The sequence below is a fragment of the Eschrichtius robustus genome, chromosome 3, assembly GCF_028021215.1.
Source record: "Eschrichtius robustus isolate mEscRob2 chromosome 3, mEscRob2.pri, whole genome shotgun sequence".
NCBI classification, from domain to species: domain Eukaryota; kingdom Metazoa; phylum Chordata; class Mammalia; order Artiodactyla; family Eschrichtiidae; genus Eschrichtius; species Eschrichtius robustus.
Window position 1 is genome coordinate 114,281,413 of NC_090826.1, and position 136,413 is coordinate 114,417,825.

General features: G+C 51.7%; 8 protein-coding genes across 17 annotated transcripts in view; 2 read left to right on the plus strand and 6 right to left on the minus strand.

Annotated features, from left to right (window-relative positions):
* Positions 1-12,821: 12,821 nt before the first annotated feature.
* Positions 12,822-17,981, minus strand: CRABP2 (cellular retinoic acid binding protein 2). Its single transcript, XM_068538253.1, has 4 exons — positions 17,748-17,981; positions 14,103-14,281; positions 13,772-13,888; positions 12,822-13,303 (listed from the first exon to the last, which is right to left on the minus strand). Exons 1-4 carry the CDS (start codon positions 17,815-17,817, stop codon positions 13,253-13,255), a joined length of 417 nt encoding a protein of 138 aa, XP_068394354.1. The 5' UTR covers positions 17,818-17,981; the 3' UTR covers positions 12,822-13,252.
* A 12,739-nt stretch (positions 17,982-30,720) lies between these two features.
* On the minus strand, positions 30,721-37,941 carry ISG20L2 (interferon stimulated exonuclease gene 20 like 2). Of its 2 annotated transcripts, none has more exons than XM_068541045.1 (4): positions 37,599-37,941; positions 36,144-36,989; positions 33,829-34,029; positions 30,721-33,120 (listed from the first exon to the last, which is right to left on the minus strand). In XM_068541045.1, the coding sequence occupies exons 2-4, from the start codon at positions 36,873-36,875 to the stop codon at positions 33,007-33,009; spliced, it is 1,047 nt and encodes a 348-aa protein (XP_068397146.1). In that variant the 5' UTR covers positions 36,876-36,989; positions 37,599-37,941; the 3' UTR covers positions 30,721-33,006. The 2 variants fall into 2 exon arrangements, with proteins under 2 accessions (XP_068397146.1, XP_068397145.1); XM_068541044.1 differs by having other exon boundaries at positions 36,144-37,064.
* Positions 37,672-44,551, plus strand: METTL25B (methyltransferase like 25B). 5 transcript variants are annotated; one of them, XM_068541038.1, is made up of 8 exons: positions 37,672-38,422; positions 40,854-40,978; positions 41,131-41,323; positions 41,788-41,850; positions 42,085-42,228; positions 42,697-43,181; positions 43,598-43,782; positions 44,213-44,551. In XM_068541038.1, the coding sequence occupies exons 1-8, from the start codon at positions 38,312-38,314 to the stop codon at positions 44,332-44,334; spliced, it is 1,428 nt and encodes a 475-aa protein (XP_068397139.1). In that variant the 5' UTR covers positions 37,672-38,311; the 3' UTR covers positions 44,335-44,551. The 5 variants fall into 5 exon arrangements, with proteins under 5 accessions (XP_068397139.1, XP_068397142.1, XP_068397140.1 ...); XM_068541041.1 differs by having other exon boundaries at positions 40,854-40,931; positions 41,216-41,323; XM_068541039.1 differs by having other exon boundaries at positions 44,196-44,252.
* Positions 44,552-44,882: 331 nt separating this feature from the next.
* Positions 44,883-48,447, minus strand: MRPL24 (mitochondrial ribosomal protein L24). Of its 2 annotated transcripts, none has more exons than XM_068541047.1 (6): positions 48,340-48,447; positions 46,107-46,348; positions 45,931-46,026; positions 45,615-45,718; positions 45,206-45,346; positions 44,883-45,115 (listed from the first exon to the last, which is right to left on the minus strand). In XM_068541047.1, exons 2-6 carry the CDS (start codon positions 46,287-46,289, stop codon positions 44,998-45,000), a joined length of 642 nt encoding a protein of 213 aa, XP_068397148.1. In that variant the 5' UTR covers positions 46,290-46,348; positions 48,340-48,447; the 3' UTR covers positions 44,883-44,997. The 2 variants fall into 2 exon arrangements, with proteins under 2 accessions (XP_068397148.1, XP_068397147.1); XM_068541046.1 differs by having other exon boundaries at positions 45,216-45,346; positions 48,340-48,446.
* Positions 48,448-49,592: 1,145 nt separating this feature from the next.
* HDGF (heparin binding growth factor) lies at positions 49,593-59,509 on the minus strand. 2 transcript variants are annotated; one of them, XM_068541049.1, is made up of 6 exons: positions 59,127-59,509; positions 52,772-52,848; positions 52,490-52,628; positions 51,633-51,812; positions 51,134-51,357; positions 49,593-50,950 (listed from the first exon to the last, which is right to left on the minus strand). In XM_068541049.1, the coding sequence occupies exons 1-6, from the start codon at positions 59,211-59,213 to the stop codon at positions 50,944-50,946; spliced, it is 714 nt and encodes a 237-aa protein (XP_068397150.1). In that variant the 5' UTR covers positions 59,214-59,509; the 3' UTR covers positions 49,593-50,943. The 2 variants fall into 2 exon arrangements, with proteins under 2 accessions (XP_068397150.1, XP_068397149.1); XM_068541048.1 differs by having other exon boundaries at positions 52,490-52,646.
* Positions 59,510-70,216: 10,707 nt separating this feature from the next.
* PRCC (proline rich mitotic checkpoint control factor) lies at positions 70,217-92,609 on the plus strand. The gene is made up of 7 exons (XM_068541050.1): positions 70,217-70,943; positions 80,486-80,533; positions 83,118-83,684; positions 85,942-86,037; positions 87,737-87,880; positions 90,237-90,302; positions 92,160-92,609. The coding sequence occupies exons 1-7, from the start codon at positions 70,473-70,475 to the stop codon at positions 92,244-92,246; spliced, it is 1,479 nt and encodes a 492-aa protein (XP_068397151.1). The 5' UTR covers positions 70,217-70,472; the 3' UTR covers positions 92,247-92,609.
* Positions 92,610-98,328: 5,719 nt separating this feature from the next.
* SH2D2A (SH2 domain containing 2A) lies at positions 98,329-106,784 on the minus strand. 3 transcript variants are annotated; one of them, XM_068538256.1, is made up of 8 exons: positions 106,751-106,784; positions 106,067-106,148; positions 105,161-105,349; positions 104,345-104,434; positions 103,917-104,085; positions 100,732-100,881; positions 100,213-100,521; positions 98,329-98,449 (listed from the first exon to the last, which is right to left on the minus strand). In XM_068538256.1, the coding sequence occupies exons 1-8, from the start codon at positions 106,782-106,784 to the stop codon at positions 98,333-98,335; spliced, it is 1,140 nt and encodes a 379-aa protein (XP_068394357.1). In that variant the 3' UTR covers positions 98,329-98,332. The 3 variants fall into 3 exon arrangements, with proteins under 3 accessions (XP_068394357.1, XP_068394356.1, XP_068394355.1); XM_068538255.1 differs by having other exon boundaries at positions 104,345-104,464; XM_068538254.1 differs by having other exon boundaries at positions 105,161-105,342; positions 105,988-106,148.
* A 20,748-nt stretch (positions 106,785-127,532) lies between these two features.
* INSRR (insulin receptor related receptor) overlaps positions 127,533-136,413 on the minus strand; it is a 15,287-nt gene continuing 6,406 nt past the window's right edge. The window contains exons 5-22 of the mRNA XM_068538257.1: positions 136,103-136,247; positions 135,035-135,249; positions 134,626-134,752; positions 132,980-133,218; positions 132,599-132,766; positions 132,311-132,506; positions 132,066-132,107; positions 131,768-131,988; positions 131,388-131,524; positions 131,141-131,303; positions 130,787-130,892; positions 130,043-130,095; positions 129,631-129,860; positions 129,040-129,150; positions 128,750-128,909; positions 128,321-128,450; positions 128,054-128,188; positions 127,533-127,776 (exon numbers count right to left, since the gene is read on the minus strand). Coding sequence (XP_068394358.1) covers positions 127,533-127,776; positions 128,054-128,188; positions 128,321-128,450; positions 128,750-128,909; positions 129,040-129,150; positions 129,631-129,860; positions 130,043-130,095; positions 130,787-130,892; positions 131,141-131,303; positions 131,388-131,524; positions 131,768-131,988; positions 132,066-132,107; positions 132,311-132,506; positions 132,599-132,766; positions 132,980-133,218; positions 134,626-134,752; positions 135,035-135,249; positions 136,103-136,247 — 2,822 coding nt within the window. The remainder of the gene's footprint in view (positions 127,777-128,053; positions 128,189-128,320; positions 128,451-128,749; positions 128,910-129,039; positions 129,151-129,630; positions 129,861-130,042; positions 130,096-130,786; positions 130,893-131,140; positions 131,304-131,387; positions 131,525-131,767; positions 131,989-132,065; positions 132,108-132,310; positions 132,507-132,598; positions 132,767-132,979; positions 133,219-134,625; positions 134,753-135,034; positions 135,250-136,102; positions 136,248-136,413) is intronic.

Sequence of the window (136,413 nt, forward strand, 5' to 3'; positions counted from 1 at the left end):
ACCTTCGAGGTGATGAGACCAGAACCTAGGGGCGGAGAGGAGGGATGAGTGTGAGAATACTTAGGATGTATCGCTTCCAATAAGAGTTAGATGTGGGATGGCGGGAGGGGGCAGGGAAGATGCCCATACACGTGGCTTGGCCCTAGGGTAGGGAGGGAGGGTGGCATGGGGAGAGGTGCAGTGGCCGCCAGATGTGCAGGGTTGGGGACCACATTTAGAAGGGTGATGCCCGAGTGGGGAGGATAAGGTGGGGGACTGTGAGCATGGACTAGGTTGTTCCGGGACAGAGGATGAAAGTACAGAATGATGAACTGTTCCCTTCTATCTGTGACGCTCTGGGTCTGTGGTTTGATGGGCAGCTTGCAAAGCAGCAGCCACCTGCCTGCTCCGGCTCAGCTCAGGTCTCCACCCCCCGCAAAGTAAAAGGGGCTGCAGTGGGGCACAGCCACCAGGCGCCACTATTGCCACAAGAAAAGCTACATTCCCTGGGGAAATCCTGTGATGATGATGATGATGATGATAATGATGATGATGATGATGATGATGATGATGAAGAATTTAAGCTATAGTATCTAGGTAGTGAGGTAGGTAATATTATCATCAGTATCATTCATGATTTTCTAACAGAGGAAACAACCTAAAGAAGCTAAGTAACCTATCCAAGACCACACAAATAGAACTTGAACTCAGAGTTCTGGCTCAGCCTGCACCTCCCTCTCTCCAGGAAAGAAGGTGATGATGGGGGGGGGGGCGGGGTCAGAGAATGAGTCAGAGAGGACCTTATGGGGAAGTCTTTCATCTCTACCATCCCTCATGCTTCTCCTAGCATCTCACTCAGGGCCACCTTAGGATGCACAGAACCAACCGGGAGATGACTAACTGGACTCAAAACACTCTCCCCTGGTTAAAGTCATCCAGTCTTCACCCCACCGCCACCCACCCACCCAGTTTTTAGGAGAAGTGGACAGAGAAGGCCAGCTGGGGCTGGACTGGAGCTGGAATCAGGGAGCTAGGCTTGGCTTGGGCTGGGATCCCAGGGAAGATGCTGAAGGTGCCATCTGTGTTTGGTGGTACCTTGATGCCCTGCCTACACGAAGCTCCCATCAGGTGTTTGCTGACTGACTGTCCAACCCCACGCTGGTCTGGCCACACTCCAGGGCTGAGTTTGGCTCCGAGCACCCTGCTGAAGGAGGGCACAGTCACACCGTAATGTGCCCACTGAAGGACCAGGCACCTGGAGGAAGTGTGGTGAGGATGTTAAGAGCATAGGCTCTGGTGGCAGACCTGAGTCCTGGAGAGACACTTAACCTCTCTGAGTCTCAGCTTCCTCATCTATAAAATGGGGGCAATAATACCCACCCAACCTGAGCACAGAGAGCTCGCCTCTCAGTCTGTCCAAGCGCCTGGTCCTCAACAGGTGTTCAGTGTATGTTTGTGAAATGAATAAATGAGTGAATAAGGTGGGGTGTGTTAGGTTGTTACTACCAATGCTGCTGCAAACATTCTTGGCCAGGTCTTCTGGGGCCCGTGTGAGTCCCATTCTCTTCGGAGCCATCTGGAAGGGAATTGCTGGTTGGAGGGAAGGCACATCTTTAACTCCACTGGACAATGCCACAATGCCACATCTTTTTTTTTTTTTTTTTGGCCACGCAGTTTGCGGGATCTTAGTTCCCCAACCAGGGATCGAACCTACGCCCTTGGCAGTGAAAGCCTGGAGTCTTAACTACTGAACCACCAGGGACTTCCTGCCACATCGTTTTTTAAAGCGGGCATACCAGGTTACTCTCCACTAACAGTGTACAAAGAGTTCCCATTGCTCCACATTGTCTTGGTACTGTCAGGTTTTTTAATTTTTCACAATCGTGAAGTGTGTTCATTCAGTACAATTGTGGAAACGCATCAGCATGGATGAACCTCACGAACATCATGTTGAGAAGAAAAAGCAAGCTGCAGTAAAATCCGCATGGCAGATGCCTTTTCTATCAAAGTTCAAAACCCTGCAAAACCATGTGTTATCTGGAGATATGTACATAGGTAGTAAAAACATTTTTGAAAGGCAAAATAATGGTAAAAATAAAGGAGAGGATAGTAGTTCCCTCTGGGGAGGAGGGAGGAGATGCAAGGGGGATGGAGAGGTCCACCACTGTGCATAACGTATTTCTTTATTGATAGACTATGTGAAATATTTGAAAATAAACACATGCGGTGGGGTCATCTGAAGCGCCTGAGGGGCTCCTGGGTAAAAGGGCCCAGACTTTTCTTAGTGGGTCCAGAGATCAGAACCGGTCCTGATGAGTAGACGCTATGGGCCCAGATGCCAGCCCAGACAAAGGAGATGGCCACAGGACTTGTTTCTGTCCTGGAGCAGGTTGCCACCAGAGGGAGTGTGAGCCCCGTTACTGGGACACAGGACAGCTAACCACTCTAGGGTGATCCATTTTGTGATCTGTCCTAGAGGACCTTGGTGGCTTCTTCAACCCTCGGGATTCCAACACTCTAGGAATGAACAACAATCCATCTTGACCCCAGGGCCCCCGCTCCGCTCCTGTCCTCCCTGGAGAGCTGCAGTTCCTGCCCTGAACTATTGCCAGAGGGTTCTCTTTTTTCTGGCTGCACCGCGGCTCACGGGATCTCAGTTCCCCGACCAGGGATCGAAACCAGGCCATGGCAGTGAAAGCCCAGAATCCTAACCACTAGGCCACCAGGGAACTCCCTGCCAGAGTTTGGTTCTTTGAGCCAAAACAAGAGGCCTGGAAGTTAATTCCAGGAAGAACTTGCCTGCCTTGTGGGATCAAACAGAAATGGATTGGGATAAGGGAGAGGAAGAGGCAGTGGGCAATTGACCACTGGCCCCTCCCCTGGCCAAATAGGAGAGGGGCCCCAGGGCTGAGGCTGGGGCCAAGGAGTGACTCCTGTCCAGCGCCTCCTCCCCAGGGCTCTCTGAGTCTTGCCCCAGCCATGCCAGCCGAGGGGGAGGCTCCCACGGAGCCCTTTGCTGGGCGTGATGTCTCAGGAAGCCACCAAGTGGAGGCAGGACACCGGGACACCTCCCACCTCATCTATGGGGGTTTGGGGGTCAGGCTGTCTTCCTGCTGAGAGTCCAGGGTGGGGGGGCCCACTAGGGAGGAATGTGAGGGGAAGGCATTCAGCAAGTCTGAGGAGAGTGGATAAAAGGTGGGAGAATGAGGGAATCTGGAGGAGGTGTTGGTCTATGCAGGGCAGCTGGGGGGAGGGGGAGGTATATTTATCTTCTGAGCTGGTGGCATTAAAAATAACCAGGGCCCCTGAGTAACCCAAGCTCCCAGGTTTCTATGGCAGGGTGGAGGCCATCAGTGGAGACTAGAAGGACAGAGCTAAGAGGAAGCAGATGATGGAACCAGAAAGGTCTCCTCCCACCCCGCCCCCCAGCCTGGGGCTACTGAGGGCAGGGACTGGGCAGGCTGGTGCCCCTAGGGCTGGCTGGAGAGAGCAGGGAGGGAAGGAGGAGGGGAGCGGGGAGCCAGGCAGGAACAATGCTGGCACTCAGCCAGGAGCTGGAGTCAGGGACTGAGGAGAGAGGAGGGAAGGGGAAAGGATGAGGGGTGGAGAAGAGAAAAAGAAAAGAGAGCTGAGAGAGGTGGAGAAAGTGTCCCCACGTGGGTGCGCCCACACTACTCCTCTTCTGAGTCCCTAAAGCTACTTGAGGAAAGGAGCCTGTCTTCTGGGTTCCAGCCCCTTGAGGAGCTGAAGCTACAGCGGGCGGAACTTCAGTTAGCCTTTAGGAAGGACTTCCCTGGAGGAATGGGGGCAAGGGAAGGAGTGAGCCAGAGAGGACTGTGGGAGGGTGCAATCTCTCCTTCTCTGTTAAGCCCTGGGACTCAGCCGAGTTGTGGCCCACGTTCTTGCCCTGAGACAGGCTGCTGGAAGGATGACCTCACCTTTCTGCCTCTGTTTCCGCAGTTCCTTGGCTGATTTCTGAGTCAGGGACTGTGATGACAGAAGGACAATTACAGGAAAGTTTCACTGAAAGATTAGCCTCTATACCCAGCTGTGAGGAACAGGGCTGGAGCTGAGACCCGGGCAGCCTGATGGCAGAGGCTGAGGATGGCACGAGAGGGCCCTTCTGACACCTTGTCCCACAGAACCTGCTGTGGGGCGTCCCATCCCGGCTCAGCTCTGCAGCTGAAGGGGAGAAGCGGGAATGATGTGCTTGGCACATACTAGGAGGTCGGGGAATAGTTCCTCAATGGATGAGAGGACGGATGAGAGTCAGGGACTGCGTTGGTCCTGCTCAGCACAGGGTCTGGCGAATAGCTGATCCTCCGTAAATGTTTGTCAAGGGAATAAATGCTGCCCATCCGGCCAAGGCCAGGCCTGGGCCCTGCCTTTGTAGGCATCCCTGAAAACAGTAATGACACCTGTGCTGTGGTTGAACCACGAGGAGGATGGTCTGGTCCTTGGGTCTCCTTACACTTAGGTACACCCTGGGTGGGCTGAAATGAATTGGGGGCTGGATCATCAGGCCTCTGAGGAAGCTCCAGTGTCCCGCCCTGAAGCTGGGCCAAGTGAGGGTGGCTCTCCCTCCCCAGGCAGCTCTGGGCTGAGCCCAGGATCCCCTGCCCTTAGGCTCCTGCTGAAACTTTAGCCCATAATCCCCCACCTGAGCCTGAAGGGCTCCCACAGCTGTCCTGGCCTCATAATCTTCAGTCCAGAAGGAGAGGAGAGGCCCAGCAAGGAGCAGAGGTTGCCCCCCTTCCAGGGTGAGAGATGGAAGAGAGCCTATGGGGAAGACTAACACTTCTCCACCCTGGAGCACCCACTTCCCCGGCTGGGGAGAAAGAGGATGTGGAGGGGTCCTGCTGACACCTGTTGGGACCAAGCAGCCCCCTCTTAATGTGACCAATGATTTCCCTGCTGCCTGAGTGATGCCCCAAGCAGGCCACACCACTTTCTGGTCCTCAGTTTCTTCTTGAACAAAGGAGAGGCTTGATCCCCAAAGGCCCTTCCTTCTGGGACTCTGTTCTCTGGTTCTACAATTCCCAGCTTCTAAGATTCCACCTTGGGGCAGCCGGAAGGGAGGGCACGTTGCCGAGGACTGTGCAGCTGTCAGGCTGCTCCAGCTTGAGTCACCAGCTTGAATCCCAACCTGACCTGACACACCTGCTCACCTCAAGGAGTGGGGGGTGGGAGCTGAGACCTGAGTCCAGTCTCCTCCAGCCACCCCCAGATCTCCTCTGATGGCTGCCAGAATTGCCTTCCTCTCTGCTTTTCTGATCTCCCACTCCCCTGCAAGTGGCTGGTTCCCCTGGGGGAAGCTGGGAGACGCTGACCAAACCTGTGGAGGGCTGGGACAGGAATAAGGTTTCTGGGGCGCTGGCCGGGGACAGAGGTCAGGCAGACATTTGATGAGGAGGCAGAAGAACGGGGGAGACGACCTTTTAAAGTCCCTTCCAGTTGGAGGAGTCGGGCATGCCGCTCCAAGGGATGAGAAAAGGACCAGAATGTCATGGGAAATGAATGATGGTTCAAGAGGAGACCAGGGGCTGGGGTTAAGTGGGGTCAACCCTGTCTCACCCTACCCCCTTCGGTGCCAGTGACTGGGCAAGGGGCTGAGCCTGCTGTCCGGGAGCAATTGTCACAGCCCTGTGGGGAGCGGGCAGGGAGCGGGGGAGGAAGGGGCCAATTCAGGCAAACCCCACCAGCCCACCAGCCCAAAGGGAAAGGGGAGCAGAGATGGGAGGAGAGGGACCGGGGTTCCTGGGACACCCACGGAAGAAGGCGAGGGAGGGACCCTGCCCCCTACAAGGCTACTCTGAGGAGAACTTCTCTTTGAGTGGGAATAGGGCTGGGAAGGAAGGTGGGACTGGACTGTGGGAGGGATGGTGAGGAAGGGGCCAGGCCACCCTCGGGTGGGCCTGGAGTGGGGAGCTCTTGGCAGCCCCGGCTGGGAGTGAGGGTGCTGTCAGCCGGCCAGGTTTCTGCCGCTGCCTGGGAAGAGCCCAGCCCAGAGATCCTTATCCAGGGCAGGGACAGAACTGGTTTCTCGACTGGCAGCACCAAGGGGGACAGGGGCAGGAAGAAGCCAAGAGGTCAGGAGGGCAGCGGCAGGCTTGAAGGAGAGGTGGGAGGACCTGACCTGGGGACCCCTGACCCTCACTACAGCAGCAGTCTCAACCACTGGGGGACCTCCATAGGCATCGATTTTGCATCCTATTTGCATATGACGGATTCACTTTCTAGACGGACTGAAGGACCTTCCCAGGTCCCGCAGCTGTCCCTGTGCTGCTATCCTGTCCCTCGTCTTTCTCAGGTATGACTGGCCCAGGCAGGAGAAATCCCTGGTTGGACTCCTCCCCACCTCCCCACCCCAGTCTCTCCCTTTCCACTGACACCTGAAGGGTCCTGAAGTCACTGCGGAGAGAGGCAGAGGAGCCAGCAAGAGGTGGGGGACTCTGGAGGACTCTCCTCAGAGCCTACTCCCTTTCATCCTCCGTTACAAAGGGCCTGGCGGCCCCAGTCCCATCCATCTTGTGCCTGTGGCGGTCCTTAAGCAGCCCTTTGTTGGGACCTGGGGTCAGAGGGCCTGGCCAGCATGTCCCCTCTCCTCTGAGCCCCACCCCTGGGGCCCTTTCTTTCCCCCTCTTCCCCTCCTCCTGAGTATCTCCGCCTTCTCCAGCATAGATCTCCTCCTGTCCCTGCCCACGCTGCCTTCTCCCATCTTCCCCTCCCCTCGTCTCCTCCCTTTCCTCTCTCTCTCTCTCTCTCTCTCTCTCAGGGCTTCCTGCCTCTGGCTCCACCTCTGCCATTCCCTCCCATGTGGATTCCTGTAACGTGGCTCCTCCTGCCACACATGGGCACAGAGCTGCCCTCAGGTTCTGGAGGCCTCAGAGGTACCCTGGGCCCTGGCTTCCCCAGGGCTTTCTCCTCTCTGGTCTCAGCTGTGCCCTGATTCTCTTGGTTTTGACATTTCTAGACCTTTCTCTGAGCTCCACGCTCCTGTTTTTTGGTGTGTGTGTGTGTGTGTGTGTACTTCAGTTTCCCTAAGATGTCGGTGTAGACTGTCCCAGTGCCTGTAAGTGCCCCTGCCATGTGTGCCAGCCCTGACCTCAGGAGAGAATCACACATACCCCCTCCCTTGTCTTTGCCCTCCCTTCCTCTCTGGCTCCTCTTGCTCTGGCCCTAGTTGGGGCTCAGTGACCCAGGCCCCTCTGTTGCCCCAGAGGTTTCACCCTCTCCCTCTTCTCTGAGAAGCTCGGACTCTAGAAAAGACTCTGCCCACAGATATCTCACAGAATTTTCAGGATGCATGCAGGGGGTGGGGGCTCCTATGCATTTTCCCTCAAATGCACCGCTGAGTAATGAGGGCAGGTAACAAAAGAGGAGCCCAAGAGGCCTTGGGTTGGGAGGGGAAGCTGGAGAGATTTTCTCACAGGCTGGGCTGGGCTGGGCCAAATGGCTGAGGTGGCCGCTCCCTGGTCCAATCTCCTGGGTCCAGGACTGTAACTTCCTCGTCATCTCAGGCTGGCAGGCAGGCAAGTACTGGAGAAGCAGAGCCAGGAGGAAGGGCCTGCCCAAGGGGAGCCTCCGTCTCAGGGTGGACACACAGCTACTGCTTTCAGAGGACCCCCAGTCTGATGGGGGAGTCCCAGTCCCTGCCCTCCGAGATCTCCTGGGAAAAATAAATGTCTCTTCTGTCTGCCATTCTCAACAACTTTATTCAGAAAGAGACAAGCTAGGCAGAGAAACAAGAGCAGATGCCCCAAATAGACAGACAGAGCTCCAGCCGCAAGGGCCTGGGAAAGGCTTGAAAAAAGACCTCTCCAGGGTGGGAGTGGGGAGTCAAGTTGAGGCGGGAAGGGTAGGCTGGGGAGCCAGCAGCCTGGATTCAGGCCAGACAGAGCTGGAGTCAAGGATGGGGTGAGAGGGGAGGAGGTGATGCCGAAGATAAAGAAAGGGCTCAGGCTGACAAGTTAAGACTCTTCTGGGTTAAACCAAACACAAAACTGGCATCCAGAAGGCTCAGCCTGATTCATTCTTCCATTTCTGAAAACAGCACCATCAGCGACCAAAGCCAGACAGCCATTCTTTTTTTTTTTTTTTCATAAATTTATTTGTATTTATTTATTTCTTATTTTTGGCTGTGTTGGGTCTTTGTTGCTGCACGCGAGCTTTCTCTAGTTGCAGCGAGCGGGGGCTGCTCTTGGTTGCGGTGCGCGGGCTTCTCATCGCGGTGGCTTCTCTTGTTGCGGAGCATGGGCTCTAGAGCGTGCAGGCTTCAGTAGATGTGGCGTGTGGGCTCAGTAGATGTGGCTCACGGGCTTAGTTGCTCCGCAGCATGCGGGATCTTCCCAGACCAGGGCTTGAACCCGTGTCCCCTGCATTGGCAGGCGGATTCTTAATCACTGCGCCACCAGGGAAGCCCCCAGACAGCCATTCTTGACACCTCCCTTTTTCTTCCTCCATTCTAATGCATCACAGTCTGCACCCTCCCCCGAATTTTTCTCCACCTTCTGCCCAAGCATCTCACCAGTCTTCTGATGGCTTTCCTTCACTCCCCCTTTTCTCTGTTCCATCTCCACCTGGCTGCCAGAAGAAAATCCTTAGAACACAAATGAAATGCCACCCCTTTTTTAAAATCCTTCAACGGCTTCTCATTGCTCTTAGAGTAAAATAAGAAATAGTGGCAATTCCCTGGTGATCCAGTGGTTAGGAGTCTGCGCTCTCACGGCTGAGGGCCCGGGTTCGATCCCTGGTCAGGAACTGAGATCCCACAAGCCGCGCAAGGCGCAGCCAGAAAAAAAGAAAGAAAGGAAAAGAAAAGAAATACTTACTGTGGCCCTCAGGTCCTTCAGGTTCCGCACGATCCAGCCACTGATGGCCCCCAGCTGCCAGGCACTCCAGTTATGGGACCTTGAACAGCCCCAAACTGTCCTTAAGGACTTTACCCTGTGGTTCTCTCTGCCTAGAGCACCTTCCCCTCTGCTCTACCCCACTGAGTCCTCCAGGGCCCCCCTAAGTGCTTTGTCCTCCAAAACACCTGCTCTTCTGATGCTCTGCCCACCCCCAATCTAAATGAGGTCTTCTCTATGGCACTCTCTCCCTCTACTCCGCTTCTCCTTCATAGCACCTACCACAACAGGTAATTGCATATTTTTTTATTTTTTATTTTTTTTTGGCTGCATTGGGTCTTAGTTGTGGTACGTGGGGTCTTCGTTGAGGCGTGCGGGGTCTTCGTTGTGGTGCATGGGCTTCTCTCTAGTTGTGGCACCCAGGCGCCTGAGCTCGTGAGCTCTGTAGTTTGCGGCACACAGGCTCTCTAGTTGAGGCGCGCGAGCTCAGTAGTTGTGGTTCATGGGCTTAGTTGCCCTGCGACATGTCGGATCTTAGTTTCCTGACCAGGGATCCAACATGCGTCCCCTGCATTGTAAGGTGAATGCTTTACCACTGGATGACCAAGGAAGTCCCTTGCATATTTATTGATGCATTTACTTTTTAACCATCTTTCCCTACTAAAGGTCTGTTCCCCTCCCCCCCACAGGCCCCATGAGGGCAGAGATCTTGTCCATTTTATTCATTTCTGTGTTTCCAGTACCTAGCAGGGTGCCCAGCTCCTAGGAGGCTCTCAGGAAACAGTAGTTGGATGAATAAACAAAAGGGCCCCTCACCTCCCCCACCCCACACTCAGGGAGGGGACTTGCTTACCCAAGGACTCTGCACACTGTCTGCCCGCTCCCTGGCCCTGACCCTCTGCCCTCAGCTGCCGAATGTGGCCTCTCTTGGGGCAGGAGCAGGAGACTCTGGCCCCAGGGCATCCCGGTCTTGCAGGGAGAAGAGGCTCCCCAGCCGACACAGAGACTCTGAAGCTTGACCACTGACTGTCTGTGCTGATGGAGGGAGAGGCCACTTCAGGCCGTGTGAGGAGCTAAGCTTTGGAGAAGCAGCTGAATGCCAGTGGGTGAGAGGGCGGCATACCATGCAGGGGAGGTTGGAGCTGAGGCCTGCCTGGAGGAACACACACCCGAAAGGGCAGGGACCATGTCTTGAAGGGCCTCTAATACCTGTTTGGACTTTATTTTGGACAAAAAGATGGGGTGCAGCTAAGGGGATTTTGTGTCTTGTTTATTGTTTTTTAAACAGGGCTCTGACATAATAAAATGTATGTTTTGAAGGATCCTCTGGCAGCACTGTGGAGGATAGATCAGAGACACTAAGAGCTTACTATTTTTTTTTTAAATTTTATTTTATTTTAATTTATTTTTGGCTGCGTTGGGTCTTTGTTGCTGCGCCCGGGATTTCTCTAGTTGTGACGAGCGGGGCTTTCTCTAGTTGCGGCAGGCGGGGGCTGCTCTTTGTTGTAGTGCGCGGGCTTCTCATTGTGGTGGCTTCTCTTGTTGTGGAGCACGGGCTCTACGTGTGCAGGCTTCAGTAGTTGTGGCTCAAGGGCTCTAGAGCGCAGGCTCAGTAGTTGTGGCGCACGGGCTTAGTTGCTCCGCGGCACGTGGGATCCTCCCGGCCCAGGGATGGAACCCGAGTCCCCTGCATTGGCAGGCGGACTCCCAACCACTGCGCCACCAAGGAAGCCCTAAGAGCTTACTATTGCTAAGTGCTATGTACGTAATGATATTTACTTTATTTAACTATTACAACATCCTTGTGAGGTAGATGTTATATATAATTGCTATTTTCTAGATTAGAAGCCTGAGACTCATAGCAGCCCTCTTCATTGGAAAAGTGCTCCTTCCCATCCCATGGGATTCTGATGGGATTGTTAATCACCGAGCCAGACCTGTTCCTTGGCCATGGGTGTGGCATGAGGTCCAGGCCTGGACAATCAGTGGGCCCCTTGCTCTGCCAACAGCAACTAGACCAAGGGTCCAAGGGATGGTCATGTGATATAAGCAGAACCAGACTGAGTCCTTCTGGGATGTTGAAGATATAGACCCCGGGAGAGAGTCCCACTTCTTTTTGGATCTCAAGAGGTAACCATGTAAGCTTGGGGCATATGAAGCCAATTTCCTATGATTTAGAGAATATTTCTGTGTGATAGGATTGAAGGTGACCAATGTACAAAGAAACAGAGGTGAGCAGGATGGATGCAAAGGGAGAGGCTGACGTACTTGTTTGGGTCCCTGGATTTAGCCACACCTGAAGCTAGACCCAGCTGAAACTTCCCAGTGCATAAGCTATTAAATTACATTATTTTGTGTTTAGTTCAAAACTATACATGTACTCCCCCACCATGTTCAGAGTAGCACAATTTGCAATAGCCAAGACATGGAAAAAAATCCAAGTGCCCATCAACGGACGATTGGCCTAAGAAGATGTGGCATGCATATATATATATATATATATATATATATATATATATATATATACACACACACACACACACTATGGAATATTACCCAGCCATAAGAAAGAATAAAATATTGTCATTTGCAGCAACATGGATGGACATAGAGATTATTATACTAAGTGAAGTAAGTCAGACAGAGAAAGACAAATATTATATATCACTTACATGTGGAATCTAAAAAAATAATACAGGGAATTCCCTGGTGGTCCAGTGGTTAGGACTCCACACTTCCACTGCAGGGGGCCAGGGTTCACTCCCTGGTCAGGGAACTAAGATCCCGCAAACCAGGCAGTGTGGCCAAAAATAAATAATAATAATAATACAAATGAACTTGTTTACAAAACAGAAACAGACTCACAGACATAGAAAACAAATTTATGGTTACCAAAGGGGAAAGGGGATGGGGGAGGGATAAATTAGGAGTATGGGAATAACAGATACACACTAACATATAAAATAGGTGAACCACAAGGATTTACTGTATAGCACAGGGAACTATATTCAGTATCTTGTAATAGCCTAAAATGGAAAAGAATTGAAAAAAAAAATATATATATATATCCGAATCACTTTGCTGTACACCTGAAACTAACACAATATTGTAAACCAGCTATACTTCAATTAAAAACAAAAACGAAAACAAAAAATCCAGACGACTGAAGCTCAGAGACACTAAGTAACTTGTCTGAGGTCACACAACTAGCAAGTGGCAGAACCAGGATTTGAACCTCTCTTATTCTAACACTTGTGCTCATTTCGCCCTGTCACAGCATGATAATGTAAAGAGCAAACAGGCAAACCAGTTAGGAGGTGAGCAATGAGAAAGCATGGTCTAGGGCAGTGGCCTGGGGAAGCAGGGCAGGCATTTGAGAGAGATCATGATGGAATTTGGGAAGACACGGGACAGACCTGAGTGTGGAGGCTCAGGGAGGTGAGTGGGAGGAGGACCCAAGGGGCCTGGAAGACCCAGGAGACAGGGCAGATGGGGCAGAGTGAGGGATCTCAAGGCAGAGATGGGTTTGTCTCAGACACAGAGGATATCTGGGCAAGAGCAAGGCCAGCCTGTGGGTGGTGACGAGCTCATCTGGAACCAGGTGGGAAGCCAAGGCCAGGCCCGGGGTCGTCCACAGATTGGGATTGGAGGAGAGAGAAGGAACAACTGGAGGAGGAGGAAGCTGTGTCACCATCATGGGAGAAGGTGGGAATCAGTTCCCCAGCACCTGCTCAGAGTCAGGGGTGCCCTGGTGGCCTTGGAAGCCAGAGCAGGAGACAAAGGAGGCTGGAGGAGGGGAAGTGAAGGTCATGCTCATGGATTCAGCAGCAAATGAGGGGGTGGTGATGAGAAAGGTGAAGGGAAGGTGGTTCCCTCCCAGGTGTGTGAGTCGCACCGGTGCTGCTGAAACATCGACTCTCTCACACTGCAATTCAGAGGCGAAGTTGAACTCAGGTGACTTACCCAACCCCTTCCCAGTGAGCCAGAGACAGGTTTTATTTTCTAAAACGTTTTAATAAAATTAACCAATAAATATTCTACACTGTATGGGCTACAGGGACAAAGAGTGGAAGACAGAGGGCCGGTCTTCCCAGTCGGGCCCTCGGGTCCCCTTGCAGAAAAAGAGAGAGACGGTGCTCTGGGCTGGCTTGGGGCTGGGACTGCTCACTTGGGATGGGGGGAGTGATTCTGGAATGGGTGATCTGGGGTCCTGCCATCCATCCCACTTTGTTGGTGTATGGGAGGAGAGGAGGGGCCAAAAAAAGCAGAGCCCCTGCAGGAGGCATCCTAGCACCCCCAGAAGTGACTGGGGTGAGGGGAGAGCTAACCTAGAAGGAAGGAACTGGGGAGGGGCAGCCCATGGGGCAATGAAGCAGGGAGCATGGGCTGGTGGCGGGATCTGGCGGCTCTTGGGCCACAGCCACTCACTCTCGGACATAGACCCTGGTGCACACAATGTCGTCCGCCGTCATGGTCTGAAAGGGGAGAAGTCATTGTTAGCCCGGGAGACCCCTGGGTCCTGTGCTTGGGAGCAGCAGGGTTGAGTGGAGGTGTTCTGCTTGACCTCCAGGTCCAAACCTACTTCTTGGCTCAGGACTGACAGGTAAGAGCTGGTCACAAAATGCCTGGGCATCATGGGATGTAGGACAATACAGCCCCAGGGGTCCATCCTAAGTCTTTCTCCCCAAGCCAGGAAGATCCCCGCAGAGAACTGTTGGGACCTCTCAGCGCATGTCCTTTGCTCCACACGGAAGGGACACACTTTTATGTTTGCACAAGGACACTGTATGGGACAGGGACAGCCTAGTCCTGCCCCAGCAGCCTCATAGGAGACGGGGAGACCAGCCACAGTTGTTCTTAAATCTCCTGCACCCTGGAATGTCCTGGAAAATCTCTGAAGGTAGCACTGGTCTTGCTCTGAGCTGAGAGGAGGCAGGCCTTACCAGGATCAGCTCTCCATCATTGGTCAGTTCTCTGGTCCAGGAGGTCTTGGGACCCTCTCCCTTCAAAAGCCTCTGCTCGCAGACCATTTTGTTCTCACTCTCCCATTTTACCAGGCTCTGCATGAGAGGGTGGTCAAGTGAGGTGGGCCCACAGCAGGGACAATGCTGTGAGAGGTATAGGGGATGCACCCCGTTTCTACCCACCACCACTATCTAGGTACTTTCTCCATTGGAACTGGAGGAAAGACTCTAGGAAAAGACTGGAAAATGTCATGTTGAGAGGCAGGGCAATAGATGCCATGACCCTGAGGGACCCCGTCCCGGCACGCACCTTACAGGGTCTCCCGTCCACAGTCTGCTCCTCAAACTCTTCTCCGATATTGAAGTTGATCTCCGTGGTACGCACGGTGGTAGAGGTTTTGATGTAGAAAGTGTCTCCCTCCTGTTTGATCTCCACTGCTGGCTTGGATGCTGCAGCCACAGCGATCTTCCTCAGCATCACGTTTACCCCTGGAGGGAGAGGAGGGGCTCGACTTTTATGGGCGCTCCAGGCACCTGTCTCACACTCTCCCCAGGGACAGCAGGAGCAGGCTAAACTGTGGGCAGCTGGGAAGAGGGGCAAGCTGCCTGGGTGTCCAAGAAAGTACCTTGGAGGAAGGGCAGGTGGTACAGCCCTGATGGCTGGTGGGTTCAGGGAGGAGCGACAGAGAGGCAGTGCCCTGCCCTTGGGAGTTTTGCTTCTAGCTACGGCCCCACCTGGATGAGTCAGCAGCCCTGGATCGGGATCCCCAAGTCTCAGCTCTTCACTCGATTCTTGGGGGCAGCTTCCCCCTATTCCTCTCATCCTGCTACAGCTCACCTTGGCTCAATTCACTTCACTTTTGGTCCTTTGTCCACCCTGCTGGAGACCATCTGCTGGGGTGGGCTCATCAGAGTCACTGCGTCTGCACCCCCGCCCAAGTGCAGGGCAGGCCTTCCCCAGCCAGGCCTCACTACTCACGTCCTGGAGCAGGGGCCACTTCCCTCTCTGCCCACTCACCTCCCCTGTCTTGTGGCCTTTATTTGCTGAGTCTCTGTCCCTCCCCAGGATGAGAAGGAGCAGGGATTCTCAGCAGGGGAAGAGGTGGGACAGCTGTTTCCCCCTACAGAATGGTCAGCAGCCTGGGGACACCACAGGCTGTGAAATAAGATCCATTAGGCCATGATTTCCACCTGGCTCACCCTCCCTTGCAGGCTGGGTGACCCTGGGCAAATGGCTTAACCTCTCTGAACCTTAGATTCCACAACTGTAAAATGGAGACAGTAACTTCTTCAAGAGCCTATCACATGGGATGATGTGTGTTTAGGCCCTAGCACACACAGTGCCAGGCACATCTTTATGTTTTCAGGAAACAATAGCTACTCTTATTGTTGTTGTTATTTTCACTGATAAAAGGAAGGCAAAGAAAAAGCCAGAGTTGGGGCTCAGACAAAGTTCCCTGCATCGGACTCCTGCCCACCTGCCCTCCTGGAACAGAAAGGGACACTCCCCTCCCCTCCCCTGATGTGGGCCCGACTCCAGGAACAACCACCCCACTTCAGGGGTCAGGCCTTCTCATTCAGCCTCTGTGGATTCAGAGTCCCTGTGCTGTCCCCCTAGCTTTTCCCAGATTGGACCCCTTCTCTCTATTCCCTAGTTATTTAAAAGGGGTAGAGGAGCTGGAGAGAGCAGCCCTCTGACAGGAAGTCAAGCAAGCAGGGAGGCACCTCTAGTCAGGGCCCAGGTCCAAGCTCTACACCACTTCACCTGGCCTGGCCTCCTGCCCTGAACTGGAGCAGAATGCTTCAGGGAAGCAATGGGTGGGATGAGGGGCCAAGCTGGGCTGTGCCAGGCAAGTGGGATTCCCTATCTCCCAATGCGGTCCAGACCCCCTGGCCCTCCTCCAGACCTGGGTCCCTAGAGAAACAAATCCCCTTTCCCCTCGGCACCAGAGCAGACCCACTCTATTCCAGACAGAAGGGAGTGGGAGGAAGCCCTGTGCCTCAGGAGCCCCAGGAGCCCACTTCTTGGCTGCCGATCTCTTGGGTCCAGGGAGAAATGACTGCGGTTCCCAGGACCAATTGACTTGGTAAAAGAGACATATCCCACTCCACCTCCTTGGACAAAAAGACTACTTCACTCTCTGGTGCTACCTGGGAAGTCCATCCTGTTATCCATCTTTCCCGTTATAGGAACAGGAGCTGCTAGCTATGTGTCATGACCATCACACTGGATGGGACGGGTATCCCCCAAACACCTGATCATCCCTCCCCAGGAGAGAGACTCTTGCATAGGACAAAGAGGGGTGAGAAGGGACTGAGGTTCCTGCGGAAGCAAGGCTAGGTCCAGAGGAGACACCCCTCCAGCCAGCTTCTGGTACCTGTGGTGCTGGGGCCAGGCTCAGCCAACCTTGGCTGATTCAGGACTGTGTTTGTCTAACGGGCCTGTTTTCAATCTGCCCCCCAGCAAGCCCTGAGGAGGGCACGTGGCTCTGAGAGACCCCGCAGGGAGGACAAACAGACTGAAGACAGACAGACAACAAGGTTGGGTTTGGGATCTTATCCTCCAGCTGGGGCCTGGGGGTGTGCCAGGCCACTGCCTCCTCCACTGGGGAGAGGGGCCAGAATCCAGAGAAGTTGGCGGAGGGAATGACATCTAGGCTTTCTGAGGGAAAATTTTTATCCTTTGGCAGGATCTTGGTGGCACGCAGGATCTTGGTTGCAGCATGAGGCATGCATGCGGGATCTAGTTCTCCGACCAGGGATCAAACCCAGGCCCCCTGCACTGGGAGTGCGGAGTCCCCATTGGACCACCAGGGAAGTCCCTGGATCTTTAATTTCAACAAGGGTAGGGCAAGAAAGGCTGACATGATTACAAGAAATACTGTGGTCAGACTACAAGAACTAACGGTAAGGAAGGATGGAAATCCCTGCTTTCCTCACTGCGTTCCAGACCCTTCCTAGTTCCTGACTCATTTCTACAGCACCCTGCCCCACACAGGGTGCCCTCTGCTCATTCCAGCTGGGGTCTCTCTGTTCAGTTCAGAAATTGATGGCTCCCGGGTTTCCAGGTGGCTTCCCAGTGGCTGGGTCCTTGACTAACCTCCATCTCTTTGCAGAGCCCTCTCCCCAGCCGGCCCAGGCTTTCCCCCGCCTCCCCAGATACCAGAGGGCACACAGAAGTTGGGAAGGGCAGTCTGGGTAGATTCAACTTCCTCCACCTTTAACCAACAGACCTAGCTGGGCTGCAGCCCGTCTCCAGGGAGGCAGGGAGAAGAGAATTCAGATTTTCTGAAAGGGAGGGGATGGCTGGGGTTTCACACGAAGCCATTTGTTGAAATCTAAGAAAGTGATAATTATCCAGAGCGAGCTTAGGATTCTGGAGTTGCTCGCTGTAGGAAAATATTTGTCTCACAGATGGAGGGTGGGGGGAGCAGAGTGGAAAAGTTCTGAAAGGGGAAGAAAGGGGGATCTGGGGGCCCTGCGGTGACGGATCACCTGGTGGGTGGAGCCCCGCGCAGAGAGATATGGAATCTGCCCGGGGATTGGGTTACCTGCGGGGAGCAAGGGGAAGGAGGCAAGAATGCCTGGGGTGGGGGTGGGAGGCTCGGCTGGGTAGGGACCCAGGCTCCCAGCCTGGATGCAGGGTTTGCAGATTCCGAACTGCGGAGAACCCCACTGCCTCACCCCAGGGAATACCGACCTCATGCTTCTGGTTTCTACTTGATTCAGAGGCTGAGTCGCCACAGGACTTGGCGTCTGTGGGCGCCCCGCCAGAGGAAGAAGGATTTAGGTGTTCGGACCCAGCGCCCCGGGACCCAGGCGTCTGACCCCTATTCTTGGGAATGCAGGCGCCCAGCTTCCCACGCCCTGATTCCAACTTCCCTTTCTTTCTGGTACCCACCTCCGAGGCCTCGGAGCCCCCTCTCATCCCCCGGGCGCTCAAAAATCTCCTTACCCAGAACTTTGAGCAAATCCTCGAAGTTCTCCGATCGGATGATCTTCCAGTTGCCAGAGAAGTTGGGCATGGTGGCGGTGCTAGTGGCGGTCCCCTTAGATCCTTCGGCTGGAGCACTGGACGCTGAGTCCTTTAGTCGAAAGAGATGTCTCCGCCGCCTTCGCCGGATGGTGAGACTCAGGAACCAGGACTCGTCCGAGGACAACCCTAAAGCCGGCCTGGGCTCTCGCGCGGGCAGCTTTTATACCCTTCGTGGACCCGCCCTTGCCCAAGAATGAGGTGGCCCCGCCTCCCGCTCCCCCCCCCTCCACCCCACCTGGGGGGCCTTGAGCCCCGGCCCTGCATTACCACCCCACCCCCACTCCCACCCCGTCCTCTGGATCTAGCCCAGTGGGCGGGTCCAGAATTCGCTGAGAGGGCCCGAGATTGCTGGCTCCCGCGCCAGTGGGTGGATGAGGAGGCGGACGGAGGGCTAGCCCTCGGACTGGGCTCTCAACCGAGAGGAGAGGGCGCTAGGCCCGGGGCACAGATGCTGGGCTCTCATGTCCTGCAGTCCGAGGCACAGGGTCGCACCTCGCCTGTTCCCCATTCCCTGCCCAACCTGACACGGTGCGCTCGACTCCTTGGCGCCGGACACCCGGCGACACCACCGGCGGGTGAACCCCTGCTTGCAAGCCAGAGCTGGGGAAGAGAGTGGGCGGCCGAGCTCCAGCTCCACTGAAGCTTGAGCTGGATCCAGTGTGACCGCTCCGAACTCAAGAGACCGGCTGGGGAGCCCTGGGGTTCAGGGGCCAGGCACCTAAGTGAGGCAACGGCGCCCCCTGCTGGAACAACTCGAAGAGGCTGGAAGGGGGCTTCACCCCCTACCCACCACCCTCGACTCCCCACCCCGTATCCGGCTCCAGTAGCGCCTGCGGACGCTGGAAGTTGGCGCAGGGAAACTCATTCTTCTTAAAGCGTTGGGCGGGCATCGAAGGGTTAAACAAGAGCCTGGAGCGCCAGGCTGGGGAGGGCAGAGGTCACAGCCAATCACTTGACACGAGCTCTTTATTACGGCGCTTTCTCGGTCACTCGGTTCCCCAGACCCCCGAGGGAATCTCAGTAGGCGGCAGGGAGGGGAGGCGGGGACTGAGGCGCGGAGCCCTTGGCGCGCCGCGCTGCCACCTAGGTTGGGGGGAGTCTGGGTGCCCCGGGGAAGGGGCGGAGCGGGGTCTCAGGTGTCACCCTTCTGAGCCGTAAAACGGGCGGAAGGAGAGGCCGCCCCTCCGCGAGCGGCTTTGAAGTGGGAGATCAAAGGAGGGGGCAGGGAACGGCTCCCCGCGGAGACCCAAGTGGCAGTGAGCGAGACCCCGGGGGGAGACAGAGAAACAGAAATGGAAGTCAGGCAGGGAACCTCGGAGACAGGCCGGGAGACCCGAGACCGCCGACCGCAGAGGATGCGGTACCCCGAGCGGGCGGAACCCGGGGGCCTGTCCAGCGCTGAGGGACACTGCGGCCCAGCTGCCCTCGGCGAATCCGTGCACGTGGCCCCGATGCCCGTACCGCACCGCACCCCCGCCACCCTGCCGGAGCTGTCCTCCCAGCTTCTTCCGAGGCGGGGAAGAAAATCCCCACATCTGGTCCCAGCCCTGGGTTCCTGCCCTGGCCCCTCCCTGCCAGCGTGGCCATGGGTGGAGCAGAGGACAGGCTCTCCGAGACTCTAAGCCCTTTCCCTTAGAGCCCCGGAACGGTCTAGGGAGGCAGGGGCCTTAGTTGGGGAGGAGCCCGGAGGAGGAGAGCCAAGGGAGAGGGGCTGGAGGATTTACCAAAGACACACTGGAGGTCGAGCCTCTGTGCTGTAAAGAGGAAAATCTCTAAATTATGGGTGTGCAGGAAAAACATAATGCAACTAGGGTGACTCTGGAGCAGGAGGGATGGAGATTAGACTGTAGAAAGGACTTCTTGACAGGGTCCCACCCTGCAATAACCAATAAAATGTCAATTCTGAAGAAGGGAGCTGGATGCTCCAGCCTGGTTTTAGGGTTCCAGGTTTGGTGTGGGAGAGTTTATTTGGGGGTGTGGTTGGCCTGGTCTTCTGGAAGTGAGGGGGCAGCAGGTCGAAGGGCTCTCGGAGGATGGACAGACAAAAGCAGAGGTGGTGGAGGGAAGGGGGTGGTCCCTAGGGGGTGCTCAGGGCCTGGGGTTAAGGCACTGCCTGCGCTCCTCCCCCATCCACCCGGCTCCAGCAACGCTGTAGGTAAAGGGAGGGGGATTAGATTATGACAGTGAAATCAGGCTCCCAGCCAAAGGGATGAGGAGAGGCTGGGGGAGGGAACATGGCAGAAAGCAGACTCCTGCTGCCTCTCCTTCCCCCTCACTGCCCCCTACCTCTTCCACCCAGGTCCCATGTCCATCTCCACTCCAGCCCTCTTGAGACCCCAGCCAGAATAGTCCAGTCTCCTCCTCAATATGCATCCCTCCTGCTGCAAAAGAGAAGGGCCAGTGTTGGCCCTCTCCCCCACAAGCCTTGTGACCAAGGATGTAGAAACCTCGCTCAACAGATGGTCACCAGAATGAGGGAGCCTAGACCTGCAGGAGCACAGAGGAGGGATGTGGTCTGGCTGAGGAAACTGGAGAGGCTGGAGGTGGGGGCTCCCTGGGGTGGAGGAAGGAGGCCTGGGCCCACTCCCCTCCCTTCATTTCCTCACTCCCCCCACTGGCCAGGCAGCCAGAATTTCCAAAAAGACAGAAGTAAGACAAAGGAAAGTTGGGCTGGGAGGGGAATTTTTTCCAGATGTGCTTGTGGTTTGGCAGCTCTGGGCCTGAGCTTCAGCCCCCGCACCCCAACCCTGGCTGAGGGAGGTGGGCAGAGGGTCCAGAGCATGGTGCTGCGCAGCTAGGCTGGATGTCTCAGCCTGCAGCAGCCCTGTTACCCCACAGAAGCATGGAGGCTCATGTGTAAGGGGTGCTTAGGGGAGATTCAAGGGAAGGGGGTTGGGGGACTGGGGTTGGGGGCAGTGGGATGAGAGGGCTGGGGGTGCCGGGAAAGGGGGCTAACAGAGGAGGCTGGGGGAGCCTAGGGGCAAGGGGCAGGGGCTAGGGCCCTGAAACCAGGCGATGGGGAGGAGTTTAGCCAGCATCAGTCATTCAGTCACAACTGGCTTTAATTTCCCGCTGGGATCCATAAGGAGAAGGAATTTCCTAGTGTCGCTGGCCTTTTAATTATGACCAAATCTGCTGCAGATCTCCTGGGGCAACGCGTTCCCCTTTCTAGGAGCCTTGGTCATACTCCTCTTGGGGTTCCCCTAGGAATTTGGAGACTCAGGTGGGGGAGGGTGCCTAACTGGTGAGAAAAGCTGGGGGAGAAGAGGCAGGATGGGGGTGGGGTGGGGAGGAAACCAACCAGCTTGAGAGAGTTAGGAAAGAAACACTCTGGGGCTTTGTTCCCGTTGCAGTGTGGCTATGAGGAAAGTGGCTGGTTTTGCAGAAGGAATGGAGATGGGTGGGCTCTGAATGGTTGCAAGAGTGTGGGTGTGAGTAGATGTAGATGCTCCCCCACTCCTCTCCATTCCCTTGAAGCTGAGTGGGGGAGGAGTGATGGGAAGAGTGGGAGTGTCATGAACCCCTCACCCTCACCCCCAACCGGGACCAAGGAGATTCTCTGGCCAAAGCCAGCACTTGTAGAAGGGCCTCACCCTGACCAGTGTTATTGCGTCTGCTGGATCACAGAGTTTGTTGGCTGGGAGTCACGTAGAAATTAAACCCAGGTGGGGCTGGACACCTGGGTCTCTGCCACTCAGGGTAGGGGCAGCAAATAAAGCAAGACTTCTATAGAGGGTGGGGAAGTCGGAAAGTAGAAGAGAGGAGTTGGGAGTGCCTGGGGCAGGAGAGCTGTGTCTCCTGGCCTCCCTGAGCCCTCAGGATTCCACTCAGCACCAAACGTAGACTTGAGCATCCTGCCTCCTAGTCTGCTCTGATCCTTGGTACCGAAGGGGGTGTTCCATTCGTGTGTCTCCCTGGGTTTAGGGACCAGCCCTTTACAAATCTGGTAAGGCCGGCTCTGATTCTCCCCAAATGAAATTGCCATTGCAACAGGATGGATGGCAGTTAGACCAAAAAAGAGCTTCCAGCAAGCTAAAGTGCAAGCTGGGAGACAGAGATCTAGAAAGGAGGCAACTCATTTCCCAGGAACATTTGGGCACACGGGAGAGACCCTGGGAACTAAGGAAGGCATGAGCAGAGAATCTGAGCGACCAGGGGGAAGGGGCAGCTGGACTCAAAGGCAGGGGATGACAAGTGGCCTCCAGGGCCAGCCCCGGGGCCCTGCAAAGAGGGAGGTAAGTATGTCCCAGTAGGGTCAGACCCGCAGGGTGTAAGGAGGGGACTGACTGTGACAGGAGGGATGACAGTTAGACCAGGGGAGGATCTGCACCGCACCCAGGCAGCCAGGCGGCTCCTCTGTTGTTTTTGGCTCTGCTACCTGGTTCCCAGCTCCGTCTGCCAACGCTTTCCTCAGGGCTGGGCCGGGCACACTGAGCCGGGCAGGCTGAGCAAGGGAGGGGAGAAGGAGGAGGTGGGGATGCACTGGCTGAAGACGTGTCCGGATTGAATCTCTTTCGCCTGAGAGAGGCCCCTGGCTCTGCTCGTCTTTTCAGGGGGCAGGCGCAGAGGTGTGGGCAGTCACTGAAGAGCCTGGAGACCCCCTGCACAAGGCCTGGCCACCACTGCACTGATTCTATTCCTTGACCCTGGGCTCTTTGTTCCTCTGTCCCTCTACCGTGGCTCCACCACCTAGACTTTGCTTCTTGCCAGTCTGGCATGGGAGGTCATCCCTTTCTCCACGTAGGGCCCTGCTCAGTTTTCTCTCCTACTGCAGTGAAAGGCACCAAACCCGACTCCCCTTCCTCTGGAGCCTCCATGCTTCTCAGAGAACCTCCAGGCTGAGGTGGGGATTCAGTGTGGCCGGGGCTGTTGGTAGCAGTTGTCAACATCTGAAGCTGGATGGGCCTGGACCTGACTCTGGCCAGCTGTGGCCCCTCCCCACCTTCTGAAGGAATCCCCCCAGGGCAGCACTGCTGGATGAAGAAGTCAGTCAGCACCGTGACCTGCAGTTAAACTCCTCTTAGCTTTTATGATGCAGTGACTAGGGCCAGACCCCTCTGCCATTTCCACTCCCTGCCCTGCACTGGCCCCTTAACCCCTGGCAGCCCAAGGCAGGAGGGAGAAGGCTGTAGCTATGACAGGTTTGGCAGCCTGGACACCTGGGTTTGCATGGCACCTGGGGACAGTGGCTAACCCTGGAAAAGATGAACAGCCTGCAGTCTAGCCCAAGACTGGTTCTGGGGAGCCCGAGCCATCTCCCAGATGCCTCCTCTCCCACTCTCCGAGGATGGCAAATGGAAGAAGAGCCAGGGGTCTAAAGAACCCTTCTCTCCATTGAGATGATCTGGAGTTTCTAGAGGAAGAAAGAAATCGGCAAGGCTGCAGACTGGATGGGTGCTATATTCCTCCTCTGGCCTGAACTGCAGAAGGTGGGCACTGGGCCAGATAATCAGACTCTGGGATTGAAGAGGAAAGAGCCAGGAGGGAGGCGAGAAGGGCGAGAAGAAACTGAGGGCGCCCCAGGTCTGGGCTTTGAGGTTCTGGATGGAGACAGAAAGAGGGTGTTGGACTCACTGTCCCTGGGGCGGGGGGGCAGGGTAAGGGCGGCTGATGGGTCAGACTCAGGAACCTCGGCCAGCTTGGGGAGAACACCTCTTCAAAGCTCCTTAGCTCTCCCATTTCCCTCCTGTCTCTAGCCCCCAAATGCAGCTACTGTCTCCAGATAAGACCTAGTAGCTTGGGACTCCCCTGGTGGCGCAGTGGTTAAGAATCCGCCTGCCAGTGCAGGGGACACGGGTTCGAGCCCTGGTCCGGGAAGATCCCACATGCTGTGGAGCAACTAAGCCTGTGCACCACAACTCCTGAGCCCACGCGCCTAGAGCCCGTGCTCCGCAACAAGAGAAGCCACCACAATGAGAAGCCTGTGCACCGCAACGAAGAGTAGCCCCCGCTCGTTGCAACTAGAGAAAGCCGGCGCACAGCAACGAAGACCCAATGCAGCCAAAAATAAATAAATAAATTAAAAAAAAAAAAAAAAAGACCTAGTAGCTTGGCCCCCAGCCTGGCTCCTAGGGGCCTACGGAAACCAGCTGTGCTAATGGCTCCAGGAAGGAGGCTGAAGCTACAAGAGTCGGGTAATAAGTGCCAGCTTCCCCAACACCAGGGCCCTTCTTGCTGCAGACCAGGCCCAGGCCAGTGGGCCAGACTCCCTGTAGACAGAATCAGAGGTGCAGGGGGATTTGAGCATAGTAAGGGAGGGCCCCAGGAGATTCCTGGTCCCCCAGATTCCTGGTCCCTGCCCCCATCCTCCCATCTTGAGCAGGCAGGGAATTAAGAAGGGATACAAGAGTTCAGAGTCTGGCCCCTTTGCCAGGCTAGGACCTTGTCCTTCCAGTGACCCTGCCATCCCACCCCTCCTTATAGCAGGGCTGGAGACATGGGAGGGTGGGGGAGGCCCCAGACTGACCTAGCCCTAATGGCTTTCCCTGGGCAGCATGAACAAAATGGGAAAAAGATGTGTGAGGTGGGAAGCTCTGATTTCCTTTCCCCTGTAGGCTCCAGCTCTGGAAAATGTTAGCTGTCAAAGAGAGACTGTACAGTCTCCCTGCCTCCCCCAACCTAGTACTCCTTACCCCATCCCATCCACCAGGGCCCCCCAGCCTGCCCAGATTCCCAGAGGGCACTGGACTAGTGCCTGTGAATTTCAGCTCGCCAGGCTGAGGACACACACTGTTGTGACAAAGCCCCCACCTCCCCCCACCCCCCGCCCCGGACTGCGTCTTCTCCACCAACCTGGGAAAAACATCCAAGCGGGAGCTTTGGCACTTGGGATCCTCAGGGACACGTCCCTGGGGGATCAAAGGAGCCAGCAGCTCCTGGATTTCACAGCTGCCAACCTCTCGCCACGGTCTCACGCCTCCTAAATCCCAGCTCTCTAGGACTGTCAGCCACACATTTCCAGGTTTCCAGATGACCTGGATTTTTGGTTAGTCTTCCCACTGAGCTTGCAGTAACTGGCCTAGAGAGGGAGCCATCCTGAGTCAAGGACACACAGGGTGTGACTTTCTCCCTGCTTGTGGGCAGTGTGGTCTCGTTGGGCCAAGTCTCCTGTGATGAGCTCCCTGACCCGCTGGTGCTAGGTTCCTAGGAGCCCCAGGGAATTGATTCCAAAGCTGGGAGGAGGCAGTTCCTGCCTTGGAGTGGAGAGTGGGCATGGGGGTGGGTTCTAACCTAGCAGAAAGGCAACAGAACACTCTGCCCTTTCCCCAGCCTGGGTCCCCTTTGATCTGACCCCAGATCCACCCTCCCACCCTTCAGGAAAGCTTCCCAGACCTACCCACTCTGCCAGCTCAGCCCGGCGTCCAAGCCCCAGCCTTAGGTCTCCAGCTGTCAGGCTGGATTATCTGCCTCTGCCTCCCTGTTGGTCCTGGGTGTGGGCTCCATCTCCCTCCCCAGCTCCCAGGGCAGGGGCAGTCTGCCTTCTTCCTCCTTTGGTTATGGTTTGGATCCGTCTCATGGAATCTTTCCAAGAAGCAACCGAGCAGGATTCCACAAGGGAGAAGGGAGTGAAGAACCTGCCCCTTGGGGAAGCTGCCTCTGGTCTAGGGATGCCAGACAATTTAGGTTCCTGGTGCTGCATTGGGACAGGGGGGTCAGGGTCACAGGCACAGGGCCCAATCCTCAGTGCCCAGGTCTGGGAAAGGAGTGGCTCTGACTCTGAACTCATCACTGTGCAACAACTTTCCATGTACTGTCTTGGGTCTGTTTGATTCCAAAGCTTTGCTCTTAAACACCTCAGAGTGGAATTCAGTTGAGCCTGGAGGAAGATTAAGATGTACTTGTCTTTCCATGGCAAATTCTTAAAAATACCTTCTCTCTCTGCCTCTTCCCACCACCCCCATCTCTCTCAAAATCCTATGCATTATATACACTCTTTCAAAGAAAGCACAGAGTTGATGGTATCCCTAAATAAGGCTAGAAGCCTTACATATTAAAGAAAGAAACAAACAAAACCAGCAAGTCAGCACAGTTAAGCGGTGGGAGGGCAGAGAGGAGAGTGGAGCAAAAACCTGTGCAGCAGTTCCCACAGGCCAGGGGCTGGGGTGGAAGGGACTCACCAGGACCCCTCCCCTAGCAGTGCCACTAGATGTCACTTATCCATTTAGTCACTGCCCGAAAGAGATAGTGCAACCCTGTCTGCCCAGAGTCTGCAGCAAATCTCCACCCCTGACCATCCTTGGGTCCCCAGCTTCTGAGGGTGCATGTACTTCCTGAGCTCTCTTTGGTGGGCTAGTGTATACAGGAGCTTGGGTGAGAGTTGAAAAGCCAAAGATGTCGGTCTTGGCTTAAACATTTGTTCAGCATCAACCACACCAAAGATCGTCCATGTGTATGTAAAGTTAGTCTCAAGTGAGGCCACTTACCACATTCACTGCCTCAACTCCTATCATCTCTTGCCTAGATTACAGCAAGAGTCTCCTCTTTGGTTCTCTGTTCCCACTCTCCTCCCTTCACAGCAGTCAGGGGGAGTCCTTTAAATCCTGAGTCAGTTCACACCAGTCTGCTCAAAACCCTGCACTGGTTCCCCATTTTGTGCAGATATTAAGCCCAACTTCTTACGATGGCCTACAAGGCTCTATATTATCTGCCTGTATCTCCCCCTGCTCACTAACCCCAACTCCTACCCCCTTCCCCTTGGCTTCCCCTGTTCCAGCCATGCTGGCCTCCTTGCTGCTCCCTAAATACACCAAACATTCCTCCTGCCTTTGCACCTATCTCTTCCTCTGGAATGTTCTTCCCCTAGATATTTACATGACTTGCTCCTTCACTTCTTTCAGGTCTGCTCAAATGTCACTTCCTCAGAGAGGTCTTCTCTAAACAGCCCATCTAAAATCTTATGTACACATATCTGCCTTATCCCCTTACTTTTCCTCATGTCACTCATCACCCCACTACAAGGGAAGTTCGTGCAGACTTTGCTAGCCTACAACAGTACCTGGCACATGGTTTGTACTCAATAAATATTTCTTGAACAAGTGAATGAAAAGTGAATGACATCAACCAAAATCAATGACTACTAAGGCTGAAAGAAATACCTGTCTTTCATTAGTACTCTTGTTCCTGGCTTAATCATTTATTTAACTGTCCTTGATAGGTGCATGAAAGAGGTACTCTGACAAACATCAGGTCTGAAAACGAGAGTGATATAGCCCTGGCGGAGGCCATGACTGCTGCCTGGGAGGCCTCAGAACTCTGCATGCTTCTCCATGATGCCTCAGCCGCCCTCTTAGAAATCCCTGACCCAACTCTTTGAGGCTCACGCCATATGTTTATTACATCTTCAACTCCTTGTTTGCTGCATCTATCTACCTCAGGTCCCTAAGGATCTAGCTCAGGCTCCCCATCCTCCTGTTTCTAATCCTGCTGCTGGGGAGTTCCCTGGAGGTCCTGTGGTTAGGACTCCACGCTTCCACCGTAGGGGGCACGGGTTCGATCCCTAGTCAGGGAACTAAGATCCCACGTGCCGTGCAGAGCAATCAAAAAGAAATCTATCTATCTATCTATAGATATAGATCCAGATATATAGATATAGAGATATATAATCCTACGGCCAGCCACCTGGGGGCTTCCAGCACTTACTCAATAGGTCAGCCTCTCAGGTCCTTGACTCCACGGACTCCAACAATCTCATCTCCATCTCAGTTCAGACACTCACCTCCGGGACCACACACTGTCCTCCCATTGCGGCCTATGCAGCCGCAAGCATTTAAACTCTCCACTTCTCTGTTTGGGCTGCCGAGTGATGCTAGAAAAAACTGTGACAAGCAGCTTGCAGTGCTCCTGCAAATTCAGGTTCTGGCCTCAGTCAGGAACTCTGCCGTTGCTCAGAGGCCCTTCCTCGTGTTCTCGGTCGGCTCGCTCTCCCGTCTTCTCAGTGGCTGCTGCAAACTGTCTTTATTCTTCCCAAGCTCCCGTCCCCTGATTTCCCCCTCATACTCAGCAGACCACTCTGCCTCTGAATGAATGAGCAATCGAGGTCACCAGGTGCTAATCACTTTATTCCACCGTCATCCAAAACCATCTCCATCTGCCCTACCCGTTCCTTTTTCCTTTCTGTCCCAGAAGACAAGGGATCCCTATTGCTGGCCAAGCCTAAGCTTGGCAACCCTTCCCCCTACTCTTTCAGGATCCCCTGTAGCTTACTTCACCTGCCCCCTCATGAGCCACCTTATGTTCTACTGGCTTTGTCCATTGGCATCCTAAGACTTCTCACTCCTACAGCAACCTTCACCTGCTTCTCTTCAGAGCCAAGAAAGAGCAGTCCACACCCACTCCTCTCCTTCCTCACCTCCAATTTATTCTCCAGCACACCTCAGCTGAGCTTCTGCCGCCCTCCCCACCACCACCACAGACATTGCTGAGATGAAGGGCACCAAATCACTACAAAATAGACCCTTTTCTTTGCTCTCAGCTTACTGGCTCTCCGTGCTGTTAATGCTATCTCCTCTCTCCTGGGGAGTCTCCTTAGTTGTCCTCTTACCCAATAGCCCTCTCTCAGACCTCTCTTCCTCCAGCAGCTTATAAGGATGGGTACCTCCTGAGACTCTGATTTTGACCTTCTGTTCCTCTTTATACCTTTATATATAAAGGCTTCATTCCAATCCAAGGCTTCCATCCCACTGCTACACTCTTGTCTCTAAGCCTTAGTTTCCAGCCCCAGATCTCTTTTACTCTGCTAAACTCCAGTCTGGTACATCCAGCTGCTGGCTGGACATCTCCATTTGGGTATCTTCAGGCAGCTCAAAGTCAAGCCAGTCAATACTCAAGTCATCCTCCTCAAAAACCTGCTCTTCTGCCCACCATATTCTCTGTCTTGGTGAACGGCACCACTGCTGTCTATTCACTGTAATTCAGAAATATCAAGGCAACCTTTAATCCTCTTGCCCTGATCTCTAAGTCTTACTGATTCTACCTCCTCAGTGATGATCATATGCATCTTCCCACTTCTTTAATTCAGGACTCCATCACTGCTCATCAAATTAGTCAAGCAGAAGAACTCAGCTCCTGGCCCTTCTCCAATCCTGCTTCCATTTGGCTGCCAGCATCGTCCTCCTAAAACCCAGATCTGACCACCTCACTCCCCTGCTTTAAATCCTTCAATGACTCTGGACAGTACTTGCCACAGGGCATTGAAATTAGTTTACTGGTTTACTGGTTTCTCTTCTTCAGGTTGCTGTAAGCAACTCGGGGGCACATGCCATTTCTCTGTGCCTAGCACGATGCCTGGCATAGCAGGTGCTTAATAAACATTTGAGTGGAAGGATTCCAAGCCTCATCAGGTGCTGCCTGAATGTGTTAACAGCCAAGTAGGGCAGTGGTTAAGAGCAGAGGCTTCAGACAGGCAGACTTGGCAGGTCTGAGTGCCAGCACCACCAAGCTCCGGCTATTTGGCCTGGGGAAGATTTCTTCCTTTTTCTCAGCCTCAGGTTCCTCAACTGTTAAATGGGAATACCACCACCTACCTTACAGAGAATGGGACAATGCTCCTAAAGGACTCAGCACAGTGCCTGACACAGAGAAGCACTCAATAAATGGTTGCCATTATTATTATTAATGACAGCAACCATCAGTTAAACTTCAAGGTTAGAAAAGAACCCCAGAATTTTAATGCTAGAACCACTGGGGCTCCAAGAAACAAACTGACTGACCATCACAAATTTAGTAAGTGGCAAGATCAAACTTGAAACCTAGTATCAATACAACAATAAAATGCTGTTATGGGCTGTTTGGTGGACTTGCCCTTAATTACAGGGTAAATGAAAGTGCACTGTGAATAATATGTAGACTGTAGGCGTAGGATATTCATAAACGCACTTGGCATATTGCATACATGGGAATTTGTGTCTCTAAACTTGGACTTGTGCTAACGTGCCTTGGGGTAAGTTCATAATTACAGTGCTGTTCATCTTTCCTATCGTCAGCTGTAACCATCTGTTAAACTAGGAATCAAATGATTCCTTTAGAGCCTTGGTTCGATCAGTGATTCTTTTTTTTTTCTTTTGGCCACACCGTGTGACTTGTGGGATCTTAGTTCCCCAACCAGGGATTGAACCCACGACCTCGACAGTGAGAGTGCAGAGTCCAGTGGTTAACGGGACTGCCAGGGAATTCCCTCAGTCAGTGGTTCTTAAGGGTAGAGAGAATGGCAGTGCTATCACCTGAAATTTCAAAATACATCCCCCCTTACCCTTCTGAGAATCACTTTGTTACATGAAAATTTAAGATCAGTAATGTGTTTGGCATGATACACTTCTCACACTCTTTGCCCTTTATCATTCTCACCTGCAGAAGGGGGTCCCGGCATTAGAAAACATTATGCTATGAAAAGAATACCATTGGAAGAGCATGTGTTTTGTTATACGTATGCTCCACTCTGAAGAGCCTTAATACCCAAGGCAAAACAGGACTTGCTGATTGCTATTTTCATAGTAATCTGCAATGGGGCTTATCTGTCATCAGTTGGATGAAGCCTGGGAACAGAGGGGGCAGAGAAAGAGGGAATTAAAGTACAGGGATCCCCAGGACTTCCCTGGTGGTGCAGTGGTTAAGAATCCACCTGCGAATGCAGGGGACATGGGTTCGAGCCCTGGTCCAGGAAGATCCCACATGCCGCGGAGCAACTAAGCCTGTGCTCTAGAGCCCACGGGCCACAACTACTGAAGCCTGTGCGCCTAGAGCCCGTGCTCCGCGACAAGAAGCCACCCAATGAGAAGCCCGTGCACCACAATGAGGAGTAGCCCCCGCTCGCAGCAACAAAGACCCAATGCAGCCAAAAATAAATAAATAAATAAATAAATAAATTTATTTTAAAAAATAATAATAAAGTACAGGGATCCCCAGGCACCTTGCAGGGTGAGCTGGGCTCTGACCAGGAAGTGTGATAAGAGAAAAGAGTAAGAAAATGTCTGCAAGGTCCTCTGGTCTCCAGGTTCTTCCTGGTGAGCTAAAGTGAGACTGAGCTCTTCCCAATGCTGGACTGAGGACACCTGAGTGGGGGGTGAAGTGGAGCATAAGAGCCAGTTGCTACTCACATGGATGGACCTAGAGATTATCACACTAAGTGAAGTAAGCCAGAAAGGGAAAGACGAATACCATATGCTATCACTTACATGTGGAATCTAAACTATGACACAAATGAACTTATCTAAGAAACAGAAACAGACTCAGAATAGAGAACAGACGTGTGGTTGCCAAGGGGAAGCGGGGTGGGGAAGGGATGGATTGGGAGTTTGGATTAGCAGATGCAAACTGTTATATATAGTATGGATAAACAACAAGGTCCTACTGTATAGCACAGGGAACTATATTCAATATCCTGCGATAAATCACAATGGAAAAGAATATGAAAAAGAATGTATATATACATGTATAACTGAATCACTTTGCTGTACATCAGAAATTAACACAATATTGTAAATCAACTATACTTCAATAGAATAAATTACAAAGCCAGGTACCCTAAAACTTGAACTCAAATGAGAATTTTCTACGTATCTTCTAGTTTACTGATCACAATGTAATTAAGACTCGCCTTCATTTCAATTAAGACTTGTATCCCCAGTTTTTGGTGTAGCCTTCCTAGATTACTCCCACTTAGAGGTGTGTAAGGATGCCTAGCACCTCTTTGTGAAGTGTCATGGACACTACATATGTTGGGTTCAACAGGAACCAACTTGCTCAGAGCTCAACAGCTGCCTGTGCAAGCAGATCCTGTAGCGCAGGACACAACAGCAAGACCACGTCTGGGGTCCGGTTTGGCTGCAGGAAATTCCCTTCTATAGGCAGCCATGACTGTGACTCTGGCCCCTGGAGCCAAACTAGCCACTCAAGAGGGCACAAGCCTTGGTGTATACGTGGAGTCTGCGTTCTCTCAAGACAGAGTGCAGTGATCCCAGACACAAGGTCAGACCTGTGATTCACCTTCCCAACATGAGGGTGTATACCACCGAGGAAGGGCTGGCGGGAGCGACCAGGCTGGCGTCACCAAGCACCCTTCCTCCCCGGCTCCATCCCTCCCGCATGCCCACTCTCTAAGTCACTCTCCTGGTCACATACCCTCTGTGTGAAGGTGTTCGCATGGCTTGGGGTGTCACTTTAGGTGTGCTCGTTGATTTGTGGTAGGGACGAGGACAAGGCAGCAGAGCACATGGGCTACACACAAAGGCTTGGTCAGCGCTTCTTGATGACTTCCAGCAAACCAGGGCCCAGTTAGTGTCATTCACACAGACCCTGGACCCCCTATCAGAATTACAGCTCTACAGGATCCTGTGACAAAGCTATTTAACGTGAAGTTATAAAGAAAACATCACACAATTGTTTTTCCTTTATAAAAATTTATCAAGGGAATAATCTGAGTTTTAAGAGGCTTGGTTTAGCAAAGTAAAAGACTAAAAACCATTAAAACACTTTAAATTCTTCTTTAACCTACCAAGTGGGGTCTAAATTAAATAAATCCTCTATCACTTTAGGAAAGAGGCTGCTTTCCTAAATCAGAAAAATTGATTTCCAAGTCACACTCTCTTACCTCTACTGCCCTGTAACCCTAAGAACTAAACCTCACCAGGGATGGCTCCTCTGGAAGTCAAGGTGGAAAGAACAGGTGATATCCCAACACAGACTGGATGTAGACTCTGAGCCAAAAGAAGTCTGAGAGATGAACTGTGATCATACAAGTTATCATCCAACAGGATACTTTTGGCAAGTTCAACACGGTGCTGCTAATTACTTGAGAACAAAAGGCATAAAATGAGACACATGGTCACCCTAGTGATAAGGCAGTTTGGGAAACTACACTTCCCAGTATGCCCTGCCCCTTGAAAGTCAAAAGGCTTTTTCCCAGGAGCAAAGCACCCTGGGACCCATGGTTAGCACCATTTAAGAGGTAAACAGCCTATAGGGCTGGGTTCTGACATGGAGCCTTCCTCCTTCCATGGAACACTTAACAACACCTGAGGTGAAATTTTAATGGCTATTAAGTCTGGGGTGGAGCCTCACTCTCCCCAACAACTCTAGTTTCCGAAGGTGTAGAGCTGGTAGAGCTGTCCACTGGTCCACTGCCCTGTTCTCCCGGGTGTGGTGCTGCCTCTGCCTCCCCACATCACCAGTGTCCCCACTGGCACTAGTCTTTTGGGGGATTCTTGGCCAGGTGCTGTTCCCACTCAACTTCAACCAACTTGTACAGCTCCATGGTGGCCTGAGCATCTTCCACAGAGGAATGTCCGCTTTTCCCAACCTGAGGGAAGGAAGAAAAAGGAGGAAGAAAAGAGCATGAAGCTACAAGCGACTGTTTCTTCCCTTCCCAACTGGCTCCCTCCAACCCACTGATGCTGCTGCTTCTGCAGTCAGCGGGCTACAAAGGTAGACCTCTGCTGAGGCCCTACTCCTTATCTAACTTCAGGGTTCAACTCCCATGCTACTGTCTGCCTCGATCCCTTCTGTAGCAACATGTACATACCATATTGTTCTACATTCTTCTGTAGAGGCAGAACAAACCAGATCACAGACAGGCCTTCTGAGTCTTCCACCTTCCCCAGTTCCTTAACTGATCTGTATATGACATGTGTCTACAGCCTCATGCCAGGCAGGCCATCCCCTCTTTGACTGCCAAACATATGAAATACATAAGAGCCTCTTGCATCCACTACATGGTCTTTTAGACCACCACAACTACCTGCTTTGTACTTTTCTTAGTTAGGGTTTTATCCCCACTTTCAGGCTTTTTTCCTTTTCCAAGTATCCTTTGGAACACTCCGTGAGGTAGAGAACAGGAATAGTTATCCCTATGTAGAGATGGACCCCTCTGCCCAAAGCTCTTCCCATCAGAGCATCCCGCCCAGATCTCTCTACAACCAGAGGAATTTGAGGGTCAGAGCCTGGAGTGGCAGCAGGAGAGCCTTCAGTGTCCAAGCTACAGGTCTGGCAGCATTTGGGAAGACGCTACCTGGATGTCCCGGCTCAGCAGCTTCTTGGTGAGATGCTTCAGAGACATGGTTGCATTCTCTGGGCAGTCGGCCTTACGGTTGAGGAGGGGGATATGGGAGGTGTCTCGGGTGAGGGACTTAGGGTGAAAATACTGAAGGGCTTTGAAGTCGTTGTGGATGGCATGCCCCACCACTATCTTCCCTGTGATAATCTTCAAGATCTGAAACAGGCATGGAAGAAGAGGTGGTGAGGAACAGGATTCAAAGATGTAGCCCCTGCATCTTAAAAGCCCAACATGGCTGTCTAAGTCCTTCTAGGTTCTTTCCACCAATTGCCCACCTGCCTCATCCTTGAAATGCCCTCTTCCACAAGTTTTCTTTCACCTGAAATCTATCTCCTCTCCCCAAGGTAAAAGTAGGTATTTTCTATGGTGTAACCCTGTTTGGATCTACATCAGCAGTGGCTCCTTATCTTCACATTAATTTCTACCCCAATGTGATGTTCATGTAACTACCTAGTTCAGTCCTGGCTTGACACTTGAAGTTCTTTAACTATGATCATTATGTTGGCCTTAGACACAGGCTGGGACAAATGTTGTTAAAGATGGGCTCCAGGAAGGTAATGGAAGCCCCAAATTATATGCAAATAGATATGCATATGTTTGTCGGTTTTTTGTTTTTTTTTTTTTGGGGGGGGGGAATCCATGGCTTTCATCAGATTCTCAAAGAGCCTACAAGCCATAAAAGATTAAGAAATGGGAGTTCCTTGGCAGTCTAGTGGTCAGGACTCGGCACTCTCACTGCCTGGGGCCGGGGTTCAATCCCTGGTTAGGGAACTAAGATCCTGCAAGCTGTGAGGCACAGCCCCCCACCTCAAAAAAGAAAAACATTAAGGATCATTTATAGACTAAGGCTGCAGAGAAAAGTGATCAAGTGACCATGCTTATGCTGCTTCAACAAAAAATCAGTCCCACCGCTTTATAGCTCCTCCTGCTCATAACCAGAGGGTATTTACCAGCTGGTCAGGAACCTTATTCACACTATTCTTGGAAACAAATAATTTCTCACCATTTCAGAATCTTAAACCATAAGGACATACTGCCAATGAGGATAACTACAGAATATGTCATGGGCTCTGAAGGCCATTACCAAAATGGGGTTCCAAACAGACTGTGAACAAGAGCAACAGGCCTGGAATCAATGCCTGGCCTCCCAATGGGACCCCTTGGAAGGGAACAGACTCATGTGAATGTACCTTAGTCTCATACCCCAGCTTGGGCACTGGTTTTTATGATGAAAGCCAGATATAGTCCTATCAACTTGGTATTTAGTTGCTCCTAACTTCACCTGCAGTTTACTGACCACTAACACCTTTACTCTGCATTAATTTCAACATATTGCCTTCCTTAAAGCTGAGTGGATTTGCTGTTTCAGACCCACCCCATCTTCTGCCTCTCCCAAGCCTTTGCTCAGCTATGCCCCTGGTGCGCAGGATGTTCTTCAACTCTTCAAGTTCTTTCTAAAATCCAGCTGTTCCACCTCTGATGAAATTCCTCCAACTGACTGCTCTGGCATATGAGGAATTATTGGGACAGTGTGTGTCTAGAGAAGGCAAAGAATGTGGAGCTGAAATTACAAAGTGGACCAAAGGCGCCCTCTGGAGGCCTTCCAAGACCAGCAGGCTCCCTTCCCCTTCACATTTGCCAGCTCACCCTCCTTTCCTGTTCATTTGTTGTGCCTCCAGTATTCAGCATAGGACTTACAGTGGCTAGGTTTGCTCAGTGAGTGAGATGAGAACCCCAACATATCAGCCCTGTGTCTTTTATCCCCTCCACTGCAGGCTACCTGTTCCAGTTATACAAATATGCCCCAGCTCCTTCTGTCAATATTCTGCCTTCCCCTACCACCAACTTTCCACACTGCCACAGGCTACTTCTTGCTCGGGAAGCCCTCTCCACCTCTCTATTCTCAACCCTAGACCCCACCTCTACAAGGCATTCTCACATTGAGCCCTTTCCCCCGGCACTCATGCCTGTTGCTCTGTCCGTCACTGGCCGTTACTTCTCTAGCAGATACCCGGTTCTCCAGATGAGGATTCCACTTGGGACCTAAAAGATCTTAACTAATAAAGTTCGTTACACCAGCTAATTGTGACTTTCCAGACTCTCACCACTCCTTATCCCAGCAGAAAGCCTTCTTCATCTGCTCCTCCACCCACTCCATCCCTCCCTCCGCAATCCTTTGGCGCCTTCCCGGGGTGATATTCTTTGCAGAAAAATGATTTGGACCTCTCCCCACCCACCCCGCTGCTACCACCGTCTCCCATGCCTCTCACCTGGCTCCGAGCAATCTTGAAGGGAGTAGCATTCACCATGTGCTGCTTCCGGATACCGCTCCATCTGGTCCGGTAGTCCACAATGTGGCAGGGGGGAAGGATATACTCATCATAAAGCACATCTCCGCTATAGCTGACAATGCTGCATCGAGCCAAGGAACTGACATGCCCCTTGGGTCCTGTGCCCACCATCTCACAGTCAATTGCCACCATCTTCGTTGGCATCTTCTGGGATGCTCCAGGGTATTTATTCTCTGAATGAGCTTGGGTGGAGATCTGTGGGGCAGTCTTCTGAGGAGGGCTCCTCTGGGAGCCCTTCTTCTGGGGGCGAATTGGGAGGCTCTTAATCTTTGGTAGGGCACTCTGGAACTCCCCCAGCAAATCTACTTTGGCCACAACAGAACCAGCTTTCTGTGAAGGAGCAGGGGTCAGCCAAGGCACTGCAGCTTTCTTGTCCAGGGACTGCTCTGACCCACTGCTGGAAGCAGCAGTCTTCTTTTTTGGAAGGGGAGGGGGCTTCCAAGTGCCATCCACCTTGCGAGTGTCCCCTTTCTTTGAAGGTTCTGAGTGCAACTTAGGGACCTTGTTAGGGGGCTGCTGCTTCTTATTCAGAAAGCCTTTCCGTTCCAAGAGCCGCCGCTTCTTGACAAATTTTTGGTGCTTGGCATTCCCTTCTAATGCCTTTCTGGGGGGAGGTTCGCCAAAATCCAGATTGAGGAGTAAGGTAGACATGATGACGGTGGATGGTGGGAGAACAGTTGGGAAAAACAGCTTACCAATGAGAGGATGGACAACTCATCCTCTGCTGAATCCCATAGGCCAACATCTGGAGGTTTGTAGTATACCCTGGGGAAGAAAGTGATCCTGATAACGGAATCCATAGGCTTGGGAACCAGTAAGATAAGACCCATCTGCCTAGGACTTAAAAGAGAGGAAAGACATCAGAGTAACCTCTCAGATAATGTGAAATGTGAAATGATGGAAGGAGGACTTCCTTCTGAACCAGGAAGCCTGGGTTCCAGGGAAGCCCCACAATTCTCCAGCAGTATGGTATTAGGAAGGCCATTTCCCCTCTCTAGATCTCAGTCTCATTTGTAAACTGAGGGGGTTGCAGGGCCAACCAGCTGAAACTCTTGTGATCTGGAACGCCAGAATAGGTGAGCTCTATCATTTGCCCAAGGAAGAAACGTCTAAGTATGCTCGAAGGCAGTCACAGATTTGGCATAGTTGACCTCTGAATTACCCAGCGCGGGACCCAAGGACAGAGATACAAATTCAGGCACCCATTTCCCTCGTCTCCACGTGGGGGAAATCTCCACATGCATCTCACTCAAGTCCTTCTCCCAAGAAAGGACCTTTGACAACACATATTAGCGGAGGGGAAAACCGAGGCTGGGGACAGCACACTCTGGCCGTCCACGCCACGGAGCCAGCTTCCCACGCTCACACACCTACCTCCCAGATGGGCCCCGCTAAGACCGGAAGCGCCAGGAGCCGGATGCGGAAATTGGCGCGCGTCGGCGAGGCCCGAGCCGGCAGGCTCGCGGATTGGAACGCGCCGGAGGCCGGGCCCGCGTACCCGCAGCGCCCCTGCCTCCGGGAGCGAGGCCAGGGATGCCTAGTGTGTGAGAAGAGGCAGCGGCGGCTGCGACGGAGGGGGCGGCGTGGGTGGGGGCGGGGGCGGGATGCGCTCCCCGGCCCCTCTAGCCCAGTGGAGGTACAATTCGAAGGTGTGCGGAGGCCGCTACAAACTGGCACTGCAGCGCGCCGGGAGGCCCTGGGCCTCACTTCCGGTAGAAGAGGGAGGTGTACGGGAAGGGGCGGGATCTGGAGGCGGGACCTGGAACTTGGCCCGCCCCACTCCGTGAGGTGGTCGCCGCGGCACGCCTCTGTGGCGTCACTGCGCTGGCATCGCCTCCCGGTTTGCATCCAATGCTGACAGCTTCGGGCTGTGGGACGTCGCGGCCTGTGACGTCAGGAGGGCGTCTCAAGTCTTCAACCCCAACCAACCTCGAATCCCGGAAAGGCAGCGTCTGGGACCGGATTCTGAGCGCTTTCTTCCGGTCCTGCAGAGCTGAGCCCAGCCCGGGTACCGGACCCGCGTGGTCCTGACCCAGGTTCCCTCCTCACTGCATTCTCCCTCCCCGCGCCACCGGCTGGGCCCCGGAATGCCGGGGGTCTCCGCCCGTGGCCTCTCTCACGAAGCGAGGAGGCAGCTAGCTGTGAACCTCACCCGGGTCGTGACGCTCTACCGTTCCATTCTGGACGCCTACATCATCGTGAGGCCACAGGGTTGTGGGTGGGGTGCTCCTGGTTATGTGGGTGGCTCCCTAGCCACGACAGGGGAAGAATGTAGAGAGTTAGCTTCTGATCTCTTTTCTAATATGTTTCTTCAGTCTTTTGTACAAGAAAGGGTTAAAGCTGGGGCAGCCCCCCCACCTTTTTCTTTCAGATGACCTAAATATTAATAGTTTTAGCATCTAGGTTGTTTTTCTAACCTTCTCAAGTCCAAAGTAATAAAACGCATGGACATTTGAGCCATGCTGCTGCAGCTACGTTGAACTCTCCCAGGAACATGTGAGGTGTTTCGAGAACACACATGTTCATTCATTCAAGCTTTGAATAAATTCCTGGCTTTGCAGTGTAATGGACAATTCCAACTTTGGAGTTGACAGACTTGGACTAGAATCCTGCCTCCCCTATTGTGTTAACCTTAGGCATTAAAAAAAACATTCCTCCTAGCCCCAGTTCCTGAGTCGTAAAATGGATCTCTTTTTGAAGGATCATTGTGAAGAATAAATGAGATGATGTATAAATGGCACCAGCATCCACTGAATTGTTCAGCTCCCAAACCCAGAAGCCATCCTCGATTCAGCTCTTTTCTTCATTGATCTACGATCCAGCCCTTCAACAAGTCCTATTGGTTCAACTTCCAGAATAGATACCAAATTCACCCATTTGCCTCCATTGCCATTGCTACCACCCTAGGACAAGCCAACATCATCTCTCTCCTGGACTACTTCCTAACTGATCTCTGTGTTTGCTTCCTCTCCTCCATACCCAGTTCTTCACAAAACAGCCAGATTAATCTTTTAAAAATGTAAATCTCACCAGGACACTTCCTTGCTTCTTAGGTTCTTTGATGAAATTGTAATTCTTTACCATTACCTATAAAACCCTACATGATCTGTCCCCTGCTCCCTTTTAAACCCCATCACATTTCATTCTCTCCCACATTCACTGTACTACACTGGGTCTTTGCACTTACTGATCTGCCTGGAATGTTTTTCCTCCACAGAAAGGCAATTGAGTAGGGTGGTTAAGAGCAAGAACTCTAGAGTCAAATTGGTTTCAAATCCCAGCTGTGCCACTTACTAGCTTTTTGACTTAGAATACTTAATTGCTGTACTTTGGTTTCCTTATCTGTAAAATGGGGGATAAAAATAGTACTATCTCATAGGGTAATTGTGAGGATTAAATGCATTGATATACGTAAAATGTTTCAGACAGTGCCTGGCATATTATAGTATTCTGTAAGTGTTTGCTATTACCTGAATTTTAAAAAATTGAGATGGAATTGACATTTTAGTTTCAGGTGTATAATATAGTGATTCGTATTTGTATATATTGTGAAATGATTACAGTAAGTCTAGTTAATATCCATCACCGTACATAGCTACATTTTTTTCTTGTGATGGGAACTTTTAAGACCTACTCTCAGCAACTTTCAAGTATACAATACTTGCAAGTATACAATACAGTATTATTTACTATAGTCACTATGGTGTACATTACATCTCCATGACATTTATTTTGTAACTGGAGGTTTGTACCTTTTGACCCTCCTCACCCATTTTACCCATCCCCACCCCCTGCCTCTGGCAACCACTGTCTGAATTTTTTTACATGTGCTGTTTCCTGTTCATCATTCAAGTCTCAGCTCAAGTGTCACCTTCTCAGACAAGTCTTCCCTCATCACTCTATCTAAAATAGTACTCAAACTCTCCATTGTTACTGTTTTATTAGTGTTTTATTGTCTATGTGGCATTTGATGTTATCTGAAATAATTTTTTAAAATGTAAGCTCTGTAAGAGCAAGGATCTTGTCTGTCTGCTTCATTGTTTGTATCCCCTGAGCCTAGGATAGAACTTGGTGCCTAACCAAAGCTCCAGAATTTGTGTTGAATAAATGAATGAATAAAAATATATTCTGGCAGGGAATTCCCTGGTGGTCCAGTGGTTAGGACTCGGCACTTTCACTGCCAAGGGCCTGGGTTCAATCCCTGGTCGGGGAACTAAGATCCCACAAACCACACAGCTCGGCCAAAAAAAAAAAAAAAACAACCCCAACATTCTGACATATATAATGTCTGGCACATCTAATGGTAGGTTACTAGATGGTAACACAAATACTGGGTGTCAGTCACTGTGGTGTTGAGGATGCAGATGTGAAGCCACCATCCCTGCCCTTTAGTTGAGTGGAGGAAACAGACACATAAATAAATGGGGACACTGCTAAAAGGAGAGGTGTGTCCAGAATGCAATTTGGGCTCAGAGGAAGGAGGGAGAGGCTAGAGCAGGTTTCAGAGAAGAGATGACAGCCAATGGGTAGAGGCGCCTGCTAGTTGCAGCCAGTGGCCATGTGTTGAGTGGGGCGGAGAAGAATGGGAAGAGTAGTAGCCTGTTGATTGCTTCTCCCTTTCCCCTACAGGAATTTTTCACAGACAACCTGTGGGGCACACTCCCTTGCTCATGGCAGGAAGCCCTGGATGGACTGAACCCGCCACAGGTGGCCACACTGCTGCTGGGGATGCCTGGGGAAGGGGAAGTGGCCAGGTATGGGCAAGAGGGACCTGTGTTGGGGGACTTGGTGCTGAGCCCTGCAGGGAGCCATTGCTCAGAGTCTCACAAGGGCTTCCTGGGTTGTAAACTGGCACACTCAGGATGCAATGGGACTATTCACTGGGGGCCTGGGTGGGCTATCTCAGGTACAGGTCGGTGTGGCCACTCACCCTGCTGGCCCTGAAGTCCACAGCCTATGCCCTGGCTTTTACCCGGACGCCTGGGTTTCAGACCCCCTCAGAGTTCCTGGAGAACCCCAGCCAGAGTTCCCGACTGACAGCTCCATTCCGGAAACATGTCAGGCCCAAGAAGCAGCATGAGATTCGGAGGCTGGGAGAGGTGAGGAGATGGCTGGGGTATAGGTGGTACCTGGGAGCCTGGGGACTCCTTAAGCCTATGGGTTACAAAGGTGTGGGCACCTTATACCACCTGCAGGACCAGAGGCCCTAGAAGGTCCCTTCCTTGGCAGATACACTATAATCATATCTTCATCCTTTTGCCGGGTTGTTTGGTGGCTATATTTGAATCACTGGCTTAGTCTTGTTCTGATAACCTTCACAATCTGCTCATGGCTTCACAGCAGGGCTCTTGTTCTGTGGAGGAGACTGAATCACTAGCCTGAGAGGAGCAAAGACGGTAGCCTGAGCCTGGGGTCAGCACACCCCATTGTGGTTTCCATGTCTCTTGTCTCTTCCCTCTACCCATCTTCCTCTGCCATCTTCAGCTCCTCCACCCTCATTATGGGTGTTTACCCTGGGAGCCAACACCAATGGCCAGGAGACCTTTGTTCCCTCCTCTTTCAGTTGGTGAAGAAGCTGAGTGACCTCACAGGCTGCACCCAAGTTGTGGATGTAGGCTCAGGCCAGGTGAGCCAGACCCCTAATGTTCTGGTTTTCTGTCATGGGGATAGAACAGCTGGAAGACAGGTTATCAGGCCACAGGCCCAGGGAGGCAGGTGCTAAGGAGTGGTAGAAGTAAGCTGGGCAGAATTTAAGCCTTCTGGGGGCCTAGGACCCAGGTGTCCAAACCACACATAGGGAGGGGGACAGTGGAGAGGACACTGAACGGGGCTGTCTCCACCCTCCCTCTCGGGACTCCAGGGCCATCTCTCCCGCTTCATGTCCCTGGGGCTGGGGCTGATGGTGAAGAGCATTGAAGGGGATCAGAGACTGGTGGAGAGAGCCCAGCGCCTAGACCAGGAGCTCCTGCAGGCTCTGCAGAAAGAGGAGAAGCGGAACCCACAGGTAGACCAGTCCTTCCTGCAGCCAGGACCGTGAGAGCAGGGTCTGCTTGGCTGGAATTGGGCACCAAGGCTGAATTCCCTCTTTTAAGTTTCTCAGCTTGAGATGGCGTGTCCCTATTTCTGCTACCCCTTTCCCAAGGTCCCTCCTTCACCGAAGCCTCCTCATATCTTAAAGGCACCTTCTAGTTAAAAAGTGCTTTCCACACCGATACGTTCTTCTCACAGCCACCTGTAAAAAGTGGCCAAATGAGGAAGCTCAGAGACGAAAAGACCTGCAGTTACTAATGACAGACCCAGAATCTATCCCATCTCCTGATTTAAAGTCCCACTTTCTCCTCTGCCCCAGTTTCTCTCCCACCTTCCTCCTTGGGAAGGAACTCAAGAGGACAGATCTGTTCCCGTGGCTTGAGGTGGCACGGGGACGGGAAACCGGCTTCCCATCTGCCTCCGTTCTGTCCTGCCTCCACAGGTGGTCCACACTGGCCCTCGCCACCGCCCCCACCATGTGGTTAGGTGGGTAGACCCCACGGCCCTGTGTGAGGAGCTTCTGCTTCCACTGGAGAACTCACCTCAGAGTGAGGCCCGCTTGCTGCTGACAGGCCTCCATGCCTGTGGGGATCTGAGTGTTGCCTTGCTGAGGCACTTCTCCTGCTGCCCCGAGGTGGCGGCCCTGGCCTCAGTGGGCTGCTGTTACATGAAGCTGAGTGACCCCGGTGGCTACCCACTGAGTCAGTGGGTGGCTGGGCTGCCCGGCCGTGAACTGCCCTACAGGCTACGGGAGGGGGCCTGCCACGCCCTGGAGGAATACGCTGAGCGGCTGCAGAAAGCAGGCCCTGGCCTCCGAACCCACTGCTACCGGGCAGCACTGGAGACGGTCATCCGGCGTGCCCGGCCCGAGCTCCGTCGGCCAGGCGTGCAGGGGATCCCCAGGGTCCACGAGCTCAAGATTGAAGAGTGAGGCTGGGGGGTTGGGGGGGCGTGAGGAGGGGGGCATCAACTACTGGAGGTATGATTCCCCTCCCACCCTCAACTGTTAGCATGTCCTGAAGAAAATCTAAATGTGCTGGGAGGAGGGGAGTGATTTTGAGTTCTGAGGCAGCTTCAAACTTTCTTTAAAAGGCAGTTGTCACTCTTTTATCAAGTTTTTGAAATGCTAAAAATATGGCTAAATAATTGCACAGATTTGGCTGAAAACAAATTTTTGGATTGATTTGCTACTGGACAGACAGCTCACAGCCAGAAAAACATTTAAAAATGCACCTTAGGGTGGCAAATCTGTTACAGCTGGAATTGAATTAGGAATGGACAGTTTGAATGGGGGAGGAGGGTTCTAAAACCAAACTGAGTGCTGTCTGTGGCTGACCCCACAGATACGTGCAGCGGGGGCTACAGCGGGTGGGGCTTGACCCCCACCTGCCGCTGAATCTGGCTGCCCTTCGGGCCCACCAGGCCCAGGAGAACCGTGTGGTGGCCTTCTTCAGCCTGGCCCTGCTGCTGGCCCCGCTGGTGGAGACACTGATTCTACTGGACCGGCTGCTCTACCTTCAGGAGCAGGGTGAGGGTGGCCAAAGCAGGGACCCAGGGCCAGAGGGGCTGGAGTTCTAGGGCTCTCCTTCAGGTCCTGGCCCCTGCACCTGCCAGGACTAGGTTCCTCGCTGTGGTGATTCTCAGACCAGCTGCTTCAGAGTCAGATGGGGGGAGGGGAAATTGTTAATGCAAATTCCTACTGAATCAGCCTGTGGTGGTACCTCCCTGAGGTGCATTTTAAGCCAGCATCCCAGGCACTCAGAACCTATGATGTGCTGCAGACTGCCTCCTCCCGAGTCAGTGTCTTGGGCACTCATGTTCCTGGAGAGAGCTGGGTCTCCTTAGACCCCCTCGAGCCTCCCCCATGGGGAAAAGGGGCTATGCCTACAGGCTAAGCAGGAAGTGGCTAAGAGTTTGTTTCATTTCTCCCCTTCTGAGTAGCCCTGCCTTTCTCATAGGCTTCCATGCTGAGCTTCTGCCCATCTTCAGCCCCGAACTCTCTCCGAGAAACCTGGTTCTGGTGGCCACCAAAAGGCCTCTGGGTGAGACCTTCTCTGTTCTGGAGACTGAAGACAGCTGACACAGCCTGAGGAAGGGCATATCTCCGACCCCATCTGAAACTGCCAGGTACCACACTGGGTGGCGGAGTCTTCACCTCCTCAGCCAGAGAACCAGCATCCTCCGTGGAATCCTGGTTCCATACAAACCTTCAGCTTCATACCCTTTCTCTCCCTCTGTGTGTTATGTAATATTATGCAAAAACTTATTTTTAATTTATTAAAAAATTGAAATCTTTACTTCTCTATCATTTCTATTAAGTATAGAAAAGGACAGACATGCACCCTCCCTACCGAATCCTGCAGGGGTGCTACATTAGGTCTCACATCCCCAATCCCCACTGTCTTCCCTAACAGGTAGCACCTTGTTACTCAGAGGTCTCCATGGAGGGAAGCTGTCTCTCCCTTAGATCTCCATCCCAGAATCTGCAGGCCCTGCCCTTTGGGAGGACCACCTTAAGGCTGGCTAACTTCTATCCAGGTTTTGTCATAACATCAGGACAGATGCTCCCTCCCTCAGTCCCTGAAACAGGGGTTAGGGGTGCCAGTCTACCAAAAGACAGCAGCTGCACACAGAGGACCCAAGGCTCTTTATTAGAGTCTGAAGAAGAGGTGGTCCCAACCTTCAAGGCTAAGACAAGGAGGGGAGAAGCAGCTCTCCCCAGACTCAATACCAATAGACTTTCTTATGTCTCCGTGTCTCCTGGATCCCCATCGCCTCCATTACCTCCTCCTCCAGTGTCTTTAGACTGGGCACATAGGTTTTTTCTAGAGCATCTTCCACTGATGTGTCTTTGGGGCCATCTGCTGAGCCAGAGGAAAGAAGATGGGTGGGAAGGCTTCTTAACATCCCTTACTCCCACTCCTCCCACCCCCCTCTTCTTGCTGCCTCACCCAGCCTCACCAATCCACGTTTCAGGAACGATGCCATCAGCTCTGGGAAATTCAGGTTTAGGGATAATTCTTCCTGATCTTGTGGAGACTCGTACCCGCTCTCCTGCCTCAGTGAATCTCCACTCCACCTCAGTGGGTTTCCTAGGGGATAGAACAAGTGAGGCCAGTCAGGGAGTTAGGTCTCCCTCCTATGTTCCAACCCGAAAATCAGTGACTAAAAACACTAAGGTCACCATCTTGTTTCTCTGCCACCCCTGCACTGGGGTTTCCTATGGGGGGTCATGTCCATGAGATGGCCCCTCTCAATTTCCAGCACATCCAACCCACCACTCCCTTTGGATAAATATGGTTAATAGCTGTGTGGACTCAGAGGGCAAGAAACCCTCGGACCAGAGCCCCATGTGCTTGCCTGTCCACAGGATCCACAAGTTTGACCTGGTTGTGGAGCAAGGGTGCTTCGCTGGGGATCATGGTTCCCCGGTAATCCACGGTCTTGCCAATATAGCGGTAATGCTGTCCAAAAGAGGAGGGGGCTATCAGAACCCAGGAGGTGTGAAGGGGGCTTGTCTACCACAACTCAGAGCATTCAGCCCAAGTTGAAAAGTAAAAGGTTCAGTTGTCTCACCATCCCCTCAGCCAGTCTCTGGCCTCCCTGTGCTGCTCTTAATGGACAGGGACGGATGGCACAGGCTTCCTGAGCGTCACCATCCTCACTCTTCACTTACTGTATTCAGTCCCTCCACGACCACCCAGTTTCGCTGCCGGATAACTTGAACCACTTTGCCTTGCTTCCCAGCGTCCTTGCCTTCTAGGATCTCTACCTGTGGGAAGAGATGACCGTCAGGGAGGGAGATCCTTGCCCAGGAGCACCCCGCCACCCTACCCCATCTGAGATTCTCACCCTGTCCCCATAGAACAGATGCCAGTCTTCATCAGAGATAGGTTCCACAGCCACCCGGCGCCGCCTAGTCCCTGGAGGGTTCTTCTTCTTGTCTGACAAGGAGCCTGGGCGGCTCATCCCATAGCGGTAATTGGGAGGCAGAGTGACCTTGGATGCCAAGGCCAGCAGAGCAGAGAGCCGCATGGCTGGAGGCTGTGAGAAATCCCCTGGCCGGCGAAAGACCCAGAAATCTTCCTAGTCAGCTGTGGGGTAGGACAGAAAAAAGGGGGCAAAGAAACAAGGGAAGCAACATTTTCTTAAGCACTTACTTCATGGCTCAATGGACTTGATCTTACTGAATCCTCACAAGATATTATCTTCGCTTTACAGATGACGATAGAGACTCAGAGAAGTTAAGTGACTTGTCAATGGTCATAAGGCTACTATGTGGGAGAATCAGCATTCAAAGCCACATATATCTGACTTCAAAGTCCAAAAATTCATTGAGGCCAGGGACCATGTTATCTAGATCACCCTTGAATCCAGCAGATCCCAGTAGGGCTTGGCATGTAGTAGGTACTCAATAAAAAGTTATTTAATAAACGCACCAACAGCAAGATGGAAAGAAAACAAGTAATGGACAAAACACTGACATAAAGCCAAAAAGCAGGCAGTTATAAGGTAAAACAAACAGGTGGCAGAGATAAAAACTGGGATTAAAATGTCCCTACACAACGTCCAATTCCTAATCGCAATAAGGAAATAACCACTTCTCCCTAAGATAGTTTCTTTTCTAAAGGAAAAGGACCCAGAGCCAGACTCTAGGATTATAGGGTCCTACATTTCCAAACTAAGTATGTACTCTAAGCCTCCCAATTTTGGATAATGGACTAAACCAATAGGGCAGTGAGACAACTGAGGGCAAAAATAATAAGTGCTTCAGTTTGCTGAGCACTTGCTACCTTCCACTTGCCATGCTAAGTGCTTTCCTGTATCATCTCATTTAAGCCCAAGGACAACTGATGAAGGAAGTACCATTAACCTTGTTTCATAGCTAAGAATGAAGCCTAACTTCAAAGTACAATTAAAGTGCACACTAATGACATTAAAAGCTCTGGACTGGGAATCAGACGACCTGGCTTCTAGTCCCTGCTCCACCATCAACTTATTCTGTGACCCTAGGCAACTTGACTTCTGAGCTTCAGTTTCATCATCCATAAAACTTTACAGGGTTGTTTCTGTCATTCGAGTTATTTTTAACATTTGAACAAAGCAAGGTACAGAATCATGTGGATACTATTATCCTTTCTTGGGTAAATTTAAAAATATATATTCTATCACAGACATAAATATTTACAAGAAGGCAACAGGGAACAAATAAAGTACTTGTTTTGGAGATGAGGAAGTTTGGGAGGGCTATTACTTTCCATCTTGTTCCTTTCCATAACGTTTGCATTTCCTAACCACGTACCTTTAAAATAATACATCAACTGGTTTATCTGAACAGTGAGATATCAGGTCATTTTTCTTCTCTATACTTTTCAATATGGAAAAGACCTAATATTATTTTTAATTAATGCTGGATGAATGTTAAGGGCCTTGGTGTTCCCATTCAGAATCAAAAAACGCTTAGGGAGGACTACTATGTGACAGGTCTAATGCTGGGAACTTCACTATTCCCAGCATTTGATCTTCACACTGCTCTCCGCGGGAGGTTGACAGGAGACGAGGAAACCAAGGCCCTGAGAGCTGGTGACTTGCCCTAGTTCATATGACTTGATAGAAGCAAAATTCCCTGGCGGTCCAGTGGTTAAGACTCTGCGCTTCCAATGAAGGACTGTAGGGGGCACGGATTCCATCCCTGGTGGGGGAACAAAGATTCCGCAGGCCGCGCAGTGCGGCCAAAAAAAAAAAAAAAGCCAGCCCCCTAGATCTTTTCCTTTTTTCCCTCCAAACCCTGGAGAGGCCGGTGCCCTTCAGCAGTGGGGCTTTCATGGCGCGCTCTGGGGCGCCGTGCTAGATAGTGAGGTAGAGCGTCTGCTCCCTCAGACCCCGGCTCCAAAGGCTCCGCCGGCCCCATCTTAGGTACGGGTGATGTCCATCTTCCAGCAGTCTTCAGCAACCACCCGCTCCGAGCTTCCGAAGCAGGGAGACCCCGGACGAGGCGACTGAGCCATGCCAAGGTAAAGGAAGGCCCTTCCCGCTCCCGGAACAGCCCAGAGCTGCCAAAACCTCCGGGCCACGCTGTCCTCACCTCCGCTTCCCGCTGAGCCCCGGAGCCTCCGCCAGTCCCCTCTGCACGTGGGACCTAAGCCTCGCCCCACCGCGTCCCCCGGCTTTCTGGGAAAAGTAGTCTAATGGTACAATGGACGCGCAACAACGATAATCTAGCCTCTCTGCATGCTGGGAGTTGTAGTTCGCTGCTGCGAAGCAAGCGAGAAACAGGAAATTTGGCCTTGTAGGAAATCAAGGAAGCCTAAGAGCACCGTGAAGCACGTCGGGAGTTGAAGGCAAAGCGGAATATGCTATCGCGCCTGGCACATTCCTGCACGTGCTCTGTGTGGAGGCCGCTGGGAATTGTAGTTACTAGAGACGACGGCTCCATTTTCTAGGTGATTGCGGCTTCTTCAAAGCAGAGGGCCTCTTTCTAGTGAGGCTACAGTCAATACTCTCCCCGCCCGCCCTCTGCTGGAGGGAGCCAAGGCAGATGAAGAAAGTGTCATAGGCTTTCTAAACTAAGGGATGAAACGTGGGCCCTTCCAATGCCGGTTGATGATCTAGTCACAAAATGTCAGACTGAAAGAAACCTCAGAGAGGATCTAATCCAGCCATTCCACTTAATTCAGGAGTATTGGGAGGATTCCATGCTATCAACTTCCCCGACCCTCATCACCAGTTATCAGTACCGGGCATCCCTAGCTTTGCCCTTGAGGGTCAAAGTTGTTTCTACAAGCAGCCCCACCACCCTAACTTCCCTGGCTATCGTGAGCTGTGGCTGATATTGTCACCTCTCACACCCTACTTCTTCTCCTTTTTTTAAATATTTATTTATTTATTTTGGCTGCACCATGTCTCAGTTGCAGCACGTGGGATCTTCCTTGCGGCATGTGGAGTTCTTAGTTGTGGCATGCATGCGGGATCTAGTTCCCTGACCAGGGATCGAACCCAGGTCCGCTGCATTGGGAGCGGGAAGTCTTTCCCATTGGACCGCCAGGGAAGTCCCACACCCTACTTCTTCTGCAAACTTTAAAAGAAACTTTCCCAGGTGTTTATGGGGGAAACTGTGTTAAACAGTGGCTGGGCAGAAGTAGAATACTGGGCACAGTATTCTGTGACTTTGCCCTCATGTAGAATTTTAGATATCTCTAACAGACTGAGAATGGAGAAGGCTGGCATACCTTACCTCAGTCTGAAAAGTGGATTTGGAAATCATTTGCATTCCCTTTCCCATTCCCCTGCACCATCAGTTAACCAACACACCCCCAAAGAATCAGTCAAAATCCAATGTAGTAATCAACGGGTTTTATTTTCCTAGAACTGAAATCATCTACGGTTCTCAGAGCTAAACTTCCAAAGCTACAGTCAGCAATTTTTCATCAGAGCCCAAGGGAGGGGGGCAAGGGTGAAAGAGACAAGAGACGGAATAGCCAAATAGACCACTAGAAAGAGGTTGGGAGAGGGCGCTTATTTCCCTCTGGCCTCTCAGTGGGTTACAAATTGGATCTGGTGACAACACTGAGGGGACCAGGTGAGGGTATGTGGATGGGAAATGACACCAGAAGGAACACCAAAGCCCCAACTACAACAAGAAAAGTCATCAAGCCCCAAACAGAAGGGGAGCCTCCAAGTGCACCTCAGAAATGGGGGCAACAGTGGGGAAGAAAGGAGCAGAGTGGGGGGCACACAAAGGGATGGGGGGGGGTCTTTAAAATTTTTTTTTTTGTAATTTTCTTTTATTAAAAACATCTCCTAAAAAATGTGTCTTTTCCTTTATGTCTGGGTGACGTATGTGACTGTAGGCTGGCCTTGAGCACTGTGGGGAGAGGGAAAAGGGCAGCTAAGGGTCTCCCCAGGGCATCCCATCTCTGGCCTGAGGTCTAAAGGTGGATGGATACTCCTCAACACTCCCATCCGAGCTGGGTGAAGTCAACCCTTCAGATCTCAGGCCCTTGACTCAAAGAACTTGGAAGACCCCAAATCTTTTGATGATAAACTGTAACTCCCATAACACCTAGGGTTGGCGTAAGAGAATGGGCATTGTCAACCATCCAGGATTTATGGAAGGGAGCCCCTCTCCCACAAGCTGTCCCATTTTCCCTGAATCCAGGTAGCTGGGAGAACAGGTGTGGGAGGAAGGGACAGGATGCCATCCTCTTGCCCACTCCCCCACCCCAATTTGAAGATTGCCCCTCCCAGGCCCCAGAAGCCCACCGTGCTACTTATTCTCCATCCCTTCCACTCATAGCCCTGATCCCAACCAACCCAGAGGTCTAGAATGCCCGGGGAAGGGCGAGAGGGGCGTCAGAAGATGGAAATAGCCGGTCCAGGCCCTAACAAATACACTGGGAAACAGCTCCAGGCAGGGAGCGACACAGTGGCCTCATCTCATCCCACAGAGCAGAAGACATGGACCTGACTCAGGTCACAGGGGTGTGGGGACATGGAGGTGAGGGCCAGGTGGCCTGCCCCATCCGGGTCAATCTCCAGGGTCTGAGCTCAGAAGGGGGAGAGTGAGTGGAAGAGGAGAGTGGGTTGGGGTGGGGAAGGGGTTCCCAGTTTGCAGGCCATGGCCAGTTTCCCCAGTAGCACCCAGACAGCAGCAGGAACGGGGCGGGGGCTCCTCTTGAAACATTGGTGGCTACAGGCTGCGGGGGAGGGTTGGAGGGGAGAAGGGTTAATGGTGTGGCCAGCCAGTGCCGGTCTCCTGGGAGAGCCCACCCTGCCTCCCTAGAGGCTGACTGCGACAGGCCCTCCTCCTCCTCCTCCTCCTCTCAGCAGGTGGCTGGGCCCTCCCAGCCCAGCTGCCAAGGGGCAGGGGGCTCACTCACCTCTCATGATCTCTGATGCCCGGGGCCTCAGCATCTTCCTTGGCAGCCTCTTCCTCTTCTTCCTCCTCTTCTTCCTCCTGAGGAGGCCCCCGGCCAGAGCCTGGCTCAGAGGGGGTGCTGTTCTTCTCCGCCTCCACTGGAACGGGCCTCTCACCCTCCAAGGTGGCCCCTTCCTTCTCCTCCCCTTCGGGGTCTTCTGTCTCCTTGGGACGTTTGGGGGAGTCCTGGGCAGGGTTAGCAGAGATGAGGTGGGCTGAGGCTCGAGGGGGAGGACACCAGCCTCCCCCTCCTTTCCCCAGAGGCTCTCCTTCCTAGGCAGACCCACAGTCCTCCAGCCCTCTGCTAGCTGAGATGTCTCCTGTGTCCCATCTTCTCAGCAAGGGACTCCCCAAGACTAGGGGCCGAGTCTGTCTCTCAGACGGGCACTCCCTGAAAAACTCGTAACTTCCCTCCTCAGCCTGGGAGCCTTGCTCCCGGGCCCCAGGCAGGGGGCAGTTACCTCCAGCAGGTCTCCTGCTCTCCTCTTCAGCGCCCCCTTCTCATTCTTCTCCTTGGTCGGCTCATCAATGACCAGCTTCCCTTCCTCATCACTGCTACCTTCGGCATTCCCCTTCTTATCGCCATCACCCTCGGTGGCTTCGGGCTCGGGCTCTTCCACACAGCTCTTTTTCTGGGCGGACTGCGGCGGAGACAGCAGAGGCTGAGTGGCACCAGCGACTGCCACGCTGGGCCCCCTCCCCAGACCCCTCCCTCGGCCACTCACTCCTTCCTTCTCCCACCTCTCCCCCGCCCCCACCCAGGTGCCCAGTCTCACAAGTGATTTGAGACCCACCTCTGTCGGATTAGCCCCGGGGTAAACCCACTGGCCGGGCAGGCAGGGCTCTGTGCAGGAGGGGGGAGGGCTGGAGCAGGAGGCAAAACCTCGGGTCAACTTCTCCCAAAGGGAGCTGGGACCCTTTCCCCGCCAACCCCCGCCCCCCACCCTCCCGCCTCATCCTGCCCGGCTCACGAGCACCTCCTCCTGGAAGCCTTTGTGGAAAGAGTTAAGGCCACATCCTATACTCACACTGGGCCTGCCAAAGGCCTGTCCCCACTTACCGCCTCCATCCTGTTCTTGCCCCCCCAGGCGCTGTCTAACAGGTGGCCCCTGACCACAGCTACATCACACACCCGGAACCCCTTCCCCTCTGCAGAAAGCCTCCCCCAAGCCCCCACCCCACGAGCTCCTACTCTGAAAGCCCTGGTGTTGGTGTCTGAGCCCCCCGTTCCTGAAGCATCACATGTGGGCCCAGGGGCTCCCGGCACCTATGGCCACACCTGCTTTCCAGGAGGTCTCTGGGGCGGATGGCAGCTCACCTGGTAGCCAGAAGCCTTGACGGTAGGGTTGTTCTCGATCTCCCACAGCCCCTCGCTGAACCCTTTCCGTTTGTTGGGCTTGCCAAACTTCTCCTTGGACTCCTCGTAAGGGAAGAGGTCTTTGGGGCCCAGGAATGCCCTGGTGAGAGATGGGAGACTGTGCTCTCGAGTCCCTCACTGCATCTGAGCTGCGCAGCCCGATAGGGAAGGCGTGCCGTCACCACTGCTCTTTCCCCAAAGTGGTCCCCCCGTGGCCCTCCCCACCTCTGCCCCCTCACTCACGTCTCGTGTGTCCCGAAAAAAAAGACTTGGTATTTGTTGGCTGTTGATTTCACGGCAGCCTCAGGCATCTCGTCAATCTGAGAGCAAGATGAGTAAAGTGAGCGTGAGCTGGAGTCTTGAGGTCACAAATTTGGGGCCGGAGGGTAGGGGTTAAGGGGCTGATCTCTAAAGCACATCTGTGAAAACTCAGACTGAGAGGGACCCAGGAGTTCACCAAAGGGGTTTCTGAACCATTTTTAGCAGTGTAACTTTGTTCAAAAGAAGTCAGGCATAAAAGCCCAGCAGGATCCCCGCCTCTCTTTCACAAACCAAACAGCATCCATAAACAGATCCTGTCCATAAAGCTCCACGTCTTTGCCGTCACCCTGGTCCAACCACCGTCCCCTCTTGCCTGGACTAAAGCCACAGCCTCCCTCTCTTCTCTCAGCCTCCATTCTTGCCCCACTACAAGCCATTCTCCACACTGCAGCCAGAGGGGGCCTTTCCAAGTGCGGGTCTGAGCATTCCATTCCCCCTGCTAGAAACCTTTCGGTGGCTTCTCAGGACTCTAGGGCCCACCTGTTCACCGTTCTCCGTGATGTCAAAGTCTGAATTCCAATGCTGCCAACAGTATTTGTATGAGCTTGGCAACTGACAGAACCTCAATTTTCTCAACTATAGAATGGAGATGGTCATAGTACTTAAGCCATAGCGCTGTAAGGATTAAATGACCATAACGCAGTACGATCCCGCATCACGTGCTTGCTATCATCATCCTCTCCCCACCACACTGCCCTTCTGCTCTCTGCTCCAGCCACACTGATCTTTCAGTCTCCTATACGAACTCCTGATCAGCCTTCCAACCTCAGCCCCATCATCACTTCCTCCAGAAAGCTTCCCCATCTCTCCCAACCTGGTCGGCTTCCCAGATAAAACTCTCAGCACCTCTCCTTCACAGTGCTTTTCACAATTCCAATTTTACGGTTCTTCATATTACCATTTGATTAATGTCTACGTGGACTATACCTGCCCCGAGAACAGAGAGGTCTGTTTTTGTAAGTCCAGCACAGTGCCTAGCACCCAGTGGGTGCACAGTGAAGATATGCTGAATGACTCTGTGAAACAGACAAAAGCAGCCTGCTCTGACTGAAGTGGAGAGGTGAGGCCAAGGGGCTGCCTATTCAATATCCCCCATCAGCAGCAGCTCCAAAAGACTTCTGGGGAACTCTGAAAGTCATGTGATGCAGTCCGACTCTCTCATTTTACAGACAAGGAAACTGAGGCCCAGAAAAGAAAAGTGATTTGCCAAGATGACAGGACAAGTTAGTGAGGGCCAGATTTCAGACCAGAGCTCCGTACTTGATCCTCTGCCTCAAATGTCCTGGGGGCATAAGGGATGCTGTGGTGGAGAAGGTGCCGAGGTCCGTCAGGGAAATGGTGAGAGGCAGTGGCCCAGATAGCCTCTCCCAGATCAGGCCCTGGAAGCCCAGGCCAAGCTGAGCTGGGGAGGAGGGGGTGTGGGGGACGGGGGAAGAGGACTACAACTCCCAGCAACACTTGCAGCAGCCCTAGCGGCCGGGCTTCCCACCGGACAGAGGCCAGGTGGCCATGTTGGCTGGGGCCCGGGGTGCAGATAGGAAAGAGACAGACAGGCCAAGGCAGTGATTAAACACACAGAGACTAGGACAGAATGCCTGACTGGGGGCCTGGGGAGACAGGGAGGCTAGGTGGATGGAAATAAGCTGAGACACACCCAGGAGATGGGGTGGAACCTGAGCAAGAATCTGAGGGGCATCTTGCTCCAGACATGGAGTCTTCAAGCTCCTGAGCACCTCCCCCCTTGCCCTGTGGCCTCTGGGGACAGAGGTCCAGCCCCTCCCCCCCAGGAAGGCCCAGCACAAACTGGGCCCTCCCCACAACCGGGAGACACTGGGGTGTGAGAGCTGGGGGTGGAAAGGCACGCTGTCCCCCACCCCAGCTCAATCCCCATCGCCATGACAACCCAACCCCGCCCCCGGGGCCACTCAGCAACCAGGAATGTGACTGCCCCTCCCCCCCAGGCCCTCTCTCCAGATTGGGGAGGAGGGGACACTAACACACACCCCACCCCCAAGCCTGGAGTCTGGCACCTGGGTCCCTGGCTGTGCCTGAAACCACAGCTAGGGCTGAGGGCTGGGGGCCCTTCTCTGGAAGCCAGAGCTGGGGTGTGGGCAAAGGAGGAGCCAGTCCTCTGCCAGGATACCTGGGTCCTGTTGCTAGCTCCCCACCCTCCTTTCAGCGGGGGAAGCAAAAAATAAAATGAGGGGCTCCAGGGCTTAGAGATCCCAGGAGACAGGCATAGGACAATAATAGCAAAAGCTCTTTCCTAGGCCTCTTCTTGGTGGATCTTTGTGCACCAGGAAAGAGGGCAGGGGGTGGGGGGCTGGGGGGAATATCTAAGGGTCCCAGCTGGGAACTACTTTGGGCTCTGCATTTTCAGTGCCACACTTGAGCCAGGACATTAACAGGCTTGTAGGAAACATATGATGAAAAGGGAGAAACTGAGGCTCAGGGAAGGGGGGGTGGTGAGTGAAGGGGTGAGAAACAGGAGACATGAGGTCCTCTCAAGGAGCTCAGACCAGGCAAAGCAGCGCTCTGCCCATCAGTCTCTTTCCCGTGGGAAGCAAACTCAAAGAGAGGTAGCTGAACGCTGTGACAGGGGATCCAGGAGGCCACCAGCTGCCCAGTCTCAGGGGCGGGGGAGAAACCAAAGAATGGATGGGAATTAAAAATAGACAGAACGGGACACACCACATATACCCGCCCTGCTGACTTCTAGCCAGATAAAGGGTAGGTCGAGAGGAAAGAGGGAGGCCAGGGGCCTGGGCAGATGGGCATCTACCTCCAAAGCATAAAGACACCCCAATCCCACCTCACCTCGAGTGTAGGCACCCGAGGGGGAAGGGCCAGGAGAGGCGTGCTCTTTTTACTTAATGGAATTCCCAACCCCTCACCCCAAAAAGGGGAGACATTCCTTCTCTAGTGGACCCTTCATCCTTCAAGCCACAAAGGAAATGTCTTTCTGCATTTGGAAGTGAAGGGAGGTTCTTCGTCGACGACGACGACATAGAGGATATGAGGTCTCGGGAGGTCTGTACTCCCAATACAGACATGTGTCTCCCAGGCGGTGCCTTTATATCCAGGTTGTGACTCAGAACAAGTGAGTCAAAGCTAAGTGGGTCAGGGTGGGGCCAGATGAGTGCTGGGTACCCCACTGCACCTCCTCCACTGGCCAACAGGGGAGGGGGCTCTGCTACTTCTCAGCCATTCCAGGAATCCTGGCAAGTTACTTCCCCTCGGCTGGGGCTCATCCACTCCCACCCCCCCCCTCCCCCGGCCCTCTGCCCTCTGCATGTGCCTCATTCCATCACACAGGCCTGAGCACAAGAAGTCCCATCCTCCCAGAGCCCAGGACACCTTCTAAGGCCTGAAGTACCCAGGTGAGGAGTGGGGAGAGAGGACTGAACACCTCTCCCCCAGCCTCATACCAAATCCAGGCCCAGGGGCGCCAGCTCAGCACACAGAAAGGCAGCAGAGAAGGTTAAGCCCACCCTGACTGCCAGCCAGGGTTCTGACCACCACACCCAAGGCCCAGGCCCAACCTGACCCAGGAATCGTAAAATCTGGGGCAGGAGACAGTTGGGGCCAGGAAAGTGTGGCAAGCCCAAGAGGCAGAAAAGAGAAGGTGGTGCCTGGATGTGGGGGAAGGGCAGAGGGAGGACAGATGGGCGAGGCCCTCTGGCTGCTCAGGTTTTCTGGGACTGTGAAACAGGAAGTGGAGAGAGGAGGAAGGAACCTAAGGGGGAAAATCCCTGAGTCTTGGAGGTTAATTGTTAAGTGCTTGGAGATCCCCCAGGAAGTCAGGCAGGAGGAAGAGGAAAGGAGAAGGTTAAGATGGAGTCACACCATCCTTCCAGGCAGGTCGTGCCTACCACGTGGTCCCTCTGGCTGAACTCTCCAAGCACTGGGCTGTTCCAGTCTCACCCAGAGTCAGCCATCCTCCCCAGAAGCAGGGGCTGAGGAAGGAAAGCCCACACAGTGGCCTTCACCATGGCTGAGGACTCTGGTTGCCTATTAGATGGAGCAGTCAGCAAGGCCCCCCTACTCCTCCTCCATCTCAGGAGGAGCCAGGCCCCGTCAGGCTCTGCCACTCAAAAGACTAAGACAGCACCCGAGGATGGTGAGGAGACACAGATTTGTCTGCTCTTTCGGTGCTCAAGGAGAATGTATTTGGAAGATAACAACCTTGGGTGTACCACTCCCTCCAATTTTCAGAATCAAGACCCAGAGCACAGGCAAAGGGTGGGGTCCTATCTCTTTGGGATCCAGTCTGATCTCCCTCCCCGAACCCGAACTTTATCTAAAGGGCCCAGGCCTCAACAGAGCAAGAGACTGCCTCCCTGTCCTGCCCTTCTGTCCTGGAGGCCCAGGGTGAACAGAGGAAATGGACAGCATCCCCAGTCCCAGGCGCTGCCCTCACTCCAAAGGCTACCAGAAACCTGAAGGTCTTCTTCACAGGGGCCAATGTGGGTCTGCATGGGCCCCCCTTTCTCTCTTCCCTGCAGCCTGAAGGGGTTCCCTACGACCCCCATTCCAGCTGAGCCCCCTCCCCAGTCCCCAGTCTCTGGACTTTGTCCCACCCCCAGGAGGTAGGAGCAGTAGAAACCTGTGTTCAGTTCTTGCCCTGCCCACCAGAACCTTGGCATCTGGACCAAGAAGCCAGATGGATCAAAGGTGCAGGGTAAAGTACATGAGTGTTCACACACCACATACATACATGCACACACAAGGCTGTCTGTGGCTGCTTCCTCACATTGCCCCCCACCCCCCAAACCCAAGTCCCCTAGGAGGCCCTGGAGGCTGGGAGAGCCCTGCTTCACTCTGTACTTCACTCCCGTTCCAGAGGCCAGACATCTAGAAGTTTCAGGGAACAAGGAGCTCAAGGCATATGGGATTAGGTATATTCCTCAGGAGAGGGTACTGAGTGAGGAAGGGTCTCCTGGACTTTCTCGGAGTGGCCCTAAAGTTGGTCTGGACACTCTGAACAGGACCCAAGGGAGCCTGGGGCAACTTCCCAAGCTCAGAGCAGGGTCTGGCCCAGATGAAGACACAAACTCATGTGGAAAAGAGCAACCCACAGCCATAAGGCAGTTCTGCATTTGGCCCCCTTGTCCAGAAGACTCCCTCTACTCCTCTCTGCCCTTGGATTACACTCTACAGGAGTCCTGTACTCTAGGGCCGATACCAAAGGCCTCTCTCTACACCAACGTTGAAATAAAGTGCCAGAGACACTGTCCCCTGTGACACCCCCAACCTCCTCCAGCACCCTCTGGCAACCTCCCTTACTCCTTACTTCACCTGTCTCAGTTCTTAGGGGAAACATGATGAATGCGCCAGGCTGGGCATTTGGGCCCCACCCTCCCACCTGGCCAGGTGCTGGGGGGGTGGGGAGGGTGGGCGCCTCACATTGGCGGGCTGAATCAACCACATGGCAGACTGGGCCGTTCTGGCGGGAGAGGCTCAGAAATGGGGAGGAGAAGCAACTCGGGTTCCCCCCACCTCCACTGAGAGGCAGGGCAGTCTGGACTGGACTTCCCAATCCCAACAAGGGCTCTGCCACCCTCAGTCCCCAGTCTGAGTCGGCAGCATACGAAGAAATATTTTTGTGGGGCTGAGGAGTGAAGGGTACTAGCCGGTAATTTCCAAACTAGACGGATCCCCTCTTCTGCCGCCCCCCAACGATTCCTCGACCCTCCCAACTTCAGACCTCTTACGGATGCCCCAAACCAAAGTTTTCTAGAAGCGAACTCCGCCTCCATCTAGCCTTTCAGGGCTGAGATCCTTCTTAACCATCTAATCTAGGAAGAGGAGAGTTTGAACTGGGGGTAACAATCAGTGAAGAAACTGGGGGTCCCTGAAGGGGTCCCTGAAGGGGGTAGCGGTGGCGCCTGGGGGGGTGGGTGGGAGGAGTTACACTGCTGGCCCAAACCCAGGCAGCGCGCCCGAAACCGCTGGGAGTATGGGGGCTGGGGGCGGAACTGAGCACGCGGAGCCGGGGGCCGGGAAGTGACCGGCGCCCTCAGATCCCCACGCCGCGCACACGCCACCACGCGCGGACGCCGTGTGGCCAGGTGTTCGCCGCTGCCGCCGCCACCACCCCCACCACCCCGCCTCCACCATTATATAACCGGCGGGTGGGCTTGAGTCGCTCGGGAAAGATTCGGGGACTCAGACGCCCCACACCCCCACCCCCTCCGCGCGGAGCGCTCTTGCCCTCCCGGGTGTTATGCAACCCAAGTCTGGAGGTGGATAGGGGGCGGCGGGCCGCCCTGCTCACCCGGGCCGGCCAGTGTGGGTAGCCCTTCATCTTGGCGAACACCAGGTCCCCGCATTTGTACTCCTTCTGTCGGTTGGATCGCGACATGGCGGGGCTCCGGGCGCCCCGGGCTCCGCGCCGGGCCGGAAAGCGCGAGCCCAAGTTTGCGCGTGCGGCGGTGGCGGCGCCGCTCCGCTCCGGCCCTCGCGCGGCCCCCGCCTCGATGGTGGCCCCCGGCCCGGGCTCCGGCGCGGCCACGGCGTCTCCGCCCGCGCGCCGCACGGACGGGGCGGGCGCGGATCGGGGGCAACGCTCCGGCGCGATGGGTGCGCGCTCGTGCAGTTGTTTGTGTTTGAAATTCAATTGCTCCCTCCGCTGCGCGAGGCCTCTTCCTCCACCCCCCTCCCGGTCCCCACTCCTCCTCCTCCCTCCTCCCTTTCTCACTCCTCCTCCTCCCTCCTCCGCGCTCCCTCCCGCGGCGGTTTGATGAGTGCGGCTTCTTGACGCCCTGTGCCTGCCACTGCCCGGCGCCCAACCTGGAGCCGCCTGGCGGTGCGCGGCGACACAGGCGTGAGGAGCCGATTGCCGAGCAAGCCGAGTAGGCTTTGTGTGCCCGCTGTCGGTGGGTGCCCGCCCGCCCGGGAGGAGCTGGCGCCCGGCAGGACGGAGCGGCCTGGCGCCCCTCCCCCGGCCCCGCGGGTCGCTCCCAACTGCGGCTTCGGCGCTGCCAACTGTCGACGTTTAGGCGCAGTGTCTCCCTGCCCTCGGCTCCATCCCTATCCACGAATGTTTGCTCGGCACCCAGTGCATGGCAGCGTGCTGGGCGCCGGGGCGAGGGCTGGGCACCGCGCCCCTGAGCGCACAGAGGTTTGGCCTGGACCTCGACGTGCTTACAGTCTGTGGGGTGGCTCCTGAAACGTCGGGGACTGCGCCCTACGACGGCCTTTGTGGAATTCGGTATCGAGGAAGCTTCGGAGGGGTTGTGGCACAAAGTGGCCACGTTCCATGTGCATTAGACAGGTCTCGGTTCTCTGCTACTTCCTGGCAAAAGAGATCTGGGCTTTACCACCAGTTAAGCCCTCACAGATGAGCTCTGTTCTAGTGGGAAGAGACAGTAGAATGCCAGTAAATCCCAAACCATCGATAAAACGTGAAGTCACTAGCTCTCTTGGGGCGGTGAGAGTGGGGGAAAATCTGGGAAGGCTTCACAAAGTGGTGACTTTTGAGTTGGGCCTTAAAGGACGAATGTGATCTTGCCGGATTCCGGAGACTACATTTTAGACTAGGTTATATGTTAAGAACTGATAGAGCCAAAACTTGAATTCACGTCGCTTACCATTAAGCCAAACAAGACTTTGCCGTAATTACATCTTTGATTTGCTGTCACTCTGCTGATCTTGGGTTTGCCGAAATTCCAGACACCTATGGTAACTTAGAAATAAGCTGTTTGGATCTTAAGTTATAGTATGTCCAGATCCTTAAAATTTTGCAACAAAATATTCTAGGTTTGAAGAGATAAAATATGTGTGTTTTTCTTCCAAGTTTCCTGATCCTACTTCAAAGCATATGCAGTCTCCCTGAAAAAGGAAGTGCAGGATGAAGCCAAAAGGCCCAGATCCACATCCTACCCTGCTGTTCACTAGTCATGAGAACTTGGGCTACCCCCTGAGCCTCAGTTTCTTCAACTGTGAGATGGGATCACATTACTTTCCTGCCAACATCACAGACATGGAAGGGCTGCTTATCATTAGCCGAGGCCTGATCTTGCACCCTACAGACCTTCATATCAGTTGGTTGTCCTTATGTCCATGGCAATGCATTTCACAATTTTTGCTTTTATCAAATGTGGCCTCTCAGCATAATCCCACCTTGTGATAGGAGTCCTCTGGCCCTGTCCACAGGCACTCCAGGCCCCAGGCTGCTGGCACAGCGGGGCACTCTGCAAGGTCCTCATGCATGCCCTCAGCCACAGACTTGTCGATTTGTTTCAATAGCAAATCCAAACTTGTTGCAACAGAGCAGCTAGATCCCAGTTGGTGTTTACTCTACCATGCATTCCAGTTTGAAATGCAGTCAGTGTGATAGTCCAGATTCTGTCAGGCTAATACCCTTCTTTGTTGTTCTTATTGTTGTTAGGAGAGAATCTTGTCACAAGTTCTTAGAAATGTTTCAGTAAATCCAGTGTCACAATTGGTTTCCTTTATTTAGTGTTCAGGCCAGTATTATAGATATGCCATTTCAGTGCAACAAACATGTTTTTTCAACTATTTTCCAATTTAGCACACCCCAATTTAGTTTAAACCAAAGACTCCTATCCATTTCTCCACTTTGTTGCATGGAGATGGCAATAAGGCTTCTTAAATTCTTTTTGCAACAAATCTCTTGGGCCTGTCATTCAGTCTGCCATGCAGATGCTGGTTGCAATAAAACAACCAAGGTTCCCTTTGTTGCAGTAATCTCCCAGGCCTTGGTTGCAATTTAATATCCAAGTTCTCCTTACAATAACATCATCAACCAATTCACAGCTGCCCCTAAAAACCAAGCCAAGAGCCACAGAGGGTCAGTTACACGGGCGGGCATAAACCTGCTTCCCCTGGGATTCAGGTCTAACTTAGCGCTTTGCAGACTTTAATGTGCAAATGAATCACCTGGGGATCCTCTTAGAAAGCAGATTCTAACTCAGTAGGTGTGGGGTGCCCACATTTCTATTTCATCACCCAAGGTGCTGCTGCTTTGGACCTCCATTTGATTAGTAAGGTCTAAAACACTCCGTCACAGGCCTCCGACTGCTAGTCCAGCTTGGAACCAATTCACAGATGTCTCAGTGAAATGATTCCTTTGATGCTGGTGCTTGATTCTACATTTGTGTGGGAGGGAGGTCAAGACAGACAGTGGACTTGGGGCCCTAGAGCAGAGAAGGCTTGAGGGTGCAGATCTGGCTCTAGGGTTCTGAAGCGAGTCTGGAGGAGCAAGGTCAGGGAAGATGGTGGCGGACTTCTTTCTGTTCATGTCAGGAAGAAGGAGGAACTGGCACAGCAGTTGGGTTGTACTAGAGGCAGGGGCAATGTGGTCTAGTGGAAACAATCTGTGTTTGTTTGAAACTTGCTTTTAGCAAATGACTTAACTAGAATTTCTAAACAAAATTTTCTTCCACTGCAAAAATACTAATACAAATAGCTACCCTTATGGTGTGGTTGTAAAGTGAAAAGGAGATCATCTGAGTGAAAACCTTACCTGCTCATTAGGTTCAAAGGAAATGTCAGCTTCCTTCCCTTTAACTCCTAAGAGAGAGTCGAGGGGTTTGGCTCCGGTCCCAGCCCTCAACGCTGTGTGACCTGCTCCCATTACTACTTCTTGGGCCTGGTTATTTACCCCTTCTGGAAAATGGAGGAGAGAAGGATGGGTAGTTTAGACCAGTGGTTTTCAAAACCGCCTCCATTGGCCCCTCTCACTGGTGCCTCCCAAAATAAAAAAGCATTCATGCTTTTATGCATTTTACAAGGAGTCAGAGTGGTTAAGAGTCAGAGATAACAGGGTCTAAGTACCTGCTCCACCACCGTGACACACTGTATAGCTTTAGGAAACCTACTTCACTGCCCCCAGTCTCAGTTTGCATGTCTGTGAAATGGGTGAGTTTCAGTTTCTATGTCTTGTCTTCTATGTAAATGCTTGATAAAATCAGTTATCACTGTATTTATCAGATTAGATTGAGTAATATTTAGTTCAAGAAAATGGGTTACTTTGCAGTGAGCTTCTAGGTACTAGCCTTATGCGCTGGTAAAGCTGGCACTACTACAATGAATGTGGGTGTTCACATGGGCTTGGGAACTCATTTACCTGCGTTTGAGTCCCACTCCACCACTTACCAACCGTGTGACCAGACACAAGTTACTCAACCTTTCTGTGCCTCAGTTTTCCATCTGTAAAGGGGGATGTTGAGAACAGGCTTAGAACAGGTGCTTAGAACAGGCTTGTGGGATCTTAGTTCCCGGACCAGGGATTGAACCCAGGCCCTTGGCAGTGAGAATGCGGTGTCCTAACCACTGGACCACCAGGGAATTCCCTTAGCTATTTTTCTTAAAAGTGCTTATGTTTTATAACTCTTCTGTATGTATAATATCCTGTATAAGAAAAATATTTTTTTTAAAAGAGGATTCTATTTTTATTTATTATTTAATTTTTTTGGCCACCATGCAGCTTGCGGGATCTCACTTCCCCAACCAGGGACTGAACCTGGGCCACAGCAGTGAAAGCCCGGAATCCTAACCACTAGGCCACCAGGGAACTCCTGGATTCTGTTTTTTAAAAAGTGAGAATCATTGGATTCATTCTCTAAAGCTATTCTTTTAACATATCTGACTATTTAAATGTAAATTAATTAAAACTAAATATTCCCTTCTTCAGTCATATGAGCCACTCTTTAAGTATTCAGTGGCCTCATGTGGCTATTGGCTACTGTATTGGACAGAGCAGATACAGAACATTTCCATTAGCTCAGAAAGTTCTGGTGGACAGCACTGTTCCAAAGCCATGGCTTTCCATTTGAGCTGTACATTAGAGTCACTTGAAGAATTAAAAAATACTAATGCCTGGGCCAGACTCCCCAGAGTTTAGATTTAATTGGTTGACAGTGGAAGCTGTTAAAGTGTTTAGGCAAGAGAGAAACATGAGCAGAGGTGAACTTCTAGAAGCTTCATTTGGAGGCAGCACGGGTGTGGAGTGGCTTGGAGTTGCCAGGTTATGGAGAGGGTACAGCGGTAGTCTCTGCTGAGGGACGTGTGACCCCACATGTGGAAGGGGCTATGAAAGCTCCCGGGGAACTGTATTCCTGGGTTCTCTTCTCCGCTCTTCCAAGAATTATGGTGGCAACGGCTCCTTGGCTCCTTAGCCCTCAGGGAGAGAACTTCAGCCTTCATAGACCAGGAAGGAGTCAGAGCATCTCAAGATCCCCATGAGTTGTAGATGCCATTTAAAAAAACTCAGCTTAATTTTTGTATATGTAATTAATATGTGTATATGATACAAAATTTAGAAAGTCAAGAAGATAATTTAGTGAAAAGTCATCTCATGTTACCCCTCCCTATCCCTTGCCACCCCAATTTTCTTCTAAGAGGCAAAAATTTACCAATTTGTATGTATTCTTCTAGTAATATTCTCTCTATATAATTTTCAAGCAAATGCAGAGCTATCTATTTCCTTTACACAAATTATAGCATCCATATACACTGTTCTGCACTTTACTACCTTTTACTTAACAATATATCTTGGGACTCCTTCCATTTCAGTACACAAGGATTGGCCCCATTCATTTTAATGATTGCATAATAGTTCACAACATTTCTGTGTCATAAATGATGTAATCAGTCCCCTGTAGATGGATGTTTAGGTATTGTCCTTTCTTTTGATAATACCAATAATGCTGTAGTGAATAAAACTGTACCATTTCATCTCTTTCACGGGTGAGAATCCTCACCATTTTTCTCTCCCATTTGCAAGATGAAAAAGGTCATTCACAGCAACATTATTTGCAGGAGTTTGCTGACAAGTAGTGCTGGAAGTAACCTTGCTAATTATAGACAGGGGCATCTAAGGTTGAATGAGAAGCCTCCATTGTGTACAGCCACAAACCCCAGGTCTGTCTGCTTTCCCCTTGGTCCCTGAGACTTAAAGGAATGAGGTCTGGGACCAGAGTCAGGCTGACAGAATTGCTGTGGCTCTGATCGTGTCTGACCACACTTTTCAGCCCTCTCCCACCAAGGGCATTGCTCTGAGACACCAGGGACAGAGGCCGAGGGAGGAGAGGAGCCTGGGAGGTGCCTGGGTGAGGAGGGGCCAAGGGCCCTTTTCTGGAATGATAAGATTGAGCCCTAGTGGTTTCTCTGCCCCTCGCCCCTCCTCCCCACCACCGAGGGAGAGAGAGCAGCAGTTTTGGCTCTGCTGGAGGAAGCTGATTATGGCTTCTGTGGGCACAGATGGCAATGGAGGTACTGAAAGGCCACCATTTCTGCCACCACATTGCCACGGGCTTGAAGCTTCATTCATTCACTCCCACATATATTCCTAGGGCATTGGTAGGTGCTGTGCCAGGCCCTGAGGGAATGTTGGGGGCAAGGCGTAGGTTTGAAGATGAATAGGTGACTGGCAGTGAGTAGTCTGGTCTCCAGCTTTCCTCCTGGAATCTCCCTTCCCAAGCATCCTGGGGATTCCCTTCATCCCTCTCCTGTATTTTCTAAATCCTAGGTGTTTATTTTTCATGGTTAATCTCCCCTCCCCCCCTTTTTTTTTTTTGATAGAGCACATCCACTGGTAGCTTCCTGAGTAAAGGTGCTTAGAATGGAAAATTTTGGAGAACTTCTATGTCTGAAAATGTCTTTATTCTACCCTCCCACTTGATTGATAGTTTGGCTTGGTGTTGAATTCTAGGTTGGAAATATTTTTCCTTTGGAGTTTTGAAACCCTTGCACATTCTATCCTGATCCATTTTGTTGTTGTTTTGTTTTTTGGGTTTTTTTGCAGCATATTTATTTATTTATTTATTTATTATTTTTGGCTGTGTTGGGTCGTCACTGCTGTGCACAGGCTTTCTCTAGTTGCGGTGAACAGGGACTACTCTCCGTTGTGGTGCACGGGCCTCTCATTGCAGTGGCTTCTCTTGTTGCGGAGCACAGGCTCTAGGCGCGCAGGCTTCAGTAGTTGTGGCATGTGGGCTCAGTAGTTGTGGTTCATGGGCTCTAGAGCACAGGCTCAGTAGTTGCGGTGCACAGGCTTAGTTGCTCTGCGGCATGTGGGATCTTCCTGGACCAGGGCTCGAACCCGTGTCCCCTGCGTTGGCAGGCAGATTCTTTTTGTTTTGTTTTGTTTTGTTTTGTTTTGTTTTTTATTTATGGCTGTGTTGGGTCTTTGTTTCTGTGCGAGGGCTTTCTCTAGTTGTGGCGAGTGGGGGCCACTCTTCATCGCGGTGCGTGGACCTCTCACTATCACGGCCTCTCTTGTTGTGGAGCACAGGCTCCAGATGCGCAGGCTCAGTAGTTGTGGCTCACGGGCCTAGTTGCTCCGCGGCATGTGGGATCTTCCCAGACCAGGGCTCGAACTCGTGTCCCCTGCATTGGCAGGCAGATTCTCAACCACTGCGCCACCAGGGAAGCCCGGCAGGCAGATTCTTAACCACGGCACCACCAGGGAAGTCCCTGTCCTGATCCATTTTAAGAGATCTGTTTCTTTTCTTTGGGAACTTTCAGGATCTTCTCTTTGTCTTCAGTGTTCTGAAATTTCATATTGGTGTGGGTCCTTTTTTATCCATTATGCTGAGCAGTGGGTAGGCCCTTTCAATCTGAAAACAAACACTTGTCCTTCAGTTCTGGGAAGTTTTCTGTAATTATTCCTTTGACGATTTCCTTCCCTCTGTTTTTTTTCTGTTGTCTCTTTTTTTGGAACTCTTATTATTCAGATATTAGACTTTCTGGGCTGGTTCTCTGATTTTCTGAACTTTTCCAACTCTTCTAGTGAGAATTTTATTTGTGTGCTTATATTTTGATTTCTCAAGAGCTCTATTTTATTTTCTGCTTGTTACTTTTTTATGGCATTCTGTTCTTGTTTCATGTATACAGTATTTTCTCTTACTTGAGAAAATTGATAGGTTTTGGAAGTTTTCTTCTCCCTGCACTTTCTCTATTTTTACATGTTTGTTTTGTCTCTATCATCCATGTCAGAGTGCCTGCTCATGTTTAAGAGTGAGGGACTTAAAAAAGAGTGAAGGAATAAAAAGACATCTTGTACCTATGGGCATGTGGTTGGGGCTTCTCAACTGAGAACTTGATGTGAGGGTATCTGGCTGGGAAATTTGTAGGGGGAATCTCTGATGTGGGATTCCATAGATCTTTCCTCTTGGGCTGAACACATTTTCCTGTGGAGATTTTTCTCAGCATCTAGCCTTTAGGGTAAAGGCCAGCGGCCAGTCTTCTGGAGAAATAGGTCTGCGGTCTCAGTATTCCATGTGCATATTGCTTTAATTCCTTTGATTTCTGTAAAATACCTCTGCCCTTGACTGTGCCTGGTTTTCCCCATAGCAGAAACCCTCTGTTTTGTTCCTTCTGGAAAAAAACAAAAACAAAAACCCTTTATTTTTTCTGGGATTGGGGAGAGGCAGTCTTCCACTAGCATGAAGTGGGGGAGGGGATTTAGGGATCTAACTGTTTGTTAACCAGCTTGTAACCAGCCCTCACTTTTGCTCCCTTCCCTTCTCATTCACTTCCGGAGGTACTTGATGCCACCAATCCTGAGCCCTTTGAGGTTTCCACAGATACTTCAGATTCATTTTCACCATTCCCCAAGGCCAGCTTGCTTCTTGGCTCTCTTGGATATGCCAAGTCAGTACCATTGATGCCTCTTGCTCTCCACCTTCCAAATGTTGTTACTGTGATCTCCTTTCCTCATGTCCCCATCTTTGTGGGTTTAAATCTTTTCAAAATGATCTTTAACGCCTTAAAAAAAATTCCTTTAATTGAAGTTTTAGTAGAATTTCAGGAGGGAACCAAATTAGATTTGTCTATTCTATTCACTATCTTTAATGGAAGACTTTATAACTGTTATTACTACTTTTGAATAGGTAATACATGCACAAGTTACAAATTTCTAAAGGTATAAAGGAGTAAGCAGTAAGAAATCAATCCCCTTCCCATCCCTGTCCTAAAGTTTCTATTTTCAATTTCTTGCACGAAAACAACCTTTCGAGGGCAGGGTATCTACCTATTAAGGTAAATCATTAATCCTTACAGTAAGAGGACCCTGCTTAGAAAATGTTTGTCAAAAAGATCTCTGCCCTTTTGGGGTGTCTCTTCACTGCAGGGCAGCACGATGTGTTGACCAGGAACAAGGATAGTCATTTCCCTTGGAAAGTTTCCCATTCTCTTAGGGTTCTAAATCATTTCACTGTGTGTTAATATCAGATGTTTCTCACAGAAGTAGGGTAGGGTTCCTTCATACTCTAACCATTTTTCAAAGGAGGAAAGTGAGACTCAGAGAAGTGACTGTCCAAAGTCACCAGAAAGTAGGTTGGGGAACCTAGATTCGAAAAGGTGGTATTAGAAGTCAGCACTGTGCAAAGCATACCAGCTGCGAGGGAGGACTGGCAGGTCTAGTTTCTCAACGCGGTTCTCAGTGCACCTGCTTTGCAATCAACTGAGGAGTTTCTTAAAAATTCAGACTTCTGGGCCCCACCCCAGAAGAGGAATCTCTTAGGCTGGAATTCAGAAATTTGCATTTTTAAGAAGTTTTCCCAGTGATCTTAGGCACAATAAAGTTTAAGAATTGGTGGGCAGAAAAAATGCTCTGGGCATCCAGAGCAGGGAGCAAACAGATTTAAGCAAACAGATGGAGAAGGCAACATATGAGTTTGTTGGTGAAGGCAGGGTGAGATTTAGACACATGGAGAAGGTGGGGAGGAGGGGGCCATAGCAGGCCTGTCTGACGGAGAATTCACGCTTGGGCTTTCACTGTCCCTCTCTGTTGTTGCCATCATCATCGCCCCCCTTGTCATCCTTTCCATCTTCCTCTGTAGCCTCCTCCCCAAACCTCAACAGTCTTTATGGGCTGAGCTCAGTAGAGCCTTCTGCTCTGGGAATAGGGAGACAGAGCCCACACAGAGGTGGTTTGGCATATACAGCACATGCACAGAGTCGACAAGTAGAGGGCACCCAGTCACAGGCAGACAGGAAGGGGCAAAGATGAATATAAAGAAAAGGACACAAAATTACAGGCAGACAGGGAAGGACAGCTGCAGAATCACGGGCAGACATATGTGAGCTGGAAAAGGACACACAGAAACATGGATGGATATAAGAGGCACTTACAGAGACAGATTAACAAGGTCACACACAAAGTCACATGAATACCAGGCACGGACACACAGATACAAAGGACATATGCATAGAGATGGACTCAGGTGATGCCTCAGATCTGTGAAGGGGGCTCAGATGTACCTGGCCCCCTTAAACCACTGGGCTGAGGGGAAGGGATTAACCTCAAGTGCCAGGCTCTGCCTTCCAGGGACCTGCCCATCTTTCTGTCTCACTGCAAAGAGCAGTCAGGACCCAGGTTGGAAGGGCTAGGTGTGCTCCTGGATATGCACCTTGGTCAAGGTGAGGGAGATCACTTACTCCCTCTTATGTCACATTTATTTCAGCTCTCAGATTTTTTTTAAATTAATTAATTAATTTTATTTATTTTTGGCTGCATTGGGTCTTCGCTGCTGTGCGCAGGCTTTCTCTAGTTGCGGCAAGTGGGCGCTACTCTTCGTTGCGGTGCACGGGCTTCTCATTGCAGTGGCTTCTCGTTGCAGAGCACAGGCTCTAGGCACGCGGGCTTCAGTAGTTGTACCGCGCGGGCTCAGTAGTTGTGGCTCCCGGGCTCTAGAGAGCAGGCTCAGTAGTTGTGGCGCATGGGCTTAGTTGCTCTGCGGCATGTGGTATCTTCCCGGACCAGAGCTCGAACCCGTGTCCCCTGCATTGGCAGGCGGATTCTTAACCACTGCACCACCAGGGAAGCCCCTCAGATATTTTTAATTAGGCCTGAAGTCTTGCTTCTTTCTGGCTCGCAGCCCAATTCCGTACAGGTGTCTCGGGCCCTGGCTCTTCTTGGGGTGTTTTATTCCAACTCGGGGTTTCAGTGGCCTCGGAAGCTTCAGCAGTTCATTTACAGACCTCTTTCCCTTTAAGCTATTTTCCCTCAATCCGTCACCTTCCCAGACTCCCTCTCATTCCCGACCTCACTTGCAGTTTCTAAGAGCACTACGTCTCCCATAAATCTTAGCGCCCAAGCAGCTGTTTTAGGGAACTTCAAGTACCGAAATGCTCTCCTATCCGTCTCCGTGACTACCGCGGTGACTGATGGGGCTTGTAGTTACCTAGGAATTGTCAGGAGACCAAAAAAAACTACTCATCCCAGGAGCCCTCGTGTCAGAGGCGGGTTTACCTCCTGTCTTTCTCCGCACCCCTTAATCCTTCCTCGGACTCCAACTCCCACCGTGCCTTGCGCTGAGCTCCCTGCGGCGGAGAATGGTGCTGTGGCCAAAGTGTTTTCTGGGAGTTGTAGTTCGTATATTGGTGAGACGAGGAGGAGGTGGAGTGACTCGGCGGCCATTAGCTGTGTGTAGTTGCCCGGGACTAGGAGCTTAACTGGAGAGGGAAGGCTTATTCGGTGGAAATCAACTGTGGGCATGGGCCTTTACCGGGGCTACCCCTAGAGTACGGAGAAGGCGGGCTTTTCGGTTCCCCGCTCCGCTGACTGGCGGGGCCCACTAGGCCTCCGGACATCCCCGGTGTCAAGTAGGCCTCGTCTGCCGGCAAGGGCGCCCCAAAGGCGGGAGGCGCCATGTCGCTGGTTGCTTACGCCAGCAGCGATGAGAGTGAGCCGGATGAGGCTGAGCCGGAGCCGGAGGAGGAGGAGGAGGCGGCGGCCCCTACACCTGGGCCCACTTTAGGGGGCTTGTTCGCTTCTCTTCCCGCGCCCAAGGGTCCGGCCTTGCTGCCTCCGTCCCCCCAGATGCTGGCCCCAGCCTTTCCCCCGCCGTTGTTGCTGCCCACACCCACCGGAGACCCCCGGCTCCAGCCTCCTCCCTCCTTGCCCTTCGGTCTGGGAGGCTTCCCCCCACCTCCAGGCGTGAGCCCGGCTGAAGCGGCGGGAATTGGGGAGGGGCTGGGATTGGGGCTGCCCTCGCCCAGAGGCCCTGGCCTCAGTCTGCCCTCCCCTATCGGCGGGGCCGGGCCCCCCCTGGGGCTTCCCAAGCCAAAGAAGAGGACAGAGCCGGTGAAGATTGCGGCGCCAGAGCTGCATAAGGGGGATGTGAGTATCTGAGGAGGGCACCCCCAAACTGTCCGTTGGGTTTGGGCATGGGCTCAGCTGTAGGAGGGACTTGTGGAGATTCCGAGACGCCCTCCTGTAAGTGCATCCGTTGATTCCGGACCGCTGGATTCCTGGTACAGTGCGATTAATTGAGCTGAAGTTTGTCAGCTTTGGGGAGTTAGGGTATTTGTCCATGCGGGTGTCTTCAAGCTGGATTCGCCTGCAGAAGGGCCATATACCATCACCTGGCACTGACAGGCCCAGGCCTAGGGACACTTGGTTCCACTCCGCTTTGTTGCATCTTCACCGCAGGCCAGTTTTTGGTTTTTTTCCCTCTCTCTCTCTTATACTGAGAACAGCATAAAATCTGGTACCTGAGGTAACGGGAGACAGGATTCCTGAGCCCTTGCTGAACATTCAGGACTAACCTTTTCCTTTGCCTCTGAACTTAAAAGCATCAGGGTTCGGAACGAAAAGGATAGGAATCCTGGATTCTGTTTTTGAGGGGAGTTAGGGAAGAAATTGAGTATTTGTTGAGTACAGATCATTTGCCAGGCACTGGCCCTTTCCTTCAATTGTTACGGAACTCTGGGAGATAACATTCTAATTTTTACAGATAAGAAACAGGTGTCCAGCATGCAAGATCTTACCTGGCAAAGGGCAGAGTGAAGATTAAGGGTTTATCTGAACTCCAGGCCTGTTCCTCAGTTTCACGGTTTAGGTATTTCTCAGGCCTAGGTGAATTAGGACATTTGGCTCCTAGAGAGGCAACCAAGCTCTTGTCGTTTTCTGAATGTTGTATCAGAAAAATTGAAGGCCTTTTCTGGAGTGAACGCTTTGGGGGATAAAGGAGACAGCCTAGGGGCAGGTGATACTTTAGAGTTATTTGGAGTTCTTTTCCATTCTCTCTCTCCTAAAAGGTTAATTGGGTCAATCCCTGGCTCACCTTTGGTAACCCTCTGAGAGAAGCTGATTTTTGCCCTTGCTTTTCTTCAGACTTCCGACTCTGCCTGGAGGCTATTTCTCTTCTCCCCCCCATGTGTCCTAATGTTCTTTCCCTCACCTCTTTCAAATCTTGGCTTAAAAGACACGTTCTCGGTGAGGACTTCCTAGCCGACCTATTTAAATTGCAACTTCCTGTCACACGCTCCTCCCCATCCCACTTTTATTTTTCTCCATAGCACCACCATCTAAAATACTTTACCGCCGTCTACCATACTGTATATTTTATTTGCCTTTCTCCTTTTACTAGTATACAAGCTCCATGAAGGTAGGCTTATTGTTTATTTTATTCGCTGCTATATCCCTGGTGGTTAAAACAGTGCCTGGCACATGCTGAGTACTACCTAAATATTTTGAGTGAATGAACTCAAATGAATATGGATTCTTTATAGAAGGAGTTTCCAGAATCTCCCTCACTACCATGTTACAAACTTTTTTCCATATCGTTTCCCCCTTCTTTCTCACCTGAGTTTGTCATTTCTAAGTTTAGGTTCCCAAAAAGCCTTGTATTGCTCCACTGAAACTTAGTTTGGTCTTGATTTAACCTGGAACAAAGGAAAGTCCCTGAGTAGGACAGAGGAAAATAGGTTTGTTGTTTGGGGTGTTTTCTTTTCACAATTTTCCCACCAACTTTTCTCGCAGCCTAATTGTGATATATGGTGGAAGATGGCACTTTGAGCCTGTCTCCCTCCACCCTCCACCCTCCACAGTGACGGCGGAAAGGCTCATTTTTAGGTCTGCAAAGGTAGCATTAGGAAAAGTTGCTGGTAGAGGCTGTGGAATCTTCCATTTAGGCTGGCTGAAGTGGCAGAAAACTCTGAGGACTTCTAACTATCCCTCCTTTGTAAGTATAATTCACTAAATTCCTGAGGTGAATCCTGACGTGGATAATTAAAATAAAGCCAAATCCTAGCCCTTAGCCGGTTCAGTTTCCCATTTTTGTTCTGTTCAAGTTAGTATTTTTGTTTTCTGAACATATAGTTCCTGGGAAGCGTAGCCTAAGAGTTCCAAGATGATTAGGTGAGGGTGACCTTTACCTTTGAAATAGTTGTGGTTCTAAGGCCCTGTGGTTCCAAGCTCTGTGTCTTGTGCTTATTGGGCTCTCAGTAAACATTTGAGTGAATGAATTAGGTTTCCTTAAATAGTTTCTCTTTAGGGTTTGGTGCTGAAGTAGAAGTAATTAACTCTGAATTTTCATTCATTCATTTGTTAGTTCAGTATTGAGCTGCTTCTCTGTGCCAGGAGCTGAGAGTACAGTAGTGAACATGATAGATCCTGTCACAAAAGGAGTTTATGGTCAATGGGGGGAGACAGACAAGGAAATAGATTTTAGGTCAAGTCAGAGAAGAACCATGATAGAGCTGGTGCCATGGGAGCACTCCTTTGGGGGCACTAATCCAGTTCACAGGTTGGGGAGGCTTCCAGGAGGAGTCGATGTCTAAACTTCAGAGATAAGACAGATGAGCAGAAGGTAGCCAGAGAAAGGGGCGATGGAGAGGAGAACATCAGGCAGGGGGACAGAATGTACAAAAGCCCAGAGGTGAGAGAATGAAAATGCTTTGGGGGAACCTTTCGTAAGGCACCATGGCTGGAGCGCATGGGTGGGCGGGGCAGTGACGAGAGATGAAGCTAGAGAGAAGGAGGCTGAGGGTAGATGATAATGGGCCTTGGATACCATGCCAAGGCCTTTGTACATAATTCTAGGGTAGTGAAGAGCCCTTGAAGTCTGAGCAAGAATTCTCTGATCACAGGGTGCTGAAAGGTCTGGAGGGAGCAAGACCGGCAGAGAGAGTGTGAGAGATGATGGCGGCCTGGATAAGGGAGTAGCGGGGGATGGAGAGAGCTGGAGGCTCCAGGTCTTTTTCTGAGGTAGACGTTTTAAGACTAGGGAATTGATTGGATGTCATGGGTGAAGGAGAGGATTCAAGGCTGACCCCTTGCCTTTTGGCTCAGGCAGCTGGGAGGGTAGTGGTGCCATTTATTTACGGAATACAGAGGCTGAGCACATTGGGGGTTAGATTTAATTGGTTACAAGTATCAGAAACTGCTCCCAGCTGGCTTAAATGGAAATGTGTCATAAGTATACTGAGGTACCTTGGAAAGGGCCTGGAATCAGGAATTGGAGAGCTGTCGGAGACCCCCACAGCTCCTCTTTGCACATTTGATTCATTCTTCTTTGTCTGCAGACCAGTTTCCACTTCTTAACTTTTGTTGCAGGTGAAAGATGGCCACCCATACCTCCTTGGTGTTTAGTTCCTTCCTTTTAGTGATTGGCTCAGATTGACCTACAATCTTAGTCCCAGCTCTGGTTTTCCAGGGGAGAGAATATGATTGGTTTGGGTAAGCTCATCAATCAGCTGCAGTCAGGGGGGCAGGGTAGTACCAAATTTCTCTCTCCAGGTGCACTGCAAAATCAAATTCCGTCAGCTTTTGACTTCTGTGAGGAATTCGGAATGATCCATAAGATGGAGAATCATCCTTTCCTTTTCCCTTCTTACTGTTCTTTTTCTGAACAGTGGTTTATTGTTGATTTTGCGGGCTTAGGGGATGCAGACTTCTACAATTAGGATACCAAAAAAACAAAATGAGAAGAATAAGTCTGCTGTGAGAGTTTTCTGTCATGTAATGTGCATTACAACACAAATAGAAATCTTAGGGTTATCTGGATTAGCATTACCCATCCTTTTAGATTGTTTACCCAGGTAGTGGAAGATTTGAAGCTGTGAGATTGCGATTTCACTAATTTTGCTCATTTCTGTTAACCAAGTAATATAAGAGTTGACTGCAGTGGATTTAGCTAAGATTTAGCCCTAGATAGAAAGGGAAGGAGGAGCGCACTAACATCTGTGGGGCACCTGCGTGGTGTCCAACACTGTGCTGGGCACTTCAGCGACTCTGTAAGCTAAGTGTTACCCCTAGTTTACAGGCGAGGAGCTAGGAATTTAGAGAACAGAGCTAAAATCACACAGTTTGGGAATAGCAGAAGTCGTATTTGTACCCAGGTGTTTTCTGTTCCTTTCTATCATAGTGCCTACCAAAAAGATAGAAGAACCTTGAGCAACCAGAACTATGAAAGTGATACGATGAGCAGTGCAAAGGTGGGAGAGAAAATGGTGTCCTAACTGAAGGGCAGATGTAAGAACATATTTGAGACCAAAGGGTAGAAAAGTTGATGAATCTAGCTGATTGGGATAACAGCAGAGAGGAGTGTAGAAGTGATTAGAGTTTGGAGCCTGGGGGTGGGGGAGTCTGTGCTTGGGCCCTGATTTTCTTCTTGGCTCCTGGCCCTGGCAACTAGTGATTGCTTTTTTGGAGAGGGAGTCTGTCAGGACCAGAGCCTGGAAAGATAAGAGGGAGGCTGCCACGGGGAACGAGGCTCTGATAGATTAGCAGATCCCACTGGGCCTGGCTTAATGGAAAATGCCTGTTTCCGTTCTTGCTCAGCAGTCTCTGGGTGTGTGTGTCTTGTCACTCTTGGCAGCTGGAACAGAGAGGACAGTGGTGGCCATTGAGGCTCAGGCTCTAATGAGGCCAAGAAGAAATACAATACTTTCTTCTTAAGAGACACAACCGGTTTGTGTCTCTAAAACCCGGGAATGCCTGTTCTGGCCCAGCGTACTTCTTCCAGCCCTGGGTGCTCCCGTATCTCTAGCGTCACCCTTCTTTCTGGGTCTAAGGAAACAGACCCACTCAGATCACCATTCACTGGTCTTTAGCATTCTCTAGGAATTGACTCCACAGCCTCCATTTAACATACTCCTGTGGAAAACAGTTTGGCAGGTCCTCAAAAAGTTAATTAGAATTACCGTATGATCCAGCAGTTTCACTCCTAGGTGAAAAGAATTGAAAACGGACTCACACAGATACTTGTATGCCAGTGTTCACAGCAGCACTACTCACAGTAGCCAGTAGCCAAAAGGTGGCAACAGCGCAACAGCCCAACTTATCAACAGATGAGTGGATACACAAAAGTGTGGTATATACATGCAATGGAATATTATTCAGCCTTAGAAAGGAATGCAATCTGGTACATGCTACAACATGGATGGACTTTGCAGACATCATGCTAAGTAAAATAAGCTAGACACAGAAGGACACCTATTGTATGATTCCATTTATATGAGGTACCTAGAGTAGGCAAATCCAGAGATAGAAAGTAGAGTAGAGGTTACTGGGGGCTGGGGAATAGGGAATTATTGTTCACTAGGTACAGAGTTTCTATTTGGGATGATGAAAAAGTTCTGGAAATAGTGGTGATGGTTATACAATATTGTGAATGTACTTACTGCCACTGAATTGTACATTTATAAATGGTTAAAATGATAAACTTTGTGTTATATATGTTTTACCATGATAAGGGGAGAAAACCCAGTATACTCATGTACCTCTCACCATCAAGGAAGTTCTTGTGTCTTAGTTAAATACTGTATTTAGGCTAAGCCCATTGCCTCTAGCTGGTTCCTGATAGAAGCTGAATTAATTTTTCTTTTAAATGCTCCAAGACAGCTGTATCCCCCCAACTCCAACCCCTACCCTGTGACTGGAGGATATATGGCACATCTCTTAGCTTTTGGCTTATTCATCTCCTCCTTTTTGGTACTCTGAACCGAAGTTTATTTTTCTGTTTGAGGTATTTGGATAATTCCTTGCTGAGCTTTCCTTTTGCTTCCTGTTAGTTTTCATTCAGGCCCCCACATGCTCATAAGTATTCTGAGTGGCATCTAGACCTCTTTTCATAGTGAACCAGTGACTTCTGTGTTTCCAACCTCTTTAGTTGGCTAAAGTTAGTTTCAGGGGGCAAGAGGTGGTTCTCATTCTATTTCCTCACCCTCCCAATGGCCCTGGACTTCCTCTGTGGCCCTGGGTAGATTACTGAATGTCTCGGAGTCCTGTTTGTCAGCTTTAAGAGGTAAAGATTATTTTTACCCCTCCCTCAAAGATGAATAGTCATGACTTAAGAAGTGTTTAGGGGCTCAGCACATTTATTTTGAGGGTCTTAGTGTTCTGTTTTAGGGAGTCTGTCATATTTTGTGCCCATCTTGAGATGATTTATAATGGGGTTCAGTAGATTAGTACAAAATGTTCAAAGAAGGATGATTGTGAGTAGCCATAGCAGTTCTCTAAATCCAAAATTAATAAGGTGTTCCTGAAGTCTTTGTACAGTTTGTGTGTGCGTGCGCTTTTAAACTTAGGTTGACAGTGTAATGGAAACAATCTGACATTTAAGGAAAAATTGAATTTTCTTCCCACAGCTGATCTGGCCTTCAATTCTATTAGCCGTGGGACAGTTTGCCTACACTTTCAAAGTAGCCACTTTCTGTTTGTCACAGGATCTGAAAAATAAAAATATGCTTGTACAATTTTATAAATGTAATCGTCTTAAACTTGATAAAATTTCATTTTCAGATTGTTTCCATTGGACGTATTGCCTTAGATGTTAAAGTTTAAACGTGCCTGGGGACTTCATGAAAACCTTGTATACCCCATAGTGAGGTGGCTCTGTGTGGTCTGCTGGAAAGGAGAAAAGTCTTCACGGTCAAAAGACAAGGGAAATGGTCAGTAGCCCCTGAGGCAGTGGAAGTTTGGAACAGAGAGAAAAGGTCAAAAATGCTTGGGTGTTTGGGGCTTAAGGCTTATTCTTCGGTTGCGTTTGACATCTTGGCAGACCAGAGAGAACAGTAATCCTTGAACTCTGTTAAGAATTTTAGTTTATATACATTTTCATGGATAGTAGCTCATGCAGTCTTTAGAACAATGTTGTGACATGGATTAAGTATTATTGCTAACTGAGGCTTGGGGGGTTAAATGGCTCTTTGGGGATCCTCCCAGCCAGTGAGTGGCAAAGCTGAGATTGAAACCTGTATTTCTGATGTTGTGCCTTGTGCTCTCGGCTGTATCCTGTGGGATCTAGTGGGATCTGATCAGCGTGCATCTCAGGTCTGGACACGCACACAGCTCAGCCGCAAAATCATGGGAGCCTAAACTGATTCAGGTCCTGGTTCTGCCGTGTACTAGCAATTATTTAACCTCTCTGAGCCTTATTTTCCTTACCTGTAAAGTTGAGATAATAATGCCTACCTTGAAATTTTATTCAGGATTGAATTAAAAACTTGTGAATAAATTGCCTGACACATAGTAGCTACTCAGCAAATGACTGTCCTGTCCTTTACTGCCCTTTCCCTTACCTCCATATTTAAGTACTAAGACAGATTTCTCTTTTTTTAAAAATATATATATTTATTTATTTTGTTTATTTATCTTTGGCTGTGTTGGGTCTTCATTGCTGCACACGGGCTTTTCTGTAGTTGCGACGAGTGGGGGCTTCTCTTTGTTGTGGTACATGGGCTTCTCATTGAGCTGGCTTCTCTTTGTTGGGGAGCACGGGCTCTAGGCGCGTGAGCTTCAGTAGTTGTGGCACATGGGCTCAGTAGTTGTGGCTTGTGGGCTGTAGAGCGCAGGCTCAGTTGTTGTGGTGCATGGGTTTAGTTGCTCTGAGGCATGTGGGATCTTCCCGGACCAGGGCTCAAACCTGTGTCCCTTGCATTGGCAGGCGGATTCTTAACCACTGTGCCACCAGGGAAGTCCAAGACAGATTTCTCTTAACAGGTTTTTTTTAATACTACGATTGGCAGCAGTTAGTAATTAAAATCATTGTGCACTGACTACTGTGAGGTAATATTGAACCGTAAGATAGGGCCTTGGCTGTCAGGAGTAAAGGGAAGAATACGCACGTGAAAAATGTAACATTTTTACAGAGCAAGCACAAATGAATCATTGTTAGCATGATGCCACCCCAGACAAATGAATAACTTAGGGACACAGAGTGAAAAAGAGCAAGGTGAGCTTCTTCAGGAAGACTTTAGGAGTTTCGAGTCAGGAAGTACAGAGTGCAGACTGACAGGAGAGTGAGAGGTGTCAGTGATTCAGGTAGGCGAGAGGGAGTAATAAGGGTGGGGGCCTTACGTGAAAGAAAGCACAAATGGAGGATCAGCCAATTCTTTGAGGTGATGTTGGAACCACACTTGATGCCCTTATCTTTTTACTGCCTTTATTACAGTTATTTGGGTACTTGTCATTCTTCTTAACTGGACTGTAAGTTTCTTGAGGGCAGGGACTTTTTTCATGTCATGGCACACAAGAAAATCTTTGAAGCACAGTGGGGCAAGTGGTACAGGCTGTGCCTCTGGAAACCAGTGGGCCAGGACCCTACCTGCTCCAAGCCCTGCCTGATGCCCTGTGGGCTGAGTGGATCAATATCATCATAGTACCTATAACCCAGCCATAGGACACCAGTTGGGAAGCTCTGTCTGCAGTACCTGGCACAGTGTCTTGCATACAGTAGGTTCTGAGTAATAATGATCAAAAAGTCCTTGTAGCACACAAATCCAAAAAGGAACCTGTGGACTTCACTGGCGGTCCAGTGGTTAAGACTCTGCGCTTCCACTGCAGAGGGCGTTGGTTCGATCCCTGGTGGGGGAACTAAGATTCCGCATGCCATGTGGTGTGGCCAAAAAAATAAATAAATAAAAATAAAATAGAAAAAAATGAAAAAATCCCGAAAGGAACTTGTGAGATATGAGGGTCAGTTGAGAAAGACAGGCAGAGGATTTGAGTTCTTTAGAATCTTGGAGATGAATAGGATCTTAGATTCTTGCCTAATCACCTTTATTTACAGATGCCCCAAACCAAGGTGCTAAGAACAAATGGAAAACTTCTAAGGTTCTCAGTTTGGATATTAATTTTTTAAAATAAAATGTGAAAGCTTGCTCTTCATATGCCTTGCATCTTTCTGATAGTTGGAGATGCTGAGGAACTGGTATTGAGCTAAAAGTTTAGACGTTTTTAGTGTGAGAGCTTGTATTAGAAACAATCCTGGTGAGTCAGAGGGGTAACACAGATGAGCTCCCTTCTTGCTCCAAATTCTCACAGTCATCATTTGCTTGCCTTCTTCCTGGACACAAACAACTCTGTCTGGCAGACAATAGATCATACTTGGAGAGGGAATGGATTTCTCCAATGGCTTTGACCTTTAATACCTCACAGAAGAGTAGTTAACATACCACTTAATCCCACCGGAGTTCCCCAGCCCTGTGGTTATGTAGTCTATGTAAGTGGTTTTAGAAGTGAAACTGAGATTGGGTGAGATTGTGGGCCAAATCCCATTCATCTTCTAGTGGACAGATTTATAGGAAGAAGAATGGGTGTAGCTTTTTCTTTCCACCAAAGGCTGAATGGGAGGAAGTAGTCTTAATTTAAAGGACTGGAAATTGATGCTGAGAAGGCTGTGCAACAGGTCTGGGGTATGGGGATGAGTGACCAGGGGCGGTCAACGCATACCTTGTTCTCTGAAGCTGTTCGAGAGCAGGAAGGAAGCTCTGCTTGTTTGGCTGGTTCTGGGGGGTGCACCTCTCATACAGAGGAGGGGCTCGGACAAGATGATGGCCCCTGTTGTCCAGTCCTTTATTTGTGCTTCATTTAATGTGAGTGCTTCTCCGCTGTCCTTAAACAGTGAGACCTCACTCCGTTTCTTTTTCTCTCAGTCAGATTCCGAGGAAGATGAACCCACAAAGAAGAAAACTGTCCTTCAGGTAAGCTTTGTGACGTAATAGAAGCCATTTCTTCTCTTCCCATATTGCTTCCTGAAAGACGGGAAATTTCCAGGTCAGGCTTAGAGCAAATGCAAGTATTGGACAACTGCCTGTTTGGGTGTAGTTTTGTTTTCCTGATAACATCAGACCTCGTGCTTCTCTACCCTCTCCTCGCTGTTCCCTGGCTTTAGCGCACTGGCGTCTCTCCTAGAGGACAGGCGTGGTAGGGAGATGAATTGGAACTCAATTTGATTCATTACATTTCAGGTAAAAGGATTATTTAGGAATGGTAGAATAAACGGATTGGTCAAAATGTTGTTACGGAGCATCTGAACTTTAAAATTATCCATCTTCTCCCTGCCTCATTTTTAACCTGGAAAAGAAACACTTAAATAGCACTTACCAGGCACTAAGTGCTATACCAGTGTTTAACTGATTTAGTCCTCCTAATAGTGCCTAAGTCATAGCGTTATGATCATCCCTATGTTACATACAAGGAAAACGAGAGCTTAAGGAACTTGCCCAAGGTCAGACAACTAGTGGGGACAGAGCTGGGGTTCAGACTGAGGCAGTCTGACTGTAGAGTCCAGGCTCTTATCTGCTGCATTTGGCTGCTGCTCTGTCATCAAGACCAGAAGTCCTTAACCAGACAGTGTCGGGAGATGATCTCACTGCTGTTGCCTGTTTCCCCTTGTCCCCGTGCCTTTATTCTGGCTCCCAGAAGTTTCTTCCTGCTCAGCTCCACACTCGGTGATTTATACACTCTCTGACCTCATGTTGATTATATGCCTCAGGAAGAGCAAAAGCAGTTCTGCCTTGAGACTTCCCTGGTGGCAGAGTGGTTAAGAATCCGCCTGCCAATGCAGAGGACATGGGTTCGAGCCCTGGTCCGGGAAGATCCCACATGCCGCGGAGCAACTAAGCCCGTGCCCCACAACTACTGAGCCTGCACTCTGGGGCCTGCGAGCCACAGCTACTGAGGCCTGCGCGCCTAGAGCCCGTGCTCCGCAACAAGAGACGCCGCCGCAATGAGAAACCTGCACACCACAACGAAGAGTAGCCCCCGTTTGTTGCAACTAGAGAAAGCCGGCGCGCAGCAACGAAGACCCAATGCAGCCAAAAACAAAAAACAAAAAACAGTCCTGCCTTTATAAGGTTGCTGTCTCATGATTTAGGTACATGATGCTGAAGTTGCTCCTTCTCCTGACTCTGTTAAGGTGTCACTTCCATGGCTGGGAGGTGTTAGAAGGACAAAGTCATGTGAAAGAAAGATAACTAGTGAGAGTGATGCTGTGTCCATATTTGTAGTGGGTGATGGAGGAGGAATCATGGAAGATACTGACTTGCTGAGACTGAATGAAGCCACTTGTTCTCTGTTACCTGAATGGCTTCCTGGAGGACGTGGACTGGCAACTAAAGAGACGAGAGGACACTGGCTCAGAAGGCACCCCAGGAGTAAACAGCAGTCTTCCAGATGGTGGGAAGAGATGAATGCATAGCGAAACTCTGAGCTGTTAAGGCAGAGTGGGGACCCAGCACTGCAAAGGGATGTAGCCGTGATCCCAGATGTATCTGAGAAGTCAGACACTTTGAAGGTAGCCTGAGGATGTGCTCCACCTGCCACCTCAGTCTGGTTTTTATGAACCTGAGCCTCTGGGGTCTACCAGGCTGAAATGACCCAAATCTGTGAACCCAGACAGCAGGGAGAAGAGCCCATTTTCTGGATGAACAGTTCTGCCTGGCCTGCTTGACTCAAAAGTCTTATTTTACTCATTCTGGGCATTTCTTGGCTGAGAGAGCTGAAGTACATGGGTACTCCAGGACGGTGACACAATGACCTTATTCCATTCTCCTTTTTCAGACTGACACCTCCCTCAGCCCTGCAGTTAGGCCAAGCTGGCCCTGTAGCACATGGAAAGCAGAATCCCAGAGATTCTCATGAATAATAGCAACTCTGGTTGGGCTGAGGAACACTGGATAGGCTGAGCCCATTAGCTTACAAATTGATAAATTAAATGCATGACCCTGGCATAAACAAGCTGAATATACCCCGTCTGTAGGGCTTTTCTTGGGTGGGGGAGGGAACTTTTGGCAGTATGTATGAATGTCTTTTTTGGACATAGCCTTGCTCTTGACTTTGAGTAGCAATCCGAAGGAAGCAGGGAGTACCCATGTTAAGAGGAACCTTTAGGACATAGGGAGAGGTTCAGTGATCAGCTGGAGAGAGCCCTGGGCTTTTTGGGAAGAAGGATGATGTATTTGCCAAATGTATTATCATATTTGCAAAAAAATCAGAGTCAGGGAAGGCTTTGTGGCAGAGGGAAGAGGAGCTGGGTTGAGATGGATGAGGAAAACAGGGATGACATCTTACCTTGGGAGAAGCGGACAGCAGAATGGCCTGAGGTAGGAGGAGTCAAGTCCAGTTTGGATGACGTTAGTGGGCCGAGGTAAGATGGAAACAGGGCTGGTAAGATTTTAGGCTAGAGCACATATCTGTAATGCTTGTTCTTAATGTCAGTAGTATGTATCATAACATCTCACTTGTCATCTTTCTTCCCTCCTTACCCAAACCTGGGCTCACCAGGGATCCAGTGAGGGGACTGGTTTGTCCGCCTTGCTTCCCCAACCTAAAAACCTGACTGTGAAAGAGACTAACAGGTTGCTCCTGCCCCATGCCTTCTCCCGGAAACCCTCGGATGGCTCCTCTGACACTAAGCCCTCCAGACAAGCTTCTAAGACCAAGCCCTCTTCTCTCGCCCCCGTTGTGGGCACCACGACCACCACTCCATCGCCCTCTGCTATCAAGGCTGCTGCGAAGAGTGCTGCCCTGCAGGTGACGAAGCAGATCACACAGGAAGAGGACGATAGTGATGAGGAAGTAGCCCCTGAGAACTTTTTCTCCCTCCCTGAGAAGGCCGAGCCGCCTGGAGTTGAGCCATACCCTTACCCCATTCCCACTGTCCCTGAAGAGTTGCCTCCAGGCACGGAACCAGAGCCGGCCTTCCAGGACGATGCAGCCAATGCCCCCTTAGAGTTCAAGATGGCAGCAGGCTCAAGTGGGGCCCCTTGGGTGCCTAAGCCTGGGGATGACTACAGCTACAATCAGTTTTCCACGTATGGCGATGCCAATGCCGCTGGTGCTTACTATCAGGTGGGTAAGAGGCGTGGAGGGCAGGCCAGGGAATGTTGGAGTATGGCCGTCAGGGAGAGCTTTGAGCCAGTGATAAGGCCTCTGTGGCATCACTTTGGCTGAATTAATGAATCTTCTGGTGTCTTGGTTTTCCTGTACCTGTCAGGCCTCAAAACATACTACCTTTATGCTAAGTCTTGAAGTCTGACAGGTCGAAACACATAATTGACCCGTTTATTCTGAAAACAAAATGTCATTGTAGGAGCTGATGAAAGGTATAGGGAGAAAGTGGAAGAGGAGCAGTCTGTAGTCTTAGAGATCCCAGGTAGCTTCTGCAGATGTGGGTGAGGAGGATAAGTGAACTGTGGCATAGACTCCTAGACAGCAGTGAGTCCGAGAAGAGTTCTGGAGGTGGGGAGTGCTGAGGACTGCAAGGGAGGGGAGGGACTGCGGAGGACAGGAGGGAATCTGGAGAGTCGAATGCAAAGGGGAATTAGAATGGTGAGAGGCCTCGACTGAGTCACAGGAAGTTGAAGGGACTGAGTCAAGTCCCTGGAAAGAAGATGCTGGAGGACCGTAGTTTGGGCAGAGAGAGAGAATGGGGTTTGAGGGTGGTTTGGAGTTTGAATCTCAAACTATGTGAGTCTATTACTTAACTGCCTCTCTGAGTCTCAGATTTCTCAGCTCTCGAATGGGAAGAATACTAGCAACTTCAGGGTTGCTAGGTAGAATTACATTGGTTTAGCGTGGTGCCTGGAACATAGCAAATGCTCAGTAAATGGTTATGATAACTTTTTATTCACATGTTATTTGGAAGAGCTGTTTAACTTGTTCTCTGTGGCCTCAGGGAGTGAGAATATATGAGGCCAGGTTGTAAATAGGTTTAAGAAAGACTTTTCCAGTGGTCAGAGCTTCCTGAGATGGAGAGTGCTCCAGGAGTTCGGGGACTCGCAGCAGTGGTGGAGGTGGGACAGAGGCCTCTGGCTGGCCCTGTGGCTGGGCAGCTGTAGGAAGTTTTCCTGCCAGCATGCGATGGTTTCAAGACTTCTGTCTTCTTCAGCCAGTGTGATTCTCTGAATGGTCAGTGTTCATCTTATCTACAGTCTAGGTAGTGGGCTTTGAAGGGACTCTGTTCTGATCAAAGACTTTGAAAACTGTTTGCCGTTAAACCTTGTTGTATCCTGTAGGCTGATCAGGGACAATGCATCTCCCCTCAGGTTGTTAGAAGGAAGGAGGAACATGAGTGTTTTGATCTCTTTAGCAGGAAAAAAAAAAAAAAAAATCTAAGAAACCACTAGTTTACATCCAGCAAATGAGTATTAGTTGGAATTCTGTATGCAGTTATAAACACTATTGAGGTAATCTGTGCAAATTAAAGCACTTTAAATACAGTAGGGGGCCCTGCAATTTAAATGTATGTTATTATCAATACTTTTAATGAAAATTAATTACTCTGGGTTTTTATGTATAATTTTTAGTCAGAGTTAAACCTTATTTTTCATATAGCTCACTATAAAATGAATGTTTTTAGAGGAGCATTTCTTGGAGTTCTGGACAAAGGTGGAAGAATTAGGAAAAAATGCAGGCAGGGAGGAAACAGCTTCTCAGCTCTGTGGCTGCCTGACTCGGCCACAGTAGGGGCCTTGCCCTTGCCTTCACCCCTCTTCCTCTAGGGTCCATAACAACATCTGGACAGCTCACCTCTAAAGGGGAATCATCAATTCCTGAACTAAAAATCTGGTAATGCAAACCTGGTTTGTTCCCAGCTTTGTAAATTCCATACCACCCTTGTAGTGGTTGATTTTTATCAGAGATCTGCAACCTCCCTGCCTGTTATAGGCGATCCCCTGTGTCCAGGGTGTAGATGGGACGAGGAGCAGGAATGGCACGCCTCACACCCTCTCACCTCTGCTCACACTGGATTTTACTGGGGTCTCATGAGCAGGAGGAGCAGGGCTGAGGCACAGTAGAGGTCAGGAGTGGGAATCACTCTTGGGAAGCAGCCAAGGGAGCAGGGTGTAAATTGAAGCCAGAGAGAACGTCTTTATTTCTTATCTCTCTTCCCTAAAAAATATCCATCTGTCTGGATGGTGCAGATGAGAAGAAACTCTGGTTCTTGAGTTATAGGGTAGGTCCTTAGGATCTGTGCTTTTACTGGTCCATTTGAGGGTCTGTAGTGTGGGTGTGGGTGTCACCACTGCCTCTTTGATGAGGGTTTTCTTTGTCCCCTCTCCACTGTGCCCTCAGTTGGTGTGTTTTTTTCCCTCCTTGACTGCAGGATTATTACAGTGGTGGCTACTATCCCGCACAGGACCCGACTCTGGTCCCCCCACAGGAAATTGCCCCAGATGCCTCCTTCATCGATGACGAAGCAGTAAGTTAACAAAGCACAAGTGACCATCTTTGACCCCTGGACACCAGGTTTCAAAGCTGAAGCTAAAGGAAATTCTTTCTTTTTTTTTTTTTTTTTTAAACTATATTCATTTAGGATTAGGTTTGGCAACATATAATTGAGAAACTTCAAGTAATACTGGCTTATGTAAGGGAAGTTAACTTTTTTCTTCATAAAAGAAGGCTAGAGGTAGGTAGGCGAAGGCTGGTATAGCAGCTCCACAAAGTTGTCAGGGATCCAGTCCCCTTCTCATCATTACTTTGCCCATCCCTAGGTTGTGGCCTTTATTCTTATGGTTAGTGATAAGAATAAGAATGTAGCTAAGTCCACTGCCATCATTACTGCATACCAGGCAGCAGAGTGGAGAAAGAAAGTCACCTCCCCTTTTAGGAGACTTCCTGAAAGTTCCTAAGAACACTTTCCCTTCTGTCTTACTGACTAGAACCTGGTCACATGGCCATATCTAGTTGCAAGGAAATGTAGTCTTTTTGCTGGGTGGTAATATGCCTAGCCAAAATGTTGGGTTCATTCACACTAACGGAGACAGGGAGAGTGGATTTGGGGAGGGAACAGCAGCCACAGTAAATAACCCTGTGTTTCACATCACTGTGTTCCCTGCTGCTGAGCTTTTCCCCAGCTCAGCACAAGGGAAGATGAAAACCCCATGTCTTGCGGCCATCTGGTCATGTTCAGGAGATAAAGTATTCCATCTGTAGCGAGGTCACAGCCTATTAGGAGTGGGTTGGAGAGATAGGGGATTCTACCTCTTTGCATGCAAGTTCTTATAAAAATAATTTTCTTCTCACCTTTTCACAGAAAGATGTGCATCCCTTTGCAAACTTCTGCCTGTGGTTAATACTGTGTTCATCCACTTCCCTGTGTATATCCTCCTTGACAAGTTCAGTAGTTAGGCCCTTTTTGTTTTAAGCCTAGGAGGCAGCAGAGAGCTCATCCAGTGGCAAAAGTCAGCTTCTTATGGGTAGAGTGACCCCAGGAGGCCTTGCTAATGCTCAGACCACAACCTGGGTTTCATTGCAGGTTTCCGAGTGTTCTTGAATTTAATTCCCCTTTGCTCACACTCCTTCTAGGCACATCTCCTGGTGACTTGTGGTGTGATTTTTTTTTTTTTTTTTTGAGGAGGAAAGAGTAGCAGTCTCCTAGAAAATTTGCCAGGTCTTTTTTTGAGGCTTCCTTTCTCCCCATCTCTACGTTCTCCTTCTCTAATGTCTGGTCTGGTGTGCGGTCTGCTGATTTGGTGATACTGAACCAATGAGAAGGAACAGACATGTTAAAAGAACCAATTTTTAGAAGAGAAATCCTAAAATTTTTTTTTTTTGTACCCTTAATTTGAAAATAGTGTGCAGTCCTTTTAGGCAGATACAATTTATAAATAATTTGAATACAAATTCATATCAGTGATTCTCTGCACTCACTTATGTTTGGGAATACATTTTGCCCTTCCTTTCCCTGAGGCCAGGAGAACTTCTGAGAAGTAGCCTTTCACCTGGCTTTAAGGCCACTTGGTAGGTGGCACGGTGAAAGGACATACTGCATAGAGAGAATTAAGGGTGCAGTGGAATTGGGGAGGCCCAAAACCATTCTATAAAATCTGGATCCTTGGTGACATCTCCTGACCCCCTACCCAGACCCCCCACTCCTGAATTTTTTTCCCCTTTTCCAGTTTAAGCGGCTGCAGGGCAAAAGGAACCGAGGGAGGGAGGAGATCAACTTTGTGGAGATCAAAGGTGATGACCAGCTCAGTGGGGCCCAGCAGTGGATGACCAAGTCATTGACAGAAGAGAAAACCATGAAGTCATTCAGCAAAGTAAGTGGGAAAGGTCTAGTGGGTGGCCAAAGCAAAATCTGACCCCATACCCCATTGTTACTGTCCCAGCACCTTTAGCAAACACCTGTTCCCCTTCGTACTGGAGTGTACACCAAGCCTCCCGGATAGAGCTCTCCCGCCTTTCAGAATTTTGCAGCACTTTGCTCTCCATCTGGATGGTGGAGTCTGGTTACTGAGATTGGATGGTTGAAACAGTTTCCTAACCTGCAGTTGGGAAGATCTCTGATATGTGTGGCTCCTTCCCTGGCTGGACAGGATCGATAGCTGCTCTTCCTTCTCTCTGCAATCATATCCCTCTCTCCATCCTGTTTTTTTGTTTTTTTTTTTTTAATTAATTAATTTATTTTTGGCTGAGTTGGGTCTTTGTTGCTGCATGCGGGCTTTCTCTAGCTGCGGCGAGCGGGGGGCTACTCTTCGTTGTAGTGCGCGGGCTTCTCGTTGCCGTGGCTTCTCTTGTTGCAGAGCACAGGATCTAGGCACGCGGGCTTCAGTAGTTGCGGCTTGTGGGCTCTAGAGCACTGGCTCAGTACTTGTGGCGCACGGGCTTAGCCGCTCTGCGGCACGTGGGATCTTCCCAGACCAGGGCTCGAACCCGTGTCCCCTGCACTGGCAGGCGGATTCTTAACCACCGCGCCACCAGGAAAGCCCTCTCCATCCTGTTAAGTTGGGACCTGGCACAGCACATCTGTGAGGTGTGGGCACAACACAGCCTCAGAAGCCCTGGGGTCCTAGGTGCTGAGTGTACATGTCCTTCTCTCTCCTTTCTTTCCATTATTTATTGTAGCCAGCTGTAGTCTTTTCAGATGCTTTATTCCTCACATTTCCCACACCATACTCCTACCTTCTTGCTGCTAGTTTTCTTCAGTCAGTATGATGAACATCTCTTCACCTAGTAGCTGAGTACAGCAAATGTGGACGTTTATGAGCCTGCCACAGGGGGGAAAATGTGGGGAAGCCCTGGATTCTAGCCGAGCACCAGCAAGGCCAAGGTCGGGCATTTTATTCCCTTCTCTGTCCATTTTCTTTGCTTTGTTCTGTGGCCACAGATGGCCATCTGAGCCCCAGCCGTTTGTTTTAACTGAATGTTGGCGGCCATACAGGACAGAGCAAAGGATTGTGGTTAGATCAGCATAGATCCATCATTGTTTACTGGAAAAACCACTTAGGAGAGCATGCTCTACTAACTGTGGGTCGAGAAGCATCATCACGTAGTAATAGCTACTGTTGTCAGTGCTCACTGTGGGCCAGGAATGGAGCTGGATGTTTTGTTTGTCATCTTTAACTGTCATATAAAATGGTATTAAATAGCATCAAGGAATTGGAGTTTGCTATTTTCCCAGGTCTAAGGTTTTTTTCCATCATCTCATTGTATTGAGCTAGATAGAAAAAAAAGGAGAGAAAGATACAGTTCCTGTCCTTGAGGGGTTTACAGTGTAGTTGAGAAAAAGAGATTTAAGGACACTTGAGTGTAAATGATTATGGTGCAAATTGATTACATAAGTGCTGAGGAGACTCCAGAGAGGAGTTTTGGGAGTTGGGTGGGGCTGATTAGGAAGCTTCTAGTCTGAGACAAGACTGGCAGAGGACAGAAAAACTGCAGAATGAAAGCCCAGACCAGTATAGACTTTGACAGTAAATCATTTGCATCAAAGTTTGGTTAGGGGTTCAGTGCAGTTACGGGTGGAGGCTGGAAGACTGGAGAGAGGTGGGGTGATGGTGAAAATCTAATTCCAGGGAAGTTGTTTGTTGGCAGTTACTAGAATGAGGGAGTGGGGTTTCAGCCAGAGGTGATTGATGGGAGAGAGCTTGGTAAGCAGCAGGTAGGAGATAGGCTAGACATCTGGCCTGACTGGGGAGAGGTGGACAGAGATGAAGAGGGCCTAAAGGGGAGATGGGCAGAGGGGGTGGTGAGGGGTCTGGAGGGCGGGAGGAAGGTCTCCTGTACCCTGGCACTTCAGCTGTTTTAGACTGACTGCAGGCAGTAAAGCTGGTATCAAGTGCCCACTGTGGGCAGAACACCATGCTTGGTGCTGGGGGCGAGGTGGGGTTACCAAAGATGTAGTAGACAGTCCTGACCCCACAGAATTTCCAGTCTAATGGGGATGTTAGCTGGCTATTATAGGCAAGTAGTCTGAGCTTGGGATTTTTGCATAATGGCTTTAATAAAAATAACTGTAAGTATATAGACATAAAAACAGCTCCAAGCTGACTTTTTCCCCCTAGGATTTGGGCTGTGTATAGTTGGTTTCTTAATGCCCAACCTTGCCTCATTGGGGCACGTGAGAAACTTCCACTTTTCTTTCAGTGGGTTAATGATTGTTTTCTTCCCTTGCAGAAGAAAGGTGAGCAGCCAACAGGCCAGCAGCGGCGGAAACACCAGATCACGTATCTGATTCATCAGGTGAGAGGGCTGAGGGCCCTGGCCTGCTAGGCAGGATCCCTATAAACCTGGGGATTTGAAGGCTGAGATCTAGGCTAAGAAGCTTCCAGCAGGCACCCCCCCCAGTTCTCCATACGGCCACTAGGTGGGGCTGTGTCCTTCAGAATTCTCCTCTGCATCAGTCTCACTTCGGATAAGACTCAAGTACAGGTGCTCGGAATAAACTCTGTAAGTGAAAATTCAGATACTCAAAGCATAAAAGTAAGAGGGGGAAAAAAAAAAAAAAAAGAGGGGAGTGAAATGGTTTATCATAGGGTTCTTTCAAATAGCAAGTTTATCTGATAATTTAAAAAACTTTAGGGACTTCCCTGGTTGCACAGTGGTTAAGAATCCACCTGCCAATGCAGGGGACACGGGTTCGAGCCCTGGTCTGGGAAGATCCCACATGCCGCGGAGCAACTAAGCCTGTGCGCCACAACTACTGAGCCTGCGCTCTAGAGCCCGCGAGCCACAACTACTGAGCCTGCGTGCCACAACTACTGAAGCCCACGCGCCTAGAGCCCGCACTCCACAACAAGAGAAGCCACTGAAGTGAGAAGCCCGCCCACTGCAATGAAAACCCAATGCAGCCAATAAATAAATTTTAAAAATTAAAAAAAAAACTTTAAAGAAAAATTGGTTCACCAACTTTTAGCAAAACATCCACCTCATGAGGAAGTTGGTTTTATTTATGTTCTCCATTTCTATGGCAGGAAACATCAGTGCAAGTAATTCAGAATTACAGATAATCCAGAATATCTTCTGGAATTAGAATATGTCTTGGTATTTATTTGATAGGACCTGGCAGCTTTCAAATAATTCACTGAATCACTAAATATCTTTTCGAGACCTACTGTACTAAATGCTGTCAAGGGTACAGACCAGGAATAAGACTCTTTCCTGGCCATTTCCCTGGGGAGTGTATATGCTGGTTGGTGATTTCAGTGGCAAAACTTGCTTTCGTTGTTCTTATCATATTTTCACATTCCTTTTCAGGGACTCCTTTGTACCCTTACCCTGTCTTGTTGTTTGTAGGGAAAGAATTTGAGGGTAGGGTCTTTCAAAAGTTTTTTAAATTTATTTTTATTTTTTAATTAATTATTTTTTTTTTGCTCGCTGCTCCCCTGTAGGGTCTTTTTTTAAACCCAAACCCTTAGCACCCCACCCCATTCCAGGGGAAATGAGCAGGTATCAGCTAGCTTGTGGGAGTGGGGTTGAGGAGTCCCTTTTCTAGGGTGGCGCTTGTACCTTCCCAGAATGCAATGTAGAGCCAGGAGTTGTCGTGGTCAGAAGGAGAAAGCATTAATTCTAGTTCCTTCCAGTCAATTTTCACAGCTTCAATTTATACTTTAAAGTGGTGTGAATTTCTAGGGTACCATATACACTGTATTCAACACAGCAGCAAACTGTGGCTCCAGACTTGGTTGGTGTCCTGTTTTGACCTGTCCAAGTCTTTGAGGCTGTCCTCTCCCACTTGGCTAGTTAGGTATCCAAGGTAGCCAGTTGTCTTTCTTTCAGATGCCAAATTCAACTTCTCATTTGTCCATTTCCTACTTGAGCATCTCTGTTTTAATTCTAGCTGATGAAGGACCAGGATTCTTGAGTCTTTATTCTGCTTAAACCCTATTAGCTCCCCAAAGAGATGGTTTTTCTTTGCTTTCTCAGGGTCTTCCCCTTCTGCTTGACTAAGGGAAAATTAAATCTTTCAAGGGATTTGCTTTTTCCACATAATTGTTTTGATGGGAGAAAGACTTTAAATTGGGAAGTGCACAGAGGCAAGAGAAAAATATTTCTCAGAACCGTTGTGTAACTCTCCCCTGCCCCCTCTTCCTCGCATAGGCTAAGGAGCGGGAGCTGGAACTGAAGAACACCTGGTCGGAGAACAAGCTCAGCCGCCGGCAGACCCAAGCCAAATATGGATTCTAGGGCTCTGGACCTGACTGTCCCCTGGATCTCCTGCTGCCCAGCTGGCCGGGCCCCCAGCTTCATCTCTGGGACCCCAGCTGTTCCAAGCCCAGGATCTCCTTCCCTGAGGACCCAGCCCTCGCCTCTGCGAGAATGAACATATTTGATAGATTTTTCTTAACAAAAGTTAGAAAATTCAGCTCCTTTCTGTCTTGGAGCTAGCAAAGACTCAAGTGATGCCTCAGAAGGGGCTCTGAGTTCTTGGATGGGAGTTTTGCTCCCTGTTGGGTGTGATGAAATGTTGAACCCCTCCATCTTTTTTTTTTTTTTTAAAACCAGGGATGTCTGTTGAAATAAAACATTCAGTCTGACAGATGCTGCCTGCCCTGACCCTTTCCTACTTTTAAGTGAGGTCTCTTTTTTTTGGACCCTTCTCATTTGTTATCCTGTCCTTGGATCTCAATATTTACTTTGTGTAAAGCAACCTCCAAACTATCATGAGCTGTCTTATGATTACTTTGCATCTTTCTGAGTACTCATCATCTAAACTGGGGTCATGGCCATTGAAGACTCTAGGAATTGTACGACAATTTTGTATGGGACAGGGGCCTGTGATCCCAAATATGGAAAGTATTGCTGATCTCGGGTATCTCTGAAGACTGGGGGAAGTCAAGGAGATTGTTTCTGTGACATGAAAGAGTTGTTGGACGTGAAAAAGTGGTGAAATGCCTGTCCCTAAAGATGAGTCAAATTTATACTGGTTGTCATCGACCTGGACTGGTTTGGAAGCTTTGCATAGAGCTTGGGGGCTAGACAGATCTTGGAGATTTCTGGACTCCTAGCTTTTTGCTTGAGAGGGAGGGGCAGGTTGGGTGGGTGGGTGGATGGATGAGGAAGGGAGGTGGCAGGGTCTATGACTTGAGTTAGCTGTAGGGCACTGTGGTGCCCAGGAGCCGCAAGATAGGTGGCATGATTCCTCCTTGGAGCAAGGTTCAAATAGAGATGGAAGATACCGGGTATCGTTCACAATGCAGCATGCAAATCCTACTGTAGACACTGCTGAAACCTGTTGCTGAGGGTACTAGGACTCCAGTAGGGCGTAACTGCAGTGGCTTCCTGCAGGAAGGGACTGTTAAACTCCTGCAAGAAGAAAGGCCTTAGATGCTAGGCAGAGCAGCGTCAATTGGACGAAGATGCCTGACTCTAGTCGTTGCAGGTTCTGAATGGGGAAAACACTGGGAGGACTTGGTGTTTGACAGTCCTGGTGACAGGAAGGCTAAGGCCAGAGGGGCAGTTTGAAGAAGTGTGTGCTGGGGACTTGGGGACTAGAAGGAAGTGAGGAATCTCGCCATGCTTCTGGTCTTGTCGGCTGGGGTAACTTGAGTCTGTTTCTCATTAAGTACAGAGGAGGGTTTCATCACTTACAGGAAAAGCACCCGCTTATCTGAAATCTGACCTACTTCAGGTTGGAGCCAGACAGGGCTCCTGCATCCCACAGGGACACTTGGGCTGTAGTTGTCCAAGTCAGTGCATCCAGCCAGCCTTCAGCAAGGAGCATTAGCCCGTACCACCACTCCCACCATCCACAGAGGCACTGAGGGCTGAGGTCGCCCCTCTGGGGTGTCATAGTGAAGTGAGGTGGTGAGGTAGGCTCAGCAGGGCCCCAGAGTCTGAGGTCCCATGGAGTCAAGTGCTGTTTCTGTATTCAGTACGCTATAGACGCAGCCCTGCCCTCCTGAGTTGCCACACTCCTGGGATTCAGCAGTTCAACTTTCTCATTTTAGGGGCTGCATCATGATGGAGCTGGAAGCGCTCTGGGTTGGGAGGCAAGGCGTGGTGGGCAGGGATTGTCCTGGTGTCTTCTGGGAACGGATAGTTAAGCCAGATATCTTTCAGCTTCCTCTTGCCTCCCACCTCCTTTGGTTCTCTGGAGGTAGTATTAAGCCATTTTTTTAAAGCCACTTTTTACTCCTACCAAAGATGACATTTTATTTGGTGGTTAGAATTTCTTGGTCACCAAGAGAAATACAAGTTAGAAAATGGACAGACTTTATTTGGGAGGGCTTCCTGAGGTAATCACCTCAAGTTCTGATAAATAAACAGGAAAGAGAAGACAGGGATGAGGGAGAGGGAAGGAGGAATAATGAATGATAACGGCTCAAATTGGCATGGCAGTAACAGCCAAGTGACGGGGTTGGTGGGGGCGGGAGGTGACGGCCTTGGTCAGGAGTGGCTCCCAATGGCCCTAGAAGGTGTTGGAGGTGCCGGGGCAAAGCCCAAGTGTGCAGTGCTGCATTGATCAGGGCAGAGGAGCTGAGGAAGGTGAGGTCCAGAAGGAACAGGCTTAGGACGCAGACTTAGGAACTGCACAGAGATGGCACAGCTGTCACAAAGGGGGTTTCAGCTCTGACCCTTGGGCAGGGACCTGGCCAGGTCTTTGCCCCAGCTGGGTGCTGAGCTTGCTGTCCAAGAAGCCGCAGTCTGTTGAGGGGATGGTTGAAGTTCTTTGGGGCTTGGGGAGGTGGCAAGGGTGCTGGAAGGCTCTGCTGTCTGCTGCCAACCTTTTTTTACCCCCTCTCCCTCTGCTCAGCTTTGTTTCCGGTGGGGACACATGTTCTAAGGCCAGTAGAGGTAGTTGGGGATGGGGCCTCAGTGATGACTGGCCCCCAGTCCTCCTTAAGTGGGTTCATGGGGAATGATGCGCTATAGACTCGGGACAGCTGAGGTTGGGGGTGTAATAGCTTCTCAGCCCCCTGCCCCTGCCCTGGTCCCCTGAGCCAGAGTTACAGGGTACTTTACTGAGACTGTCTACTGCATTAGCTGAGGGAGCTGATAGGATAAAGGGGACAGCTTAAGGGAGACAGGAGCAGGAAAAAAGAGACTTCAGGGTCGGCCATGGTGCTGAAGGGGCTGGAACTGGAGGAAAAGGCTGGAACCTCCACTTGCAGCAAGGCCTTCTGCAGGCTCTGAAGGGGATCTGGGGCTCGGGGTAGGAGACTCTTCTTTCTGACGGGGCTGAGCCAGAGAGAGCCCTCCCTAGAGGAAGCTGGAGGGATGGAATAACCACGGGAGATTGAGTCAGCTGGGAAATGCCCTCCCCCTCCCCCCTCCCCCCGAGTGGTCTCTGCTGGGGCAGAGGAACCTGCTCAGCACAATCGCCAGGCTCCCTTTCCTGTACTAGTTACTCAACTTCTCCATCCTGAGGTCTCACCGCAGCCCCAGGCCCCTGTGGGAGTGAAATCAGCAAGATGGTGCAGGGGTGCCTATGGCTATGGTGGGGTGAAGGCAGGTTCCACCACCTTGGGCCTCAGGGCTGGGCCTGCAGCTGGAGCCCTCGGGAGGACCGGGGCCTTATCCTTTGGCCTGGGAAGGGCCTCACGGTATAAGGGGGAACATTGGATTGGGATGACAAGATCTGGTCCTATCTCCAGTACCCTGTCACCTCCCCTCTCTAGACCTCAGTTTCCGATTTGGTTGAACCAAGAAGTCAGTCCCAAGGGGTCTGAAGTCCCTTCTAGTCCCAGCAGCCCTGCTCGGCCAAGCCCCTCGCTGCGTGGTCTCATCTGCTCTGTACAGCATCCCTGTGGGCAAATAAGGCACTATCTCCATTTCAAAGGAATGTAGGGAACAGTGGTGCAGAAAAAAGTTCCCCTGTTAAAGGTTGGGCAGCTTGTTAGCAAACAGCCGTAACAGGAACCCAGGGCTCCTGACAATCCATCATCTGGATCCTCCCACCCACTTTGGTGAGTCCACCCCTAGCAGTGAGGAGCTGAAGCGGGAGGGGGAGATTCCCTGGGTCCTGCTCACCCCTTTCTAGCAGGCTTTGCTCCTTCAGAAACACCAAGTGGGTCCCTAGGCATTTCTGTCCTCTCCCCGAACCCGCCATCCCGTTCTATCCCGAAGTCTAAGGAAATCCCATCTTCTGACTCTGATTTCCAGCCCTTGCTGTACAGCAAGCCTCTCCTTTTTCTGCCTCCTCCCCTGCCACGAGGAACCAGCCATGAGGTGACTCCCTGAGTCTAATCTAAGACCTTTCTTGCACTTTTCAGCCTCCCCTCCCAAAGCCATCTGCTCCCCTCCCCTCCCCCGTCTCTTACTCAGGATCGAGTTTAGACCTACAGACAGAAGGAAGTGGAAACCCACTCTGTTGACTCAGCAACTATATTTCTCCTTGAGCTGATTAGCACTGAGTGGAAAGGAGGGGAATTCACTAGTCACTGGAGCTGGCCCTGCACCAGGCTGGGGGTGGCATGGTGGTGGCAGCACCTAGGCCTAGGGAATATGTCTTCAGGGAGGGGTCTGGGGGGCTTCTGTGATTCAGGCAAGTACCCAGGGCCCCTTGGCAGGAAGAGAGACCTCGATGGGCTCTGATTGTCTTCACTGAACTCTCATAGAAATGGGGGTAAGAACAGGCTGGGACCACAGGAGCACCCAGAAGCCCCCTGAGTGGCTCCTGGGGGCAGTCTATTCTGAGCCCTCAGGGCCTTCCAGGTGCAGACACAGCCCTGCCTCAGGGAGCCTCCAGTCTGAGACAAAAATAAGACCCAAGGCAGATTCTTCTAGGTGGTTGAAGCTTAGAATGCAGAGCTCGGCCACAGAGGCAGGAAGATGGCCCTGAAGTGGGCCTGGGCAGACAGGAGGAAGCCTCATAAGAGGAACAGGGGAGGCCTAAGCCCAAGAGGCTGGGAGCTGCTGCAGGGGGGCTCCCCATCCTCCTAAGGGGCTCACACACATAGGCTAACAATGCCCCTCCCCCTCCCAGTCCTGTGTTTGGCAGGGGGTTGGGGAAGGAGGTGCAGGGGCTACCTTTCAACCACTCCCCTCCGTGCCCCTTTCTTTCCTGGCAACCCCCAGGTGATGTAGCCACCCCTCTGCCCCTGGCTAGCTGCCCAGCCCACCCCAGCTAGGGAAAGAATACTTTTCAGAGAGAGGTCTGTGTCCCTTGCTTTGGTGTCTCCCTGCCCCCAGCCCATAGATCTGTGACCCTTGCCCAGGAGTCTCTCAACCCCCGACCCTTCTCCCCCCATTGCAATGGTCGTTCAACAATTGCCTTCCACAATATGAGAGAGAGAGTCAGAAGGAGAGACAGAAGGAGCCTGGAGCACTTGAATCCCTGTTGGGGGAGGTGGTTGGCGATGATTTATTAGCCAGACAAGAATCAACAAACAAGTTCTAACATCTGTTCTCGCCAAACTGTTCCTCAGACAACAGCAGCATTGGACCAGGGCCCAGACTCAAAGGCTCAGAGGGCCAAGGAAATAAGACTCCAGGAGGAGAAACCAGGGCAGCGGGATGCAGCAGGGCCCTCCTAGCCTACTTCCTTAGAGGCAAGCACTGAGCCATTGGATTCTTGGAGACTCTTGGGAGGGAACCAGTGGGTGTGTCCCTAAAAGGAAGCAGACTCCACATTTGCTCCTCTGACCTCCAGGCTTCTTTGTGGGGGCCCAGATCAGTTAGGGGAACAGGGCTAAGCTGGGATCTGGAGGAGGGGAACAAGCACCCGGGCCCCCATGCAGCAGAACTCTGGAAAGCAGCCAGGTTTCCTGAGGAAATCTCTGACATTTCCCGTGGTAAAGAGTTAGTGGATGTGGGGTACGGAACAGAGCACTAAACAGGAAGCTGGGGTTCTAGTCCTTGACCTTGACGAAGCCACTATCCCCCTCTGGTTTTGTTTCCTTATCTGTACAGTGAGGGAGTCGAACTTGATCAGTAAGGGCAAAGGAAACGCTGCTCCTTTTCCTTCTCTCACCCGTGGCAGACATCACTAATCAATCACAGAGTTCTTTTCTGCTGAGTTCAGATATGACCTTAACATCCTTTCCAATGCAGCGCTCTAGGCAGCCACAATGAATGGATTGGAGTTGGCATGCGAGGTGACACCTTTTTGCCATCTTTGCAATGGATGATGGCTGAGGTCCTTTCCAGCTTTGATCATCTACAGTTTGTTCCATCCACATTTTCTGAGAAGGGCGCCTGGGTGTGTGTGAAGGTCTCTGGACCCGCTCTTCCAAGTTATCCCCCCGCCGCCCCACCCCGCCCCGGCTCAGACTCAGCAGCTACTGAGGAGGCCCCAGGGGGAGCCATGCCTGACCTCTGTTCTGAAGCACCTATCTAGAAAGGTTGTGGGGGAGGGTGTGCCCCCAGCGGGGTAGGGGCTTGTGGGGCACAGGAGGGCCTTGTTCAGCCACAGAGTTCTCAGAATGCAGTTGTTGGCCACCTGGATTCTGTAGAGAGAAGGACGGTCCCAGGTCACACCCTCTACCTTCTGCCTCCTACGCTTACCTGCAGCCTCAAGGGCCAAGACGTCTGATCTTAACAGACATTGCCCTGCAGAGAGGAGGTCTAAACCTCTCTCATTCATTCAACAAACATTTCCTGAGCATTTGCTCTTTGCCAGGCACTGTGCTGGGTGCTCTGGAAACAGAGATGAACAAGTCCCAGCCCCTGCCCGCAGGGAGCTCACACTCTGCTGGGGGAGAGGGGAGATGGGTGTCAATGATCAGTGGCATGGCAGGTGTGTATAAAGCCTCTGTGTGGACGGCCTCTGCGGTGAGGTCAGGGAAGTCTTTGCAGAGGAGGAGAAGGGCAAGCTGGTCTTGAAGGATGATTAGAAGGTTGCTGGGCAGCAGGAGGGTGCACTTGCAGGAAGTAGCTATAGCCAGAGGGACTGGCATGTGCAAAACCTTGGGAGGTTTGAAACCACTTGGTGTGCTTGGAGAAATGTGACCAGTTCTGGGAGGGTGGGAGCAGCTGATGGTAAGACTGAGGAGGTGGTTCCCCAGCCCACACAAGTATAGAGGGCCTCATGGGCCAGGTAGCTGTTTTAGAAAGACCATTCTGACTTTCTTGGGGCAGAGTGGGTCAGAAGTGGCAAGATTGGTGGTTAGGAGACCAGTTAAGAAGCCCTTGGATAAGTCCTGATGAGAGATGATGGGGGCTGAAACTGGGGAAAGGAAAAATATATTTAGGAAGAGACTCAGCAGTAATCAGTGGCTTATAGGGGAGTGAGGGTGAAGAGAGGGGAGATGTCAAGGCAGCCCTACGACCTTGACTAGTTGGGTGACTGGAGAGGTACCCGATCAGAGAGGGAACAATGGAGGGAGCAATCCGGGGAGAAGGGTAAGAACAGTGTTGGCTGTGCTGAGTCCAAGAAGCTGTGGGATGCTGGGGAGCCGAGCAGAAGCCTGGAGAGAAGTTTGCATAGAGACATGGGCTGGTGACATCAGCTCTAGGATGGTAGCAGGTGGCAGGGGTGTGGATAAGTGTGAGCAGGCACAAGGGCTGAGGGGGAGCCTGAGTGCCAGCAGTGGGGGGGGGGGGGAGGGTGGGGAAGGGCCTGAGGAGGGGGGCAGAGGCAGAGGGATTGCGTGGGAGCAGCTGGGGGGGGTCTAACACATCCCATGAAACAAGATACTGACTTGAACTGATCAGTGAGAAGACTGGGCAGGTGGGAGGATGGAGGAGAGGAGGAGTGTGCAGAAGGAGGGGACGTGCAGGTACCCCCTCCCCTGAGCTCATCTGAGGTGACACAAGGGACTCCAGGTGCTCTTCTTTAGGAGGGCCCTGAAGGCTGAGGGGAGGGAGCCAGAGTGAGAGAGGCCCAAGTTCAGACTGGGGAGGAGAGGAGAGGTGGAGCCAAGATTCCCAGCACAGGGTGGGGTCAATCTCAGGTGGGTCTGAAGAGGACAAGCCAGGTGAGAGGGACACAGGCTCAGTTGGGGGAAGGCTGACGGGGCCTCTATTTTCTCTGAGAAGTGGAGGGAGTGGGGACTTGACAAAGGGGAGGCAGGTCCCAGTAACTCCAGGCAGAGGAGAGGGAGCAAATCTGGGCCTGGAAGAGGGTTGCTGGCAGCTTGGACCCTCTGTCCTTCCCATCTCACCTCAGACCTCTGACCTGCATTCACCCTGACCCAGGCATCCAGTCTGAACACCTTCTCCACCCTCCGCAATCTAGCTTTCAGGAAATCCTCCTTGCACCCCCATTTACCTGGCTTCCTGGGACAGGCCTGGACTGGCACTTCCGTAGGACTTCGTGCCTGAGGATGCACGGCGGGCCCTCACACCCTGAATCAGGCACCTTCGCCTCCACCTCGGCATAAATGTTGCTGGGGGCTTCCCCGGGGCTGCCACGGCCCATGGCATAGAAGTCTATGGGTTCATCAGGTTCGTGGTAGATGGGGTTGGAGGGCTTGGGGGGCGGGGTTGGGCGGGGTCTCGGAGCGGGGCTTGTGTAGACTTCGGGAGGCAGCTGAGGTTTGGCGCGGACGGGAGGCTTGGGCTTGGGCGGCTGGGACGTCTAGGAGAGAAGGCAGGCGGGGAGGAGAGTGGGTCAGAGCAACGCAGGCAGGGCCAAAGCTGGAGCTCAGCCCGAGCCTCCGCTCCCTGCAGGCCCCGCCCACTCCCCGCTGGCCCCGCCCCCTGACCGCAGGGCCTTCCCTCTTTTCGTCTCCCGGCTCCTCCCCTCCCTCAGGCCCCACCACCTCTCTCCGCCCCTCCCGCCCAGTACCTGCTTTGGCTCCCCTGCCCCGTCTTTCTGCGTGGGGGCTGCGCTTTGCTCCTTTTTGAGGATTGAGGTATACTGAGGTTGTGAGTCCTGGCTTTTGCTTCCAGAGTCTGATTCTTCAGTCCTTAGGGACAGTCCTGCGGGCTCAGGAGTCTGCGGGGAAAGAAGGAGGCCTCAGGGACTTGGTGCGCGAGGGGCGGGTGGGAGTCGGCAGGTGATGCAGGGGGGCGCAAAATAATCTCGTCCATATGGATAAGGTCGGGGGTGGAGGTGCGACACAGAAATTTGGGTGGCGCTGGGTTTCTGGGTGAGGAAGAGGGGGCAAGGAGACCAGGAGGCGGGACAGTCGCTCTGGTCACAGGCCATATTTAGCATTAAACTTAACTTCATCTGGGCCAGGGCCAGGCCAGTCGCCATTTGTACCTGTGGTTGTAAAACTGCAACAAGGCTTTAGAAGTCTTTAGCCTAAAATTTTTCGGCATGGGGATAGATCTCCAAGACTTCTGTGCCTGTGTCTATTTCTGCAGGTGCCAGGCGACTACTTTATGGAGCTATAAGCTAGATATTCGAGGGACAGAGACACTGCCTCAGGGATGAGGAGATGAGCCTTATAGGGTTCCTTCCCATGTTAGGTATGCTTTTTGCTCAGCACTTATCCCTGGGTTCCTGAATGTTCTCCACATGCCCACTACTTTTGGAAGGCTCAGGCCATAGGCCTTTTCTCATGCTTCTGCAATCCGCCAAGTGTATGTCTCCGTCTGAAGGTGTATAGGCAGTTCATGGATTCAAATCAGAATTCTTTTCCTTGCCTCAACCCCCTAAGAGTTCTTAGCATTCCCTTTATGAATAAAAAATAGCACCTCTACCCTGCTGCCGAAACAGCAGCACCTTAGGAGTCAATCTGGACACCTCCCTCCCTTCCTCCCCACATCTAACGGAGCACAAGCCCTGCTCCTTCCACTGCCTAAATATCTTTACATCTGCACACTTTCTCCATGCCCACAGCTACCACTCCAGTTCAGGCCTCCTAAGTCGTCCTCCTGCATCATCTTGCCCTGCTAACCCATTCTCCACTCCGTGAGCAGAGTGAGCCTGCAGAAGTTCCCCTAGCAATCCTTCCGTGGCTGCCTGTTGCTCCAGGATAAAGCCCAAACTCCAGAAAACGTGAGTGATAAGACCCTCTGAGGGCCGGCCATGGAGCGTGGTCTCTGATAGCTCTGCCTTCGGCTCTCGCAGCTCCAGCTGGCTCCCCTCCCCACCAGACTTCCCTACACCCTGTTCCAACTGCTTGGAAATCTTCAGGTCTCCCCTTATTCCTCACAAAATTCCACACAAGAGTTACCCCTAGGCACAGTTCCTCAAGGCAAGTTCTTTGAACTGACTCCAATCAAGCTCCAGGAAACTATTCTTGCCCAGGTCACTAGTGACCTTCTGTTGGCCAAATCCAGCGGTTAATTCTGGACCCACTGGCGCCTGCTCTTCCCTGATGCATTTTCTTTGCTTCGCGTCAAGAGCGTCACACTCCTGGTTCTTCTCCCCTCTCTCTCTGACTGCTCCTTCTCAGTTTTCTTTGTAGGTTCCCCCTCATTTCTGCAAACTCTCAATGCTGGAGACTTGGTATTCTTTTCCAGCTACACTCATTCCTGAGATTTCATCCCTCCTGAAGGCTTTAGAATCAATCCATCTACATGCTGATGGCTCCCAAATGTTGATCTCCAACCTAGACTTCTGTCCTAAACTCCAGATCCATATATTCCAACTGTGTCCTTGACATCTCCATTTGGATATTGAATGGATGTCTCAAACCGCAAATGTCAAAACTGAACTCGTGATCTCCCCTGCCTCCCCCAGACTTGCTCCTCCTATAGCCTTCCTCATCTCAGTCAATGACAACTCCATCTTTTCACACTCCTCACCCAATCCTGCAAAAACTCTGTCCGCTCCACTTTCCAAACAGACCCAGTGTTCCACCTCCTCACCCCTTCACCTCTACCAACCTGGTCCAGGCTGCCATCTTCGCTCCTGAAGTATTGTAGTGGTCTCCATCTGGTCACCCATGTCCCTCCCAAACTTGGCAGGTCATGTCACTCTTTAGCTTGTAACTGTCCAGTGCCATCCCATCTCACTCAGAATAAAATTCCAAATCATACAAGAATTTACTGGGCCCCTTTCCTTCACCCCTGTGGTCTCATTTCCTACCTCTCTACCCATGCTAGCTTCCTTACTGCTCTTACTCTTATTCACACACATCAAGGATCCTTCTGCCTCAGGGCCTTTGCACCTGCTGTGCCATCTACCTAGAATGTTTTTCCTCTAGTTATCTGCATGACTTTCTCCCTTACTTTATTCAGGCCTCTGTTCAAATGTCCCCTTACCAGAATAGCCTTCCTTGATGTTCCTATGTAAAATAGCCCCAACCCTGTCACTCCTTGTTTCTGTATTCTCTGTTTGTTATCTGTAGTACACATTCGTTGTCTGTCTCCTGTCACTAGAATGGAAGCTCCATGGAGGTAGGGATATTTGGGTCAGTTTTGTTTACTGCTATTTTCCCAGTGCCCGGACCAATGCCTGGCACAGAGCGGTCCCTCAGAACTGCCTGAACTTCCTCAGGGAGGCACTCTCTGACGCGGCTCCCCACCACATGAGCTAAATGGCACCCCACTCTGTATTTCCTCTCTCATCACACTCTCACACTTGATTCCTATTATATGTCTTTGCCGCTGGTAAGTAGCTTTGTGGGTTTGACACCCATCTGTCTTGTCTCAGTAAATATCTCTTAATTTAAAGAACAAATGACCCGGTAATTCCCTGGCCGTCCAGTGGTTAGAACTGGGCACTTTCACTGCCGAGTTCAATGCCTGATCAGGGAACTAAGATCCCACAAGCTTCGAGGCAAAAAACAAAAAAAACAAAAAACAAACCCCCCCCCCAAATGACCCGTCTGCCTAGCTGGCCACTCCCAGCCCCTCCAGGCTTTGTGTGGCTGGGCTGGTCTCTCAAGGACCCCTCCTCCAGCACACGCATCTTTCTGGAAGGGCATCTGCGTGGAGATGTGTGGGCAAGGGAGGTTTGGCTGGGTCGTCGGTGGGAATGGGAAAGTGCCTGATGTCGAGGTCCTGCGGCCTGGGCTCTGGCCTGGGTTCCCAGGGTCAGGGTCAGTGTCAGGGCCGGGGATGGGGGTGGCGTACCTGGCGGGCGAGGGGCTCGGTGAGCGTCTCCCCGTAGGGGCTCAGCGGGCACGCCTTGTAGTGCAGCAGCAGGTCCTGCAGCCGCGCGTGGGCGCTGTCCTCGCCCAGCACGACGTGGCGCCCGTCCACGAGTTGGGCCAGCAGGAAGTGGCGGCAGCAAGTCCGGCTCCTGGAGGCACTAGTCAGGATCAGACCTGCTCCCTCTTCCCGGCCAGGGCACCAGCACGAGGAGTGACCCCTACCCGCCCCGCGCCCGTGTCTCCCACCCTTCCTTAGTAGCCTGGGGGCTGAGCATAGACCCCCCTCCGCCCCTGCTGGGAGTCAGCATGAAGTTCTTCCCCTCACACGTCCGTCAGTATCAAGTCCCACCCCCTGATTAGCCCGAAGCCCCGCCTCCCTGTCGCCCAGCGCAGCGCTCCGCCCCTCACCTGTAAGTCAGTACAAAGGTCACGGCGCTCTCGCTGAAACGCACCAAGTAGCACCCCTGAGGCTTCCTCTCTAGCAGCCTCTCGGCCTCTCTGTGGGTGATGGAGAAGACACGGAAGATGCTCGGACTCTTCCAGCCTCACCCCCTGTCTCCCTGGCTCTCATGGGGGGACCCCTACCCACTACCAAGAGGGCTTAAGTGGCTAGAGAAGGGTGGAGGTGGGAGACAGAGGATGTGGGCACTGCGCTCCTGCTGCAGGGACTGGGCGTGGATGGTCAGGAGACCTCCCAGCCCTGCATCCTCCTCCTGGCCTCATCCTGGAAAAGCGGCCTGGGGTGGGGGACTAAGGGGGGCAGTACAGCGGCCGCAGCAACAGGGGTGGTAATAGACTTCTAGACTTCACAAGTCACAAGCTGAACAGAGGATGTGAACAGAGAGATACAGGAGAAGTGAAGCTGAGAAGTGGAGAAAGAGGGAGGAACTGCAAGGGAGGGAAGAAAGAGGAGAGGGCTGGAGAGAGCCAGAGGTAAATAAAGATGGAGGGAGAGAGACTGAGGCAGAGGTGGAAAGTTGAGCACTAGAAGCCTTAGAGACAGGGGGAAAGTTGAGCCTAGAAGGGAGAAACTGAGGCACGGAGTGGGGGGTTTGGGCTAGAGCCTCTCCAATGATCTCCCCCAGGGGAGCTGCCTTAACGAGTAGCCTTGGAAGCTCCAGGTGTCATAGCCTGGCCTGTAGCCTCAATCTACTCCTGATTGACCGCAGGACCCAGGGCTGGCCCCTGCCCTTCTCTGAGCCTATTTCTTCCTCTGTGACTCACCTGCGGGTGATGAAGCCGTGGAACCAAGCAGGGGCTGCCCCATGCTGCAGGAGCTCATGGGCCTGGGTCTTCTGGAACCAAGCCTGAGTCTCAGCCTGCAGGGACATGCCTTCTTCCCTAGGCACCTCTTCCTTCCCAATATCCTTTGGGCTGCAGGCAGCCCCTGGGGCCTGGGGAGGTGCCTGGATAGGGGAAGAGTTCAAGGAGGGGGAAGTAGCCATGATTAGTGGTCCTTCTTCTGACTTCAAGCCAGCTACTCCCTTCTCATCCTCATACCTAGCCCCTCCTGGACATGCGGAGGAAGCTCCCCATCCCCCATCCCTGTTGCCTATTTTAGGGTATAATTGCCCAGAAAGTCCCTCCCAAAGTGTAACTTAAATCTCTTCTTTAGGTCAAAATGTTTTTGTTTCCAGGGAATTTCCTTCCACTTCCATCCGGGTCCATGGGCCTTTGATCCAGTAGCAGTGAACTGTTAAACTGTGCTTAAATGGGAGTGAGGACTTCCAGATGGACAGAAAAACATTCCCTGGCCTGAGGGATGAAGGGAACGCCAGAGGCCAGAATGAGGGAGGGCTCACCCTACAGTAGGAGGGACTGAGCTGGTTCACAGGGAGGATTTCCTATGACTGGGTGAGTGAGAAGGCCTGAGATGAGGATGCACTGGGCAAATGAAGGCCACGGACAGAGATGCAGACCCTCCCTCTGGGCCCCTGGCTTTGTCGGCAGACCCAGCTCATTCCTGCTTTGGCCTCTGTCCCCCTGCAAGCCCTCACCCGTGGGAGGGTGGGAGCAGAGGAGGGAGCAACACCCCCCAGGTTCCCACTCACCGCAGCGTGCGCAGCGGAGGCCCTGGGGCTGGGCCGGGCTTCCTCGGCCTTCAGGGCCTGGAGTCTGGGTCCTGGAAGCAAGCCCAGGCCCTGGCAGCTCCTGCGGTTCAAGTCTATGGGCTGGAAGGTGCTGAAGGTTATGGTGGGGGCTTCTTGACTCCCTGTTAGGACAGAGAAGTTTCTCAGTGAAGGTCTGCCTCTCCCTCTGCTGTCCACCCCTCCCCCAGGCTCAGAGGGGCCCCACAGGCATCTCCCTGGGGACCTGGAGGACAGGGCCAGTTGTGACAGCAGGAGAAATGCAGGAGGGATGGCAGACACGATTTCTCAGGGAGGAGGATGAAGGGGCCAAGGAGGCGCAGAGGGGCTTCTCAGGGAAACTGGGCCCCAGGAAGGAGCGCTGGGAAGCCAGCTGGCCTTCGGCTGGTCCGGAAGTCCTGAAATCCGGGAAAGGAGGCAGATCTCTTCAGGGCAGGTCCCTCTTCTGGCCCAGGATCCTCGGCCTCCCAGCCCCCTTCATCCTCCTGCTGCCTCCTCTCTCCACTCGAAGAAGCCCTCAGAAGACCCTGTCACCCTTATCCTCAGGGATGCGTGGACCTGGAGCCCCCGAAGAGGGGCAGGGGTTGTGGGCCGCCTGCCCGCCAGCTCTGGCTTGAGGTGTGACCCGTCACCCCTGAAGTGGGAGCTCAGGCCCAGAGGGAGGAGAGCAGGGGTCATGGGGGTCTTGATGTTCCCTCCCACCCACATTCCCCAACTTCACACTTACCTTGGGGGCATATCTGGGCCAGGGGGAACTCCATGGGGGCAGCCTAGGAAAGGAGCCCCCTGGAGCAGGGTGTACGTCTGGGCTCTCAAAAGGTGTGCACCCTCAGCTACTCATCTCTGCTCTCACCCCAGCCCCCGGGGGCAGGAAATGTCGCCTCACCCACAGCCCTAGCCCTCGCGGAGGACTCACGTCATGGAAAGCCGTAAGACAATTGTCCCTCCCCCGGAAGCCAGGCAGCTGAAGGTGGTGGTGGTGTGGTGAGTATTTGTGTCATTGTGGGTCTGGGTGTTGGGGAGTCCTTGCTGCTGTCTTATCTCCATCTCTCCGGTGATTCTTTCTCCACGCCCTCACTCCAGACTGGGGCTTCCCTTTCTCTCCCTCTCTCTTTGTCTCTCTCTCCATCTCTCTCCCTCTGTCTGAGCAGTGGCAGTGGGGAGGTCAATCTCAGAAGGATAAGCCTTATAAGGTGATGGGGCTTCGGGGTCATCAAAGATTCATAGGCAGGACTGTGCTCTTAAGGACACACGAGGAGGAGAGGGGGGAAGCGCTGCAACAGAAAGAATGTGGGTCAGACTTTTGAAGGACTTTCTGAGGTCATATGAAACCTGTGAGACAAGGGGGTAGCGAAGAGGGAACCTGGCTTCATCGTCAAGCAGAGAATGGATCTGGGTTAGGACAAAACCAGGCCATCCCGCAGAAAGGGAGGCAAAATTTCCTTCAACTAAGCAGGTCGTTATTAGCAGCAAGATTATTAGCAGTTGTTATTAATAACTTTAGTGCTGATGTCTTAAACCTGCAGTGTGCTTACATCTGCTGCCACCCTAGAGGACCAATCCCATTTCTCTCTCGTGTGATCCTCACAAATGAGAAGGAGTCAGGGAACATTATCCCCATTTTCCAGAAGGGTAAACTGAAGCTCAGAGAAGTTAAGTGCCTTGGCCCGGGTCTTTCAGTGTCTCAGATGTTCATGGCAGAGTTGGGACTAGAAACTAGATCTTCTTTTACAAATTTCACTGTGATTTAGGCCAACAGTCCATGGCTACGTGCCAGGCACTGTTCTTGGTGCTGAGGGCCCAGAGAGAAAAAGGATCTCGTCTGAAGATGTCAAGAGGGGGAAACGACTTGCCAACAGGTACTTAGAGAAGGTTGTGGTGAGTTAGTGGTGTGGGCTGGTGCTACAGGAGCCCACCTCAGAGGCTCCTAATCTAGCCGCGTGTGCAGAGCGTGCCTGCGTGTACAGGGGGTTGGGACGTCAGAAGAGGGGATTGAGCTGAGCTGTGGAGGATGAGCAGGGTTGAGGAAGGTGGGGAAAGGTGTTTCTAGAAGAGGAATGAGCATGTGCAACTGCATGGAAAAAGGAAATAGGGTGGAGCAGGGGATGTGTGACTGGAGCGGAAGCTGGCTTGGGGGCTGCCAGCAGTGGATTATGCAGCTGGAGGGGCCAGGGCCAGAGTACACACTGCCTTGCACCCAGGAAGGACTTTTGAGTCCCGACAGCCTGGAGAGCTACTTCCCCAGCAGCTCTGAGAGGGAAAGACTTCCCCCAGGAGTCACGGCTGGCCCAGCCACACCCATACCCCAAAGCCTTGCCTCCCCCTGAGCTGCCTGAGCCCTCTTCCCTTCCTTAAAAACTGTTGCCTTAGCCTTGATCCCAGCCCCCAGGGATGGGATCGAGACTAAGGCATGATGAATGATCTCCCTCACTATGCTCTGCACTGAAAGCAGAGTGGACTCAGCAGACGTCAACTAGGGAGCAAGATGCCCCTGTCCTCTTCTTGAAGCCCTCCTCCCATGATGGTGTGTGATTCTCTTGAACACCTCTCCTTCATATGGTTTGGAAGTGGAACATCAGTTAGTATAGGCTAGGTTATGCTGAGGTGACAAAGAACACCAAAATCTCAGCAGCTTAACACAACAAAAGTTTTTGTTTTTTTAATAAATTTATTTATTATTTATTTTTGGCTGCATTGGGTCTTCGTTGCTGCACGCGGCTTTCTCTAGTTGCGTCAAGCGGGGGCTACTCTTCGTTGTGCATCTTGGGCTCTAAGTGCATGGGCTTCAGTACTTGTGGCTCGTGGGCTCTAGAGTGCAGGCTCAGCAATTGTGGTGCATGGGCTTAGTTGCTCTGCAGCATGTGGGATCTTCCCGGACCAGGGCTCGAACCCGTGTCCCCTGCATTGGCAGGCGGATTCCCAACCACTGCGCCACCAGGGAAGCCCCAAAAGTTTGTTTCTTACCTATGCAAGTTACACTGAAGAGCTGGGCATCTCTTCAGGGCAGCTGTTGCCCAGGTGGTGGCTCAGCCTCCCAGGTTGCCTAAACATTATGGTGCTGCCATATCTACACACCCTCCCACAGTCACTGTGGCAGGGGAAGAGGAGCATGAAGAGTTATCCACTCTTTCCTAAATGCTCTCCCCATCTCTGGGAGTGAAACATGCTCCTTCCGCTAACACATTATTAGCCAAAGCAGGTGGCTTGCAGGATCTCAGTTCCCTGACCAGGGATTGAACCCAAGCCACAGCAGTGAAAGCCTGGAATCCTAATCACTAGGCCACCAGGGAACTCCCAGGGATGTGTATTCTTCTACATGGGGAGGAGCAATGGCTACACTGATGAACCCAATCATGTCTCCTGTAGTGAGGAAGCATCCCAGCTCAGGATTTAGTCTTGAGGACAAGCTTAGCAAGTGTCTTAGTAGAGCTCAATGCAAGACTCAAAGTTTGACACTTTATTTGGGAGGTACAAGGTCAGGGTGGTGAGGATGAGGAGAAGAGAAGTGAAGCAAAAAAAAAAAAAAAAGCAAAATAGTATTACTGCATTGGTTACCACTTCAGAATGAACTGAAAAGAGAAACATCCAGTTTCTTGACAGGCATTTTCACTTGAGGACTTTCTCCAGACAGGGTGCAAGCTGAAACCACAACTTGGAGTAACCCACAGATGGGAGAAAGGAGGAGGAACTTATCTTCCCAGCTCCCTCATACTTCCCACTTCCCATTGATCAAGATGGTCCCACAGGAACCGACTTAGAGATTGCATCCCCTGTACCTTGGTATCTACTCAGGAAGCCAGATCTCATGGTCCTTGGTGTGGTGTCTGATATTAATCAGAAATGGAGAGGTGACTCAGAGAGATAGGTTCAACAGGTGAGGTGTGAAGACTGTGCATTCCTAGGACTTCAGCTTGGACTCTAGCCAGCTCGGGTCCCAAAAAAGGGCTCTGGAAAAAGTGGAAGTGGTTTGGGAGGCAGCCAGCCAAGGAGTCAATGAGAAGAATCTAAGGAGGTGTACAAGTTTTGTGTCCAACACAGTCCACCCCTTGTGTCTTCTCATCATATACAGATCTTATACTACAAGACAGGGCTTACATTTTTTTTTTTTAAATTTATTTATTTATTTATTTTTGGCTGTATTGGGTCTTCGTTTCTGTGCGAGGGCTTTCTCTAGTTGTGGCAAGCGGGGGCCACTCTTCATCGCGGTGCACGGGCCTCTCACTATCGCGGCCTCTCTTGTTGCGGAGCACAGGCTCCAGTCACGCAGGCTCAGTAGTTGTGGCTCACGGGCCTAGTTGCTCCGCAGCATGTGGGATCTTCCCAGACCAGGGCTCGAACCCGTGTCCCCTGCATTGGCAGGCAGATTCTCAACCACTGCGCCACCAGGGAAGCCCCAGGGTTTACATTTGTTCTGTACAAACAGAAACATCCTTACTCTCCAAGAAGGGAGCTACACTCAGTCACACAACCCCCTTCAAGGTGGAGGTCAAGGGTGTCTTTCTCAAAGACTGAGGTGAGAGGATAAGTGAGAAAAGCTACAATCCTTGTAGTTGTAACTGATCCAGAGGCATCATCTCCCTCCTCTGCCACTCATTCTAGATGCCCCCACCTTTAGTTAGCATTTCATCTGGTCTGGGTTGTTTTTCTGGTGGGGTGATCCAGAACTTCATTCCCCCAAGGTATAGACCCCTAGTTGCCCTGCCCTTGTTGGTTGTTGTAGCTACCCATTAACAGTCATCGCCAGGCGTGGAAGTACTAAGAGATGTCCCAGACATTCTCTGACCAACTGGCCAAGCTATTTGCCACTCCCTGGTAGTCCATGCCCATCCTTACTCTGGACCATCTTTCCCTAAGTGCAAAGAGGATGACTGATGTATGCTGCAGCTCCGGGAGGATTTCCCTTTAGCACTGTCTTTCAGGGACACTCTGAGTGAGACCATACTGCTGCTAGAGCCAACGTGTCATCCTGGCACATCTTACAGTTGGTTGTAGGGAATCCCCATGAGGTCACAAATGTGGTTGAAGAAGAAGCAGTAGCAATAGAGGCAGGAGATTGGCAGTCTGGGCCACCTGCTCATGCAATTTACTTTTGAATCCTGGATCAGTTCAAGACTGGTCCAGATGTATCATGCCCAACACAGAATGAAGTACTTGCTTTGCCTGTCCAACCTTAGGACTCGTGGATCAGATAACATTCAGTTTTATGATGGGCAGCTCATGTTGAATGGTCACTTGGTGCCCATTGGTCAGGCACTCGGTCTCTATTAGGGCCCAGTATCGAACCCAGAGCTGTTTTTCAGATGTAATTCTTTGTCAGAGAGGGCATAACCTTGTTCCAGAATCCCAGGGTATGTGCCGCAGTTCCCCATCAGAGCTTGCCAGACTCCACACAGCATCCTTATCCATCACAACAGGGATTTCTAGCACCACTGGACGTGCTGGATCACAAGGCCCAAGAGGCGGGGCAGCTTGTTTACAGCCTGGACCTGCTGCAGGGGCCTATCTTGCTCTGGGACTCACATAAAACTGACAGCCTTCTGGATCACCTCACAACTAGTCTGAAGTGATATTCTCAAGTGCAGCACACCTAGCCTCCAAATCTAAAGAGTCCAAATAAATGCTGTGTCCCTTTCCTAGTGCTGGAAAGTATAAGGAGCAACGTCTTGTCCTTTATAGCAAGTTCCAGACCAGGGCTTTTGGAAAGGAGGTGGCAATGGAGGGAATCTGACGAGATCTGTGTCCAGCATAGCAAGGATAATATACACTGTGGTTACAAATACCTTTCTTTACTTTTTCGTTCCTACCATTTGCATTCAGGGAACAAAATTGGTGTGTGTGTGTGTGTGTACCATCCTACCCTGTGTTCAGACTTTACCAACGGCCCACCATTACCTTGTATAATCAGTTATTACTTGATAAATAACTGCCAAGGGCAGGCTTTGCCTTATTTGAGGGTTACCGGGCATTATTTTACAGGTGAGAAAACTGAGATCAAGGTCAAGAGACTTAGCTTCAGTCACACAATGAGAACATTAGTCTTAACCTGGGGCTTCCAACTTGGGACCTCTAGGTATGGGGGTGGGGAGGGAGATTAGAGCCACCAAGTCTTGAGTGTTTGCCATTAGCAAGCACCGTGCTAAGTGCGTTACAGGCATGGACTCTTATACCCTTATACAGATCCATGAAGGAGATGCTCTGATTATCATCCCCACTTCACAGACAGGGAATCTGAGACTCAAGAAGGTCAAGGGACTTGCCCAAGGTCACACAGTCAGGAAGTGGGCATTAGAACCAGGTGGTCTGGCTTCAGATCTTGGGATCAGATCTGATTAACTCCTAGCCAATACAGATGCCGAGAAGTTAGGGACATAACCCCATACGGATGGGTGGGCCCTGCTTCACCGCTTTCCCACTGAATGATTTCATGTTAAAGATACCTGAGAAGAGCAGAAAAGGTGCAGACTTTTCAAGACTTTAACTATCACTAGAACAAAAAGCCCTCTAAGGAATTTGCCTGTGAAGACCAAAATGTTCAAGCTGTAAAAAACCAGAATCCAGGAAACTTTTCTAACCACAGGTCATAACTGTACCCTTTTAGTAACCTATGCTTTGCTGCAATTTCAACTCACAACATGGACTCATTTGCAAAACCATCGTATCTTTGAATGTAGTTTTTCATCCAGCAGAATGTGCTTTGCTGACATCACAAGCGATCATGACACACTCCCACAATGCTATGGAAAGGAGCAGTGATATTTCAGATTTCACATAATGCCTTTTCTCTGAACAGCTCTAGGCATTTACAGGACCAAAGGCATTACTTTATAGTTACTCTTGCTCTATCTATTTAGTCAACAAGTATTCTCTGCCTACAGAATACCAAACATGCTAGGGGCATGCAAAAGTAAATAAAAACTCAACAACCTGTTCTTTTGGAGTTCACATCTGGGTGAAGAGAAGTGCCCACGGCATATTAACCTTTTAGTGCCTCTTACTTCTTATTGCAAACCAGTAGGTAACAAAAGAAGCACGCTATAAGTGAGGGACTGTGAACTGAAATGTCCACCCTTAGCCCTCCCCTCAACAACCCCTTTTCCCTGTGGGTCTGCATGTGTCTGGCTGCGTTTCTAAATCATAGCTTTATTATAGAATTAGTACATGAATTTGTAATGATCCAGGCCTAGTAAAGTTGTTCCTTGTTCTTATGAAGGTATGAAAAAAACTTCCTCTATAAAGTAATGTACATAATAACCATATTTACAATTTTTTGGAAAATTATAAGGCCTTTTGCAAATGTAATATTAGTATTGACACTGATAAATTAGATCAATTTCTTACTTTTTAATATAGTAAAAGAGCTCAAAAAGCATCCGATTTCCTCGAGTCAACAATGAATCAGATAGAGAAGATCAAGATGGCCGAGTAGAAGGACATGGAGCTCACCTCCCCCTACAAACACATCAAAACTACATCTTCATGTGGAACAGAATACCAGCTGAAAGCTGGCAGAAGATCTCTTATACAGCTAGAGCCACAAGAAAGATCCCCATGTAACTGAGTAGGAGGAAAGGAAAAAAAAAAAAAAAAAAGGAAACAATGAATCAATGGCAAAAGAGATAGGTTTCCGAGTTTCTTTTCATTCTTTTCCACTCCAAGGTGAAAATCTTCTCTTATTTATGTTGAATTCCCAGTGCCTGGAAAAATGCTGGCATGTCAGAGATAGTCAACATATATTAACGTGTTGAGAACATTTTTAAAAGGAGAAAAGAAAGCTTTTAGAGAATTAAAAACAGCCCTTCTGCACATGAAAAGATGCTCAACATCTCTAATTATTAGAGAAATACAAATCAAAACTACAGTGAGGTACCACCTCACACCGCTCAGAATGGCCATCATTAAAAAGTCTACAAATAACAAATGCTGGAAGAGGTGTGGAGGAAAAAGAAGCGTCCTATACTGTTGGTGGGAATGTATACTGGTGCAGCCACTATGGAAAACAGTATGGAGGTTCCTTAAAAAACTAAAAATTGAGTTACCATATGATCCAGCAATTCCACTCCTGGGTATATACCTGAAGAATGTGAAAAGATACATGCACCCCAATGTTCATGGTAGCATTATTTACAATAGCCAAGACATGGAAGCAACCTAAATGTCCATTGACAGATGAATGGATACAGAAGATGTGGTACATATATACAATGGAATATTACTCAGCCATAAAAAGAATGAAAGAATGCCATTTGCAGCAACATGGATGGACCTAGAGATACTAATTGAAGTAAGTCAGAAAGACAAAGACAAATACCATATGATATCACTTATATGTGGAATCTAAAATGTGATACAGGGGCTTCCCTGGTGGCGCAGTGGTTAAGAATCCGCCTGCCAATGCAGGGGACACAGGTCCAAGCCCTGGTCCGGGAAGATCCCACATGCCACGTAGCAACTAAGCCTGTGTGCCACAACTACTGAGCCCACATGCCACAATTACCAAAGCCCAGGTGCCTAGAGCCCACGTGCCGCAATAAGAGAAGCCACAGCAGTGAGAAGCCCGCGCACCGCAATGAAGGGTAGCCCCTGCTCGCCGCGACTAGAGAAAACCCGCGCGCAGCAACGAAGACCCAACGCAGCCAAAAAATAAGTAAATAAATAAATAAATTTGTAAAAAATAAAATAAAATATTATACAAATGAACATATTGACAATACAGAAACAGACTCATAGACATAGAAAACAAACTTATGGTTACCAAAGGGGAGAGGGTGGGGGAGGGATAAATTAGGGGTTTAGGATTAACAGATACACACTACTATATATAAAATAGATAAATAACAAGGTCCTACAGTATAGCACAGAGAACTGTATTCAATATACTGTAATAAACTATAATGGAAAAGAATATGAAAAAGAATATATATGTGTATATATATGTGTATATATATGTATAATGAATATATATGTGTATATCTATATAATGAATATATATGTGTATATCTATATAATGAATATATATGTGTATATATATATAATGAATATATATGTGTATATATATAATGAATATATGTGTATATATATATAATGAATATATATGTGTGTATATATATATAATGAATATATATGTGTATATATATATAATGAATATATATGTGTATATATATATAATGAATATATATGTGTATATATATATATATATATATATATATATATATATGTATAATGAATCACTTTGCTGTACACCAGAAACTAACACAACATTGTAAATCAACTCTACTTCAATTTAAAAAAAAAAACCCCAGAGGCAGAGGTGGCTCCATGTTGGCACCTCCCCATCTCCTCATGCTGTGCAACGGTCCCCTCCACAGGCCACTCTCCTGCAGTTCCATATGTGTCTCCTTGCACACAGTTGCAGGACAGCCTCTTGTCACGGTGCAGACTTCTTCTTCCCCATGCACACTTGTGCCTGCCGTGGGCACCTGCGTGGATGAGAATGTCAGAGGAAGAGAAGACTATAGGGCTGTGGAACGAGAATAGAAGTTGGGTCTGTCTGAGCTCCTGCTCCACCACCTACCGGCCCTGAGACCTGGGGCAAATCCTGCAGGCCCCCTGAGCCTCAGTTGCCTCACATGTAAAATGGGGATAACCCAGACTAAGCTGTTGTATGTAGACAATATGCTGTGACTCATGCAATGCTTCGTCAACTGGAAAAGTCTGCTGTGTTTCTGTGTCATTATTTTATTTATTACATCAATAGAGTAATAATAAGAAATGGAGATCCATCCAGTTGGCCATTTCAACAGAGTTGAGCCCTCCCGGGATGTGTCAGGCAGCCTAGGCATTGGGAATGCAGCAGCAAAGATGTGCATGGCCCTTGCCCTCTGGAAGCCTGCATTCTGGTGAGGGGAGACGAAAAGAAACGGGTAACAAATCAGAAAGATAATTTCAGATCGTGATACGAGTAATAAGATGATACTGCAGGATGTTAGATGTAGAGTAGATGCTGCTTTGGGAGGCCGCTCCTGAGGAGGTGACAGACACTGTAACCCATTGACCAGGTGAGAAGGAGCCAGCCCGTCAAGGTCTGGGGAGAGTGTCCCAAACAGGGGGAACAAGAGTACAAAGACCTAGAGCACTGTGACAGTCACAGGGCCAGGCACCCAAAGCAGCTGCCTGCCTGCGGGCTGCTGACCTTTCCTGAGAGCCGCCCGCAGTTGGGGCCAGTCTGGCTCCCTCGCAGGCCTTTCCCACGCCAGCCACGCCAGCCACGCCAGCCACGCCAGCCACGCCAGCGCTGGCTCAGTTACAACCTCCCGTAATAGCCTTTCCTTGGGAAGTAGGGAGGGCTGGCCAAGGCCTGGGGCAGGGCAGAGCGGGCCTGAAAGGTGTTGGGGAAGATGGAAACAAAGACAAAAGGCAGAAAGGAGGGGTGTGGAGGAGCTGCAATGGTCTCTCCAGCCCAGAAGTCTGTCTACCCAGCCCAGATTCTGCAGAGATTCTGCAGAGAATTCCAGAATCCTGGTCACCCCCATCTTGGGATTCTGCCTTTTGGACCGGGGAGGACCCTGGGGATGGACTGTCTCTCTCCACCCCCCCTGAGTAGGAGGACACTACGAGGATGAGCCCTGCTTGGTATTAAGTATCTACCCGCCACCCTCCCCTCCCATCAGTTGTCTCCTTTTCAAGAGAGAGAAGAATCGAACAGGAGAGCCTCAAGTCTGATTATCAGTACTCAAACACCTGATTGCCATCTTCTCCAAACCTGCCGTTTAATTGATCACCAAATTGGGGGGGGTGGGCGGGGAGGTGGCGGGCTTGGTGCAGCTCCACCAAACGCCACGACTCTGCTCTGGCTGCTCTGTGTGCACAGTAACCACGCCCCCCACCTCCCCCCACCCCGCCCCCCTGCTTCTGGAAACCGTGCCCACTGCTTTGATACACTGTGTGATAATTGCAACGGAAGTACTTTTCACCTTTAAAATGGAATTACTCACTCTCTTTGTCTGGAGGCCTGGGCCCAGGCCAGCAGCCCTGGCAAGGAATGAATTCTCTTAGACCCAGGTACAGCGGATCCCTCCCATAAATTCAGACCAGTTTCCGGGCCTGCCGCTGAAATCTTGAGTGTGCCTCAGCATTTTGTCAGGTAGGTGCACTTGGAAGAGCTCTAGCATCTTGAGGCTGTGACTGTCTCTCACCCTGATTTGTATTTTCATCCCCCTCCACCCTTGTGCCAAGGTCAACCTGGGCAAGTTGCTTGATCTCTCCAAGCTTTGGTTGCCTGGTCTGGAACGTGGGAGAACACCTCTCTGGAAGGCTGGTTGTGGGATTCCATCAGCAAATGGGTGCTGAGCCCAGCAGAGGGTCTGTCTGATCTGCAGGAGGAGCTCAGGTATTTTTTCCCCTTCTTTCCTATAAGTTCCTAGCAATGTGATGGGAACATTTAACCACTGTCTCCTCAGGGCCGGGGCAGAGGGTCAGACCTCAGGTCTTCCCTCTGGCTGGGCTTGTAGCAGCTGGGTCTGGTCCCTCCCCTCTGTCCTGTGAGCTGCCGGGCTGATAACGGGAAGGGCTCAAGAGCACATGTGAGATGGCTTGTCTGCTGGTGTTCCCTTCCCAGAACGCTTTCCCTGAGTTCCTGAATGTATTAGTATGCTTGAGCTGCCATAACAAAAACCACAGGTTGGGTGACATAAACAGCAGAAATTCATTATCTCATAGTTCTGGAGGCTGGAAGTCCAAGATCAAGGTGCCAGCAGGCTTGGTTTCTAGTGGGGCCTCTCTTCCTGGCTTGCAGGTGGCTGCCTTCTCACCGTGTCCTCACATGGCCTCTCCTCTGTGCTCATGTGGGGAAGAGGGGGATATCTCTGGTGTGTCTTCCTCTTCTTATAAGGACACTAGTCCTATCGGATTAGGGCCTCACCCTAATGACCTCATTTGACCTTAATGACTTCTTTCATGGCCCTATCTTCAAATATAGTCACGTTGGGGATAGGGCTTCAACATATGAATTTTGAGGGGGCACAATTCAGTCCGTACACCAAATGTCAAACCTGTCCTCTTCCCTCAAGGAGCTCAAGTTCTAAGGTAGCTAGGACCACAGAGGAGAAGCGGTCATGCCCAGAGCCATGTGCATCCTCCAGGACTTGAGAGGAGAGAGCTCTCTTCTGGCTGGGGTGATGGAGGAAGGAGTCTCAGAGGAGAGTGCCATGTGGGGGCATCTGGGCTGAGCCTTGATAAGAAGTTGTGGGCAGAGGGGTAGTCCCAGGCCCAGGGGAAGTCTGGGCAAAGACTTGGGACCATGTGAAGAGCACGCCGGGTCAGATCAGTTTGCCGTCCCCACTCCTCTTCTGCTTCTCTCCCCTGCTGTGTGGGTACTTGGGGAATGTGTGTGCTGCCAGAAGTTTCCTCAGGCTGAATTTGCTGTTAGAGTGAATTGCAACATGGCAAAGGAAAGGGCTGGCTGGGCGGCACTGACAGGAGTGCAGCGGAAGGAACCCTGCAGCAGCTTGAGCCCCTGCGCCAGCTGGCTGGCCGCTCATCCAGATGGTGCAGGGTTAGAGCTGGCAGCGCCTGGAGGGGCGGAGAGGGATTGCAAGGACCGCAGGACCCTGGGAGTCTGGAGAGACTGCGGAGAGGGTTCTTGGTGACTGAGAGTCAGGTCCCAGGACTGCTTGGAGGTACTGGGGAAGGGAGAGCGGTGGAGAAGTGTAGAGGATCCTGGTGATCTCTAGGGACTCCAGACCACCAGAGGAAGCTCCAGATGTGCTGAGGTGCCTGTGAAGCTGGGGGCACCAAAGGCACCAAGGGCACTGTGGGTCAGCACAGGAAGATGTTCAAGGGAGTTTGGGATCTCGTAGACTCTGGGGGGTGGAACTTGAGGTCTAGAGCAGCTGGGGAGATTTAGGGCTCCCACTCTCTCTCCTCTAGCATGTCCAGCATGTAGACTTTGTGGCTGGGAAGGAGTCATGGCAGTCAGGCCTGCAGATTTCCTGGTGCAGCCCTTGGGGCTGAGGCCCTCCTATGTGGCCTGGACCTCACCCACGACCACCTGAAGGAGAACGCAGGTAGCCCTGCAGATGTCTGGGTTCAGGCATTGTGCTGTGACGAGTGCAGTGGACTTTCCATTTGACAGAGGCCGGGAGCAGTAAATTACCAATAATTTGCTCAAGCAAACTAGTAAGTATGTTTAACTAAGATTCAGCTCAGGTCTGGCTCCAAAGGCAGTATTTTTTTCCTCTCTGCACTCCCTGCCCTTGGCTGGTTTGTTATCATGAATTCATGGAACATCTATTAAAAACCTATTATGTACTGGAGTGTATGATAGTTTCAAGGGCTGCAAAGATAAATAAGACTCGAGGGCAGGGGAGATACATAGGTAAACAAACCCAGATAATTCAGAGTGACAGGAGCCAAACTAAAAGCCTGTGGTTCAGGGGACGTGTAGGAAGGAGTGGTCCATGCTGCCCAGGATAATGCTGCGAAGGGGGAGCGAAGTCAAGAAGGCTTCAGAGAGGGGGTGGTAGTTGAGAGAGCTGGTTTGAAGGGTGAGCAGATGATCCTCAGGGTACAGGGGAAGGGGAGGGTGGAGAGAGTGGAGGACGTTCTGGGTTGAAGGAGCAAAGTGAGTGAAGGTGCGGAGGCTTAGAGCTACGGTGCCGTCTGGGGGTGGCATGGGTGTGAGGGGCAGAGAGCTTGAGAGGTCAGCCTGCTTGGAGCTTTGCCTTTGCTGGTGGCACCGGGGAGCTATTGAGGGGCTTTCAGCAGGGAAGTGATGAGATCTGAGTTTTAGTTGCAGTGCTCTCAGAGCCCTGGTTCTTGCACAGCTCCATGGGACTGTCGTGGTGCACTGCAGTGATCTGTCTGCATGCCTTCTTGCCCAGGAGGCAGTGCGCTCTGCAAGGGTAGGCCCTGGCTTTTGTCCATCTTTGTGGCTCCTTCACCCATGGCAGGAACTACTGTAAGCAGGGGTTTAGCACATACAACTTGCTCAAGGAGGTTTGGCGCTGCCGCCAGACCATTGTACAATCTGCCATCCCTGCCCATAAGGACTTACGCCCACCCCTCTCTGGAGCCCTCCTAGCCCGGTGTGGGGCACCTTATAGACAACAGGATAGAGTGGAAAAATTGTGGACTTTGAATACCATCTTTGCCATTTATTAGTTGCAGGACTTTGGGCAAGTTATTTCACTTCCTGAAGGCATGGTTCCCTCATCTGTACAATGTCAGTGAAAGAATGAAGCTCACCATTCTTTTTTTTAAAAAAAAATATTTATTTAGGCTGTGCCAGGTCTTAGTTGTGGCATTTGGACTTCTTCGTTGCGGCATGCGGACTCTTAGTTGTGGCATGCATGCGGGATCTAGCTCCCCGACCAGGGATCGAGGAGTCTTACTCACTGGACCACCAGGGAAGTCCCCACTTTATTCTTTATGTTCGAGTGTATGTCAAGTGTAGATATGTAGAAGGTGCTCAGTACATTTTAGGTCCAATAATCATAATAAATAATGACCCTCATGGGTGCTGGTCACTTACCTATTGTCTCTCAGCTCTAACCCCTCCCTTCTATACTCTGCTCTGTGAGGCTGGGGCTGACTCTGAAAACCATATTTTGCAGAGCGTATTTTGCCAGTGGGCTCTTATTAAGTTCCGCCAACAGGGAGGTTGCCTACAGGGAGAGAGGGGAGGACTTGCTTCTTCCGGTTGCTTCCTTTCAACGTTGCTCCAGCACCAGCTGGGCAGCATTACCTCCTCCAAGATCTGGATCCCACCTCTGGGGTATCCCTTCCCTGAGGTTCTAGACTCTGACAACCTCAACCTTACCTGCTTGTTCTCCCAACCTAGGGGTGGGAGCTTCCTCTTGCGGTTTTCTCTGTGTTACTTAGTGTTCCCTCTTTGCTTTTCAGCCGTCCCACACCAGTAAAGCCAACCCCTTATATTCAATACTCTCTGTGGAAATACCTAGCGTGGCTTCTATTTTCCTAAGGGGAGTCCTGACACTAACATCATGGCTGTATAAGGCAGCAGGTACTCAGTGCCCTGTGGATGGTGCAGAGTTCAGAAACAGCCTCAGAGACCAAAGATGGGGCAGGGGGTGGGGCAGATGTGGAGGCAATTCCCAGTAGAGCACAGGTCAGGGGATGGGCAGCATGGTGCAAGCTGGTGGATAGGCAAGAGTCTAGACTGATTAGAACATGAGGTTTGTTTTGGGGTGGGGCAGATCACGATGCTGGAGAGGCAAGTTGCAGCTAGAAGTGGAAGGCTTACATGCCAGGGAAGATGAAATTTAGAGATAAAGAAGGGACTCAAGGACAGAGAGGACAAATCAGTTTACTCTCAGCCCTTCAGGCTGGGTTCTTGGTAGAAGGGGCTGGACCTCCAGGAACTGGCTATGTGATCTTAGGCAAGTCATTTGGCCTCTCAGATCACTGATGCCATCCTCTCTAAGTGGATTTTCCATACACTTTGGAAACAGAAAGCTCTTTGCCAGCATAAGGAATTATCGATACTAGGTACTATTCTAAGTAGCTCTGGGGGAGGGGCTCATAGGAGGGAGGAGGGTGCTTTCAGGCTGGGAAAGAGACAAGGTGGGAGCCCAGTGGGGAAGAATGTGGGGGGAGGCCTCCAAGGGTGTGATGGTCCACACTCAGATTGGGAGGCAGAGGGTGGGGGAAGGGATAAAAAAGGAAGCCACGTTTGGGTGTTGGCGTGGTACGTGGGTAAGGCTGAGGAATGAGCGGGGGTGGGAACCTAGGTTGCCACAGGCCCTGGAAGCCACTACAGGTGGAGGCTGGTCCTGCAGGGCTGGGTGGGGAAGGTGGTCCCAAGGACACCGCAAGCAGAGGGCTGTGGGCCTCCCTGTGGGTGGGCTCAGAGTTGCTGGGGATCTCTGTCTGCTTTTCTCTACCTGCCCCCTGTTTTATATCTTCCCAGACGGAAACATCGTGGGGTTACAAAAAACATGCTGCCAATTCTAAATTCACGCAAACCAACTTTGGCCCAGCCTAGAGCACAGAGGAAAAAAATGTTCATGGAGAATATGTATTTGTCAGACCCCAAGGTAACCAACCAGGCAGAGAGAGGGCAGAGTCAGGGCCCCGGCCGACTCTGACCTCACCCTTCCTGAGCCCAGGACCTCGACCAACTGGGAGGAAGTCTCATTCCTTTCAAAGCAAACTGCTTGTTTTTCACAACATAAATAATGTATGTTCTTTAAAAACATAAAGAGAAAATACAGATAAGCAAAAAGAAGATATAAATCATCCACAACCCCATCTCCCAGATGCATATTTACACTTTCAGACACTTCTCTGGGTTTGTACATGTAAATGCAAAAAATGGCACTTTATTATTTGCAACCTGCCCTTTTCACTCTGCAGTTCATCATGGCCATCTTTCCATGGCACTAAATGTGCTTCTGCAGCATCTTTTTAAATGATATCACAATTAGATAACAACAACTATAATTTGTATAGTGCTCTATAGCTTACAAAGCACTTGGTGTCTATTATCTTATTTCAGCCCTTGGCCTTCTCTCATGGAGGTCTCTCCCTTAGGTAATTCTGCTGCCAAAGGAGGCCACCCCTGCCTCCTTTGCCCCCTGCCCCCTGACCCTGTTCCCCGGAAGTCTTTATATAGCTCCACCTCCATTCTTCCTGCTTCAGCAGCAGTCGGTTTCTACTCCAATTGCCATTTGGAGAGATGCATGCTGGCTAGACCCCTCTCCTCCATCTCTACTTCTTCCTGCCTGACCCAGCTGTCAACCTCTGTCCTTTTGTGCACACGCTCTCCTTTCTCTGCCTCCTAGAGAGGAAGGGGCCTCTGTCTCATTTGCTTAAGAATCCTTCTGCATAGTCTCAGAATGTTGTCCCCACTGCCACCCTAGCCATCCTTCCCCTCTCTCCCCCTGCACCTCTGCCCACTTCCCCTCTCCTGTCCTATTCTGCTTGAGGACCAGCTTGACACAACCTGAAAGGGTGGGAACCTGCGTGACCCTCTGCTCCCTCAGGATGTGACCCCCTCTTCATCTCCAGATACAGCCAAGCACAAAGTTTCCCTGTTCTTGCTCATGAGTGGGGATGGCGGGGGGGGGGGGGCCAGACCCACAGAGAGCCAAGGGGCAGGCTGTGGTGTCCTCAGAGCCTCCAGTGCGTGTGTGTAGAGGGGTTCTGATCTCCTGTCTCCCTGCCTCTCTGGGTCTCCTCTCTTCCGCACCCCCTTCCTCTGCCTGTTTCTCCCTCCTCACTACCTCCCCAGCATCCCCAGCCTTTCCTGTCCTCCCTCTGCCTGACATCTGACAATGTCCGTGGTGCTTGAGAGCTGCAGCCACTGGGGGCGGGGAGAGAGACAGGAGGGAATGTCTTGTGCCCCTCCTTCTTTGTCCTAGGATTTCAGTTGACATCTTTATCCTGGGAGTGCCTCCCTCTGCCCACCCCCACCCTGACCGGCGGCCCCATCTCTCCCCTCTCCCCTCTGTGGTGGAAGTGAAGATGGCAAGAGGAGCTCCTGGCCTGATCAGTCCAAGACGCCAAACTCTTCAGATGTCCTGCCTTCCCAGGGACCAGATGAGGAAGCTGGGCTGGAGTATCTACTCAGCCAGCTAGCATCCTGGGCAGGGGGCTACCTCTCCTGGCTTTGGAGAAGGGCAAGTGCCCCTGAGTTTGGGTAATCCAGATATTCGGGCCCAGGGGGCACTCCACCCCTCACCACACCCACCCTGAACGCCTGCCCCATGGCCCTTAGGCCTCCCTTCCACAGCGAGGACGTCAAAACTCTTAGCTGTGTGGCCCCTTTGAGACCCTTCCTTCAGCCAGGCATCAGGGGTACCTGAGCACTTGATCTCAAGCTCCTGATCATGTGCCCAGGGGCTCACCAAATGCCCTCCCTTCTGGCTCCATCCCAACCCCACCAGCCTGGATTCCTGAGTTGGCACTTTCAGCGTCACTTCCCTCACTCCAGGGACAGCTAGTGTCACCCTAGTGTCCACTGACTAGTAGTGCCTTTAGATGAGTGACCCAGAGGGGCTCCTGTTCATGGAAGGCAGCCAGAAGAAGCCCCAGGTGTTCAGGCCCTCTGACTCCTGGGCAAAGATCAGGAGTGGGTAGGAGGTGCCAGCACACTGCCCATCGGCCTCACAGGGATGAGAGGACCCCCAAACTCTCCTTTGTGCCCCTGGGGGCGGGCACTGGTGGCCTGAGGAGTTGGGCATTGAAGTCTCTTGCTGGAAGGAGGAAGACCCTTGCTGTGGGGTAATGGCTGTGACTAACATCTCCCTTGTCCTTCACCTCAGCTAAGGTTGGAGAAGAAGACAAACAACTCCTGGACCAGGGGAGGGGCTTCCACAGCGTTGCTGACACTAGGCCAAGGGGAGGGTCCAAGTTTCTACTCCAGGTTTGCCCCCTCGCTGGGCATCTAAGACCCGGTGCCCTGCCATCCAAGCTCCCTGGGTCTCGGAGGGAGTATGGGGCTGTGGGGCTGACCCAGGAGCAGGAGCAGGATGCTGACCTCTCCTGTCTTCGTACCTGGCTCTTCCTCCTACGTGATGATAGCCGGGAACCACCCTGGCTGCAGCCTTCTGTTCTGTACCCAGAGCCTAGAGGAAGAGGAACTGTGAACACCCCTATTTGTCCTGCCTCAACCAAGGCCTGGTCCAGTGGCAGAGCTCACCTGACCCCGGACCACTTGACCTCGAACCCTCCTGCCCCAGGCCTTTGGGCCTCTCACTATGGAGGACTCCAGTCTCTTCCCCACAAAGATGCATCAGTTGCTCCTGAGCTGGGAGGGGTGGGACATGAGACCTATAGCCTCCAGCATCCCTTTGCCCAGGTGGGGGACTTGTCAAGAGGGAACAAGAACAGTTCCAAGGGGGTAGATGGTAAACATGTAATTCTTTTATGCTAATCTGTCTCCACGCTATTTCCTACCCTTCCTAGCCAGCTGCAGGTTATTTTTTCTGGACTTCTGTCTGAATCGGGGGTGGGGGTGGGGGGGGAGGAGGAAATCAAGAAAGGTGTTTCTGGACTCTCTATTTTAGTCACTGCATTCATCCTTCTGCCTCTCTGGTAGGTGTCCATCACTCTCCTTCCCCGGGCCAACCTATTGTCTGTATTTAGCTGTCTCTGAGAGAGGACACTTCTTCCCTCCACAAAGCTTCCCTGTATAGTTGGGAAGTCCCTTCTGAAGTCTAACCACCATCTGTCTTGCTACCTTATTACATCTACTTTTCTTTCCTTTAATTTTATTGGAGTATAGTTGATTTACAATGTACATCCACTTCTTTTCTAGGACATAGATGGCAGTAGAGTTTGTCTTCCAGCATCCCTACACCTTTCTCCAAAACGTTATTTTGGGCCTGTCACCACCTGCTCATCTTTGGAGGTGAAGCACAGGCAGTGTTTTTCTGAAGCCCTCTTTTCTTCAACTCCCAATCCCTTCTTTAAGCCCTTCCACAACCACATGCCCAGCGCTTCCTGAGCACGCAATGTCCCATCCTGTGGAGGTTAGGGGACATGGGTGGTGGGGAGAGGGCTTGACCCCAGTGCTGCCCTCTGGGCCTGTGCAAGTGCAGGTGTGCCTGTCTGCTGTGCGAGTGTGTGGGTCTCAGATCCAGGGCTTATGTGTGGAGTCTCTCCTCCCTTGTACTCGCTGGTGGCCGGAGACCAGCAACACAGGGAGGAGAGAACAGCCTTCCCCACTCTTTTTTCCCTAAGCTGTGGTTCCGCCAGTAACCATTAGGGGTCACTGTTGCCTTAGCCAGCAATGACAGGCAGGGACAGGGAAGGGCAGGGGTGCGTGCGGTGGAACACGTGGTCCTTGCCGCCCACCTGGACCCTAACAGGATAGTGTATGAGTTGTGGTTGTTATCATAGAGACGCCTCGCACAGACTCATGCACACTCCACTCATGCCTTAAGGAGCTGTGGTTTTCAGGACGGGTGCTGGAGTGAGCAAGCACGCTTAGAAGTATGAACCTCCGCAGAACTCCTGTGTGTGACAGCACGGGAGCTCTGGCCCTGAGGACCTGGATGCAGGAAACGCTGATATAGGATGCGGAAAAAGCCTTGAGCCAGGCCCAGCCCCTTCTGCTACCACCCCCTTCACCAAGGTTTTAAGTCGTTCATCTGCAGCTCCTCCCCTTCGAATGCTCTGACGGCACTGGCATAAGAGCCTGGAAACAGACTCCCATGCGCTCCTTTAACCTGCCTCCGGGGCATCTCTGCTCCTGGGATGGAATAACAGTAGGGAGCCAGACACACGACTCTGCTCTGACGTGTGTCCCCTGCCTTGCCTGGGGGGCATCCAGCACGGACTGGTGATGTCATCAGTACCCCTCCCCCACCCCAAGTTCTGCCCACTTCAAGTCTGTCCTGTGATACCCCAGGAAATGTCTGCCCAGTGGAATTAGGGAGGGATGAGGTGTGGGGGACGGGTTGGTGAGGCTGGGAGGCCAGATACAAAGGTTCCCCTGCCGGGCTCAACCACTTCTGGCCACCTGAGCTGCAGATAATAGCAGGATGGTCCTGCTTCACTGCCATGGCAACCCTGGCTGCTCAGGTCCTCATGGAGGTGGTGTTTGACAGCAGTGTATTTATCCTATATCACTGCCTCAGGGTCACCACCTCAAGTCCCCAAGGAGGGAGGGAGGAAGTTCATCCAGTGTTAACACCATATAGATGGAGAGATAATGGGCTGCCCGGGACCAGGGTATAAACAGACCTCGGCCTTTATTGTGCCTTCTCCAGTCTTCCCATGAGAGGCAGGGGTGGGGGGCAGAAGTGAGGGCAGGGAGGAAGCAAGGCTATTAAAGCCTTAATAATCCAAGGGTAGGAGGGGGATTGAGAGGGAAAGGACTGGGAGAAGGGGTGAATCGGCACCAAGGGAACGCCCTGGAGAAGAGGAAGGGGGAGCAGCAAGCTTGGGGTCTTTGGGTATGGCAAAGGAGAGGAAGCGGTGAGGGAAGGCCTCCAGGCCAGGCTGGGAACCCACTCACCCGGGTCCCTGGGTTGTCCCCACAACCCCTGCGGTACGGGGCAGAGGGGAGGAGGTGAGAGGAGCAGTCACGTGGACGCCCAAACCCAGCATCCCAAACACAGACTGAGAGGGTTCCAGGCCCAATTCTGGCTGCTCATCTGGTTTCAAATGTGCTGATGGCCCCAGATGCCCACAGGAGCTCCGAAGCCGAGGGTGGGGTTCCCCAGACCCTGCCTCTGGGGCGGGCAGGCCTCTCTTCCTAGTCTGAGTAGGCTCTCTCACTCAGAGGGCAGGATGTCTTGTCCACAGTCTAACCTCCGCTTCTGTTGTGGCCTTGATTACTTTCTCATGGAGGATCAGATTCCTGAGAAAATCTTTCCTGCCATGACTCTGCTCTGCTCTCCCCGTCACCCCCAATCTGTCCTGCTCCTGCTCTCTGTGCCCCCCTTGGCCACCCCCCGCCCTGTCTCAGCATCTCATGGCTGCAAAGGTCAGGTCCCTTCCTCTCTGCCCATGGGAGGCCAACTAGCCAGGGAATGGGGTGCCCCTCAGTGCCCTGGACCCCCATTTTGGGGGCTGGAGTCTGAGGAAGCCCCTTTAGGGGTTGGCGGGGAGTCGGGCTCTGCATCTGTGGGCAGCAGGGAAGCCCGGGCCCCCCGGCACTCTGGGCTGTAATAGAAGGAAAGGAGGCGGAAGGAGGGCCGCAGCTCTTCCTGTATGCTGTCCAGGATGTGGGTAAAAGTTGGGCGCAGGCGCGGGTTCTGCTGCCAGCAGCGGTGCATCAGCTCCTGCCTGGTGGAGGTGGGGGGCAGTGTCAGAGGGGTGCACACGTCCTGCCTCCTGCACTGAGAGGGTCAATCAGTGTGATTGTAGGGGGGGATCATGGGGGATTATGTCTGCGAGCGTCACAGGGGAGTAAATGGGGGTTGTAGTGGGGATTTTGAGTTGGAGGGCTCAGAGCTGGGGATCAGTGCAAGTAAAAGCATCAGAGGAGGTGGGCCAGACTCACGGGGGTGGGACAGGTATAGGCAGGGCAGGGACGAGGCAGGGGCAGACTGGGGTGACTCACAGCTGAACGGGACAGCTCTCCAGCTCCTCTAGGACCCCGCCATCCATGACGAACTTGAGCACCTGCTCATTGGATAGGCCCTGGTAGGGTTGTTCAGCCAGGGTCACAATCTCCCAGAGCACCACGCCAAAGGACCTGGAGGACGCGGAGGAGGGCCTGAGCCCAGCACCCTTAATGCAGCTCAGCGCACCCTAAGGAGCGCACCCAGGCCTCTCCCAAGGCCCTGCCTCCACACCCCCTGAGCCCTCTGCTCCAGCCAGTCCCCACCAGACATCCGAGTGGGTGGTGAAGATTCCATCTTTGAGGGACTCAGGGGCCATCCAGCGCACAGGCAGCAGCCCCTTCCCGCCCTTGCGGTAATAGTCTGTCTCATACACATCTCGAGTCATCCCGAAGTCTGGAAAGTGAGGGTAGACGGGGTGTGGGGCAGCAGAGCCATTCACCAGCTCCTGCCCCAGGAATACCTTTCGCAACCCTCTCCACCTCCATAGTCTCCAAGAATCCTGGAATGTGAGGGCTCAAAGGACCTCAGAGATCATCCCATCCAAATCCCGCTGCCCTTGGATTAGGAGACTGAGATCCAGGGTTGGGGGCTATCAGGGACAGAGCTGTGGGACAGGCCTGGGTCTCCTCAAGCCTCGCTTAGGGGGAGTCACTCTACCCAGGCTGCCCCCACCCGCCTGGCCCCCTCTGTACCCCCGATCTTGACGGTGAAGTCCTGGGACACCATGCAGTTTCGGGCCGCCAGGTCTCGGTGCACAAACTTGTTGGCAGCGAGGTAGGCCATGCCATCCGCGATCTCACCAGCCATCTGGATCATATCTCCCAGTGCTGGCCGAGGGAGCCCAGGGTTGTTCTAGAGCCAAGAGAGGGGGCTAGTGAAGTAGTAACTTGAGGCTGGACTCCTGCCAAATGATTACCCCTACAACTGTGCCAAGTCCTCTCTAACTCCCCAGCCCCTCACCCAGGATCTTCCTGGTCCCTACCTCTGCCTCAGGCCGCAAAGATCGAAGATGGCTCTTGAGGTCCCCTCGGGTCATTAACTCCATGATGACCAGAGTTGGCTGGCCCTGAGACACCACACCCAGGAGACGTACCTGGGATGGACAAAGAGCCTGGTTGTAGGTCTACCCAGCTCCCTTGATCTCCCTGGCCAAAACCTTGTTCTGCTGTCACAACTGACCCAGACACCAACCCTCCGAAACCCCAACCATGACCATAACCCTAATCTTGACCTAACAATGACCCTGACGCTAACCCATGACCTTAATCGATCTGACTATCATCCCAATCTTCATGATTGAATCAACTCTGACCATGATCCTAATAATGATGTGAACACTCAGTATTGACTTCCACCATGACTGATTCCAGCCCTAGCCATGATCCTACCACGGCCCTATGATGACCCTGTTTTGACTCTAACCCCAGCCATGAGCTTTACCCCAATTAGGATCCTAACCACAGGCCCAACCCTGAACTTGATGGTGCCCTGAAATCATCTCTGATCTTTTCCCTCTTACCACATGAACTTCACCCTAATTTTGACCCTGACAATGCCCTTGAGCCTCCCTTACCACATGGTGACACTTGAATGCCTTCATGACGGAGGCTTCCTTGAGGAACTCAATGCGTTCTCGTGGGCTGGCCAGCTCATTCACCGTCTTCAGGGCCACGGGCGTGAGCTCCTCTCCAACCTTAAGTCCTTGTGCCAGCCCCTCGTATACCATCCCAAAAGAGCCCTGGCCCAGTTCCCGGATTATGGAGATCTGCTCCCGAGGCACCTCCCACTCATCAGGGATGTACACTGAGAGGAAGTGGGAGTCACAGGCAAGGGTGCTGCTCTCTGCCACACCTCCACCCACTTCTCTTCTCTTCTGAAGGGCTCGGGTCCCAAGGCTGCCTTCTCCAAGATGGTCTGGAAGTCTGCCTCTTCTCCCCTCCTGTCTCCCTTTCCCACACCACCCGTCCAGCCACCCCCAAACCTACTATGAGAGGCACTGAAGTACTCCGGATTCACAGAGGTATACAGCGTGCTGTTTCTGCAATGGGAGGTGAGAGGGTCAGGCTGGAAGGGTCCTCGGGAAGGAAGAAGCAGTGTCAGAGGACAAGGAAGAGGGACATTACAAGGAGGAAGGAAGTTACTGATCATACCCCTAGCTCTGATCAGGGTGACCCCTGGGGAACACCAAGCACTTTCCAAGCTAGTCTTGGTCCTAGTCCTGGGATCTGGGATCTGACAGGCTGGGAAAAGGGAGGACAGAAGTAGAGAAGCTGCTGTCTGCTCAGCTAGTCCTCAGAACCCAGCTAATCAAAGTCCTGCCCTCAGTTCCCTCTCATATCCAGCCCTAGGGGGATCTGACATCAAGAATCCCAGGATCCCAGGACACATCCTGAGGTCTCCTGCTTCTCCCCCTGCTATGATAGGACCAGTTTCATTAGTTCTCAGGCTAAGAGTATGGTGACCAACAGATCCAGTATGCCCAGACTGAGGGGTTTCCCAGGATTTGGGACTTTCACTACCAAAATCAGGAAAGTCCCAGGCAAACGTGGACAAGTTGGTCCCCCTAACTGAAAGGTGTGTCTCTTTCCTCCATGCCGCCCCCAGGGGAAGAGTTACTGCTTCTAAGGAATTCCTTTCTGCTGTCTCATCTACTACCCTCTGATTGCACTGACCTTATGATGAGGGCTCAGGGAAGAAGGGGGTTGGGAACCAATGGGACTTGTCATCACCTCTTCCTGCTGTAGAAGAAACCGAGGGCAGCAAGAATGATGAGCAGCATGAGCCCCACGGGGGTGACAGTGAGAAGGACGTGCAGCCCCCCGGAGTCTTCCTCCTCTGGTGGCCAGAAGGCGGCAGAGGGTTGGGTCAAAGATGGAGAAGTCAGAAAAAAAAAGAAAAAAACAATAATAATAAAAAAAGATGGAGAAGTCAGAGGGTAGAGGACACTTCTCTTTCCACAATGGGAGGTGAAGATGGGGGAGGGATGGGGTGGAGGGGCCTGTGGTTTCCACAATGGGAGATGTGTCTGGGGACCCAGGTGGGGCTGTTTGGGAGTACAGATCTGGGACAGAGGCTCTGCATACCTGGGCCAGGGATGTAGAAAGCGACACCGTCTGTCCAGGAGCCGTTGCCAGCCAGTGAGGTTGCCCGAACTCTGGCAGAGTAGTTTCCAGGGGGCAGCAGGGCCAGGTGGACGCCCCCAAACTTGGCATATCGCAGGCGGGACACACACAGCACTGTGGCCTCCTGAGGGCAACACAGAATAGCTGGCTGGGAAGAGGATGGAGGCACAAATTGGGGCTAGGTTAGGGTGTCTCCTGGGGTACCTACCTCTCCCAAGCGGCGGTACTTGATTTCGTACTTGAGAATGAGTCCATTGGGGTCCGGTGGCTCAAGCCAGCGTAGGAGAACACTGCTTTTGCTGGCTGCCTCCCAGGCCACCTTCCCTGGGATGCCATCAGCCTCTCCTGCGGGACAGGGCATCAGGCAGCCCGGCCACAAGTATTTCCTCTCACCTTCATGTTCAAACCCAAGGGCTCTAAACTGGGAGGTTTGAGGAAACACTGGGATTATCGGGACTGGGAAGGGTGAGCAAACTGCGGCCCTGAGGTTGGCGGGAGGTCAAACTGGCTAGTTGGAGCACTAATTGGATGGGGTCCTTGGGGTCGGTGTGTGGGCGGGGTAGAGCTCGGGGGGGGGGGGTCACCTACTGTGGGGCATAGTACGCGCAAAGACGAAGGTGGCAGCGCTGCAGCCCACAGTGTGCGCCGCGTGGTTGCAGGCATGAATGTCGATCCGGTACTCTGTGAAGTGGCGCAGGCCCCTCAGCACCGCTCGCTCCCGGGGCACTTTGTCCTCCTGGATCTCGAAATCCGAGCTGTTCCCCCCAAGCCGGAGGGCCCCGGCTGCCCGGCGGTGCCTCCCTGAGTCCCTAGGGAGGGCACAAGTCAGAGCCAGGCCCCGGTCCCGGGAGCCACGCCTCTCGGCCCCTGCTCCGCCCCCGCTCACCTTTGAGGGCTCTTATTGATGGACGTCACCTTCCAAGGGGATCTGGGGAGACCGGGGGATCGGGGAGGTGGGCCCTGTCAGGCCCGCCTGGAAGGCGCCCCAGTGCCCTCTGCAACGGCGGACCGCCTCCCAAACCCACCCACAACCCAGGCCCCGCCCCCCCGCCCCCCCCCCCCCCCCCCCGCCGCCCGCAGACCCCGCTCATCAGCACCCTGGCCTCCCGGCTCTCTCGTGCCGAGACTCACTTGGGGATGGTGATGGCATTGTGTAGAAAGTTTTCAAACTTCTTCTGGAAGGAGGCCTCCTGTGCCTCCAGCGGTGGCAGGACCTGCCCAGGAGGTGGGTGCTGGCAAGGGCAGCAGCCAGGCTCCCTGTCGGCCTCGAGTTCCCCGTCTTCGCGGTCGAAGCGGGGGTCGTTGTTGCTGGTGGGCAGCCGCAAGCCTGGTGCGGCGGCGGCGAAGGAAAGAGTTAGACTAGCAGCGCCCGCGGCCCGACACCCCAACCCCTCCGGTCCGCGCCTCCTCCCTGCGCACCGCGGTGGCAGTAGTCATTGAGGTAGAGGTCGCTGTCCTCTGCCAGGCGTTGCCACAGCACCAGGTAGTAGGTGATGTTTCCGTTGCGCTGGGTCGGTGGCTTCCAGCGCACCAGCAGGTGGGAGGAGGAGTTGGACGTGGAGATGACGTCCTGGGGCACTGTGGGTGCTGGGGGTGTGAGTAGGGTACAACTGAGGGGCTGCAGATCCCCCTTTCAAATACTGTCTGGTTAAGGGCCCCTCTCTCTGAGGTCCGGCCTCCCAGCCTCTATAAGCCCGGTGTTCAGTGACCCAGCTTCTCTATTTCTGGTGCTTGGGTTCCCCCATTGTCACTAGGACCCAGGCTTTTAGCTCCCAACCCCCTTCAAAGGCTTCAGCCTACCTGCAGGTAAGGTTCGGAGGTAGATGATGGGGCTTTGGGCTCCTTGGTGGGGGCTGTCCTCTGCAGTGGTCAGCGTGATGGCCCGCACAAACACTGCGTACTGTGTCCAGGGCTTGAGCGGGGTTAGGGTCACACCTGGCTCCTGGGTGCGGCTTAGGGGCAGTTCCACATCCAGTAGGTTCCAGCTCTGGGCCCCACAGGCATCTGGACCTACATGCTCTGTGGCATTCTGGAATGGGCTGAACACCCCATCCCTAGAGATGAGGGGCAGCTCAGCCCCAACCCCAGTTTCTAGCATCCCCCTCCTCTCTGAATCACTCCAAGACTGTCATTGTCATGCTTCTTCCAGTACGAGGGCATTCAGAAGCAGGTGTGGGTCTGCCCTTTGGAGCAGGTGCCTTGTGGGCATGACACACTCACTGAGTGGGTCTGCTCAGAGCTGGAATTGAGTCAGGATCCCCAGTATATCTCTAAGGGAGCACAGCCATAGCCACACTGCAAGGCAGATGCTAGGGGAGTTTCCTGAAAGACCTCGAAGATTCTCCGCCCTTTGAGTCCAAAGGCAGCTGTGTATAGTCCTGCAGAATGTGAGCTCTACAACCGGTGGGTAGCGGTGGGAGGCCGGGGCTTTACCTTGCAGTCCATGTTAGCATTCCTTAACGTGTGGTCCATGGCCCAGAAGATTCAGCATTACCTGAATGCTGAAGCTTGTTAGAAATGCAGATTTATGGGCCCTGCCCAGGACTAAAGGAATCAGAATCTGTGGGAGCGGGGCCCAGGAATCTGTATTTAACAAACTCTCCAGCTCCTCGTGCTAGAGTCCTTCATCTTCCACTGAGGCCTAGGAGAGTCTTGGCCCTGTGAGCAGGCCTCCCACCATTAGTATTTCTCCCTTCCTCCCAGGCCAGGCCCTGTGCTAGTGGGCAACTAAGATCTCTCCATTTTAATTCACAGGAAATGATTCCAAACCAGGTGGCTCCCATCTTCTGTCTACCACAGAGGGCTAGTACTCCTCACTCCTGCCCTCCCAGCTTGCCTTCCCAAATCCATCTCTCTTCTCTAAGGAATTCTATTTTTGATCCCTAGCCATGCTTTTGGAGAAGTTCTTCCTGTGGTCTAACCACTATCCATCCTGCTATGGTCAGTACATTCTCTCCAAAGAAAAGAGCAGCTGGTCCTTGGTTGTCCCTGCTCCCTCCCTTCCTCAGGCTTTAATGAAATGCTGGCAAAGATATGCATAAAACTGGCCAAATTAGTGGGTACTCCCCAAACCGCTGCTGGGGCAGGAGCATGTGGTCAGTACGAAACATTAGCATAGTGAATTGAAGTTTAATTATCCAGGCCTTCCCAGCAGGGCGCCTCTCCTGGGCTTTCAGAAATCCTGATTGTCCTCTCCTCATCACTGGTTAAGGTGAAACTGAGGCACGAAGGGATGAAGAAGGTGAGAGGAGAGAGCCAGACGTGGGCCCTACGAGGGAGTGCGACTCTGGGGTCCTGGCTTGCTGGCTCTCCACAGCCCCCCGGGGCTCTGCCCTCACCTGCCTGCGGTTGTGAACAAATTGACCTGGTCGGGCTCTGACCCCGGCCCGCTCTGGCCCCGCCCCCGCTCTGGCCCCACCCGCTCTGGCCCCGCCCCCGCCACTCACGACTCCTTGTAGTACACGATGAAGCTGAGTAGGTCGCGAGCCTCCAGCGGCTCGAAGCGCTCCCAGCGCAGCAAGATACGGTCGGCCTCCGTCACGTTGGACACGAAGCGCAGGGTGCGAGTCTGGCCTGGTCGGGGTGAAGGGCGAACACTTGCTCTTGACCGTGTTGAGAGCACCTGCTTGAGCCGCCTACTCCCAACCCCCCACCCTGACGCCGCAGCATCCCACCCCCAATGTGACCTCTAAAGAGAACTTATCACATTTTCCCCTTCAAGCGTCCCCTTCCACCCGGCAGCGTGTCTGGTGTATTTCAGCGTGTGTGAAGGTCAGCGTGTGCGCGCGTCTGGGTGTTCCTTGGGGTCACATCTCTCACTGCCAGGGTGCCAGGGGTTGGGGTATTGGGCCTCACAGGCAGCTCGGTCTCCGTTGGTGCGGGGGTTGATCTCTGCCTTGTTTTGCCGTCCCTTCGTGCCAGTCACCTCCTCCAAGCGGTAGATGTGTTCCAGGCAGAGGCGTGGGTTGAAGGCGAAGTATATCTTGCCCACGGGAATGGTGAGCCCCGCAGCCACCCAGGAGCCCAGCTGCTGCAGGTTCTGGTTGTCCAGCACATACAGAGTGTAGTTCCTGGGGGAGGCCAGGGAACCTTGCTCTGCACGGCCGGTGGGGGCAAGGGGTGAGGAAGGGGGTGTCTTATGGGTTCTTCCCGAAGGGGCTGCACTGGGGGCACAGGGAAGGAGCGGCACACAGCAGCCCACCCACACCAGTACACGTGGGGCATTCATACACACCCACTCGGTGCCACTGACCAGAAATGTGAGGTCCGGCAAGTCACCCACACTCTGTGTTTTCCTCATCAGTGAAATGGGGTCAACTGTTTTTCTGCCTCCCTCCTTCCCTCATCTCACATTAACTGAGCACCTGCTATGTGCCAGGTTCTGTCCTGGCTTTGGGGACACAGGGAGGAGTGGGACTCAGCCTGGGGCTATGCCTCTCCAGCTGGAGCGGGGGCACCCCTGGGGGTACATGAGAAACCACTTGGCTGGATGGTAATTTAAAACATTATTTTGAAAAATCCTGGCTACATTGAGGGTAGGCCTCAACTGGTAAAAGTAGGAATGGGTTTCAAACCCAGGCAGTCTTGCTCTGCAGCTAAGAGGATCAGACGATAACAATTATAGCCAATACATATCGAGTTATATGTAACTATAATTTTATGTAGTCATATATACTTTGTTTCAGGGTCTGTTTTAAGTGCTTTATACATAACAACTTAAGTAATATTCACAACAGCCCTAAGAAATAAGTAGTTATATCAACCCCATTTCACAGATGAGAAAGTTGAGGACCAGAGAAGTTAAGTAACCTACCCAGAGTCACACAGCTAGTAAGTAGCAGAGCTGTTTCCCATACTCTTCACCACAGTTTTGGGAGTGTTGGGGAGGAGATGAGAGAGCGGGAACTATTTCTGACCCCTTACCCGTCCACCATGGTGTCCCCCCGGATTAGTTTGAGGTTCTTGAAAAAGCCTAGGGACACGAGGGCAAAGGAGTGCTTGATTTTGAGGAAGCCAGTGATGGTCTCTACCAGTCCCAGGCTGCGCTGCAGCTCCAGCTCCAGGTTATCTGGGAATGGGGAAGACAGGGCTGGAGCAGGGGCAAGGAAAGTGATGGTTCCATTGGGAGGGGGGAGCTGAACGGGGGCAAAGGGAAGGGGGCCCTCAGGGCTGGGACCCAGGATGGTGGAAAGCGGTGCTTTAGCTGGATCGTTGTAAGGGGTGTGGCCAGGAGG

What these genes read in the sequence shown, in the direction of transcription:
- CRABP2 (XM_068538253.1), bottom strand. Translation starts at nt 17,817, where the DNA reads ATGCCCAACTTCTCTGGCAACTGGAAGATCATCCGATCGGAGAACTTC. An exon ending in GGATTTGCTCAAAGTTCTGG is followed by an intron (nt 14,282 to 17,747) that starts GTAAGGAGATTT and finishes CTCTCCCTCCAG; the next exon opens with GGGTAAACGTGATGCTGAGG. An exon ending in TGGACGGGAGACCCTGTAAG is followed by an intron (nt 13,889 to 14,102) that starts GTGCGTGCCGGG and finishes CCTCTCATGCAG; the next exon opens with AGCCTGGTAAAATGGGAGAG.
- ISG20L2 (XM_068541045.1), bottom strand. Translation starts at nt 36,875, where the DNA reads ATGTCTACCTTACTCCTCAATCTGGATTTTGGCGAACCTCCCCCCAGA. An exon ending in TCAAGATTGCTCGGAGCCAG is followed by an intron (nt 34,030 to 36,143) that starts GTGAGAGGCATG and finishes TGCCTGTTTCAG; the next exon opens with ATCTTGAAGATTATCACAGG. An exon ending in TGCTGAGCCGGGACATCCAG is followed by an intron (nt 33,121 to 33,828) that starts GTAGCGTCTTCC and finishes TCCTTCCCTCAG; the next exon opens with GTTGGGAAAAGCGGACATTC.
- METTL25B (XM_068541038.1), top strand. Translation starts at nt 38,312, where the DNA reads ATGCCGGGGGTCTCCGCCCGTGGCCTCTCTCACGAAGCGAGGAGGCAG. An exon ending in GGGGAAGGGGAAGTGGCCAG is followed by an intron (nt 40,979 to 41,130) that starts GTATGGGCAAGA and finishes GGGCTATCTCAG; the next exon opens with GTACAGGTCGGTGTGGCCAC. An exon ending in AGATTCGGAGGCTGGGAGAG is followed by an intron (nt 41,324 to 41,787) that starts GTGAGGAGATGG and finishes CTCCTCTTTCAG; the next exon opens with TTGGTGAAGAAGCTGAGTGA.
- MRPL24 (XM_068541046.1), bottom strand. Translation starts at nt 46,289, where the DNA reads ATGCGGCTCTCTGCTCTGCTGGCCTTGGCATCCAAGGTCACTCTGCCT. An exon ending in ATCTGTTCTATGGGGACAGG is followed by an intron (nt 46,027 to 46,106) that starts GTGAGAATCTCA and finishes CTCTTCCCACAG; the next exon opens with GTAGAGATCCTAGAAGGCAA. An exon ending in CTTGTGGATCCTGTGGACAG is followed by an intron (nt 45,347 to 45,614) that starts GCAAGCACATGG and finishes TCTATCCCCTAG; the next exon opens with GAAACCCACTGAGGTGGAGT.
- HDGF (XM_068541048.1), bottom strand. Translation starts at nt 59,213, where the DNA reads ATGTCGCGATCCAACCGACAGAAGGAGTACAAATGCGGGGACCTGGTG. An exon ending in ACCCACACTGGCCGGCCCGG is followed by an intron (nt 52,849 to 59,126) that starts GTGAGCAGGGCG and finishes TCTTGCTCTCAG; the next exon opens with ATTGACGAGATGCCTGAGGC. An exon ending in TCAAGGCTTCTGGCTACCAG is followed by an intron (nt 51,813 to 52,489) that starts GTGAGCTGCCAT and finishes TCTCCGCCGCAG; the next exon opens with TCCGCCCAGAAAAAGAGCTG.
- PRCC (XM_068541050.1), top strand. Translation starts at nt 70,473, where the DNA reads ATGTCGCTGGTTGCTTACGCCAGCAGCGATGAGAGTGAGCCGGATGAG. An exon ending in AGAAGAAAACTGTCCTTCAG is followed by an intron (nt 80,534 to 83,117) that starts GTAAGCTTTGTG and finishes TGGGCTCACCAG; the next exon opens with GGATCCAGTGAGGGGACTGG. An exon ending in CCATGAAGTCATTCAGCAAA is followed by an intron (nt 87,881 to 90,236) that starts GTAAGTGGGAAA and finishes CTTCCCTTGCAG; the next exon opens with AAGAAAGGTGAGCAGCCAAC.
- SH2D2A (XM_068538254.1), bottom strand. Translation starts at nt 106,784, where the DNA reads ATGGAGTTCCCCCTGGCCCAGATATGCCCCCAAG. An exon ending in CCGAGCCCCTCGCCCGCCAG is followed by an intron (nt 100,882 to 103,916) that starts GTACGCCACCCC and finishes CTTTCCCCGCAG; the next exon opens with ACTCCTGAGCCCGCAGGACT. An exon ending in GGGCAGGGGAGCCAAAGCAG is followed by an intron (nt 100,522 to 100,731) that starts GTACTGGGCGGG and finishes CTTCTCTCCTAG; the next exon opens with ACGTCCCAGCCGCCCAAGCC.